The sequence below is a fragment of the Chenopodium album genome, chromosome 22 (genome assembly GCF_948465745.1).
Source record: "Chenopodium album chromosome 22, dcCheAlbu1.1, whole genome shotgun sequence".
Classification (NCBI taxonomy): domain Eukaryota; kingdom Viridiplantae; phylum Streptophyta; class Magnoliopsida; order Caryophyllales; family Amaranthaceae; genus Chenopodium; species Chenopodium album.
The window spans coordinates 906,676-1,050,186 of NC_137855.1; the positions used below are offsets into that span (position 1 = coordinate 906,676).

A 143,511-nucleotide genomic window follows, 5' to 3' on the forward strand; every position below is an offset into this window, starting at 1 on the left:
TATGATATATATAAATAACAGTAAACAATAAATTGTTTGAAAAAATTAATTTGCAAAAATAAGTGAATAATTGCATATTACATGTTAAATGAGTAGGTATGATGGATGGTTCAAGATGGAGTGGAGCATTATCTAAATGCAATCCGAATTGTTACTTGTTCATTTATCGCCCGCTTTTCATCCGTTTGAATCAGAATTTCATCCATTAATCAAGACGGGTAGATCAGGTCAAGGGAAATTCATTAATACAGAGTGATACTATTCCTACTCTTAGCTTTATACTACGTATTTTTTACACTCTTTTTTACGTTATCTACTTTTTTTCTTACACCTACCATCTTTTTACCCCATCTCTCTTATTTTACTTATCATTAATTCATTTTTTGTCCTTACACTCACTTAAGTTTTTAGTAGGAGACATTTCATATAAATGGAGGAAACAACATATAGATGAATCTTTATATCTACTTAGTATTTAGTTATATATATCTTATCAATTTAATTTAATAATACATGTGTCTCTTTCCTTTTCTCTTTCTTGCCAAAAAGAAAAAAGAAAAAAAGAAAAAAGAAAACTCAAATTTGGTTACTAACGTATCTCTTCCTATGTATGTAGGCATGTAGCTCGATCTTGTCTTTAATTCTTCACGATAATGACTGAGTAATAAATGAGAACTTGAATTTTTAACAAACCATCATAATGATCATATCTAAATATCTAATAACTAATACGGAGTAATGAAGTTATGTAAATCGATTTATAACCATCATCTTCAAATCATCAAATGTTCTTGTATAGTGAATAATGCTTTTTTTTTAAAAAAAAAAGTATAGTGAATCATACTTTTTTATCTTAAACATTATTTTGGAATTGATTGTCAAAAAATAAATAAATAATAAATAAATAATTGGAACAGTAATTATTAATGCATTTAACAAAACTAATTATTTTTGTCCCTTTAGAAGCAAATAATTTTTTTAATATATGCTTAGGGCATGTTCTTTTCATCTTAAGTTTATCCTACTCTCATAAAATATATAGTTAAGCTTTAATCAGTTCAACTCTGTTCAGTAAATTAGAACAAGCCCTTAATCAAAATTATATAAAATAACATTCTGTAAACCTCCAAATAACGTTGAGGTATCCTATCCGGATATTGCCTTTCGAGTACTTCGAACCCAAGACAATTAAAGTAACAAAATAAAATCATACGGAGTAGTTAAAAACAAGCTCATCTAGTCACCACCCCCAAAAAGGAAAATAAATAAATAAATAAATAATGGAGAAGAAAAAAAAAAAAAAATTGTAAATGTATTTATGTCAGTACAATGTCTCATAATAATTGAATGGACCATAATTTATACTTGTACTACATATTCAATAGGCTTATATAGAAGTATATACTGTGGACCACTGGTCCAAACCCAACTCAATTCCGGGCTTCTGAAGCTTTTGATTTCTACGATAAGATACGTATCCTGGCCCCTTTGTGGTTGTAATTTAGATTATTATTATTATCAAAATCTACCTGATCTGAAAATAAAACGATTTAGTTTTGAAGTAAGTTAAAAAGACTCAAACTTAAATCTAATTCACTAAACATAGACACATAACATTGACCTAATGCCACAAGCCAAATTTAATACGACTATTATCAATCTACTACCCCCTCTGTTTTATGGTAAAATAAATGTTCAGACTTTCACTGTTTATATACGTACATCTCTTTAATCATATATTTATTTTTTATACATAAAATTAAAATAGTACTCACATAGATGTGTTAGAATTGTCTCACTGTATAATTGATTCTTTAGGTATTATACATAAAATTAAAATAGTACTCGTATAGATGTGTTAGAATTGTCTCACTGTATAATTGTTTCTTTAGGTATCTTAATTTTTCAGCACTTTACCATTCATGGACATTACAATGTCTTAAATTTTTAGATAATTTTTTATTAAAGGTGTCTGATATGAATTCTCAAACATAATTTAACCTGTTAATTAATTTTGAAAAATTAAATAAATTTTATGTTTGAAATTAATTGAATGGGACTATTCATTCATCATAAATAAATACTACTAAATTGAATGGGAAATTTAGCTATTTTTGTTTCTTGTTATCCTTGTACTCTTGTATGTTAATTATCCACGTGTAAAACAACTATGTCCTAATTTAAATTTTAGCTCACCAATGAATACCCGGAGCCCACCATATCTATATATTAACAAATAGCCCATTACGTCGGCCAGTTGTCCAATGTCGCTAACTAATGGGCCTAATTAACTCCTACAAAGATTTTTTTTTTTTTTTGAAAAATAATAATAAATAAATAAATAAAATTGGACCATAGTTTCACTAGTCGTAGTTTCTAACCAATTATAAATAAAGGCCAACGTGATGGTATACAATCATATCAACGTCTTAATCCATCCGTATAACCAAACAAATGCGGATGCCGTGATGACAAAAAAGTTATACCCATAAAAAAAAAATAATAAAAAATATAATAAATATTAAATAATTAAAAATTAAAAGAGGTTGTTTTGTGTGTGGTTAGTCGCACCATATGAGCGCTTGTTAAAGAAAAAATAACCTCTAAAACACTAATCGAATGACAACCTATGCAATTTAGTAACTCTATAACACTGATCGAGTAAAGCTTGGCGAAGTAAACCTTGAAACACTGATTGAGTAATTCTTACAACACTAACAAATTAATCCCATAATAATTGAATGGAAATTTTTTTAAAATTATTTCACAGCTAACAACTTGTTTTCAGTTAATCGCTACTAACCACAACTAACAGCCACGGAGCCACCTCCACAACCATAATTTGTTAAATAGGCCTTAAATGCGTGCAAGCACGTACTATTAAGTTAACATAAGGGCATCTTTGTTCAATCTCATAGTGTGATAAAATATAGAGAGAGTATTCGAATTATTGACATCATGAGCTAATTATTTATTGACATATTATGGTTCTAGTCCTTGTAGACATATAAAATGAAGTGAGTATATTATTTAGTGGTTGTGTTATTACTATAAAAAGTCTAATGACTAGTGTGATGCGCGAGGTGTATCGACGTATACTGCTATAATGAATGGAGAAGATGTAAATGATAAATATGGAGGTGAAGGGGGGAGATGAGAGGATAAGATGGGAGAAAACTTAATGATAGAGTACATATTCCTGGGCCTCAACCATCAGCTTAAGCTTTTGGTTGAGTTGGTCCACTAACATGGTATCAAGAGCCAGCGTGACACAAAGGTCACGGGTTCGAATCTCATCCACCCCTCCTTTAAAGTGGAATTAATTCGCAGCAGGTATTGGTGGGCCTGTGTTGCATCCACATTTCAAGCCCAAAGGGCCTTTCATGTGAGGGGGAGTGATGGTTGAGGCTCAGGAATATGTACTCTATCACTTAAAACAAAGCAATAGATTAGGACTTAGGAGGTAGAAAACAAAATGAACTCATAATGATTGAATAATGATATTTTTATGAAAATGGTAGTGTGAAGGAGGGGATAATTATCATTGCAAATCAAGTAATTTTCAAAGATAAATAAAACTTGATGTAAAGAGTCCAAACTCACATAGTACTTATCATCAAATCCAGCACAACCCCACAAATCTCACATCGTCAATTTGTTAAACTCTATACCTTTAGATTTAATTATTATCTTGAATTTCAGATAGTTGAGGATACTAGGGTTGTGGCTCTACCACGCTCACTTCCTCTTTAGTTTTGGTTGTTCTAATAGTTTGTTTTTTTCTATTTGTTGCTTTTTTTTTTTTCCTTATTGTATACTCTTTTAAATTATTAATTTTTTTAAAAAAAATCCCCTCACACATATATATATAATAAAATAAATTGGGAAAATTTTGTGTTAATGACAAAAGCTTTTAAGTTCATTTTTACTGTGACCTCTTATCAAAATCATAATTATACAAAGTACTTGTTAAAATGTAATTAAACACCCTAAATCATGAGTTAAATTTCTTGAGACAAAGTATGCTTAATAAGACCTTAAGTAAAATGTGAATTTCACATCAATAGTCTTTTTGTGTCTTTATGCTAGTTTTGATGAATATTAGTGTTTCCTTAAGGAAAAATAAAATTTTCTTTAGCAATTCTGGTACGCATACATGTAGAATTATTTTATTACTTAAAGATTTTAATTTTGGCCTTATCACCGTATTGATCCATTTTGTTCACACCACGTATTTACCTTTTGTTTGTAACTAAATAGGTTCAAATAATACATATTCACAATCCTTGATTGTATTATAAAAGGTGTACTAATATATGTTGTATATAGGTTCAACTTGAACATAGCAATATTGATTTGACTAAACTTGACCCAAAATCAAGAATTCTTTAAAGTTATCCGACCCGATAGTTATCCAACTCAAATTGAACCCGAACCCGAACTAACAACCATAAATCAGGCCCATACCTAACTTGATACAATATAAACCATATATAAAACCGACTCGAATTTGAATTGAACCCAACCTACACTCGAAAGGGGAGTGGCCTCGAGGTCTAGAATCAAACTTGACCTAACCTTAATTTAAATCCAATATGAAGCCTAAATTTACTCGACCACATTCTTGAGTTTTGATCTGAGACTTAATTTGACCCGACCTATAGTACATTTAACTACACAAATGGGGATGATTTAGCCTCTTTGGAAGTGAAGATTGCTTACCCTTCCACACACTTCCATACAACCGAGCTCATAAATGTTAACTCGTTCAAATATCTAATTTAATAGATCAATTTTTCTCAAAAAAAAAAAAAAAAGTCTTTCATAATTACTTTAAACACATTTGTAGTTTGACAAATGGTAGAAAAATTATAAGGTTTAATCAAAAAACACACAATTTTCATTTATGGTCTGTTTGGAAACCATCATTTCATTTCAAATGATGGAATTGTCTCAAATTGCTTGTTTGGGAATTATAAGTATTTGCATTTGGATTTCACCCAAATCCAGTCTTTGAATAGTTCAGTTAAATTTTCAGAATTTTAAATCCAGCTTTAATACATGTCATTTCAAATCCACTATTGTCTTCACCACCGTAGCCACTGCCAACACGCCCGCTTGCAACTTCTTGACACTGTAAATCCTTCACTATTGCCTTCACCTTGTAAAAAAAAGGGTTTCAATACTAAGGCTTTTCAATAAAGTACTCCCTCTTATTTTAATTTCTGGTTTATATGATTGATGTAATTTCTTTGTTAGAGCATAATTTTTAGAGAGAGAAAAACAGAGGCATGCAGATTTGAAATTCCATGGCCTCAAAATACATAGTGACTTAATCATGGTTACAAAATACATAGTGAATTCAAAATGATTATTTTGAAATTTCTAAGTTTATCCAAACAAAGAAATTGGAATTCAATGTCTGTATTTGAAGTACCAGATTTGAAATTCTGAATTTGAAATCAAATACTTGCATCCAAACACTACCTTAACTCATTCAATAATAAACAATTAAACACAATTTTCACATGCATTTAAAGATTTAATATTGGCGGGAGATATTTGAAGGGTAAACAAAGAAAATAAGTTTCGCATGCTTAAAAGCGCATAATTCATAACATTGACCTGTCTTGTCGACCGTCCGATATGTAATCTTCAATCTTGACCATTCAAATATGGTCAAGTACATCATTCTAGCGTACACCTGCCCACACCAGATCCTTTTTTTCTTCCCTCTTTTTTCTGTAAAACCCTAATTTCCGACAAATTTGAAGAAATTTTTGCAGATTCAATTTTTAAGAATCAGTGCTAGAATTAGCTTTGATGGATTCTGGGGATGATAGTGATATCCCAATTGAGCCCAAAAAGGGGAAATCTAAGACTCCCAGAAAAACTAAAGAAAGCGTTCTCAAGCAAAGTAAGTTCAATTTTTGTCATTTTTTTTTAATTAGAATTGGATTTTAGGGTTTTAATTGATGAAAATTTGATTTTATTTGGTGGGTTGGCAGAATCACCAGCGGAATTTTTCGCGGAGAACAAGAATATTGCTGGATTTGACAATGTAAGTTCCGAGCTCAAATTTTAAGCATTTTATCCCCAATTTTTGTGATTTTTAAATGAATTTTTCGACCTAAGACCCTATTTAGATGTGATTATGATCTTGCTTGAACTATATGATTTTATGATTTACTTGATGATTTATATAAACTTGGGTTACTGTACATAGGAGCTTGTTATAATAGTTAGCTAATAGTACTATTGTGAAGTAGGGATAACACTAGTTGTTTCTAAGGGCAACGTGTCGGATTATAGTTATAGGTCTGGTATCACTCAGATGGTGCTGACGTTACGCCTTGCTCCATCGTGCTTTTGCTGTGATTTTTAACTGATAGCGAGTCCCGAGTGAATGTTTATGGTATTGCTAGAATGAGATATGAATGGAAGTTGAGGTGTGACTGTGTGTTAAAAGGTTGTAATGAAATATAATGTGTGTGACATTATTGCTTATTTCATGACGTATTATTCGTCTGTTGCAGCCTGGGAAGTCTCTGTACACTACTGTGAGAGAGTTGGTTGAAAATGCTCTTGATTCTTCAGAGTCTATATCAGAGCTTCCTGTTGTGGAAGTTACAATGTTAGTGGTTTTAGCTATTGAATTATGACACAAATGTATGGAACACATCCATTAATCATGTTGACAAGTTTGATATTTTTTCGTGCTGCTTTTTGTTATTGAAGTGAAGAGATAGGGAAGAGTAAGTTCAATTCTATGATTGGTCTTATTGACCGGGAGCGAGTTGATCAGGAGTTATATGATGATTATGAGACAGCCAAGGCTCGTGAGGTAAGTGAGCTTTTAGTGTTCCATCAAATGCAGTTAGTTATCCAAGCTTGGTTATTCCTGTTTTGGTTTTAGTCATGATTTCTCTTGAGTTTTAAATTTACAAATTGATTTGGTCATATGGTTTATATCCGTGAATTTTAATTTTACAAATTGTAGGTCTCTATGCCAGTAGCCCAGTATGGTTAGTGACTGATAATCTGATATCATGAGTTAAGTTAGGTTTTTAACTAGGAATATGTGGATCAGGATATCTAATTTTGATCTGACCTCATTATTTGTTGCTCACATAGAAACGCCTGGCAAAGGAAGCCCGTGATCTGGAAATCCATGCAAAAAATGCAGCTTTGGGGAAGAAAGTTAAAGAGACTGCTGCAAAAGCTAGCAAAGGCCGGGGTGAAGCCTCTTTTTTCAGGGTGATATGTAAGGTGATTTATATCTCAACCTTCTGTCTATTTGGTCTCTCTCTCTCTCTCTCTCTTTTTTTTTTTTTTTTTTTTTTTTTTTTTTTTTTTTTTACTGAAAGCTCTTGCAGATTTTCTGCTACTTTTCAAAATTCATCTCCACTTCTATGTTGATATAGTGTTTTCCATTTTATGTAGGACAATGGCAAAGGAATGCCGCATGATGACATACCTAATATGTTTGGGAGAGGTGTGATTATTAATATGCTTGGAGTTTACTTATCTCCCTGCTTTTTCTTTGTTGTAAATATTTATTATTCCCTTATGCAGTTTTATCTGGAACAAAATATGGACTGAAACAAACACGTGGGAAATTCGGATTAGGGGCTAAGATGGTAAGTGTTGTCTTCAGCTAAAAGTCGAGCAGCTCTTTTGTTGTATGAGTTTTGTTGCACTAGATAGTAGCATTTGTGCCTTTTCTTTGATGTCAAGCTTACGTTCCAAGCTGTGATTTTTTATGCTATAGATTTAGTGTTATCAGGCTTATGTAACTCATATCGAACTTATGTAGGCTTTGATTTGGTCCAAGATGAGCACCGGACTACCTATAGAGATATCATCAGCAATGAAAGGCAATAATTATGTATCATTCTGCAGGCTGGATATTGACATCCATCGGTATGGTAGAATTTGCTGAATTTCTGAGGTTTATGTTTCTATCTCCAAAGCTATGTTGGTTTGTACTGTACATAATGGTACCAGTATGCTAATGGTTTGCTTCTAGGAATATTCCACACATTCATATACATGAAAAACGTGAAAATAAGGACCGTTGGCATGGAGCTGAAATTCAAGTTGTCATTGAGGGAAATTGGACTACCTACCGGGTATTTATTGTTGTCATTTGGTTTCTATCCAGGCACAGTTGCTTTTGCTTTGTCAGGTTATTCTTTAATTACTATAACTTGAAACTTACTATCTTTTCTAATTATTGGTAACTTGTTGCTCATGCAGTCTAAGATATTGCATTACATGCGTCAGATGGCTGTCATCACCCCTTATGCTCAATTTGTCTTCAAATATATTTCAGAAACGCCTGAGTATGTTGTCCCCCTCTTGTCTTTGTTTTCTGCATCTTTCACTTGCCTCATTTTGGCTGTCTACATTCAACAACTAAACTTATACTTTTCCCCTTAGTTGACCTGATTCAACTCTCATTGAGTATGTTGTTGCCTTCTAGGTATTGGCTAATTATTTATCTATTTTATTTATGCAGTAAGAATGTGACCATAGGATTTGCACGAAGAACTGATGTAATGCCTCCTGTACCCATGGAAACAAAGTATCATCCATCTGCTGTCGATCTATTACTCATTAAGCGGCTTATTGGTGAAACTTCAAAGCAGAATTTGCTACAGTTTCTTCAACATGATTTCGTGAATATAGGAAAACCTCATGCTCAGCGTCTGATTGGTAAGAAATTATTTCTGAAACACACACTATAGTGTACTAACTATTAAGTACATGGTAATAAGTGAATTTTTAGATGCCCCAAAGTGAATTTTGAGGCTGTGTTGTATTTGTGATTCCCTTATCACTGCTTAGCATATGAAAATCGTGTCATTGTTTACATCCTAAGCTCCTAACTATTTCTAGCACAGGGTAGAACAGTTGTAACTAACCTTTTGTAATTCCTAGGAAATTGGTTTATCTTGTTTTGGTTGCAATGGGAAATAGTTTCTTGTGGTAGTATATATTTCAGGGGATTTAACTTTCCTTGTGTAATTCTTAGGAATTTGGTTTTGTTTAATTGCAATAGGATATAATTTTCTTGTGGTAATTTATAATTCAAGGGATTTACCTTTCCTTGTTTAATTCCTAGGAAATTGGTTAAACTCGTTTTGTTATCATATGAGAATTTATAATTCGTGACAATTGTGAATGACTGGAGGTTGGGGGGGGGGGGGGGGGGCGGGGGGCGTTGTTAAGTAACATAACTTTTCAAGTTCCCATGCTATGTAGGAATTTCAAATTCCCAAGAAAGTTGCAATTTCTCCATTTTGGAAATTTTATGTCAACCACATAAGATGTGATTCAAGCATTTCCTTAAAATTTTCATTTTCCTTGTCAATTAAGTGCAACCAAACAAGCACAAAATTTATGATTCCATCTTGTGAAAGTGTGAAACCACCTTTTGGTAGCATCTCTGTATGGACAAGGGCCAAAAATCTTGTCATGCTATTATATTGTTTATTTGTTATTACTCTGTACTTGTTAGAGATGGTTCAATTGCATGGAAATTGATAGTATCTTTGTTTCATATATATGCTAGCTAATACAAGTTTTTAATTATAGACACTCCAATGGATCTATAATGATGATGCCATGTCAACTTTCAGGTGAAATGGGCCCAGAATTCAGCCCTAAAATGGCTGTAAAATCACTTACCTCACAGCAGCTCGTTCGCATACATCAATTGTTTCGTCAGGCTAAATTTGGTGATCCTAGTGGAGATGTAAGCCACTTGCTGCTTATAATCATTAGTGAATTTGCATTGAGATTTTTGCCTCGTCTCTTACAGTATATTAATGGCTTGTGAACTGCTTGCAGTGCCTCAGCCCTGCAGGAGAGTACAATCTTCGGTTAGGAATCATAAAAGAGTTGCATCCTGACATGGTTGCTACTTACTCTGGCAGGTTTATATCTACTTTTGAGATCTATATTTTTTTCTCTTTTCTTGACATCATGCTGAAATAATGTATAGATGGACAAACTATATTGCTACAATATTTTAATTAACTTTTGCTGTGAAATTATATTACTGCTGTATATATTTCTATGCAGTGCTCAAGTGTTTGAAGGCCACCCTTTTCTTGTGGAAGCTGGAGTCAGTGTTGGTGGCAAAGATGTTAAACAAGTAAGTAGTTGCATCCGCTTTGTGAATTTTGGTCATTGATGTAGAATAGTGATGCCAATTATTGAGATATGTAAAGTTGGGATTTTAGTCCCTTGAGGACAGAAATGGCAGGAATTTAGTGAAAGGCATTGCTTTGGAGTTGTTTTTCTTCTGATAGATTTACAAGGCGGATAATAATGTGTTTTGTTGTCATAAAATTGTTTGGTTATTATAACGTCTCAGTATGGGCCTGTTCTAAAAAATCCTAGGCCTTTTAGGCTTGTAGCATCAGTCATTAGATGCCCATATTTGCAATTGCATACGAAGTATTTTTTAAAGTTGTCATGTTGCTTGGCAATTTTTTGAGGATATTCAAAGTTGTCAATAGGTATAATGATAGTTTCTTTTCATCTATAGTCCTATGTTTGGCTATATGTCTAATTTCTGCTTTACTGTAGGGTTTAAACATCTTCCGGTTTGCCAACCGAATTCCACTTCTCTTCGAGCAAGGTGCTGATGTTGTTACGAGGACGGCTATAAAGAGGATCAAGTAAATGCTTTTTTATTTATGCCCTTGTCCTTGCTATTCTGAGGCAGTGCCTTCAATTGTATTGATGAAGACATCTCATTGGGAGCTTATTTGTCAGTTGGGGCAGTTATAAAATTAACCAGAATCAGGACAAGATTGGAGTCTTTGTCAGCATTGTTAGCACAAAAATCCCATTTAAAGGGACTGGAAAGGAATACATTGGTGATGACATCAGTGAGATAGCTTCGGCAGTCAAGGTGAGTCTTTTCTCAGTTTTAAAATTTACTTATAAAGTTTGGATTTGGTCAAACACTGGTTCTCATTCTATGGTATGTTACAGTATGCTATTCAGCAATGTTGTATCCAGTTGAAGTCCAAGATAGTGAAGAGAATTCAGGCCAGGGAACAACAAGAAAGAAAGCGAAATATGAGCAAGTAAATATAAGCCCTGACTCTCTTTCTTAAGTATTTTTAATTTATTTATTTACTTATTTGTTTTTTTTTGTTTTTTTTTTTTTTATTTTAGTCCTCACCCTTCCTGGTTTTTGCAATTGTTAGATACATTCCAGATGCTGCAAATGCCATCTATGATGTGCTTAAAGAGGCGGCACAATTGCATGCATCAAAAAAGAGAAAATATGAAGGCGAGGATGCAGAAATACTGAGAAAGGTGTCAACTCGTGCTTTAACAACAGAGACACTTAAAGAGAAACTCGCTAGACATGTTGAGCAGGTAAGATCAGCAGCTTGCCTCTACTGTGGCAAATTATACCTGCTTTCTTCCAAGATCTTCTTTGATTTCATAGCCATATTTCTGAATGTACATCAGATTTTGTACATTCATGAGTCCTGGTACCAATATCTGTGCTGTTGAGTCATTAGTTCGTGTGATGCTCTGCCATATTTGCATCCATATTCTCATCTTACCTTTATCTTTAAGCACTGAACATATTCTTGTACTCATCCAACAAATTGAAACATAATCCCTCCACCTGCAATAAGTTCACACTGGCTGAATCCTTCATGATACAGCGTGATTTTACAGAGAGACCCTTTAGAACAGTTATGCCATTTCTTTCCTCTTTACCCACATAATCCAAGTAGTAGCATATTGGAATTATAATTTTAAGATGTAAGAAAGATGGCACTTAATACAATTAGTACTTTATGTGGCTATTAATTACAGATGAAGTGAGTATATCATACTTGCTCTAGGAACAGCCACAGTGGTAGCTATCATGCTATCATTTTTCTGTCAACCTTCTCTTTTCCATTTAATGTGACTTTTCTTCATAATTGTTGTTCTTGCAGGTCGATTATGAAATGGCTCTTGAATATGCTACACAGGCTGGAGTTAGCGATGAACCTAGAGAAGCTTTTCATGTACAGTCACTAGAATCGGAAAACAACTTCATTGACCTGCACAGTCCTGTTTTTGTTTTCAGACTTTTCCAGTAGGATCAGGTATAAGTTCATACTGTATTTTTTTTAGTTATTTTCACTCTCAGGGTGTTGTAATTTTTTCTTTCTATAGTTCTATTATTTTCGGTTGAAAAATACTAATAAAATTTTATGTTAAAGAGTGTAACTGGTTTATATGCGAACTAACTGTAATCTTTTATAGTCTTTAGGATTGTATAGGCATATTCTGTTTTTTTTTTTTTAAATTTTTTTTCCCTTTCAATATGTAAATGGAAGGTTTGAGACTGGATGTAAAAGTTGAACAATATTATAGATAGAAGCATAGAACAATTTCAATGTTTTTCTTTGTGCATGTTCCTCCAAGGATTTGATGATCTAGTGAGTTGGTGTGCCAATCACCTTTTGCCCCCGGTAACGAAGAGTGATTGTCAATCTGTTATGATGTAAAAGGAATGCTTTTTCTCAGACTTGTGGGCGATTGTCGACGTTGAATGTGAACCTGACTTGAAAATGCAATGCTAAGGAGATGTTAGGAAACAAGTATAGTATCATCTTCCCATGTATTATATTCTTTCAACATGATATAAATGGTTTATGTACATCCTTTTGGCAGAGATGCATTATGTTCTTCGGTTCTTCCCCATTGTTAGTATTGATACTGATGCAGTACCGTGCCTTCAACCTTAGACTGGGATTGTCTATTTTAACCTCATCTCAAGATTCTCAACCTTTGCTTGATTAAGACCGCTGTAAATGTACTCATCCACTAATTTGTCTTGATGACCCACCCTTAGAGGATCCTTCCATTGATCTTTAATTTTGGGTTGATCCTCAGTTATACAGTATGTAATATGTATGTTGTGGATTTGAAGTATCCATGTATACAAGATCCTTTCTATCGTAGGAGCTAACTGATGCAAATTTGTCACAGTTTTCCAAATGTAGTACTCCGTATGAGTATTTACGCAAGTAAAAAGTGACACTTTCTATAATATCCTCAATTTTTTTACTAAGTTTGGAGGGTTGAGGGAATTTTGATACGAGAAATTCATTTTTTACAAGTGAATGTCTAAAGTCTAGATGACACACTAATGATATCTTTTAATGGTTATGCTAGTTATACTTGGAATTTACTTTTAAATTTTTAAGTTTACAGTAATAAGTAAGGAACAGCATTAATATTGTGATACTTCTACTTATTTTATTTTTTGGAATTTTAATTTTAAATATTATCAATTTGAAGAGGGAAAAGACAAATCTCAAGCTTAGAAATTGTCGCCTAATCTCTGAGAGTGGACTTAAGAGTTCACTCTACAGAAGGAAAAAAAAAAAAAAAAAAACCCAATTTACATCACAAGTAAAACTTGCTCAACTACACACATATGCAAAACTAATTTTTGTAGTTTGGTACTAGAACTTGTTACGTGTAAAAATTATTTATAAGACCGGTCGTGGTCTCATGAGACAATTCTAACAAGATTAACAATCAATCAATCAATCAATCAATCAAAGCCTTAATCCCAAAAGTGGGGTCGGCTAACATGAACCAAATTTGATTATTCCGTGTAGTCATCAACATAAATCTTTCTCCTCCATCCCTTACGATCCAAAACTTCATCCTCACGTAAATCCATGCACTTCATATCCTTCCTCACTCCTTCCAACCAAGTCATCTTTGGTCTCCCTCTTCCTCGTTTAATCCCTCCATGGTCCCACTCTTCCACTCTTCGCACCGGTGCACCCTCGGGTCTCCGTCTTACATGTCCAAACCAACGCAGACGATTTTCCCTTAATTTATCTACAATGCCCGCCACACCTACTTTCTTGCGAATAACCTCATTTCTGATTCTATCTCTTAAAGTGTTTCCACACATCCACCTTAACATGCGCATTTCCGTAACCTCCATCTTTTTAATATGCTCTTTCTTAGAAGCCCAACATTCTGTACCATAGAGCAACACTGGTCTTATGGCAGTCCTGTAGAATTTTCCCTTCAACTTTAAGGGAATGCTGCGGTCGCATAACACTCCCGTGGCCGCTCTCCATTTAAGCCACCCTGACTTAATCCTGTGGGTCACGTCTTGATCAATGTCACCATTCTTCTGGATGATCGACCCTAGGTACTTAAAACATTCACTCATGGTCAAATCCTTTCCATCCAAACTCACCACTTCATTGCTTGTCCCCCTCTGAGTGCCAAAACGACATACCAAATATTCAGTCTTACTCCGACTTAGCTTAAACCCTCTAGATTCCAACCTTTGCCTCCATTGCTCCAACTTGACATTAACCCCATCCTTAGTCTCATCCACCAAAACGATATCATCTGCGAACAGCATACACCATGGAACCTCATCTTGAATTGGTCTAGTTAATTCATCTAGAACCGTTGCAAAAAGAAAAGGGCTTAATGCAGACCCTTGATGCAATCCGATTGTAATAGGGAAATCTTTTGTCAACCCTCCGCATGTCCTCACATTTGTTGACACATCCCGATACATATCCTTAACTAGGTCTACATACCTTCGTGGGATACCTTTCTTCAACATTGCCCACCAAAGTATCTCTCTTGGCACCTTGTCATATGCCTTCTCTAAATCAATAAAGACCATATGAAGATCTTTCTTCTTTACCCTATAAAACTCCATCATTTGTCTTATCAAATGGATTGCCTCCATAGTAGATCTCCCAGGCATAAAACCAAATTGGTTATCTGAAATGCTTGTGCATGCCCTCAACCTTTGTTCAATCACCCTTTCCCACAACTTCATAGTATGGCTCATAAGCTTAATTCCTCGATAGTTAGAACAATCTTGAGCGTCTCCTTTGTTTTTATAAACCGGGACCAAGGTGCTCTTCCTCCAATCTTGTGGGATCCTTGTAGCCGTCCATATCTTGTTGAAAAGGTTTGTTAACCAATCAATACCAATCTTACCCAAACACCTCCACACCTCTATCGGTACCCCATCAGGGCCAACCGCCTTCTTAGGTTTCATCTTCCTCAGTGCAATCTCCACCTCTACTCTCCTAATCCTTCGCACATACTCCATGTTGATTTCTTCATCACTCATAGAGGTATCTCCTATCACAACTCCATTACTTCCATTAAATAATTCATCGAAGTACCCCTTCCACCTGTCCTTGATGCCCTCCTCTTGCACTAGGACCATTTGGTTCTTATCTTTGACACACTTCACCATGCCAATATCCTTCCTTGCCTCTTGTCTTCTCTTTGCCATCTTATAAATGATCCTTTCTCCCTCCTTGGAATCAAGCTTTTCATAAACCTCCTGATATGCCTTTTCTTTTGCTTGGCGAACAGCTGCCTTTGCCTTACTCTTAGCCTCCTTATACGCTGCAAAGGTTTCATCACTCCTACATTTTCCTAAGGCTTGATAGCATTCCCTTTTTTGCTTAATTACTGCTTTCACCTCTTCATTCCACCACGAAGTATCTCTCTGTACCGAAGTTCTTCCCCTTACTTCCCCTAAGACCTCTTTGGCCACTCTTAGGAAACAGTTCTTCATTCGTAACCAAGTCTTGTCCGGATCCACCTCTCCATCCCAATCCGCTTCTTCAATTACCTTTTCTGTAAAAACCTTAGCTTTTGCATCCCTTAGGGTCCACCATCTTATCCTTGGTTCTTCTTGTCTAACTTTTTTCTTCGCCTTCTCTTTCAGACGAATAGTCATTACCAATAGCCGGTGTTGGGTGACCACACTCTCCCCTGGGATAACCTTACAGTTTATGCAACTTTGTCTATCTATGCTCCTTGTGAGCAGGAAGTCTATTTGAGTTGCATTTGCTCCATTCCGAAAAGTTATCAAGTGTGAATCCCTCTTCTTAAACCAAGTATTAGCCAAAATTAAATCATATGATTGGGCAAAATCCATAATAGCTTCACCACCGGCGTCCCTCTGCCCATACCCAAAGCCTCCATGGACACTCTCATAGCCATCTCGGCTCGCCCCATACCCAAAAAAAAATGGGATATAAAGATCAACTAGAAATACAAAACTGTAAAAATGGTAAAATCCAAATGTCCAAAAAATCAATTTCATTGTAAAATCCACTGAAAAAAATTAAAAAAAAAAAAAGAAAAAAGAAAAAGAAAATATTTTACTACTCCGTATTTTAACTTGGCGGGGGATTGGGACTTTGGGAGTATTGCTCTATTCCAGTGTTCACTGTTCAGGTGAGTTTTCGATTTCCGGGGAAAAAAAAAATCAAGATTTTATTTACACTGAAAACCCAATAAAAAATTTAATTTTTTCAACAAATTGGGTATTATTTTGATTTCAGGACATTCATAATCAATGGCAAAACAAACCCAGATCGCCATAATTGGAGCAGGAACATTTGTGAAGAATCAATACATCCCCAGATTATCTGAAATTTCTGATCTTGTTTCTGTCAAATACATTTGGAGTCGTTCTCAGGCAAGCATTACTCTTTTACTTATAAATCATCGATAAACACTTAATTTTCTTTAATTTGCTGTTATAAAAGATTTTAATTTTGTGGGTTTTTTAAAAAAAAAATTAAAATTGGTAATGTGTATAGGAATCAGCTAGATCTGCAGTGGAAATAGCTAGTAAGAATTTTCCAGAAGTAGAATGTAAGTGGGGTGATGATGATCTTGATGAAATTATTAAGGATTCCTCAGTTGTTGGAGTTGCTGTTGTTCTTGCTGGCCAAATTCAGGTCTTATTTTCTCTCTCTCTCTCTCTCTCTCTCTCTTTTTTATTTTTTTTTTGGGTGAAATCTTATGTTATGTTGTTATATTGCCTTGATGATGAAAATTAATTCAGTAGTGTATGAAAGCAGATCATATGCTATCAATTTTTAGTCATAAATTTTATGTTAAGTAGAATTAAGCTTTGTGTATTCTGGCTTTGTTTAAGCAATGACATAAATGGATTAAACAATATGAATGTGACAAATTTCATAGCTTATATGTACTGTATAAATGAGATAAATTGTCGGTTTTATAACTTCCATTGCATAATGTTCGGTATAAATGAGATAATCAACTTCATAGCTTATATGTATCCTCTTGTGTGAGGAACTGAGGACAAATTTAATTCTTTAGAGAAGGGGGTGGGGAGGGAGGGGAAGGTTGTTTAGGATTAAGAAGTGTAATGGATACCAACAATATGAAAGTGATAAATTTTTGCCGAATTGGTTTGGATTCTTTGGGGGTAAGGAAAGACATTGGTTGGTCTTTTGCTGCTAGACTGGTTATCGTTATCCTGCTTGACTTCTGTTGTATTAGTTAAAGATATGATATGAGGTTCATAATTCAATTCATCTCAAGAGGCTATTGACTTAATAAAAATATTTGCTTGTTGACGTGCATTGCTTAGGTAGATATGGCGCTGAGACTGCTCAAGGCAGGGAAGCATGTGATCCAAGGTAATCCCCCCTCGCTCCAATAAAAGCCATCAATGCTTATAATTGGAATTTTTGGTAATGAAGAAGGTTTCAGTTTGATAAAATAGATATGGACCAGATCATCTGGAGTGACCAAAGAAAGAAATGATGTTATTAAATAGCTGCTGAACTTTGTATTTTTATGGGTAATCACATTATTGTTATAGCATAGAGTTGGTTCGCTTGATTTTCTATTGGTTGTTTTCTCATTTCTGATGGGTGATATGTTTTGTGTTATTTTCATGTCAAAATCTTGGGTGTTGGATGATTCCTCGGGTCAACAGAAAAGCCAGCCGCTGCAAGTGAGTGAAATTCTTGTCATCACATGATTACATCCATTTTGCTCATTAACCAATTATCTCAATCTGAATTATTCTTTATAATTATGTGTTGCTAAAGAATACGAAGTATATAGATTAATGTAGTGAAAACTGACAACAGCAATTTATAACATCCTGTGAAAATTTTAACGACTTCAAGGTGGGTACATTTTGTTAGTTACTCTATTATTGAGATTTTTATAATAAACCTGGAATCCATGAGGTTGATGATGTGGCCATTAGGTTTATTCCTGGATTAAATGTCTGTTAGATTTTGGCCTGTCCATATTTTTTATATACATCTGTTTGTGCAGATAATGAGGAGGCAGAAATGGCGCTGTCAAGCTACAACCTTATATCTCCTGGAATTCCTAGTAAACCAATCTGGGCTGTAGCAGAAAATTACAGATTTGAACCTGGTTTCATCGAGGTACATGGTATTCTGCTGTGCCCTGTGCCTATACCATATATGCCTTTTTGGAAGTTTCTCCTCAGTTAAATGCCTATTGGTTGAACAGGGCAGGAAGCTAGTCGAAGAAATAGGAAATATGATGAGTGTCCAAGTTATCGTAGAAGGATCAATGAACAGTTCTAACCCATATTTTTCAAGTTCTTGGAGGAGGAACTTCGCTGTAAGTGCTTCAATTTCCATGGCTACTATATATACACAAATGAAACTTTGGTGGATAAATGACATTATGCAATTACTTGTAAGGCTTGTATTTGTAGGCATATATGTCTCTTTAGCAAGTTTCAATTTACCAATTCAATGATGAATGCATGACTTGAATTGCTATATAATTGATGTGATGTCAGAGTCCCAAAAGTTGTTTCTTAGAGGCTCAGTTAATGAGGTGTATAGTATTCCTGTTTCGAAGGGTTCAACACTTCAACTTGTTTAGATCCGTAAATATGACTGTAAAGACTCTTCCTCTCTGGGTCATAATATAATCACATATTATGTTTTTATTTCTCATGGACAACTGGTTAGTCATGCCTTTTTTTTTTTCTTTATTGCTTGGCTATGCAATGGCTCGTATCCATTCGAAAGGGAAATTGGGTAACTCTTGGACTACCTGTATACCAACATTGTCATATAATTGAACTCAACTTATCATCGGGACTTAATTGACCTTTTGGTAGGCCTGTTATGGTTCCAAACCAACATTTATGACCCCGGGGGACTCACCACACATTCACTTCAATGGGTCAAAAAGTGTGGATTATAGACTTAAATTTTGGACGATATTGGACTTTTCCGGACCCGAAAAGAAAAGAGGATGAGGTGCTTTCTATGGACTCCATGAGACCTTAGGAGATCATTTGGGTGGATGGAACTATCCACTTTACCTTTAAACTATCATTTTAGTAGGTTACATACACGTCTCCCTTCATTAACTCAAGGCTATTACCCTTTATGTGATCAACTAGTGTTGGTATCTAATATGAGCAACATTATATGACTCCTAGAAACTTCCCTTACTATCACTCGAGTTTTTAACATTGAGTTCCAAAATCTCCGAAAATGGTCCGATTATGCCTATAAATTTAGTCTCCAGAGAACAATCTTGTTTCCAGCAAGGTTAGTATGCTAATGAACTAAACTGCCTACATTTATGCCAAATTTCTTAATTATAATCGCATAAGCATTGACTGAATACCAATATATGTCGTACATTATAGATTATGGTGTTTTGTTGTTGCAGGGAGGTTTCATTCTGGATATGGGGGTACATATGATTGCAGGACTAAGGATGGTAAGTGTCTAATGTGTTTACTCTTGTACTTCTTGGTTTTTATCAAGTACTTTTGATCTGTATTGCTTTCTTGACTTTGCTTTAAAAAGTCAAGACACAAACATTGAGGTATCTCTTCCTGTATCCATGACATTTTTTTCTGTCTGAGCAGCTTGTTGGCTGTGAGATGAAGTCAGTTTCGGCTTTGACTGCTCATGTTGATACTACTCTGCCTCCACCAGATAACGTTTCTAGTTCATAGTATGTTGCAAGACCGTTTTATTACCTTCCTTTTTTCTTTTCTTTTCTTTTTTTGGCATATTATTGAAGTCTTAATGTAAACTTTTTCCCATTTTTTTGCATTTGCAGTCAACTGGAGAATGGTTGCCCTGGCATTTTTGTGATGGCAGTATCTACTAGATCACCCAAGGCATGTGGTTATACAATATAATGCTTAAGTTATTTCCGAACACAATATCCCTCCATTCTTAAGGGACTGATATTTCACTGCAGATATACTGGCGAGTAGTTGGTATAAATGGAACTGTGCAAGTTGAGCGTGGCAACGTTGATGGGCGTCATGGTTACTTGGTATGCTAAAATTCGAAATACGTAAATTCTGGTTCTAATATTAATATGACCTTACTAGGATTTTCCAGATTAGCTTATACTTCCATTGCCATTTCAGGTGTCTAAATTTGGTGTTGATGGGAAATGCACAAGCTCATTTCATCCATTCAGTGGAGTGACTGAAGAACTTAAAACGTTCTTACATGATATATCAGAGGTGAGTCCAAATTTATGTTGATAAAAATTGGTTGCATTGAATGATTCATTTTTGTGCCATGTACATATTATCAAATATGAAGCACAATTATTTAAAATTTAGTGTTGATGCTAACATGACTCCACTTTTTAGAAGTTAAAACTCGATTATTAGATATGTTAGTGGTAGCTTGGGGAGAAAAATGGCTATCAAACCATGTAATTACTGAACATAATTTAGAATTTGATGATGTTGCTATGCTTGTCATGCTGAAACAAGGTGATTGTACTTTATGCAATCCCTGCACGTACATACCAGCTCAGAGCTGACTAACTATGGCCTGACCTAGCCCGATTCAGGCCAGACTTGAGCACCCTTTATCGTCTGGAACTGTGGCCCTGCCCGTGAACATCTCTACTTACCATGGCTTACCGTTATCCAAGTAACAGAAGCCTGGAACCACCTTGCTGATGAGCTAACTTATGCTTCCCATCGGTTTGAACTTTCTTTGCAGGCATCCAGCAACCACAAACCAGACCCTCGCCTATCTTATGTTGAAGGTGCTCGAGACGTGGCTGTTTTGGAGGCAATGCTCGAGTCTGGAACGAAGCAAGGAGCCATCGTACCTGTCAAAACATTTTGACCAGATCAAAGATTCCTACTGTAGCATGATATTGTGCTTGCTCTAAATATATACTGAGGTGCTCATATTATACAGAGTAGTCTATGGTTTCTTTTCATTTGAATTTTTTAATTAAAAATTATGTGCTTAATTCTTTGTGGATCCAATTGATCTCTAAAATCGGCACCTCCTAGAACGAAAGGAATTGTTAGAGCTAGAAATAAAATCGATGTAATGGTCGAAACTCCTAGAAATATTTGTGGATCAATTTATTGAATTTAATTTTCTAGTGAAATTAGTTTTGGTTAACTTCTTCTTAGAGTATTATTGTAGTCAGACAAGTGAACCTGAAAAACCTCAAGAAAACTGAAAGAAATGGCATTGGAGCATGTGAATAGAAATGTGTTCAACCAACCACACCTAACACCAACTGCCTTGGCCTTTGCTTTAATCCATATAGCATGAATCAAAATTTACTACCTCTAGTGGTAAGTAAATTTGAAATTTTTGATTCATACTTAACTGTATCCGCACTGTTGCTAGAACAAAGTCGATACTTGTATTATTTAAAAACAAGTCGATTTAGGATGTTATCAACATGCCCGTTTCTACTTTAAAAACCCAAAACTTATTGCTACACTTACCCATTGAATAACAATTGGATTCCACTACAACCAATCTCTATTAGGGGCGGATAATTACCCGATTGGGTAAACCAAGCTTTCTCCTTTTGCATTACTATTATTTGGACCCTTTTGTTTTATAGGAACTTTCTGAACCATTTAATGATACAAAAAAATCCTCCATTAATTGGTCAGCCAGTCACATAATATAATCAGAAGATTAATAAAGATAATTATGACTCTTTATTAATCCGACCAAATTACTATCCACACAAAATCGCACGTGCCAAAGCCGACCAACAACCTCCACGTGTGTACCTCGGGTACCCAGGTTAAAAGAAATTTACTTTTACTGTAAATATTTTTACAGCTTTTTATGGTTTCCATTGAAACTGCATTTTTCCAAATTTACAGTATTACATATCTTAATATTAAGCGTTCTTTTCTATATAGTCTTACACTTTTGCCAGTCCAACAATATTCAGTTTCCCAAATTCCATTAATATATTTTTCTATTATTTGTATTATTTTTTATTTTAGTTATTTATTTAATTTTTGGGGGAAAGAATTGTTATCATAGAAAACAATAAACAATAATTTTCTCAAAAAATGCAAAACCATATTTACAGTTACCTGACTTCAGTCTTCAACAAATTTCCTGTTTGTTTTGAGTTGGTAAGCAACTTTGCTTCTTCCCATCAACTCCACTTTTGTACTTCAACAAAATCAATTTTTTTCCCTTTTTTTTTTTTTTTTTTTTTTTTTGAGGATTTTTGTTATTTTTTGTTAAACCAAACACTACTTTAGCTTTGTAATTCCACAAGAAAAATGAAATGCAGATCTGCCTCTTATTTTTGCTTCTGTAAGTGTATAATTTTCATGCAAACTTTGTGTTTTAATAACAATTACCATTGTCTGAAACTAAATAAAAATGAGACGAGAGTATGCACGTGTTCATTCGTGCATACCCTTATATGAAAATCCTGGATCCGCAACTGGATAAACATACATAGACTTGTTATCATGGTCATTTTTTCTTGTATGCTTCTTTCTGCAATAACACATGTTTCAGTCTTTTAAGTTTAGTAATACTGTAATTAACTTTGTTTCTCTTTTTCTCTAAAATAATGCAGGTGTTCTTGCTGTCTGAATCAGACTGTAAGTACTACTATTTTTAAGAGTTTGCTTCACTGAAACACTTCACTTTTGCTAAATTTTATTCAGTTACTTTCTTCTTTAATCCCTTTGAATTGTCTGTTGCTTTTGACTGTTGCCAATTTTTTTCAGTTTACTTGCTGATTACTCTAATGACTTTCCTTAAGATACCATGTTCTTGGTTCTTAATAGACTAAACCCCATTATTACAACTCAATTCTTTCATAAACAAGAGATCATACATTAAATTTTGTGAATTGTGAACGCGTTTTTGTAAGTTTTAAAAATGAAGCCGGCTCCTCCCCTGGAGGAGTTTGCACTGAAGGAGACATCTCCGGCGATAGGTATGGCAGGGTTAGCAGGGGATAAGCTAACCTCCACCTATGACCTGGTTGAGCAAATGCAGTATCTTTATGTTCGCGTAGTTAAGGCTAAGGAGCTACCTGGGAAGGATGTAACAGGCAGTTGTGACCCTTATGTAGAGGTTAAGCTAGGGAACTATAAAGGAGCAACTAGGCATTTTGAGAAAAACACAAAGCCCGAGTGGAACCAAGTGTTTGCTTTCTCAAAGGAACGAATTCAATCTTCTATTGTGGAGATTGTGGTGAAGGATAAAGATTTTGTTAAGGATGATTTCATTGGGAGGGTTATATTTGACCTTAATGAGGTGCCGAAGAGGGTTCCACCTGATAGTCCTCTTGCACCTCAGTGGTATAGGCTTGAGGGTCGAAAAGGGGATAAGGCGAAAGGGGAGCTCATGTTGGCTGTTTGGATGGGGACTCAAGGTGATGAGGCATTTCCTGAGGCTTGGCATTCTGATGCTGCTTCTGTTGGTGGTGATGCTGTGGGGAAAATCCGGTCCAAAGTTTACCTTTCGCCAAAGCTTTGGTATGTGAGGGTTAATGTCATTGAAGCTCAGGATTTGGTGCCAAATGACAAAAGCCGGTTCCCAGATGTCTATGTTAAGGCAATGCTTGGAAATCAGGGTTTTAAGACTAAACCCAGTCTAGCTAAGACCCTGAACCCTATGTGGAATGAGGACTTGTTGTTTGTAGCTGCTGAGCCATTTGAAGAACCCTTGTTCTTGAGTGTGGAAGATAGGGTTGGGCCAGGGAAGGACGAAACACTAGGAAGATGTGTTATTCCGTTGCATACTTTGCAAAGGAGATTGGACCATAAGCCGGTGAACACTCAGTGGTACAACCTTGAAAAGCACATTATTGTCAATGGGGAAAAGAAGGAAACTAAGTTTGCTAGCAGGATTCATCTGCGGATCTGTCTGGATGGCGGTTATCATGTGTTGGATGAATCTACTCATTACAGTAGTGATCTAAGGCCAACTGCCAAGCAACTGTGGAAGCCGAGCATTGGAATTCTGGAGCTCGGGATTCTAAGTGCTCATGGACTTATGCCAATGAAAAACAAGGATGGAAGAGGGGCAACTGATGCCTACTGCGTGGCTAAGTATGGCCAAAAATGGGTTCGAACAAGAACCATCATTGAAAGCTTTCATCCCAGATGGAACGAGCAATACACTTGGGAGGTTTTTGATCCTTGTACTGTTATTACAATTGGGGTGTTCGATAACTGCCATCTACATGGAAATAATGGAACAAGAGATTCAAGAATTGGGAAGGTGAGGGTGAGGCTCTCAACCCTTGAAACTGATCGAGTTTATACACATTCATACCCTCTTATAGTCTTACATCCTTCAGGAGTAAAGAAGATGGGTGAAGTTCAATTGGCAGTAAGGTTTTCTTGCTCATCATGGATCAACATGTTGCATATGTATTCTCATCCATTGCTACCCAAAATGCATTATGTTCATCCGTTATCTGTCATGCAGCTCGACAGCTTGAGACACCAGGCTACACAAATTGTCTCAATGAGACTCAGTAGGGCAGAACCTCCTTTGAGAAAAGAGGTTGTGGAGTTTATGTTGGATGTCGATTCTCATATGTGGAGTATGCGAAGGAGCAAAGCAAACTTCTTCAGAATCATGAATGTTCTGAGTGGGATGATTGCAGTTGGCAGATGGTTTGATCAAATCTGCAACTGGAAAAACCCGATAACCACTGTTCTTATTCACATTCTCTTCATAATCCTTATTGTTTATCCTGAACTGATTTTGCCCACCATTTTTCTATATCTTTTCTTAATTGGCATTTGGAACTACCGATGGAGGCCTAGGCACCCGCCTCATATGGATACTCGGCTCTCACATGCTGATGTGGCACACCCTGATGAGCTCGATGAGGAGTTTGACACTTTTCCTACTTCTCGGAGGAATGAAATCATTAGGATGAGGTATGATCGGCTAAGAAGTATAGCAGGGAGAATTCAGACCGTTGTAGGAGACTTGGCAACTCAAGGTGAGAGATTTCAGTCATTGCTCAGCTGGAGAGATCCAAGAGCTACTGCACTGTTTGTTACTTTCTGTTTGGTAGCTGCAATTGTGTTGTATATAACTCCTTTCAAAGTTGTCATCCTCTTCTATGGAATCTATGTGCTGAGGCACCCTAGATTCCGGAAGAAGCTCCCGTCAGTTCCGATCAACTTCTTCAGAAGGCTACCTGCAAGAACTGACAGCATGCTGTGAGAAAAACTATAATTGCACTTTGTTCATTCATGTGCAGTCTGATTTAATGTGGTTAGTTAATGTTCAATTCAATGGATTTATTAGTTTTCTTTTAAAATTGTCCTAAGGTTTGCTATTTGAATGTGGCTATTTTTAGTAGAAGATCATGATTTCGAATTATTTTGACAGTCTTCTGCTGTATTCAATTAACTAATCTGAAAATGTAATATTTGACATGTTTACATGTATTATATAACTTTCCAATCAAGATTATTAAGCATGAACTATATAACTATGATAGCGACGATGATGCTGTTAAGGATTGTTATGGTCCCTATTCAACTTTCAACCCAACAGGCAGCTTTGAAGGGTCATTTTTTCACTGAAATGTCATAATTTTTACTTGCTTTTGCTTTTTGCGGAGCTTTTTGCAATTTATCTTGTACTACTACTTATTTCAATATCTGAAAAAGCTCCATTAATCTGTAAAAGCCAAAGCATCTTCACTACTTTGTTGTGATTGTACTACCTGGTCTTTGATGCCCATCTGCAAACGCATATACTAGGTAGGAGTACGTAGCTCCTAGTTTTACAAGTAACAACAGTAAACCATTAAATTTTAATAAATGAACAACTTATGGATTAAAACAAGCTTATCTTACACCATGTAATGAGAAGTTGTGGCTACTTATTTACGAAATTAAACTTCCCTTAAGCAAGTGTAAAAGCATACAATGGATAATCACATTCAAGTTATGGTTACAAATTACAAACAAGCATGTCTCTATTTTCGACCTTGTAGTTCGCATAGTTGCTTTATTTCAATCACTTGCATGGAAAAACAGGAAAGACTTGAACATGGGGGGCTTGATTGTGTTCTTCACCAACTGCTTCCAATATGCTCTGTTTCATTTGCAGACAATGCCTACGCCTAATTCTTATCCTATACCGAAGTTAATGCAAGCCATTTCTTTCGCAGTCTAGCTTAGCCTAATCACTAGCAGAGTTGCAGAGGCACCAAATCTTGTTAGCTGAACATCTGACACAAGTTTAACCTTGGGAATCTGGGATGCCTTGATCTACTTCCACTTTTCCACGGCTGCAGTCAAAATGAAGGAAGATATGTTAAACAAGAATGCTTGAATGTAACAAACCCCCCCCCCCCCCCCCCATCAAAATCTTTACTTGAACTCCATCAATTAGCTTTTAAGACACAATCCATTTACTCCTACTAGTCCTACATGTCCCTCAACACCTCACAAATTTCAATAGCTTAGATTGATTCCTTAGAATAGTTTGATAAATCTTGAGACTCAACTTGAGCTCAGATGTAAATGTTACAGGCCAACTGGCGGAGTTGAGCAACCCATAGCTTGAACTCAGCCAACTAGTTATCAACCCTTAATAAATTAGCATGACTTTTCTCCCTTACCTATCTTCACCTCTAAACATCAATATCAAATGAAATAGGAAATAGCAGACTTGTATTGGGTCACGTCTGTCTATTAGTTGGTCCAATGCTTGGCATCAAGCCATTCTATCTTTATTGAGTTTGATCCAAGTAATAATATAAATCAACAGTCAGAAATAGGTTTTGCCATCAGATTCTTAATGCTAATTCAATTATGAAAATAAAAGGCTATCTTTTATTTACATCACATGTTTAAGACCCCAAATGTAGTAATGTACATAGGAAATTGATACGATTAAGGCTAGCTGGTTCTAGGAACAACTAAAGATATTTCATTATTCTTGGTGAGCTACTTAGAATAACAAGTATTCAATCACAGCCTATGGCACAGCCAAGACATCAAATCTTCTCCAAAATACAAACTAAAATACAAGTACTAGAAGTAGCTAAGTAAGGAAGATATTAAGCACTCCAGGATCGTCATAGGCTCAAGCCAAACACACTTTTGATCTTCCCAAAAGGAGGAAACTCAAACTCACACACATCGGGCTCTATCAGTGATTTCCTCAAAGTATACCACTATACCGCACAATTAATATCCATCTAAAACCTTGAATAGTGTAACATCAAATGCTTTCATATCTTTCTAATGTTCTCTTATTAATGTTCTCTTATTATAAGTCTTGTTAACTTCCAATAAGATAACCTTCAAAAATTGACTAACAGTACACATATAACATATTCATGTGAAAGACCTTCAAATATTCTAAAACTTCGATTTCAGTTCAAATTGCAGCAGGGCAATCACTCTGTAATCAAATCCTCACACATCCATTCACCCTCCATACGATCATGCTCTTATACAATAGAACATCAACAAAGCAACTTTGACTTGCATTCACTTCCTTTAACAGCCAAACAAGATTATCTCAAAATTCCCTACATTTCCTCTCATCTTTCTCGAAATTCACTTACATAAGGTCAATAAACAAGATTATCATCTTGAAAAGGCAAAATTTGACAATGGCAAGATTATACTTTGTCTAATGGACCAAATTTAAGCTCACCAATGTTACTATGTATCAAGTGGTATAAGCTCTGAGCATAATCATGGTCTAATCAGTAATATATTAAACAAATATAAATTTTTTAATAAAAATTGCAAAATTAATCAAACTTCTAAGTCAAAATCCATCTCAATCACAACAAACCCTAATGTATACTAACCAACATTTGATCAAACAACAAAAATCAAACTTTGATTGAATTTCGGTGTTATCACCCAACAAAAATCATTGCATATGCCAATTACCCAAAAACCCAAATCATCCAAAAAGATTAAAACAAAAATAACTACAAAAAAATCCAAACTTTATCAATAAATTAAATCAAAATCAAGAAACTTACCATGAGAAAGATCACAACTTTCTTCATTCATTTATGATTCAATTTGTGGGAGATTGTAAGGGTAATCTTAATCTTGATCTTGATCTTGATATAGAGAGAGGCAAACAGAGAGATCAAGACGAGCTTGTTGACATTGCGAGCGTTTCAAGGCGGTGCCACCGCTAGAACAGAGCGATTTAACGGCTTCCAATTGAGATGGGCAAATTACGGCGACAAGACAGTCGGAATAAGCGCGGTTAATGTGACGGCAAGCTGATTTTCTCGCCGGACCAGCCGGAATACGGCGATGACAGTCGAAGAGAGCGTTTTGTAGTCTCTCGCATCCTCCTTTTCTCACACCTTCCTTCCAATCTTCTTCCATTTTATTGTACTTTCCCTCCTTGTCACCAAAGTTATACGACTATACGAGTAGTTATTCAATACTCGTGATCTCGTGGATGTCAATTAGTATTTGATTTTCGCTTTGAATAGTGCATCTCACAATCAAAAGGTCGTGGATCAAATCTCATTTAGAGGCAATATTTCCGCTATTTTAAGTGGATAGCCCGATAACTCGGTCCGAAAGGTCTGTCAGAGATTTCGGCTTGATAGAACTTTTCTCTTTTACCAACCAAGATAATAATAAAAAATAAAAAGTAGGGGAAATGCTTGGGAGTAAGGGGATTTTCTTACCTCCCCTCTTTACTCTCAAACATTGACCTGCGGAGTTGCATTGACTAAATATTTTCTTTTTTTGAAATCTTGCATTGTCTAAATTTGTGAGAGATGTTAATACAGTAAGGTTTATTCTCAAAGTGTCTAGCTTTAAAAATAGTTCAAAGGAAATTTTTTACATTTTTTTTTTGTGGCAGAGTAATTTATTAATTACTAGGATGCACGGTATATAAGAAATTCTTTGGATTTTGTGATTTTTTTTTTTTTGAGTTTAAAATGTTCATAAGTTCAATTTAATTGACCTCAATTATGCTAACAACTCCTATAAAAGACTCCAACAACCTAATATCAACATAAATTACCAAAGTAATAGGTACTTATTTATAATTAATTACCTAAATAATAGCTACTATCGGTTTAAAATTAATTAGCATTTTGTTTCAAAAAAAAATAATAAAAAATTAGCATTTGAGCGGGAAATCTTTTCATGAAATAGTGCCAAATGTACAACATTGAAAAAAGGTGACATCGGCGAACCGCTAATTTAATATTAGTTATAGATGTTTTTTTTTTCCTGGTGTTTAAAGAACCACAAGGGCGGGTGATGAAAATCGATCTCATGACCTCTGAAATCAAGAGGGGAGTTTTAACCAACTGAGTCAAAGTTGTCTTTAAAAGTTAGTAATATTGTGATCGTCTTAAAGCCAATAATAAGTAGTTAATCACGAGCTGATAACCAAACATAAATTGGTCTACTCCTTACTCCCTCCATCCCTTTATTACATGCCTGTATTCCTTTTTAGGGTGACCAAAATTAAGTGCCTATTTCTATTTATAGGTTGTACTTTTTGCCAATATTATTCTTGTTTTGATGATTTGTCATCAATTTCCTTTTTCTTTTTTGTACTTTACGTCAATTTTCAATACTTTCTCTCTCCTAATTCTCAACCACTTTTTCTTTCTCTCTATCTCTCTCTAACCCCACATGCATATTTGTACTCCCAATTTTTAGTTTTAAGGGATCTTTATCTTTCTTAATTCCCGTGCAAAATGAGAAATAGACATGTAATAAAGGGACGGAGGGAGTAGTATTTAGAGTTTGACTATTTATTAGTATAACCTTATATTTCGTACTACTCAAAGTACCTCTAGGCTCTAGCGGCAATTAGAGGATAAGCTCACCTTCATCCTTAAATGCTTGCTAGTTGTTATGATGGATAGATTATCTCATGGATAGGACATTTGATCCTTCTCAAAATGTCAAAGTAATTACTTCGTATATTTTTTATGCAAATGTTAACTTTAAAATCAAATCAAATATTGATTATTTCCACATGAGTGCCTATCTCTTTCCTTTTAAGAAATATTATGAAAGTACAATTAGGAAAAAAAAATAATGCTTTGAACTTTGAAGTACTCCCTCCGTCCCTAAATTACATTCCTCCTTTCTATTTTTGGCATTTCAAAATTACATTCCTCCTTTCTATTTTTGGTAAGTTTTTTTTTAGTAAATCAACTCTCTTTTTCTGTTTTATATTTAATGCTTTCTCACTCATCCTTATCTAATCTCACTCATAATCCTTATGCCAAATTACAATGAATATGATTGGTTAAAATTTTTCAATTAGGAGCATGTGATTGGTCCTTTTTTTTGCAAAGGATTGATGACATATCATGAGTAATAACTATTCTATAGTTGTACTTCCCATTACATTATCTAATTATTGTTATTTGTCTTATTCCCCCCTTCCTTAATTCCCGTGTAAATTTCCAAACAGGAATGTAATTTAGGGACGGAGGGAGTAGTATTTTGATATAATTGGCTTGTACATGCACCAACATTATAAAAAATAAATAACACTAATAATAATAATAAGGGTAATGTTATACATAACTCTTAGGGCTACATATAAGCATTAAAAACACTCTTGAAAATTGTTTAAATTTAAAAAATCATGACAAAAACACACTAATTACACAAGTTTTTGTCATGAATTTTAATTTTATACAATTTTCAAAAGTGTTATTAATGCTTATATGTAGCCCTAAGAGCTATGTATAACATTTTCCTAATAATAATAGTTTTTATAAAAAAAAAATTATTCCCAAATAAAATTAAAAATTGATAAGTTCATGCACCACCATTATTTTTTTTGAAACAAGCACCACCATTATTAATAATAATATAAAAAAATTAATTTTTTAAAAAAGGGAAATATATCAAAAAAAATTATATCCTTCCATTTTTATAAGATTATAATTTTGATAATTGTAATGAAAGATTTCACCAAAAAAACATGTCTAGGTTCAAAGGAGGTGTAGGCAAAGTATCATGCATAGCAACACATATGATCTCAATCCACCAAAGCTGACTCCATTCTTTTTCTTGTCTTTTTGTGTCTTCCCAAAAACCACTCAATTTTCTCTGCATTTTCATATTTATGTTTTTTTTTACAATTATATAAATTTTTTTTTTTAATCTTTTAATCTCTGATTTCCCTTTTTCATCTCATCCTACCTTTTTTCTTCCACCTTATTGCGTAACTTAATACTCCGGCCGTCGTCTCTTCGTCGGCGCAACAACCCCACCTCAGTTAAACAGAGATTGATGCCAAATTTCAGTTGAATTTTTTTAGGCATATTTTTTAGAAGTAATTTATCAAATTTTGAATTGAAAATAGAGAATTTCAATCTGGGTTATTATGGGAGAGCTCGAGGAGATTGGTCATGATTATGGGTAAGAGCTCTAATTTATTATAATCTTGTTATTCGTTCTTTTTTCAATTGGGGTTTTTGTTGGATATATAGTTAAGATTTGATTATTTTAAAGATTGATTTTTTAGGGAAATGGGGGTGCTTTATTTGCTGAATTGTAATTTTGTTGAAGGTTAGAATTTGATTAATGATTGAATTTGTATTTAGATTACTTAATTGAAATTGAATTTGATTTGAATCTGTATGTAAGTGCTATCTGCTAAGTGTACTGAATTTATGATTTTCTTTAGGGTTAGAAGTATGCATTATCTAGGGTTAGTGAATGTTTTAAAAAAGAAGAATTATTGAATTTTATTGGGGTTTTCTTGAAATTTGAAAATTTGGTTTGGGTTTATTTGATTTGCTTGGTCATTTGGAATGATTGTAGGTCGGATATAGAGGTTGATGACTTAAGGTGCGGGAACATTGCGGAAAAAGATGTTAGTGATGAAGAAATTGATCCGGAAGAACTCGAAAGGCGAATGTGGAAGGATCGAATTAAGCTCAAGCGAATGAAGGAGCGGGAGAAGTTGGAGGCCCAACGGGCTGCTGAGAAGGAAAAGCCTAAGCAGACAAGTGATCAAGCTCGGAGGAAGAAAATGTCAAGAGCACAAGATGGGATTTTAAAGTATATGTTGAAGTTGATGGAGGTCTGCAAAGCGCGAGGATTTGTGTATGGAATAATTCCGGAGAAGGGAAAGCCGGTTAGTGGTGCATCTGATAATTTAAGAGCTTGGTGGAAGGAGAAGGTCAAATTTGATAAGAATGGTCCTGCTGCAATAAACAAGTATGAAGCTGATTGTTTGGCAATGAGTGAAGGAGCTAATAATGGAAATGGTCAAAACACTCTGCAGGAATTGCAAGACGCTACTTTAGGGTCATTGTTGTCGTCGTTGATGCAGCATTGTAGTCCTCCTCAGAGGAAATTTCCTCTAGAGAAAGGTGTGCCTCCACCATGGTGGCCTTCAGGAAATGAAGAATGGTGGTCAAAGCTGAGTTTGCCCAAGGGTCAGAGCCCTCCGTATAAGAAACCACATGATCTAAAGAAGATGTGGAAAGTTGGGGTTTTGACTGCTGTGATCAAGCACATGTCTCCTGATATTGCAAAGATCAGAAGGCTTGTGCGACAATCGAAATGCTTACAAGACAAGATGACTGCTAAGGAGAGTTCAATTTGGCTAGGGGTTTTAGGTCGAGAGGAGTCCCTTATCCGGCAGCCTAGCAGTGATAATGGAACATCAGGTATTACAGGAAGTCCACCAGGTCCGCGTGGTGAAAAGAGAAAACCTGCTGCTAGTAGTGATAGTGATTATGACGTTGATGGCATTGATGAAGGTGCAGGTTCTGTCTCTTCTAAAGATGAAAGGAAAAATCAACAAAGTGATGCAGAAACAACGGGTGAACCCGTGATCAATAATCGTTCTTCTGGCCGGAGTAAGAAACCTATTGAGAAACAAAATAAGAGAAAAAGATCACGTGGAAAAGCATGCTCAATTGATCAGCAAACCACCCCTTCTATGGATGATCAGCAGTTGGCAGCTAGTGTTCCGCAATTGGCACCTAGTGATCAGCAAGCTGCACCATCTACGAAAGAGAATTTGGTGGGTGAACCTGCAAGACCTGGTCTTGTGTCTGACTTGGACCATAATGATTTCCATATGCATGATAATCAGCAGGAGAATGGCTCGATATTTATCGAACCCTTGGTTGCTATGGACAGTGATATATTGGGGCAATTCCATCCGCCAGTCTCTGATTATAGTCAGTTTAGTCACTTTTCTAATGTCCGTCCTCCCCATTTGATGTCTGGAAATAACATGTTTGTTGGAGGCCAATCGTTCCACCATCCGACAGTACAAGGTGCTGAGTTGCAACATGGTGATTCTTATTATCCATCAATTCAATATGGGCATAGACTTGATGAGCAGCGTTTGCAGCATACCATTAGTGAACCCCAAACTAGGCAAGAAGCTGTTGGAATGCATCTTCCATCCCTAAACACAACCGAGAATGATATCACTGGAGGCCACTTGCAGCATTATGGTGTTGATGCATTCCAGGAAAAGAATAGACCTTTTGATAGTCATCTTGGATCTCCCTTTAATGGCCTTTCTATAGATTTTGATCAATTTGATACTACTTTCCCTGAAATTGAGGGCTTTGGTTTAGACGAGGATTACTTAGCTGGTGATGACCTTGACATCTTGCAATACTGTGGAGCTTAGAATGGCTGAGTGGGTTTTTTGCAGCTAAAACTGTGAGTCATGATTGTCCTTTTCTTGCTGACATCTCCAGACTTTCATACTATAACAACAATTTAATTTAGCTTTTTTTTTTTTTTTTCCAGGCAGCGCTCCAGACAAGCTGAATTAGAGATGAAGTTTGAGCCTGTGACCTGTATAGTTGTCAGCATGAATAGTCCTTACAGTTTCAAGTTACTAGATTAGTTTAATTCATTTATCCAAACAACAATAGAATGATAAGTTCTTTAGTTGATACAGAAAGTTCGGGATTTGAAATTATGTTATTGATATGTTTGGATTGAATAAATTTGGTTTGGTTGATCTTAATCTTCTCATTACAAGGCATTGAAATTCTTCAGGTTTGATCATGATTATAACAGCACTATTTAAGGTGGAGAATAAAACATTATGTTCGACATTGTGATTAATAAAGGATAGGCTAGACTAGAACATCACCAAGAATTTTCATTGATAAACACTAATAGCTAGTAAGAATTCTCCAGAACTAGAATGTAAGTGGGGTGATGCTGGTCTTGATGATATTATCAGCTGTTGGAGTTGCTGTTGTTCTTGCTGGTCAAATTCAGGTCTCTTTTTCTTTCTCCTTTTTTGGGTGATATTTTATGTTGTTATAATGCGTTGATGATGAAATTGATTCAGTATTGTATAGAAGCTAATCATATACTTTCTAAGTTCAGTCATAATATATATGCTATGAATTAAGCTTTGTGTATTCTGGTTGCATTTAAGCTATGCCATTAATGGAGTAAATGACATGAATGTGGACAATTTTCACCAAATTTTCTGTTTAAATGAGGTCTGATAAGCTTCCATTGCATAATTTTTTGTATCAGTTGGTTGATTAACATAACACAGCTTTCATTGTCTTTCACTATTTCTTGTGTGATGACAATTTCTCTCTTTTTTTTTTATTTTTTTTTTTATTTTTTTTTTTTTTTGTGGTGGGGGGTGGAGGGGGGGGGTGTGTGTGGAAGTTAGGTGGCGGGGTTTGTTTAGGCTTAGGAGTGTTAATAGATACAAACAGTATTAAAGTGATTAATTTTCGCACAGTAGGACTCAGGAAAGACTTGGTTAGTCCTTTGCCATTGGTGGGCTGGTTATCCTTATGATTATATACCCAAGTTCTGGTGTATTAGTTGAATATATAATACGAGATTTATTATTGTACTCATCTCAAGAGGCTATGGACTTAATAACTTATTTGCTTGTTGAGGTGCATTGCTTAGGTAGATATGGCGCTTAGAAGAGTAGATATGATGCTTAGACTGCTCAAGGAACAGAAGCATGTGATCCAAGGTAATTCCCCTGCTCCAAGAATGGCCATCAATGCTTGTAATTGGAATTATTGGTGATGAGAAGGTTTCAGTCTGACAAAACAGAAATGGACCAGATCATCTAGTGTTGCCAAAGGAAGATATGATGTTTTCACGTAGCTGCTGAACTTTGTTTTTATGATGTATTATCACATTATTGTTATAGCATAGAGGTAGTTCACTTAATATCTTTAGGTTGTTTTCTCATTTCTGTTGAATGAAAATGTTTTGGGTGTTGGATGATTCCTTGGGTCACCAAAAAAGCCAGCTTCTCTACCTCCATTTTGATCATTAATCTTCTCTATCTCTTAGCTGATTAACTTAATCTGCGTTATTCTTTCTGATTATGCGTTGCTAACGAATGCATAGTATATAGATTGCTGTAGTGTTAAAAGCATAATCCTGCCAAAATTTCAATGGCTAATGAGGTGGCCATTAGGTTGCATTTTTGGATTAATATCTGTTAGATTTTGACCCTTACATTTGTTTATACATCTGTTTGTGCAGATATCCCCTGGAATTCCTAGTAAACCAATCTGGCTGTTGCAGAAATTACAGATTTGAACTTGGTTTCATCGAGTTACATCGTATTCTACTGTACCCTGTGCCTGTACTCGATTTGCCTTTTCTCCTCAGTTAACAAACCTATTGGATGAACAGGGCAGGAGGCTAGTCGAAGAAATAGGAGATATGATTAGTGTCCAAGTTATTGTGGAAGAACCCATGTTTTTCAAGTTCTTGGAGGAGGAACTTCACTGTAAGTGTTTCAATATTCCATGGCTACTATATTTACATTTCCTTATGTGAATTCCTTGCAAATGATGCTTTGGTGGACGCTTTTAGAAATAAATGTCTTACTTGTAAGGGTTGTATTTCTAGGTGCATATGCCTCTCTAGCAAGCTTTAATTTACCAAATCATTCATGAAAACGTCCCTGATAAGGAGGTTGATTTTTAGAGGTTCGGTTTAAAAATGATCTACTGTATATTATTCTTATTTGAAGGTTTCATTTTGTTTAGGTCCATAAAATACTAGTCTTCCTCTATGGATCACTCATGAATGCCTCCTAGCATGACTTGATTTACTCGCTTAGAAAGTTAATTTTTAGAGGTCTGGTTCAACTTGTTTAGGTCCATAAACCTTTCTCTATGGATCCACTCATAAATGCTCCCAGCATGACTTGATTTACTAGATGAGTGATGTGACGATTTTATGTTTTTGAACAGGCAGCACGAGATGTGTAAATGATTTACTAGTCTCCCTGACCATACGTATGTTAGAATAATGTTTTTTTTGAATGTGTGTATTAAGATAAGTGTGATTATGTTTGAACAGACAACGCAAGGTGTTTCTTCTCCAAGCATATGCAGGATCTTGTTATGAGTGTTACAGATGATGCAGAAAGTCCGGGATTTGACATTATGTTATTAATATGTTTGATTTTATGGAATTTGGATATTTGGTTTGGTTGATCTTAATCTTCTCATCATGAGGAGGTATTGAAAATTTTCAATTTTGATCATGAATGTAACAGCGCAGTTTAAGGTTGGAAAAGAAAACATTATGTTCAACATTGTGGTTGATAGCCCTTTAATTGTTGCAACCTGCAACTGATAAAGAATATGCTAGGCCTGAACATCACTAAGAATGTGCGAAAAGGGGAGCGAGTAATAATTTTTACCCAAAACATCGCAAATTTTGAAAAATACTACAAGAACTCAAGAAGCATTTGATGGCTTTGAAGTAAACCTATCTAAAGACATTTGATATAATTCTTCGTATGTAACTATGTGAGTATCATCGAAAGCCAGTATGTGACCAATATCGTGTCTTTCACAAAATTCTTATTCATAGTTCTAATTGCTCCGATTTTTGAGAAATACATCTTGTGGATTAGTGATTGTTAATGAGCTAATCGTCTAAGTTTTAAAAGGTTAATTTAAGATTGAATTTCATTTACATTACTGGTTTTATTAGGCATGTAACATTAATTCAACACACTTTGTTTTGGTGTAAATTGACTTCAAACCAGAAATTGCTTCTCTCCTTAAACACTGACACCTGACACCTGCCACGCTCAGACTATGCCACCTGTCCTGTGTAACTGTCCTTCAGTTAACTTCAGCCCAATAAAAACTCTCATAAAATGGGCCAAATCAGTCCAATAAACTCCTAAAGATCAAAAGGCCTAAAAGTCCATGAAGCATTCCCTTGGGCCCACACTATTTACTACCTCATGGAGTCATGGTATAGTAGCCAAATTTATACCTTATCATTGAGGTATCTCTAGTCTCTACAAACACTAGCATTTAGTGTACTTATTGAACTCTCTTTTGAGCCTCAATCACATGTACAGACTTAGATATTGAAGGGGATACCTCGGACACATCTCTGAAGTCAGCTACCATGCTCTTTGTTGTAGGTACTCTTCGGCCCAGTACTCACTTGGACAGAGCGCGATTTCAGCCCATGTAGAATAATATATGTCATCGTCTTAACCATTTTGTTTTTACCCGAAACCGTTAATAAAGGAGCTATTTTTTTATTTTTCATGAAATGTCGGCATAAAAAAAATTAAAAATTCATTTAAAAAAAAAAAAAAAAAAAAAACCACGAAAAGCCAAGAATATAGTCATTTATCAAACATAGAAAACCATAGATGAGCCCAAAAAATTTGGTGGTAATGGGTTGATTGTTGGCATAGTATACAGAAAATATCTAAGCAATGCAATGCCACGTGTTATGTTACTACTCTTTTAGCATGGAAGTGCGCACTAGTCCTTTTCAAAAAAATAATTAATTAGTCACCATCCAATTGAAAAAGGTCTTTGGTTCTTATGATACTAATATCTTAACTAACACCCCCACCTCCCTTTCTCCTTTCTCTCCCGAAGCATCTAGAAAAAGTGAATCAAACATTGCTAACGTTTACTCTTCACTCACCACTCACCACTCACCACTCACCACTAATACTTGTATTTTGTATATTGAGATATTTCCCACTCCATTCTTAATAATTAAGTAGAGTCAAACCTATGCATAATTTTTAGTTTTTTTTTCATTAATATGATGTGAAGATACTATTTTCATTTTGCCATATATAGTAATGATCTATTATATGATATATGTATTAATTTTTCTAGAACAATTATGATCATGAATCTTAACGTGACTAAATCGATTTCAGTTTTACTTTCGAAAAAGTCACCCTGTTAATTTATTTAAGTAGATTAGAAGGAAAACCTTGATCAATACAATCTAACGTAATCTTATTGCACTCAGTTTATCTTAGATGAGATTAATATCCAATTATCTAGTTTTGGGTGCAGTTAAAATCCAAATTGATCATTAATTTAAGACCGAATTCAAACTACACCGCTTATACAATTTCCATATCGTCGATCAGTTCTACTCACATACAAGATTAATATCCAATCATCTAACTTCGAAATGCAAGAGGGGTAATTAGTAAAGATTAGCTAAAAGTAATAGTGTATGACCCACAAAGTGGAAGATATTTCCCAAAATATCAAGAGCCCTAGATATTTTCACCAACACTTTTTCAAACTTCTATTAATAGAACTATAAATACTTCATTATAGCTTACTCTTTTAGACCAACAATTACAAATACACAAATTCCTACACTTTTCCGTCTACACCTAAAATCTTTCTCATCCAACTCATCATCATCTTCTCCTTCAAGTAACATTTTCCGGCGAAATTAATGGGTCCCACAAATGGCGGAAATCTCGAAACACCGGCACTCGATATCGAAACCCCCGGAATCCTCCAGCGCGTGTCTGAGGAAGGCGGCGGTTACACCTTCGCACGGATGGCAGCGGCGGCACGTGACGGCGACGCACGTGCGGCGGAGGTGGCGCGTGAGATGGCGTGGGAGCAGCTTCACTGTGGACCATGGCACTCTGTGTTGCCCATTTGGAGGGATGCTTATTCAATGGCGTGCTTACACGTGGCGAAACACCATTTCTCCGGAGGTGACTTCTCGGAGACGATTAGGGTTTTGGATTTGGGGTTGATTATGGGTGGGACCCTTTTGAGGGTTGACTTGGAAAATGCTGTTGATAGAGTTATGGCGGTTTTGGAGGAGAGAGAAAATGGGGGTAACAATGGTGAAGGGAGATATAATGGTGGTGGGTTATTGTTTTCTTCTGCTGAGTTTAATGAAGCTGAGGTAAGGTTCGTTTTCTTTTTTGTAATTTTTTGGTTGGATGATCTAATTTTGATTGGAGTTTTGATGATTGTTGATTTCATGTTATTTGGGAAATTTGTGTTGGGGTTTTGTAGAATTGAATTTGTTATAAGCAATGTGTTTTATTGAGCTTATTGATATGATTTTTCAGTTAAATTTCAGGGTTTTGGGATTAGTTTGGGAAATTTTGATTATAATATTATTGGGATGTTTTGTGTTGTTAGTTGTGAATCAATTTCTGTGTGATTTGATGATGTTGTTGTATGATCACTGAGATGAAATCATCATTGGGATTTTGGATTTGATGATGTTGTTGTATTGATTGTTCATTAAAATTGTCAAACTCAACAAGTCTGTGTAAGTTATGATGCATTTTCATGGATATTATATTTGGTGGGTTATTTATGATCAGATGATCACTAATTCACTAGAGATGAAATTATCATTGGGATTTTGGCTTTGATTGGTCATGAAAATTGTCAAACTCAACTAGTCTGTGTGAGTTATGATGCAATTTCTTGGATATTATATTTGGTGGGTTATAAATGATCAGATGATCACTAAAGATGAAATCTTGGTCCGTGTAGCCGACCTCATAAATGTGTTTAAGGTTTCCATGATGATGCTGTATTGTTTGGCCATGAAAATTGTCAAACTCAACAAGATTGTGTGAGTTATGATGCATTTTTTTTGTTTTTGTATTGCTAAGTTATTAGATGTTTGCAACTTTAGATCTTGTTATGTAAGTTAGTTAGTGGAGTATTGCTTAAATAATGACTGAACTGACTGTTGATTATTATTGCACTGGTAGGTTCTCAGGTCATTGCCTGCAAAATCACTGTCTTTGAAGCTTGTTGCAAGACGCTCTGGGCTGTCATTGGAAGGGTTCCTTCGTGACTATTTTTTAATGGGTTTGCCTGTTATAATCAGTGACTCAATGTCCCATTGGCCCGCCAGAGCTAGGTGGAACAACATGGAATACTTGAAAAGGGTGGCCGGTGGTCGAACAGTACCTGTTGAGGTGATTAGCTGATGACTATTTCCTCTCAACTCTACTTATGGGCAAGTATACCTCTTGATAATATTATTTCTTTTTAACTGTTTTTTTTAATTTTTCAATATACTTTTCTGCTTTAAGATGGTTTGTTAATCAAAAGCAGGCATTAAATCGTTGTTTGCAGTGACTTTGGCTTAATTTTCAGAGACATAATCACCATTCCCCCTAGCCGTCCTGTTTTAGGCAATACCTCTGGCTTCATCGTCAATTCTGTTTGACTATTCTTATAATTAGGACTTCGACCTTTGAATCTGCTCAGCTATGCTAGCAAAGGATTTGATGAACTATGTTCACTTTGTTGTGCTCTGATACTTGTGTGTTACAAAAATGAAACAAGAAAAGATATAAAGGAGGTTACATACAGCTTGTAAACGCTTGTATGTAATTTGTGAACCTTGAAAAGGACATTTGATTCTGATTCTTGGGAATGTTAGGGGGGTAGTGGAGAAGCTTGTTTGAAATTTGTGAACCTTGAAAAAGGCATTTTTTTTCTACGTTTTTACTTTTGTTGAACTGAAATCATTTTTTGCAAAAATAATGTTTACTGCTGTTTTTCTTGTTTTAAATGGTAATTGCATTACACCTTCACAACACTAAATCATAATATAGTATCTTGGACAACGGATTTGTAGTTTTTAATTTTGCCTCTATATTCTAGATTTCTCCATTTTTCATTCCATTATCCGCAATCAGTTACGAACTTACCAGTCATGGAAGTATGTGATTGTAGTATACCTATTGTATGCATCTGCACTTTCCATAATGAGCTTCTGCACCTAAAGGTTTGTTGCACTAAACATGGTATCATTGCAACAAATTTGTTGCCACAAATTTGTTGCCAAGTCCTGTTTTTCAACCACTGCTGATTTGTAACTTACCTGAATCTCTTATCCTCCACTCTAGGGTTCTTTGGAAAAGCTATCTACATAAATGCTTTTAGTTAACTTTTTTCAGGTTGGAAAGAACTACCTATGTTCCGAGTGGAAGCAAGAGCTTATCACATTTTCCCAATTTCTGGAACGAATTCAATCTGGCAACACTTGTGCAGCTCCTACATACCTAGCGCAGCATCCTTTATTTGAGCAGGCATGTATGCTAACATGCAAGATTTTTGTATGTTTAGCTATTGATACATTATGTTCATGCAATTACTTGTTGGTTCTAGTGACAGATAAAAGAGCTTAGGAAGGACATTCTTGTTCCAGACTATTGTTATGCTGGTGGCGGCGAGCTGAGGTCAATTAATGCTTGGTTTGGTCCTGCTGGAACGGTAACTCCATTGCACCATGATCCACACCATAATTTACTTGCTCAGGTATGATAAAACCATGGCAAAATTATGATTCTAGATTTTTTATTTTACGTCTTATGTCAATTTTAGATTCCATTTGGTTTAATGGTCAGTTGTTAGCTGAACCAATTCTATCTTGATCTTATCTTCTGAAGGCTAGTGACTTCTCCTCTACCAGGTTGTTGGCAAGAAGTATGTAAGACTATATGCAGCCTCTCTGTCCGAGGAACTTTATCCGCATTCTGAAACCATGCTACGCAATTCTAGCCAGGTAGGCCTTTGTTCCTTTTTCAATAGGTTCTATATTTTTCCTGTATGATAAATGGATATGTATATTGCATATAGAACATTTACAACTTTACACTTCTTTCTTGTGCTTGAATGCTGTCAATGCCTGTTCAGACTCACTTGTATCTCATCATCTACATTCTGTCTTTCATCTGCAATCAACCTGATGAGGTGGTAAAAATTTTGTTTGTAGGTTGATTTAGATGACATAGATGATAATGCATTTCCGAAAGTGAGGGACTTAGAGTTCATGGACTGCATTTTAGATGAAGGTGATATGCTATACATTCCTCCTAAGTGGTGGCACTATGTGCGATCTCTCACACCGAGCTTATCAGTTAGTTTTTGGTGGAGCAACACTGAAGGTTCATCCTGAGTTGACAGTATTATGTTTGCTTAGATCCCGGAAATTATATTTTGAAAAATTGATAGAATTAGGGTGTTAACATAGACACTCGCATTTGCTACGATGTCATTTTGATGTATATAGACATTCAAATGATGAATGATTGAAGCGTTTGGTCTGTCCGAACCTCTGAACTCGTGCATTGTGAAATGTAATTGTATGCTTTTAAGCATCTCCAAGATATTTTGTCAAATAATCCTCATTTGTAAGGCTTGCTCTTCTCGGTATTTTATGAAAAATTATCATCTTTGTTGATACTTACCAATTACCTCATGAGAAGATATTATAGATTTAAAAAATTGGAGTCTAGTCTGTTTCAGAAACCGTGCCTATTTCATGACAGAAACCTTCCATTTGATGTCAATGTCTTAAGACTCAACCAATTCGTTCAAACGAAGGCGGTTTGCAGGGGTCAGGGGTGCATGAGAGAATGGCATATGATAAGTCATTTTCAGCCTCTGGCCATCCTCATAGATTAAGCATCTGAATCTGTTTTTTGTTCGAGTGGTCGTTATTTCGAGTCAATCATTGATAAGTTGCTTGCATTTTAGTGATCATTTTGCCATTTCCACAAAATAGTTGATGTAACATCTACATGGGACCCCGATGAATAATATTGAGACTACCACAAGAAAGACCGAGCGACGAAGACGTGGAAGAGCCTTAAGCGGATATAGGTTCAATAATATCAACAAATATCTTCTGCATATACTCGGAAGATGAAAATCAGCCTCATTTCATGCTAGACAATAATGTTGCGAAACTTTCTGTTATCAGGCCAGTGTGCCCTGGTTTTGTAGTATATGATGTAAGTACCTTCAATGTACTTGTTAGTCGTTACATAGGCCAGTGTGCCCTGGTTTTGTAGTATATGATGTAAGTACCTTCAATGTACTTGTTAGTCGTTACATAGGCCAGTGTGCCCTGGTTTTGTAGTATATGATGTAAGTACCTTCAATGTACTTGTTAGTCGTTACATAATAATGCATCAAGAAAATGATTACAAAACTACCAGTGCAAATTTTGAACCATCAATTTATATGGCCCTTGAAAAATGCTTGTCTAAGAAAGACGTGGAAGAAGAATGGTCGATTGAATGAAGGTTTGATAATATCAGGAAATATCTGTGTTACTGTTTATGGTTTAGGATAGTGAAAATTCAGCCTCATTTTATATGCGAGACAATAGTTATCTTGGTCGTATTGTCGCAATTTGTTCAATTATCAGACGGCCCTAGTTTTGTATGAGAGGTTTGTACCTTCAATGTACTCCTTAGGGTCATTACATAATGCATTAGGATATTAAACGAGTCTGGCCCCTCGTCTTCAGCTACATACCAACGAAAATTGAACCATAAAATTAAGAGTGGTTCGAAATTATTCATTCATTATTTTGTTATTTGACTTTTTGTCTAAAAATTGATCATTTCGCACTTGCAAATAATACATGACCAGGCATGACAATACTCAATCATGTCATGCCTAGGGTTGGCCCTGGCTTATCAAGTTATCAGCATCGTGACATGCCAAGCTTGTACACACAACTTGAAATTGAAAATGGTCAAAGATTTAACATTAGTCATACTAATAATGTCTTAAGAATTCCTTTAAAAAAAGGATTTACTAAATCTAATTGTTGGGGATTTTGGTTTGTCTTTTCAATAAATTGATGAAAAATTGAAAATTGATTGTTGAAGAGTAATAAAATATCACACGACATTAAAATAACACTACCACCAAAGTAGGAGTACTATTTTATTATGAAAAAGGTAGAGTGAAAATGCTAACGAAGTACGGACTTGACCAAATATCACCTTCACTACTAGTTGTTTTAGTGACATATATTTGAGTTTTGAACTGCAATATGAACTTAACTCAGAAGAATTAGTCATGCATAAACATACATTTACACTAGTAGTAAATAAAATTAACCTACACTAGAGACTTGATTGGTTGCAACTCGCTAAGTAGATACATCAACCAATATTGAACTGTTCTACTTGATGATGTGTTAATTGGGATTGAAAATGAAAATGATCAAGGTCGATTGAATCTTCGGTTATCATTGTGGCCATTTGGCAACGATGTAGCATCAACAATTTTGCTTTTGCTGTTTTACATTTAATATCATCTATTCGGAAATAATAGTCATAACCTGTGAAAATATTGACCCATGCTATCTATAGTTCACCAACCAGTTAGACTCATTATAACACCTCTAAGGGTCTGTTCACATTTACTTAATTTCAGCTTTAGCTTCAATCAGTTCAGTTCAGCTCCTAATTTCCCTCTCTCATAAAATATTCATTTCAGCTCAGCTCACTTCAGCTCAGTAATTGTGAACAAGCTCTAAGTACATATGGAGCATTTTTTTTTCCCTTTTTGTAGTAACTCTACTTGTGTGGATACCCTTGCTTAAAACATAATATCATCTCAAACCGGCCTCTTCCCATGTTCCCACGGTGAGATTTCATCCCATAACCAATACCACGGGAGCTAAAACACTTGAACTATCTAACCTACTTTCTCTGTTTTTTTTAGTTGACACCTTTCTATTATCACGCTTACCAACGCATGTTTTTAACGCTTAATAACTTCAATTATCAATATTATAAAATTATAAAAAGTGGATTTTAATAAAATATCTATAAAGACGATTCAAGCAAGCTAGATCTCACATAAATATATTTTATCGTATATATAAATTACAAAAGCGAGTCAAAGCGTGTTGTGTGAATAGTGCAAAAGTCAAACGGTGTCAACTAAAAAAAAAACGGAGGAAGTATTAGATTTTCAAACATCTTGCGTTCTTGACTTAAACTACTTAGAGCCTTCGTGAAAAATTTTGTTATGGCTTTTCTTAACCTTATCTTATAAACCTTACGATCTGACCCATTTGCATATATGATGCGTAGAGTCCGTAGACTAAAATTGTTTTCATCCAAAAAAAAAAAAATGTCAAAACAATGTACGATTGTACGTATGTATTAGACATTAGTTGAGATCTAGCATCATTGTTTTTGCTTGAGAAAAATTCAAAACCAACAAAAGTCCGAGATCATGACAATATAGCATTACGTACTCATCACAAAGAATAAGTTTTAACTTTGTTTATCTCTATAATTATTTACTATAATTTGTTGAATGTTTCTGCAATTTGACTGCTTCTATTGTAACTCTTTGTAAGATTATTGGTATTTTTTATTAACGAGAAAGGGTAAATATGATCCTATAAATACCAATTACATTTACAACGAAAAATCACAACTCACAAAATCGGAAAGATACAGATCAAAATAAAGTGTACTTTTCGAAAACTAGCTTAATAATTAACTAGCAAAAGGGTGAAGAAATGGCTAAGTCTACTTACTTCGTTAGCCTCATTGCACTTTCTCTCATGTTCATGCTTTTAGTGAACACTGGTGAGTTAATCTTAATCCTATCCCCTTAATCATTGTTAGTCTTATAGCATTAGCTTTATCATTTTGATTAATTTATCAAATTTTGTGATTTATGTCATAATGTTTATAACCTTGCTTATCAATTGATACCGTGAATGATCAAGAAATGAGGTGTTCCTCATAATGGCTAATAGCATAATACAAATATGATATACATACACACGAAATAACACAATATGCAACGGTCTAGCTTAGTACAACCGTTATACAACTTACGTACATGGCATAACCTATAACATGGCAATAAAATCGAATTATAAGCTTGTTTGTTGTTTAAGATATCATCTGGTGCAACCGTTGTTCAACTTATAAATATTATTTGTTGTCGTATTTTCAAGAAATTCAAATGGCGGAAGCAAAAACCTGTGGATGGTTGTACAAGGCTTGGTGGACTGATGACTGCTCCTACAAGTGCAAGAACGTTTGGGATGCCTACTATGGAAAGAAAGTGTGGTACCAAGGCAAATGGGCTTGCTTCTGTTACTATGGACCTTGTTAAGGTGCTACTCATGCCTTATAATTGAAAAAAGGAGACAAATCGCGACTTAATTACCCTCTAATTATAATTTGTGTGGAATAAATTGTATTGTTATGAGAATAATACGTATGTATAAGTGTGGGCTAGCTGCTACGTACTTAGTAGAATAAGCCTATAAGTTACTGTTTGTAATATAAATGTAACTTGCATGAATAAAGAGGGTTTGAACTTTGAAATCATTGGATATGAATATTTGTTAGATTTATTTATAATTTGTCAATCAGTAATTTATTAATATCGACTAAAAGAACATCTAGATAAAATAGAGATTAATTCATACTTTACTAATAAGCCATGTCTCTGTAATAAACTACAAAGTATTATTCTTTTTTTTTTTTTTTTTTTTTTTTTTTTTGAAACCTACAAAGTATTATTCTAGGTTCAAGTAAATGAATAATAAGCTAGCAAATTAAGAAATACATAGTACAAGTATATATGTTAGAAAGTTAAAAGCATGAAATTCAATCTTTTTTTTTTTTTTTTTTTTTGAATAAATATTGAGTGTTTACCTCATCATATAATTCATATTTGTTAAGAGTTAATTAATTTAGTCAAGGTGTGAATGTCCACACTCCAATTTCTTCATTACATTTAATGTAGTAGCCAACCCTAATTACCACCCTCTAAGGTTATAGCCCACAATGTAATAGTGGTTTTTACTACTATAAATAGCCATGTAATTTCACTTGTATAACACACAAAAATATTACCAAGAGTAATACATAGAAGAAGTAATACTTCTCTTATTACCTCTTCTCATAATCCTCTAATTTCTATATATTTCATAACACGTTATCAGCACGATCTTCAATCAGGTATACTTATACCGATTATCCAATTTTTACAAAGATTCAATTTCCTTCACAAAATATATTTTGAGGAGTATGCTCTATAGTTGCCCATATGGGATCCTCTATACCAGAAACTCACAATATATTTCTCCACAAAATTACTCCACATAATTAGCCATGTTGATAAAAATGAGGATATCAATACATACCTTATTTATGATATTTAGTTTGGTAACTCTCATGCATGGTTATAGAAAGTAATATATAATTACTTTTGCATGTGGAAATATTTGTTGTATGCATGTTAATAGAGTAAATTTCATGGTCACACAAATCATGTTTATACTTACTTACTTGTGCATAATTACTAAAATGAAAAAAAAAAATGATGCAGCCTTTATATTTATTTAATTTTTAGATTACACACTTTTATGTTTCTTTCAGTTTTTCGAACCCTTGACCTCATGAATAGATTAGGGTTCTCGGACCACTACGGCTTGCATCCCAGTGTGATACTTATTTACGTTTGTAAATATTAATAGTTTGATTACGATTATTTTACCAGTCTACTAGAACATTGTATGATATTTTTACAGTAGTGTAAAGCTGAAACGGATAAATTACCCCCTATAAAAGGCGGATTACACCCCCTTATTTCACCATACAAACCTTATCCCCTCCTTAAACTTTACCCAAATTATCTCCTCTTCTTCTTCCTCCATTTACACCGGTCATACACCATGTTCCCCGTCGACAACCGACAACCACCACACCCCTTTACCTTTGAAGAAGATTTAAGGAAATTAAAACTATATTTAGTTTTAATTATGGCCCTAGTAGTTTTATTAATGGCAATGATGATTTTCATCATTTTACATAAGTAGCGCTCGGTTTTTCGACAAAGGGAATTCATGCATGTAATCTCCGTAGTACTTCAAGTTTTTTTGTCTTCTAGGTAGATTATAAGTGCATTTTGTTATAATAAATGTTCCTTTTGTCTTATCATTAATGTATGTCATTAATATTAATATTATTATTGTTGTTGTCGGTGATATAGTAATAGTAGTAGTATTTATTGTTATTGTTATTATTATCATTGTTATTGTTATATTTGTTGTTGTCGTTGTTTAACTAAAGTAATTATCATGTTTAATTTTAGCTTAACTTTATGTAAATCATAATAATAACCCAAGGGGGAGAAGCAAATATGTTTTAAATGGATTATTATTATGATTACAATTTGATTACTTTAATTATCACTTGCTTAATTGGCTTAATAATAATTACCTATTTGATTGTAGTTAAAATGGGAGACTTGATGAAAAGACAATTTGACGTATTAGACTTGTCCGGACATAATTATCTTGAATGGACAGTTGATGCCCAAATGAATTTGAAGGCTCGGGGATTGGAACATACAATCAAAGAAATTACCATCCCAGGAAACGAAAAAGATGCCCCTGCTCAAGTTAAAGTTCCAACTGATCAAGAGAAAGCAAAAGCTATAGTTCTCTTAAGGCATCATTTACATAACAGTTTGAAAACTGAGTATTTAATGGTGGAAAATCCCAGAGAACTATGGGATAGCTTGAAAGGAAGATATGACCACCATAAAAGGGTACTCCTTCCTTCAGCACAATTTGAGTGGACAAACCTGAGATTTCAGGACTTTAAATCTGTCAGTGATTATAATTCATCACTATATAAAATCGTATCAATATTGAGATATTGTGATCAACCAGTCACTGAAGTGCAAATGATAGAGAAAACACTCTCTACATTCCATGCTAACAACATTGTATTGCAACAGCAATACCGTGAAAGAGGCTTTGCAAAATATTCTGAGCTTATTTCTACATTATTGGTTGCTGAAAAGAATAATGATCTTCTGTTGAAGAATCACAACCTAAGACCAACTGGGTCTCAAGCATTCAATGAAACAAATGCTGTAGAAAGCTCAAATCCACCTGAGACAAATGTTGCTCATAGAGGTGGACGTGGAAAATATAATAACCGTGGCAGAGGTCGTGGAAATTTCCGTGGACGTGGCCGTGGACGTGGTTATGGCCGTGGTAGAGGCCAATTTCCCCCTAGAAACAACACTCAAAGGGGGCATCAACAAGGAAACAAAAATCAAGCCACCACAAAAGGAAAAGACACATGTTATAGATGTGGCATGACTGGACATTGGGGACGTACTTGTCGTACGGCCAAACATCTGGTAGAACTATACCAGGCTTCCATTAAAGGGAAAGAAAAACATGCCGAAACAAATTATGTTAATGAAGAAAATGTCCCTGGAATTAGCCTTGATGTGTCTGATTTCCACATAGACAATGGTGAAGCTGGTGGTGAATTTATCTTTGGAGAGAATAATCATGTTTAGATAATTCATCAATTACTATGATATGTATTATGTTTTCATTATGTACTTTTCTTGTATGTTTTTTTTTCATGTTCAAGTTATGTACTTTTAATTTTTCATCATTAATAAAGTAAGTCCAGTTTAATTATCTTAAACTAATCTTATACTTATTATTTTATGAAGATATGGATCTGCCCGAAGTTGGTTCCAAATTTCAATGCCTTTTGGACAGTGGAACAACACACACTATTCTGAAGGATAGAAAATATTTTTTAAAGTTAAAATTATTTCAAGCAAATGTTAATACCATTTCTGGGTCAGCCAAGCTAATAGAAGGTTCTGGAAAAGCTTGCATAATACTCCCAAATGGAACAAAATTGATCATTAATGACGCTTTATATTCGAGTAAATCTCGAAGAAATCTTATAAGTTTTAAAGATGTGCGTCAAAATGGTTTTCATTTAGAAACAATGATAGTGGATCAAAAGGAATATTTATGCCTCACGGTAGAAAAACATGGCAAGAAACATGTGTATGAGAAATTGCCAGCATATTCTTCAGGGTTATATCATATAGATATACGACCAGTTGAAATAAATTCGATATCTAACCAGAAGTTAGATAATAAGAATCTGCTAAATTTATGGCATGATCGTTTGGGTCATCCTGGTACAGGAATGATGCACAAGATTATAGCAAATTCAGTAAGACATTCAATTAGGAATGTTAAAATCCCTCGATCAGATGAATTAACATGCTCTGCATGTTCACTTGGCAAATTAATAATAAGGCCATCTATGAACAAAATTGCTACTGAATCTCCAACATTTTTAGAGAGGATTCAAGGAGACATTTGTGGACCAATTAATCCTGCATGTGGACCATTCCGATATTTTATGGTATTAATTGATGCCTCAACTCGATGGTCACATGTAAGTCTCTTATCCAGTAGAAATGTTGCTTTTGCAAAACTCCTTGCTCAAATTATTAAACTAAGAGCACAATTTCCAGACCATACAATAAAAAGAATAAGGCTTGACAATGCTGGGGAATTTACATCCCAAACATTTAATGATTATTGTATGTCGATTGGAATTGTTGTAGAACATCCAGTAGCTCATGTTCATACACAAAATGGACTTGCTGAGTCATTAATTAAGAGACTACAATTGATTGCAAGGCCATTATTGATGAGATCAAAATTGCCTTCATCTGCTTGGGGTCATGCCATAATACATGCGGCAACTCTAATTAGGTTGAGACCAACTGCTTATCATAAGTTCTCACCACTACAATTAGTTTTTGGTCGAGAACCTAATATCTCACATCTAAAAATTTTTGGTTGTGCGGTGTATGTTCCTATTGCTCCACCCCAACGAACAAAGATGGGTCCACAAAGAAGGCTGGGAATTTATGTTGGGTTTGAATCACCCTCCATAATTAAATATCTTGAACCAATGACCGGTGATTTATTTACGGCCAGATTTTCCGACTGTCATTTCAATGAGACAGTATTCCCAGCCTTAGGGGGAGAGAAAGTGGACCCACGAAAGAAAGAAATAGAAATCATTTGGAATGCAACACAATTGTCAATGTTTGATCCACGAACAAATATGTGTGAACAAGAAGTTCAGAAAATTGTTCATTTACAAAGCATTGCAAATCAGCTGCCTGATGCATTTATAGATGCAAAGAAAGTGACAAAATCACATATACCAGCTGAAAATGCCCCTGCACGAATTGAAATTCCATCTAGTGATAAGATCATTGAAAATGAATCTCTAGCACGCCGAAAGCGTGGAAGACCACTTGGTTCAAAAGACTCTAAACCAAGAAAATTAAAAAGACCTGATGAGATCAACAACATTCCCTTTACGGAAGGTCAAGAAAGACAAAGTAAAAATGAGAATAGAGAAAAAGATGATAATCCGAAAGGGGATGAACAAGATGACCATGACATCGATAACAATGAAACTTCAATAAACTTTGTTTCTACCAGGAATTATTGGAATAGAAATGATGTTATCGTAAATGAAATATTTGCATATTCCATTGCAATTGAAATGGCATCTGACGAAAATGATAGTGAACCAAGAACAGTGGAAGAATGTCGTTGCAGGCATGATTGGCCAAAATGGAAAGAGGCAATGCAGACAGAGTTAAAGTCACTCGAAAAACGAGAAGTGTTTGGAAAAATAACCCTTACACCAGAAGGTGTAAAACCAGTTGGATACAAGTGGGTATTTGTGAGAAAACGAAATGAGAAAAATGAAATTGTAAGATACAAGGCAAGACTTGTAGCCCAAGGTTTTTCTCAAATTCCAGGGATTGATTATGAGGAGACATATTCTCCCGTAGTTGATGCAACTACGTTAAGATTTCTGGTAAGCTTGACAGTCTCAGAAGGACTAAAGATGCGATTGATGGATGTAGTGACCGCATATTTATATGGGTCACTCGATACAGATATTTATATGAAAGTCCCAGATGGACTAAAATTACCAGTAAACCACAAGCCTAGACATTTACTTTCCATAAAATTAAAAAGGTCACTTTATGGATTAAAACAGTCTGGGAGGATGTGGTATAATCGTCTTAGTGAATACCTTATGAAAGAAGGGTTCAAGAATAATCAAATCAGTCCTTGTGTTTTCATTAAGAGATCACAATCAGGGTTTGCAATTGTTGCAGTTTATGTTGATGACTTGAATATCATTGGAACCCCAAATGAACTTGAAATAACTGCAAAATACTTGATGAAAGAATTTGAGATGAAAGACCTTGGACAAACTAAATTTTGCCTTGGATTGCAAATTGAGCACTTAAATAATGGTATTTTCGTCCATCAGTCTAACTACACCGAAAGAGTGTTAAAACGTTTTTTCATGGACAAAGCGACCCCAACAAACACCCCGATGATTGTTCGGTCTTTGACTATGAAATATGATCCATTTAGACCTCGAGAGGAAAACGAGGATGTCCTTGGTCCTGAAGTACCATATCTAAGTGCAATTGGGGCTCTAATGTATCTAGCTAACAATACTAGACCAGACATAGCTTTTTCTGTGAATTTGTTAGCCAGGTTTAGCAACGCACCAACGAAGAGACACTGGAAAGGAGTAAGACACTTACTACGATATCTACGAGGAACAAAAGATCTTGGTTTGTTTTATCAATCAAGGAAAGATGCCACCCTCATCGGATATGCAGATGCTGGATATCTATCAGACCCACAAAACGCCAAGTCACAAACTGGACATCTGTTCACCTATGGTGGAACTGCAATTTCTTGGAAATCAACAAAGCAAACCTTAACTGCGACATCATCAAATCATGCTGAGTTGATTGCCCTTTATGAAGCAGGACGTGAGTGTGTATGGCTAAGGTCAATGATCGGCAATATCCAAGAAGAATGTGGGATGAAAGAAGTAACTAAAAGTCCAACCATCATTTACGAAGACAATACTGCATGTATCGCACAAGTAACTGAAGGATATATTAAAGGTGATAGGACTAAACATATATCCCCAAAACTGTTCTTTACACACGATTTGCAGAAGGAAGGGAAGATAAATGTCCAACAGATCCAATCATCTGATAATCTTGCAGACTTGTTTACAAAGTCCCTACCTTCGAAGAGTGTTGAGCGGTTGGTCCACAAGATTGGGATGCGTTGTCTTCATAAACTATGTTAAAATCAGGGGGAGCATTATATGCACTGCACTCTTTTTCCCTTCGATCAGGTTTTTATCCCAATGGGTTTTTCCGGACAAGGTTTTTAATGAGGCAGTACACTAAAGCATATAGTAATATATTGTTGTACTCTTTTCCCTTAGCTATGGCTTTTATCCCAAAGGGTTTTACCTAGCAAGGTTTTAACGAGGCAACATATACCCTATTCTGTATGGACATTCAAGGGGGAGTGTTAAGAGTTAATTAATTTAGTCAAGGTGTGAATGTCCACACTCCAATTTCTTCATTACATTTAATGTAGTAGCCAACCCTAATTACCACCCTCTAAGGTTATAGCCCACAATGTAATAGTGGTTTTTACTACTATAAATAGCCATGTAATTTCACTTGTATAACACACAAAAATATTACCAAGAGTAATACATAGAAGAAGTAATACTTCTCTTATTACCTCTTCTCATAATCCTCTAATTTCTATATATTTCATAACAATATTGTCATTGTGATTTCCGTTTATTTTAGTTGGTAAAGTCTTAAAAGTTGCGAGTGATATATCAAACACAATATCAAAGTATTTTGGGTCATTAGTTGCGTTGAGACATGAGATTGGAGGCCCAACTATGAAGAGATCGTGCCATATTTCATTGGATCAAGATTGTCCTATTGGGCCCAGAATACTTATTCCAGCCAAGTCCATAAAACTGTGGACTAGGCAACAGTTTTTTTAAAAAAATAAAATCAATTTTAAGTGTTAACATCAAATCCTCCATTATTGTGGAAAAAGAGTAATTATAAAAGTAGCACCATAATGTTTTAAATATGAACTATTCAAATTGTATAGTGCTACACCCACGAATGAAAAAGTAAAAGAGGTTAATAATAATGCAAATTAAAAGCCATGATATATGGATAGGTTGTCAACATGATTACATACATGATACATGCCACTGAGTGCTATATTGAATAGACTAAAGTTTGTACAACTTCCTTGTTATGATATTTGGTGTTTATATCTTATTAGTTATATATACTTAACAAAAATCCCCCAAATCTTGAAGAATTATACTCCTCTGACCTAATGTAAAGGCAGAAAAGAGAGAATCGATGATCCATGTTACATACGCCAACAAGCTAGAGAAGTTTCAGCAAATATATTGCGAAACATTAAAAAGACTAGGAACGGGATCTTTATATGTCGTTTTTTTGGGGGTGGAGGGAGTACCGGTTTGGTGATTTCGTTCTCATTTTGACTAACGGATTGAGTTTATTTTCAAAATACGTAGTAACAGAGAATATGAAAAAGAGAGATGTTTATCGTTTTTATGATGTGTAACCAGAGTACGGACAACTTAGAATGCAAGAAAGAATCAATCTTCATTTACTTTACAACTACTGAAAGCCTTTTAAAATCACAAGTCAGATAATCTGACAAAATTACAGAAGAATATTCAACTAAATTAGATATGCTACTTGTTACTTGCATTACAATCAAACCCTCTAGTCTCCCCAATCAAATTACTCAACCAAAATATTTAGAACAACCAAATCAACAAAAAAAAATGCTTACATTATACTACAGATTTATACCTGCAAAGAACCTTACATCTAAGAATCTTATCTTGGACATAAAACCCTGGCATCACCATAATCTTAACTCGACTTGGACCGTGTCCCTTCTGTTTATCTGTTACGATATCTTCCATATAGTGAGGATCGAACGATCTATTTTCTTCCACCCTTAAGATAGTTAAAGGTGGAGAGAAGGAGAACGCGAGCAAATGAAGTAACCATATACATTTTGCTGCTACAAAAAATGACTGAAGTAATGTTTCAGACCAAGGCCTAGTCCAATTCAGGGTCATAATTATGCAGCTCATTTTCTGGTCACAAAACTTGCTAAATTCTTCACTGTAATACTTGGTTCCTTTCTTTAGGACCTCATTCCAACTCAGGTTTCTTAACGAAGCAAACGATTGAAACTGTGCTTGCCTTTGTTGCTGAGGATCTAGCAGTTTCGGCATGCCATTTTTCTGAAATACACAGTTCTCAAAATCCTGATAGAATGCTTGATTTATTATCGCCTCTAGATGATAGAAAACTGCCTTTGAGTACCTTGAATTTACTGATAGTTTATAGGGTTTGAGGATCGCGTTCAAATTCTCAGTAAGTTGTTCATCAGTCTCGTCTATTTGCTCTGTCAGAGTCTTGCAGAACTGTTTTACTGATAATCTTGCTTCTGAAACAATCTGTAAAAATCCTTCCACCATAACCTCCTCGCTCACAGGCATCTCGCTATCCCCATTACCCTTCCCATCACTCGATTTCTCTCTTTTCGATACTGCCTGTCTAAGAGCCTTCTTCAGCTCCTCGCAGTAAGACTCTAAGTTCTCGAGCTTCTTTCTCAAGTCCCCAAACGAAGATCTCATCTCTGACACCTCCATTAAGGCCGCTTCCTTCTTCTGATTTGCATCAATCAGCTCCTTTTTCAAAGTTTCAATTGATGCACCACTTCCGAAATCCTTAAGAACTTGGGAGACTTCTTCAGACTGATCATCAGTCCGTACTGGTGAACTGTTTTCGTTCTTTTGCTTCCTCTTGAACAGCCATGACAGGATCATACCTCGCGACTTCTTATGTGGGGCAGCAGTCATAGTAGCATGAGAATCTGTTAGTGGCACCACCATGTTAGAGTACTTGCTACTCTTGCTATCATTATAATCAATGCTGCTAATAGTTGCAGGCTTACAGTTGTTGCAGGATGATACCGACTTCAGGTCTCCTAAACTGTTTCTTCTCCTCGACTTCAGGACTTCAGTCCCTGGTGAGTTTTGTAGGAAATTAAGGTTATTCGTGCACGAACTAGCCACCGATTTACAATCATCTGCAGGGCAAATGTGGTTGTTGTTGTTGTCCAAGTTTACTAATCCAGGAGGGAGCGCGTTTTGATTATCTCTAATTTCATCCCAATTTTCGCTAATCGTTTGGCTTGCTATTTGCACATGGCCATACCCTGGCAAATTTTCATCTTCATAACTCTGCCAAGATATCATAAATATTATAAGCATCTTAATGTTTATTCTAATCAACATGGTATAATACTATAATGTATATAATTCAGCATCAAATAATCTTTCCCTTGAACTATAAGGAAGTGAGGCATAACTTGCATTTTACTCTAAGCATCACTAATTTCTATGAGTATAATACTAATATAGCAAGATTAGAAACTTAACTCTCTTAACTCAAAATTAATATGCCAATTAACCTTATCTAGCTGTCCACTAGAAATTTCACTCCCCTAGCCAGTAATACTATCTTAGACACATACAAAAATATACGGAGTAATATTTTTGATGATAAATTTATGGTCGTAGTAGGTAAATTATGGCCGTAAAAGTTAAATTTAACGTGTTACATGACATGATATACATCATATTCGGTAAGAAGAAAAGTTTGTACCACGGGGAACTGTTCACGTATTACATAAATCAATAGGTGAAGTCTTTTTATGGTTAGGGACTTAGGGGAGTGAAAAATCTTTTTACCGACCAATTGAGTAGTAAACACAATTGGGATTATTGATTTGCTTTAATCAATAATCTATGTCTACTTACTTTTAGTCAAACAAATTGGGTTGAAGTGCATTCACTGGTACTTTAATTATGAAAAAGTCAAATTTTGGTTTAAATCGAAGTTGAAAAAAAAATAAAATTCATGTTAGTTAAGTAATTCAAATGTACAAGTTTGATTTTATTTCATTTAGGATTTGGTACTTGTGGAAAGAATGTTTACATTAATTATGAAAATCACCAACCCCTTTAATTATTATTTTTAAAAAAAAATTCAAAAAAAAAAAAAGGAAAAAGAAGCTAATGCTAGAAAAAGAAAGGGAATGTAAGCAATCAATTGCCAACAAATAATCAATAGAATTGTCATAGTCATATTAGTAGGCAACCCCATTATTGGAAAAAGTCAAATTGATTATACTAGATCACTTGTAGTAGTATCACGTAGATTTTGCTAGTAATCTTCGCTTCCAACCTCTCTCCTTTTTTAATTTCTTTTATATTTGTATAATGTAATAAATTTCTTTTATATTTGTATAATGTAATAAATTTCTTTTATATTTGTATAATGTAATAAATAAATTAATTAATTAATAACAAAATTGCCAAGACATGGTAAACAATTATTGCTAGAAAAAAATTCAAGGAAGTCCCTCTTATAACAAGAACCACAAATAATTTTCATCCAAACAAGAAAAATAAAGAGTATGTTCCAAATTTAATAAGATAATGATGCTATACCAAACAATCAATCCACCCCCAAAAAAAAAAAATTTACTTTACCTTCACCATCATTGTCAATATATAGCTATCGTATTATTAGTTCAAATTACACTATCAACACGACTATTAATGAAAAAAATACCAAAACGCGTAAATTTCCGAAGATTAATAGAGTACTTACAGGAGTAAAAACAGGGTAATCATGACCAGAAAACTGATAAGAAGGGCGAGAATGAGAAGGATGATGAAGATGATGAGGAGAAGTAGAAGAACGAAATCTGAGATGAGAAGGACTATTTCCTTGCATTAAAGCAGCATGTAATGCTCTGAGTTCTACAGCTTTAGCAATGGCGGCTTGTATTTCTTCCCTACTAATATCCCCATTATTATTTACTCCTGTTTTTACTTCTGCCATTAATTTGAATTATAAAAAATCCCAAAAAAATTGAATTCTTGCATATAATTAACAATTAAATTGGCATAAAAACAGGGGTACCCTGAATCTGAAACAGAGTCCCCTGTTTTTTAAGGAACTTTTTTTTTTGGGATTTGGAATTGGAAGATAAAAATTTAAACTTTTTTTTTGGTGGGTTTTTTTTGAATGGAAGGATTATAAAGCTAGTGAAGAAGAAACATGGAGAATCATAGAAAGAGAGAGAAAATAAAGAATTATTTGAGTTTTTGAGGAGTGAAATTGTGTGTTTGTAGTATATGTTTCACTTAAAAGGGTGTGCATGTGAAGGAAAGAAGGTTGAAGAGTGGAATTTACTCCATTTGAGGAAGATAAGGTTTATTTTTACTAAAATGCCCTTGGTTCTTTTAAGTAATTAGACTTTGAATATTATTATTTTCTTTTAATTTTTATTTTTTGAAGGGGGTGTGTAAATGTGTAATGGTGTATACTGTATAGTGGTATAATTATTTATTATTGAGAATGTGTGACCACAAAACATGGAGATGGCACTACTTTTGTTATGATTGCTTCATTGTAACACTTTATCATGCTTATTTGTATAATTATGCCACCTCATATTGTAAATTAACCACTAATCTACTTGTTTAATGATATTGTCTATAGTAATCACTCAACTAATATTTCTAGTTTTGTACATGATACAGTAATATGTACAGAATAGACAATCTATATATGGATTTCTAAAAATATATGTAAAATATGATTTTGTAGTTAAAACTAGTGCATAGTCTTAAACGATACATACATGTAGTTCATATTGAACGAATCAAATACCTTATATAAGTATTTGATATGTAATTTGTATGTACCTAAGAAAAAAAGTTACGGTTATAAAATACTCGTACAACCTAAGATGTAGACATGGTAGTAGCCGTCTAGGACCAAAACCAAAAGCATATGCCGTATTTGATCATTGAGAAAGAACAAAGAAGTACAAAATTCACGGGTGAAGCTCAGAAATTCCAAATTGCCATTGTACACAAACACAATACATTGTGGATTTGTGGGGGACAATGTTTGATTGCTTTCGTGATAAAATAAATTAACTTATATTTTAGCCCATAAAATCACTGATAACAACTTGGTTTTTTTTATTCAGTAATTTACTAGAATGTCTATATTTTTTATTTTATTTTTACTTAAACATGGGCACGGGCCGTGCCCGTGCCGCCGCGGGCCGTGCCTGGCCGTGCCGGGGTGGTGGCCGTGCCGGCTCCGCGGCGTGCCGTGCCTGAAATTGGCACACCCCAGCCCACGGCATGGCACGGCCCACGTGCCTAGCGGGCCGTGCCGTGCCGGGCCGCGGGCCAAACCGTGCCACTCTTATTTTTTTATTTTTTATTTTTAAAAAAAATAAATGATAAAAAAAAAACGAATTAAAAACAACAATGCATATAATAAAAAAAAATACGAGTGCGATAATCCGAAAACACAAAAAATTGAAGAATAACTTATTTTATTATATGACGGTAGCCAGTACGAATGTACGATAATTCAATAATACAAAATTACAAAATAAGTGATGATAATTAAAAATCGTACAATAGTGTATGAATATTGAATAACTTCATTTATTATACGGAATACGAAGTTCGATAATACAAAAAGAATACAATAGTGTATAATGTAAATATGTAATCATGTAATTATTATTGGTCGTCTTCGTCTTCGCCTTCGCCTTCGTCTTCATCTTCGTCTTCGTCTCCTAGAGGTTCAAGTTCATCCGCCAATTGAGTGGATTGAGAAGTATGAGAACTAAAAGAAGTCGACGTTCCTTCATCGTCGTCGTTTTGTGCATAAGTACGATCTTGAGAACGAGTTTCGGCATCCAACCAATCCTTGAAGCAAACACACATTTCAAGTGTTTCGGGTTTTAGTCTTGTTCTTCTATCGTCTAGAACTCTTCCCGACGCACTAAAAGCTCTTTCGGAAGCAACGGAGGAGACTTGGATAGCAAAAATATCACGAGCCATTGCCGACAAAATTGGATGTTTCACGGCTTGTGATTTCCACCAATCGAGGATGTCGAGGCCAAACTTCTCTTCATCGTCCATGCCTTTCATGAAGTCGTAACTTAAGTACATTTGCAACTCCGAAACATCGCTTTGTGTTCTCCTAGATGATGATGATTCTGTACCTGAATACTTAGACATCAAGTTAGCAGCTTGTGCAAATAAACCTTTGGCCCGTTTACTTACATTTTTGGATGTTTGAGAAGGGGTAAATCGAGATACGGTTCCATATTTACTTTCATAAACTCTATATAAATTAAAAAACTCATCCGTCACCTTATTCTTAAAAGTTTCAACATCATCTTCAAAATTCATGTTACTATAATAAATATCAATTAATAAAAAGGTGCCATCATATTTTTGTCTAGGATCTAAAATAGAAGCAAAAATATAAATCATAGGAATATCGGTGTAATATTTACGCCATTTATCCTCCATGGATGGAAGATATCCACGATAAACATGTTGTGATCGGCCATAAACGGCTAGTTTTCCAACGGTAAGGCACGGGCCGTGCCGTGCCGGGCCGTGCCTGGCCGTGCCACGTGCCGTGCCGGCGGGTCGTGCCAGCGTGCCGGCCCACGTGCCGGCCACCGTGCCACCCGCCGTGCCACTTGCCGTGCCCGTGCCGGAATTCGGATTTTTGTTCACGGCACGGCCCACGGCCCACAGGTGGGCCGCCGTGCCGTGCCGTGCCGCCACCCGTGCCGGGCCGTGCCAGAGTCGTGCCAGGCCCGTGCCGCCCGCGTGCCGGCACGGCCCGTGCCCACCTTTATTTTTACTGTAGTTAACAACAAATATGAAAAGACGTAGGAAATAGAGGAGTTGAATTATTTTTTCTATGAAGACTTTAGGATGAAATAGAAGGAAGTCGGTACGGTAGTTTAATGTCAAATCAAAGTTGGACAAATAACATTAATATACAGTATATTTTATCTCTCATATTATATCTTCTTAGACATATAAGTATTTTCCGATATATTATATGTCTAAGATATCTCAGTAATTTGGTTAGTGACAGTTCTAAAAATTCTAAGATCTTAGGGCTTGTTCTCATTGACTGAACTCAGCTGAATTGAATTGAACTGAACTGAACTGAACTCAGCTGTACTGAACTGAATATTTTATAAGAGAAGGAAATTAGGAGCTGAACTGAACTGAATTGAACTGAACTGAAATAAACTAAATTTTAACGTAAGAGAATAGGCCCTAAGTCTGTCATGGTCAAGCTGTCAAAGTACTTTCGATAATACAGAGAATATATGTATAATTGAGAAATATGGAGTAAAATTTCGATTCAATCCTCCAAAAAAAAAAAAAAAAAAAAAAAAAAAGAGGGACCCTTTGTAATTTGTCCAAATAACAGGTCATGTGAGATATGGACATATAATATGGTTGTGTTACTTGTGTATAAGATATTGATTAAGTATATTATATAGAATGTTTAATGGAATTACATGTAGGGTTAAATAGGTTTGTTTATGCTATAATTTGTTGGTTGGTTGCCTCTCATATTAGCTACTTTTGTTAATTAAAAAGAGCTCATTAATTAATTATTATAAATGTTAATCAAGTTTGTGAATCAACCACCCCATAAAAAGCTTAGCTTCCAGATCTGTTTGTCAACCTCCACATGCAAAAGGCCTTTCCTTCTTTTTTAACTAATCTTGTTTAGAAAATGACCACGTTAACTGCACAAATCACTTTTAATTAGTAGTGAAAATAATCCACTTTTTACTTTACAAATAAAATGAAGCAAATCAAAACGAAGTAACAGAAGATATGTTCAAGTTGACTAATTATAAACAACTAAACAAGTGATGAAACAAGTAACATTGTCGCCTAAATAAACTGAACTAAATTTGATTTTTTTCTAAAATGAATGGCTTTATAGCTATACGGTGAAAGATTATAGCCTAAGATCATGAAATGTTTTTCTTACCATTTTTTTCTTTTGCATAACATTACTATTAACCTATAAACATATACGAGTATTAAAAAAGATCGACAAATCTATTAGATTAGCTAGTAGTATGTCAATTGTCAAAAAAACAACTTAGGATACTTGTATGAGACAATGACAACAATTATCACTAACAACTTTCATAATCTTCTCAAATTTCAACCCTCATGACATAACCACTCCCCTTTTGGATGGATTTATCGTTTTGGCTATACCATATACAAACAAGATATTAGGTATTTAGGTGTTGAGTTTAGAGAAGATACATGGCATAATTAATCATGCTTTAATGTAATGAATAATCACATGATACCAAAGTAAAGATCCTTGTAATAAAACTTAAACAAATACCAAAAAGAAATTTCATCATTTTATGCATGCAAAAAATTAAAAATTAAAAATAAATAAATAAAAAAAAATCTCCACATACATATACACATACTTATATTGATACATACAGTGTAATATGTACTTGTATAATTTTTTTTACAAGAGAAAAACTATACTAATTATCATGCGAAGTAAATGTATATTTCTCCATGCATAGAAATATGTCAATTAAAAGAAAATATTTACTCCTTCGACTATTGATTTATCGTGCTATTTTTTTGCATTATTATTTATATTTGATAAATAAGTAAATAAATAAAAACATATAAAATATGAATATAAATGAATTGTCAATTTCAATTTCTTCGGATTTGGCCGTCCACATTTCTTTTGCATGTAAAACAAAGACATATAACAGGATCCAACAAAGTATATGAAGAAGTAAATTTATACTGAAAAATAAATAGTGGCAATTTTAAATTAAAAATTGCATTGATAGTATTGCTTTGACATTTAGTGTGAAAAGATAAGGGAGATGTTATTCCTCTTGGTTTTCCTCGTATAGTGTTTTTGCAGCTTGTCCTGTTGTGATTGTTCGCTCTGAAAAAAGAAGATTCCAAAATTTTCTTTTAATTTTTGATGCCCAAAATTCTCTTTTATCAACTTTGTTCTCCATTTTATGGCGTGTTTGGAGCTCCACATACTTCGTATATTTTGAGTACTACATAAGTATGATTGTATATGAAGGAAATTTCGTGTTGTAGATGAGATTATTCAGGCGTTAACAACCATCAAATAAGAAAACTTTATACACTTGATAAAATTATTTTCGGGTTTTAAGTACAATTATTACTGTACTAAAATTTACGACTCACGTTCGGATTGAGGTAATATATTAAGGGAGTAATAAAAGTCAAATTTGAAAAAACACAAGTAGTTAGAGGTGTTATTGTACGAGACAATGTGTTTACAAATAAAATAAGATAATTGTGCCATGAGAAAAGAGAGAGAGAGAGAGAGAGAGAGAGATGGAACCCTCATAACGAGGGTAATAATTACTGAGGGTATTAGGGTTTGTACAGATTTACTGAAGTAGGCTAAACTAAACTAATCTGAACTGACTGATTGGAGCTGAACTAAACTGAATAGAGCTGAAATGAATTGTTTATGAGATAAGGAAACTGAACTAAACTGTACTGATTAGAGCCGAACCGAACGGAACTGAACTGAACTAAAATTAAGCGGAAAAGAACAAATTAAACCCTTAGCTCCTTTTTTTCACTTCATACCACACCATCACTACATAATTTTCTTTACAATCACACCATTACTATTTCCTCTTTTCCTATATTCACTTTCATTTTGCTTAGATATTTTACTCTTATTACCCTGATAATACATCTCCCTCAATCCAAACATGTCCTTAAATAAGTTGACTTCCTTAAAATGAGTATACTCATACTCTCATAGTAAAGGTGTTTCCAACTCTATAATAACTTCATGTAAGTTCTTACTGTCTAATTTACTACTCCGTATATGGTAAGAAAAGTTCAAAATAAGTTTTTTTTTTTTTTTTTTTTATATTTTTTATTTTATTTTATTTTCTCCTTCCTAAGACAATTTCTTGCATAAACAAGTTTACTTCAAACAAAATAACTCTTTAAAAGTAAAAATAAGTTCATGCATCAATGCATCATATATTAATATTTAAAAAAAAAATGAGTTGAAGAGAACATAGAGCCTAATCGATTATAAAAATAATTTCTAATTTTACAGAATACTTAAAATTCGGCAGAAATACATAATTAGCACATATATCTCCTATTCTCGTAATGGCTAGTGCACAATGCCACAAGTCTTCCAAGTCAAAAAAATCTTGCTGCTATTGTCTCATCTCAATGCATAGCCTTTGTCGCTCCACAAATCACCATGAAGCTTGCGGCCCATCTACCACAGTCTTGTTAGGCTTGCAAAAGATTCCGGCCCATCTACCACAGTCTTGTTAGGCCCATGATGCTTATAGCTTATTAACAATATACCTAAAGCTGCAATTAATTGGCTCACTTGATTTGTTAAAGCGAAATTAAAATGTAATCTTTTGCAAGATGATACTACACTGTGGTTTAATTTACAAATTTGATACTACACTGTGGTTTAATCGATAACCCATCTAGTTTAATAGACTACTTTAACCAATGCAAAATCAAGCCAAAAAATCAGCATGTAAAACATAAACATATTTCAACCTGATTTGAACTCGATCTGAACTACTATACTACGAGTCTACAATAATAACACGGATAACCAGTGCATGCAAAGGGTAAAATCAAAGTTGACCTGACCCGATTTGAATTTTGGCAGGTTTTGGGTAGCTTTATTCGGCTCGAAACTCGACTCGATTTTTATTTTTCTTGGGCAGGCTTGGAAATGCATTTTTATGCTTTTAGTTCATTTTTCTGGTCCGGTCCGAAAAGCCCACACGACCCGCTCGGTTTGGACATAAAATTTTTGGCCGAATCTAGGCTCGATCCGACCTAGCCCAAGAAATGGACTTAAATTTTAAGACTCGACTCGGTCCTCCCATTGATCAGGTATTCAGGTCTATGGGTCTATCCATGCACCCGTCTTACCCTCCAACGTTAACCCGCAACGTCTACTCCTCCACGGCCCACGTTTTCAAACCTTCCCTCCCAAACCAATAAATCCAAAAAACATTCAACATTTCAAAAATACTCTATATGCCATCTTTCTCATTTTCAATTTCTTTCCATAACTCAACGTTACAAAATCTCTTCCTATCCTTCAATAATTCCAACAGCATTAATTCATTCCTTCATTCAAATTCAATCCAACCTCATTTTCCCTTCAATTCATGGAAGCCGCCGAAGCCGAAACAGAGGCGGCTTTCAAGCCGGCTCATTTGGTAACTTTCACTCCAACACCCACTTCAACACTCAACAATCGGCGTCTTTCAAGCCAATTCTCCAAGCCGAGTAGCCCAATTCGAGCCGGCTCAACAAAGAAGAAGACTTTGGCTTGGGTTTCTCTTCAAGGTCGGCTTGTTGGAGCCGATGAAGCTACCTCGGCTCAAGCCATTGGCGGCGGCTTAAGCCGAGAGGAAGCCATTGGGTGGGAACTCTTTAGCCCTATTCATCGTGTTCTTATTGTTGCTGTTGTTGCTGTTGCTGCTGCTAAATGTGAGAAGAATCGCCAGATTTTTCAACTCAGAAAATGTGTTCAACTAAGGGTTTGTAAAATTCTCCCTTTTTATTTTATCATCTCATTTGATGTTTTGAATTTGTAATGAATTTATAATTGTTTTTTTTTTATTTTTTATATGTGGGGTTTTAATTCAGAGTTTGGTAACAAAATTAAAATTAAAAAATTTGGTGGGTCTTAGGGATGATTATTGACTTTTGTAAAGATTGTGTAAGGGTTTTGGAATTTGTAAGTTTTTAATTAATTGTAAGTGAAAAGTGATTAATTGGATGAATATGATCATGATGATGACATTGATGTTTAAAAGTTGGTAGCTTTAACATGTATAATTGTTTGTAGACCCTCTTTGTTGGCTTCTTTTGTCATAGGAGAATTATACATTGTGATCCAATTTACCCAAATGAGATTGAATTATATAGATTTTGCTCAACTTTTCGTGATTTGGATCTCTTTTAGCATGTTTGTGAGCCAATTTACGCGAATGAGATTGACTTATACAGTTATACCCTTTACAATTGATTGAATTAGTGACTGTGAATTACATGATCAAGCATGGTGTTATGTGATACCCGAGATTTTGGTTTACTATTATGACATGCTGAATTATTTAGCTACATTCTTTAATTTTGAATCAGTAAATGTGACTTTGATTGAAGTGTAATAGGGAGTGCATTCTTTTGAGTGTTACTGAAAAATTTATGTGTGTTTTTATTGTCTAGCAGGATGATATATTGATGAGCATGCAGCAAAAGCTTGATGATTTGTGTGAGCAAATGAATTCTATGAAAGATCAGCCTCAAGCAGCAGTTGATTTATCAGCGTCCAAGATAATGGATTTCTCGTCTAGAAGATCATCTTTGGCCAGCAAATCTGACTCTATGTGCACAGACTGCTGGTTCTGTGATCAACGCCGAGCTGAGTTGAATGATGTTTCAGTGAGACTCCATTATTTGCCCCTTTATTTACCAAAAACTTCTTAGTGATAGTTCACTGCATGCACTCTATATACACACACAATGACACAAACAAAGAAAAAGATAGGTTAAGTAAACAGAATTTTGTGTTTTTCAGACATGTTAGAAGCTGAATTTGACATGCTTGTAATGTACCAGGGAAACTCACTTGTGAAAGCTGCTAGTGGTGACGAGATGTTTAAAAATAGACTCTCCATTTCTAATGAAGCAGAACAGGAGGAACGTCGTATGTCAGATCTGTCTGATTGGGCTTCAAGTGTCACTTCAGTGGCAGATTTGCAAGTAATGAAATAACCATTGTTTTTGTAGTTTCTATATATGATGTATATGCATCTGTTTTTGAGCAAAGGATTACTTTTGCCTTTCGAGCAAAACTTACACTGAATATCGATGTTGGGTGTGGTTTTCAGCTGAATAACTTAGCAATAGAGCAAGATACTTATAATCTTAAGAGGGAATGTGAAGAAAAAGATGCTGCTATAAGGGAGCTTTCTTCTTTTATTCGTTCAAAAGATGTTGTCACTTCTAAAGTAAGATATGCCTTACTATTTGTTTCTGTTTTTCTTTACTTTGTGAATCAAGAATGGCTCAGTAAAGACACATTCCTTTTCTTGACAGAGAATTGAAGAACTTGAAGAGGTTATTCGTCGAAAATGCACAATTATTACTAAGTTGAAAAAAGACTTGATTGTTATGGAACAGAAGGTAAGAACTCTTTGCTGAAACAACTTCAATTGTTTTAACTCTTTTTCTCTAATAAGTTGCCAAATTTTGATCCCTGATGAATGCCTGCAACAAGTTTTTATTCCCTACTTCCTTAATCTTTGTGAGCTAAAGCAATATTAAGTTTATAACTCGAATGGAAGGAGCATCAACATTCAACAATACTAAAGCTTTACATTGTTACAGGTGGTGAACTTAACAAGAGCCAAAAGGCGGTCATTCTCTGGGCCGAGCTTGGATAAGAAACAGCTACCAACAATGTCAGATAATCTGCTTTATGATATGGATAGTCCTTTATCTTCTGATTCAGACTGCACCTCTGAGAGGAAGCAGAATGCCTCTAGTACTGTTGAAACTCGAGTAGTAGTAAAGCCCTCCACAAACAACCCTCTCCAAAACAGCTCTTCTTCAAGTGAGAATGTGTCAAAGATACACCAGAAACTGTCATTTGCAAAAGCCCCATCGCCTTCTACAAAGCTTTCACTTCAGGTCCCGAAATCCAGACCAGTGAGTCCCCTTAAGGAGAAATCATTGAATCAAACTCATTCTTCAGCAGCTTCTCCAATGCCAAACAAGGTGTTTACTGGTGTAGCTTCGAAAACTAACAGAAGACGAACTCATAGTGGATCCAAAGATGCAACCTCACAGAAGCGATGGATGTAGTAAGTATCTTTTCTTTTGTAAAGCTCCATATAAGTTTTAGAATCATGCTTGTTTAGAGAGGTGATTCGGCCTCTCCCTTCGGAGGTTAGCAGTTCGATTCTCATTGTTGGGTTAACGTTGAGGCCTTAAGATATACATGTATAACCCTATAAGCGAGCTTTGCTATAAGTAACAATACCGACTACTAGGTGGTACTTGTTTGAATTTTTTTTTGATACACTCTAAGAAATTTAACTCATTTTAACCAATTATGTAGGTATGATGTCCAATATTAATATCAAATTCTGATGATGAAGAATCAACGGTACCTAAAGCGCAAAATCCTTGGTGATAGCACATATATATTTGGAACTTGGAATGATAATTCTATGTTATAACACAGAAGAATGTGTTCTTATTTAGTAGTAACTTGACAAGTTATGGTAGAATTATGTATTTAAAAGAGTAACTAAGGTCATATTAATATTTAGAAATATATATATACTTGTTCTTTGGTGTACTTATTACTAATACTGTTAGTTATGAGTCTAGTTACCCACCCCCTAACAACGGATCATGATTTTCTGTTTTTTTAGTAGATGTTCATCTTCATCACCCCACCAGAATAAATCGAATAATTAAAAAACAAAAAAAGTTACAAACAAATGCTTAGTGTTTTTACAATATTCAATACATAAATTGGAATTTTAAGTGAAACTTAGAATTAAAAAAAAAAAAAAAAAAAAAAAAAAAAACATAATACGAGAATCAATGTACTATACACCTATTTTATACGGAATAATATTTTATCATTTACATAACATACTCTGTAATTCCAACTATTCCGTATGCCATGTATGAACATTGTGAAATTTCCTTACAACTATGGTGTGCTTACTGTGAAGTCTCATTACCAAATATAATTATACCCAAGTCTAAAGTGTGTACCAACATGACATTTCTTGATTCTCGATTCTCGAATAGTCATGTACTCATGTAGGTTTAAAGAGGCGGCTAATGTATTTTGACCTCCAAGCTCCAAGGAATCATCAACAAATATTTTAGTCAACTAACTTCGTTATATTAATGGAAGATGACTTGATAAGAAAGGTCCAATAACTAATACGGAGTAAAGTTTAAATAGAAATTTTCAACACATTTCCTTTTTTATATTCTTGAATTTTATACGGAAAAAGACCCCGTTCTCTTCACCTTAATTTTGCTGAACTGAAATTATTTTTTCTGAACTGAAATTATTTTTGCTGAACTTAAATTATTTTTACTGAACTTAAATTATTTTTGCTGAACTTAAATTATTTTTACTTATTTTCTATTACAATTTTTCTTTAAAAAAACTGAATTTTACTAAACTGAAATTATTTTTACTTAATATAATTTTTTTTAAGGTGAAGAAAACCGGGCAAGTTGTACTTGTATTTAATTTGTCTCTTTCATGTCACCCTTTTATTTATTAATTTTTAAAATATGTATATAATTTTCTTTGTCTTTTCTCATACTCAACAATCGTTTACTCTTTCTTGTAGGTGATGTACTTTACACAATTTCTTGTAATATTTTGAAAACGGATCTATGACTATGTTCTTTTCAATAACAAAAAAGTTAGAGTCAAATAAGTAGAAAAATATTAGAAGATTTTGAATTTTATATAGCTAAGCTTAATTAAATATACACATATTGTGTATTTTAAATTAGTAGTTGAATTATCTTATTATATGAGTTAGAATAGTCATTTTCTAAAAATATACACTTGTAGACTTTGTAGTTTCTAATTTTCTATTGATGCGTGAAAACGTATTATAAAATGCTTAAAAACGTCTCAAGAGATGGAATGATATCATAGGGAGGTAAGTATAAGGTTAGAATGAATTTACTACATTGATTTGAAAGTGTGGGTATGATGTGAACCTAAAAGATTCACGGCATTCACCGATAAAAAAGCTAAAATATTAGATTAATGACAATTTTAAAAGACACCGAGAGATGTCTAAAATAATAGCTCACATGAATAGAAGTAAAAATAAATATGTATGAGTAATTTACAATGAATACTTTGTATTATAAAGTAATCCACTCAACAATCTCAAAATCTACTACGGGTCTGTTCACATTTACTGAATTAAGCTAAACTGAACTGAACTGAACTGAACTGATTGGAGCTGAACTGAACTGAACTGAACTGAGCTGAAATGAATATTTTATAAGAGAGGGAAAATAAAAGCTGAACTGAACTGATTGGAGTTGAACTGAACTGAACTGAAATTAAGTAAATATGAACGGGCCCTACGTAGTACAACTTTTTAGCACTTTTTTTACGGATGACCATTTAAAATTTTTTCGTACTTCATAAGACTTAATTTACAATTAATGTTGCATTAAAACCTTGAATCTACAACAAATTTTCCTTAAAAATAAAATTAAAAAAGATGATGTTATTTATTTATGTCACCTAAACTTCAACTCCTTTCTTGATGACAATAACCTTCAAAGACTTTGAAAAGTCAATCCCGCGCAACACCTTCTTAGCTTCCTTACAAAAACCCCTCATTCTTTTACTCATTTACTCTCTCTCTCCTTTGATCCTCTCTTCAAACAAAAACTCAAACTCAAAAAAAAAATGTTGTTTGATCGTACAAGTTCATCAATATCATCATCAACTTCGACACGTAGTTGGTCAAGCTCGAACTCGAAAGTACTAGCAATCGAATGCATAAGAGGTACCTCAAGAGCCGACGAATGGAGTGGGGGACTACTCCAAACCGGCGACATCGTTGAAGAGATTCAAGTTGCTGAATTGATCCTACGATCACCCTTTAAAGATGGTAACTCGGGTGTTCAGAAACAACTGCATAAGTGCTTTAAGAGCAAGGAAACTGCGGTACGAGTTCGGGTTCGACGCGGTGAGTTTGACTCTGCTGTGTTGATTGGTTGTATTGTTCCTGAAGGAAGGAAGAAGAAGCAACAGTATGTTTTGAGAGCTATTGATGATCCTAATTATGCTGTTGCTTTTATTGATCGTTCTGAGACTGAGTGCTTACAATTACAAGGTAATGTATCTAGAGTTTTTTGTTGCGTTGACTTCTTTATATCTCGATAAATTTACTGTCTTCGTCTCACTAAGATTGCCTTGATTAACTCAAAAAGTTCTTGCAAAGGACGATCTTAGTGAACATGTTTAGGAGGGTTGATTTTGATGTGTGGTTTAATGGTTTGTAAGTCTAGCTAGCTGATTTGATTAATGTGATTTCATGTTCAAATTTTAGTGAGTCATAGATTTTAAGCGTAATTGTGAATTATTGATCATATTTTATAATTTATTCTCAACTTGTTTGATTAAATATAATCTTGATGAGTAAGAGTGATATAATTTATAACTGATAACAATTAGCAGAACAATTTTTTTTTTTTTTAATGGAAATTAGCAGAACAATATTTTTTTTTAATGGAAATTAGCAGAACAATATAAAAAAGGAATTATATATTTATATGAACCGAATTATGAGACTTATTTAGGTAGTGTATGTGGGATACAAGAATTTACATTTCTCCGTTTCAAATTAAGTGCAATGTTTAACTTTGCATGGTTTGCGAGACATATTTGACTCTATGTAATTTTTGTTAAATCATAAAGTTTTGATATGCTGAAAATTTTCATTAAAACAAATATAGTATCAAGATCACATTTGATGATGTTTGTTATAGTGTATTCATTACAGTTGAGGTCAAAAAATTCAAAATTAGATCGACTTTGATAAGTCAAATGTTGCAGTCAATTTGAGTGTTTTCTTCTCATGTCCACTTGATAATTATTGCCTTATTGGAGTAATTGTTGATGTTGATAGAGTATGTAGTTATGTACGATTGTACTTCACATGAAATTAAAATCGACCTTTATCGAGTACAGCATGATCAAATGGACAAGTTGGATAACAGAAACTTGTTCATTAAATTTAGATGTTTAGCCTAATATGAGTATGCAAATAAGATTCAATTCAACTGTATGATCTGATACACATTTCTTCCTCTTCGGTATTTTGTTATTTGATCTCTAATCGCAGCTTCTAGGGACTCCAGGTTACATCATACGTTAAACAGTACTCAAATCGAAGATGGCTATGTAGCATATCCATGGGAACGGAAGATGCAGACAATGCTACAAGTCCCCAATTCAAGCAGTTTTTTCTCCATCCTGTTTTTGCCAAGGGCTTCAGAAACAGGACGTGGGCGCTACAATGATGTGGAGGATACTCTTGCTAGAGCCAATGCATGGCTCAACGCGGCTCAGGCATCAGGGATCCCAATAGCCTTAACAAACATTCAAACTGAATCTTTACTTACAAAGGTACATTTTCACTCAAATGTGCAGTTCTGTATGTATGTGTTATACTATAGCTAAATACTTGATAATGTTTATGTGATCGGATTTAGCTAGTCTTGATGTTACTTTTACATTGTTGGAGTAAAACAAGCTGACAGATTGGAATTGTTTTACTCTGCTTGATTCTGTGAGCTTTTACAGTTTAAGGCATTCGCGATTCTTATTCTTGAGTACTGCGTACAGCTGGTAAAATATGGCATAATGCAATGCTGTTCAAATTGAAAATTTAAAATGTTTTCTGGTGTTTTGAGTAATCGAATATTATTGTTTTAAGATCTTGGTACTTATTCCTACTTGTTGGTTGTGGATACTAATGAATACGAGTAATGTAATAAGTCTAATAACTCGTCCATCTCAATCTCATTCGCAACAGATTTCTGGTGAAACAGCATCTTCCACAGTGAGCACTTCATCATTGTCAGATTTGCCAAATCTAAACAATGCAAGCCTTTATGGATTTGAGGACTACCACGGGGTCGACATTGGAGTAGTCAGAGCAATTCGTCTCTGGTACTCTCCCATCCAGGAGTATCCAATTGAGATTGACATAGAAGAGGGTGATGTAAAGCTCGGCTTTGCTGTAAGTCGCACTGAAGAGGTAATCTTAACAAATATTTTTCTTCTTTTTTTTATACTGTTTTGGGTTTATCACTAAATGTGGTGCTATATGCTAACAGCTAACATACTTGGGACAACATTTGTAGGGATTTATATACATATCATCAATTCTAGAAGGTGATGGAAATGTCCCTTCTGCAAGATCAGGCCTCAATGAGTTGTATAATGAAGCATCAAGAGACTCTAAACTTCTAGTGATATCGCGAGTAAACAACCAAAAAGTCCTTCCTTGGATTGTTTCTCCATCAAGTGCTATCCAATGCTTTGATACCGTTTCCCTTAGCCAGAAACTATCCTTACACCGCCATGCTCGAGCACCCTTACTTTTCCATGTTTTGATGCAGGACTCACGATTTGCTTCTAATTCTCCAAGATCACAGAGTGGCCCTGCTCCATTAGCTATGCCTGTTTGGCCTAACAGCCTTCAGAGTACTCGATATTCTGATGTTGATCATAACCAACCCCCTTCACCACCCTCGGGTTCCCCTGGTGCTGGAGTTAATGGTGGTGGAAGTGAGATAGGATTGGCTAGAGATACAGCAGGCGAAGAATCTTTCAGATTTCATGATTTCGCGCTGCCTGCTAAGTGGGTATAATGTGTAATGTATGTCTTGAAAGTTATGTATGGAATGAATTGTGTGCAATATGCTTGATATTGATGTACTTATCCTTAATTAGTTCTGAGTTAGTTGATTTAGTAGTGCCAAAAAACTAAGTAATTTAGACAAGTGTGGCAGCAGCATATTATGTTGCTGCTTGTATAGTTGTATATACATGGAGTGAGAATATGAGTGATGATAATCCCAATGGATGAATTTAAGTTCAATCTTCTGTGAATGTGAGTATGTGACTGTACTGTTAGAGTGAGGCATTTTGGTGAATTTGTGTATGTGACTGATAGTTTGAGCCATTTTGGTGATTTTAATTGGATGTTAACATTGAGCATGGCCTTTTGTACATTAGGGCCGGGATTGTTGACAGTTAACATTGTTTAAATGTTTTTATTTTTTTAAACATCATTAATAGAGAAATGTTACTTGAAAGCCAAGGTTAGAAATAAGTACCAAGCAGTAGTTAAGCAGAAGATTTACATAACACGCTTTATGTTAAAAGAGATATACGCAAAGTTGATGGACGTAAAAGAGATATACTTATGTTTTATGTACGCATAAAATTAACATGCATGACATTGTCGATTTGTCATCAGTAAAATTGATGGACGTAATTGAGTCATGAGGTACTTGGACTTGGCTACAAAATTTATGAGTTAAACAAGAGAAAACTCAACTTGAGAGGGTCGAGTGTTTTTTTGCATTATATATACGAATTATGCAGATCTCAAAATTACCGAAGGAGCATGCAAAAATTTAGCATGTAAATGTTACTACAACTATGTAAAATGTATCCATGCAATGCTTGTTTAGCATCTACGTCGTTAGACCGAGTTTAGGTCGGGTCTTATTTGGTTGAAAAATCATTGGGGTTGATTTTGAGGTCAAGTCAATTAAGTCGATTCATGTTAAGTTCTATTTAATCAACATTTAAAAAACATTTTCATACTGATAGTTAAAATTAGACTTATTTAAATAAGTCAAGCATTATTACACATTGATTGTGGCCTAATTGGGGTTAGCTTGGGTCAAATTTATATCATGTGGTTTATGTCATTCAAATTTCAAGTTATCAATTATCCAAATCTTAAATATGGTGTTTACTCCACAAAATATGCAACCTTGATATTGCATGAGTTTAGCTAGTTTGTTGGCTCTTCACCACGCGCCAACGCATATATAAGTGTTAATAACACTTTTTTTTTGGGTAATGATATATGCAGCCTTAAGATCTACATAAAAGCATTTAATGTACTTCATTTGTTAGTATTAAGTTGAAAATTTATCGACAATTCACGAGTAAATCGGTGTAATAAATGTTTATTTATTGTCTTTTATTTCCATTTTCAGCTTCTTATATGCAGTCCTAAAGGCTGCATATATCTTTTTTTTTTTTTTTTTTTTTGAAATAATGTTGAAATACATATAAGAAATGATTTGATTCACTTTTTTTTATACTCGTACTCCGTATTCTATTTATGTTGTGTTGTCGTATCGAGCCAACTCTAATCTGAATTACTCCACAGTTAAAATAGACAACACACTAATTATTGATTCATTTCCATAATTATTAAACTTATTTGCATCTAAATTTCTCAAATACTTATCTCAAACAAAAAAAAAAGGGTTTTCTCAAATGCTTGTATGGAGTAATAATACGAAGGTCAAAATGTCTTTCCCAAATTCCAAGTTCATCTTACGAGTAATAACATCCACAGCCAGCTGGCTTCTATCAACAACTTCAAAAAAATAAAAATAAAAATAAAATACTAAATTCTCATTGGTCCCTCAACAAAAACACGGATCGCAATCCAAACCCTTCAACAAAACACCCTCACAACCGTCGATTAAACCCTTCTTTAATCCAACGCCTCTCATTCACCTCCCCAAAATCTCTCCCCTAAAAATTTCAAAAACTCCCGCTCACTCTCCTCCCTATATATACCCACTTCCAACCCCTCACATTTCACTGCAAATCAAACACAAACAATCTCAATCTAAATCTTATTCACAAAACCCAGAAAAAGCTTGAAGTTCATCAACAATGGCGAGAACAAAGCAAACAGCAAGAAAATCAACCGGAGGAAAAGCACCAAGGAAGCAACTCGCAACAAAAGCAGCTCGCAAATCAGCTCCGGCAACCGGCGGCGTCAAGAAGCCTCACAGATTCCGTCCCGGAACAGTTGCACTTCGTGAGATCCGAAAGTACCAGAAGAGTACCGAGCTTCTAATCCGGAAACTTCCATTTCAACGATTAGTAAGAGAAATCGCTCAAGATTTCAAAACTGATCTTCGTTTCCAAAGCTCTGCTGTTGCTGCTCTTCAAGAAGCTGCTGAAGCTTACCTCGTTGGATTGTTTGAGGACACTAATTTGTGCGCGATTCATGCTAAGAGAGTTACGATTATGCCTAAGGATATTCAGCTCGCTCGTAGGATTCGAGGAGAGCGTGCTTAGGGTTTTTAATTAGTTAATTAATTAATCGTATGTTTTGTGATGTATTAGTGGAATTAATGGTGGTTTAGATGTGATTAGGAATGGATAATTGCTTAAATTAGGGTTTGTGTTTTGGTACTTTTGCTTATGTAAAGGTTGTTCTTCAGATCTACTATCAATCAATGAAATATGCGTTTTATCAACAATTTCTTCCGAATTTACGTCTAATTTCTCAATTATTTTGATTTTCAATTGCAAAAATTATGTAAATTGAGTTGATTTGTGAATCTAGAAAATCGACGGTTGATATGTTGCTGATGCACAGTAAGCAGGATAGAGTGCGTCGCAGAGTAATTTTCCCTTAATATTTTTTTTATTTCAGAAATGAAAATAGCTTTGCTAAGTGAAAATTTGGCGGGAAACACAATAAATCATTTGCTTTCTTCGCTATTATGATTTGGTAGAATTTTTTTTTTTTTCTTCCTAAAACCCTAAAAATAGTAGGTTGCAGAAGTTGGAGGAGAGAGAAAAGCTTCAAATGGATCGATATGTTGTGCCAATTGAATCTTGCTCTACAAACCCTAAGCCAATTGCAAGGTAATTTATCAAAATTTTTTGTTGATTTTTTGGTGTTAATTGATAAGTTCACTGGAATTAGTTTGATTTTGTTGTTACTAATTGTTAGATTTACTGGAATTAGCTTGATTTTTCTGGTGATAAATGCTAAAGTCACTGGAATTAATTTGATTTTGTTGGTGATAATTGATAAATTTACTGGAATTGGTTTGATTTTGTTGTATTTGAAGGCCTCGTTGGAAGAGGACTGCAATTGAATTCAATGGATGTATTGGATCTAAATACAAGCGCGAAATGTGTGGATTATTGGTTCAATCTTACTCTCAGGTTGGAAATTATAGTATAATGATTGTGAATTGTTTGCTGTTTTGGTTGGTTGTTCACTAAGTTTTGTTGAGATTGCTGTTTTAATTTATGTTCTTTTGTTGTTTAAAGATTGGCGTGTTTCCTCACTTGTATCATATTGACGGACGTCCTTGTCAAACTCATGTATGTTTTCTCAACTATGTCTTATCAAAATCTCCAAGGCAACAAGGAATTTCATATCTGATTGGAACTGTGGTCAATCTCATGCAGATGAATCGAGTAATGTCGTTTGCTGGCTTGGATCATCAGGGGTCCTCTAGAAGGTTTGTGTATCCCTGGTTATATAGTGTAGGTGTTGTTTGTTGTGTAGAGTATGTGGTAATGAAGTTCTACTAGACTTGTTGCTGTATTTTTGTTGTGATGTGCTCTGTGTTGCGTAGAGTCTGATTTGATTCAAGGATGAGCAAACTTATATAATTTTGGAGTATGTCTTTCTTTCCAACTTTGTCTTCCTGGTTTGACGGATTGTTTCTCACTTTCTCTCTCGCCTCTCTCATATCATCATAATTTCTCCTGAATAAGTGAATAGATATGGAACCTTGTCTTGTTCACAGGCTATAGTTCTGTTTAGTTAATATCGAGCTGTTGCTGTTGTATTTTTGCTGTTATCTGCCTAAATTTGCAATGAAAGCGTTCTGGTATCATTTTCTATGTATTTGCCACTCGTCATCTTTATATCTCTTCTCCCCTGCTGTGCCTTGTTCATCAAAAACTACTTTTTCCTTGTCATTTTCTTATTTATCTGTTCAAATGAATATGTTTCTTCCTTGCTCTAATGAACACCTTACTTCCTTGCAGGCATGGTGTATCTGCATTAGAGTTTGATAATCAGGTAACATATGGACCAATATCATATCTCAAGTTGTTTTCCAAATCCTGGATAGATTGATGTATAATTGGAAATATTATTATTATCCAATACTTTAGTGCTATATGTTACTTGAAACATAGTTGATTGTGTCATAGCTTAGAGTCATTTTTTTAAGAAAGTAAGAAACATGAATGTTTCAAGCTGTTTCATTAAAATTTGGATTTTATAAAATTACACTAGACTAGCTTATGCAGTTGTGCTATTGTGTGTTAGGCCCTTGTATCCAGAACTGAGCTATGTACTTAAAACTTAGTTTTAAGAGTATCTTTTACTTTGCATGATTTTAGTTACAATTTCTTGTTACTGGCATTTTATTTTATTTTTATTCATTTCTGTGGTTTTCTACTTTATTATTTGCTCTACAATAGGGAATATACTTAGCTTCGGTGACAAAATCTGGCTGTTTGATGGTGCACGACTTTGAATCTCTTTACTGCCAAAGTAATGTGACATCACCATGTAAGTTTCTGATAAATTTTGGTCAGTTGACTTAAACTCAAGATGTTTCTATGATGAGGTTATAATTTATGCTGTAAGAGGCTATAAGGTTCAGCTCTCATATAGTCATCTTCCAATCGAAATCGTTCATCTGAGCATCAAGCCTCCCCTCTCCCTTGCGTCTGTGCTTCATGTGCTGTGTATTTTTACTACTTATACGGAAACTTGATTATCTATCTGCACTTCTGCAGGGTGGAAGGAGGATGAAACAAAGCATCTTTTGCACATATCTACGAGTAGGCATCTTGATTCTGTTCGATGGAATCCTGCTAACCAAGATGAGGTTAATTTTTTATACATGATAGATGCATTGTTCTGGCTTTTATCAAATTTGTGTTGGGTGGATGCATTTGGAGAATACAACATGAACCAAAGTTGTTCTATATGTTGTTCCTTACTCATTGCACTAAAAGCGAAATTTGTGTGTTTCATTTCTAGCAATGGTTTTAAGCACAAAAACTCCTAGCACATGCTTACATTCTAGTTGGAAAGCATTGCATGACTGTTTTGCTAATTCACATGATGTTGGTATACTCTGTTATCTGCTTGATTTCTTCTTGGATTTGACATTTACTGTGGTTCAATTGATTTCTACTTATGCTCCTAACTTCCTAGGCACAAAAACTCAGAACACATGCTACATTTTGCCAAGTAAATGTTAATTAACATACATTATTGTCTGCTTATTTTTTATTCACTGGATCTGACATTTGCTATTGCAATTTGCAATGGGGCTTCAGGTTGCTTGCACATCACTGAAGAGCTGTGAAGTATTAATTTATGACATTGGTTATGTCTCTTCCGACCCTGTTGAAGTAAGATTTAAGTGCTCTTCTCTTTACCTTTTTCTGTTGAGGCTCCCATTGTCCCAATATTTCAGAGATTTTTTTTTATATTATACCTTGTGTAATATATCAATTTACTGATGTCTTGTTATGTCCTTTCTTTATTTCATCCTTTCTTTCGTTTTTTGTAAACATTCTTGGTACTGAGTTAAAGTCCCGTGTTAGTGTAAGCTCTACCCATGATACTGGTGTTTCTACTCATTCAGATTTTGACAAAGAGGGCTTCTGTCACTATCCATGGTTCTGATATCGTGACGGGTTTGTCAGATGTAGCTTTTACATCAGATGACTCCAGGTGAGTTGATGTGTGGCTTAATTTCTAACAAGCCCATGCTTAGAGAAATTATTTGTTGGAAAATTTCTTTTTCCCTGTCTAGTCTTCTCTCCAGACCCTCTCTCAATTGATATTGTATCGGGTTGTTTGTATAGTTTGGTGTCATGTCTTTATTGGCCTTTTGACTCCCCCCCCCCCCCTCCCCCCCCCCTCCCCCCCTTGGGTGAGGCTGAACTAAGATGTATACTTTGGGAGTCAAACCGTCTAATTATGAATATATTGCCACAAGTAGCTTCAGGAAGGTGTTTAGTGTTGATAGTCTTATTTCTCTTATTGTCTAAGACACACTTAAGCTGTCACTGCAACTAGAATTAGTGACCATCAGACCAGAATAAGGTATTTTTGTACAGGGCTTAGACCAAGACCTTTGCTTGTCGACATGTGCTCTTTTACTAAACCATCTCATCCTGGTTGAAGCATTGAATTAATTGCTTCTATTGTGCTCTATGATATTGACAGAGTATTTGCTTCGGATACCTATGGTTCAATCAATATATGGGATAGAAGAAGAGGTAGTTTTCCATCTGTTGAGCTGACAACCAATTCTCACAATTCTCTGAACAGTATACAATTGAATGTCGAAAATCAGGTTTGTACAGAATTTTCTGGCCCTTGTGTTTGTATCAGTTTATGTTCCTAGTGATCCACCTCAAACATAAAATCCTCTTGTTTATATTTACTTTTTAGATTGTTTACTATTATGGCATTATGCATTTATGCCGATGTTGAAAATTGCTCGTTCTGAAAAAACTGCACAAGACTAATGATATATCTTACAGAAGAATTATGTAAGTTAATGAATATATTATATTGATCATTAGGAGTTACCGTACTTATTTTGGTACATTTTGAAGAATATCCACAAGTCGGAACGGGAAACCTTGCACATTGGGCTGGAGGAGGGGGGGGGGGGGGGGGGGAGGTTCTGTGCCATGGAACTAGATACAAGAATTTGTCTTCTATATTAATATTAATTCTTTAGGTAAGGGTCAAATTCAAAAATTTTATAATCAGTTGTTAAATTGGATGTAGGTTCATAATTATCTACTTATGGAGTATGATACAGCTTTACATTAATCAGTAGTATGACATACGCCTTTTGAGGCACTTGAGTCATAACACAATCACTCTTAATACCATGCAAGTATCACAGTGCGTAAAGTGTGTAATACGTAGTATAAAATATTTACTTATTATATGTAAAATCAAGAAGGTTTAGGATTGAGAACTTAAGAGACTAGTGATCGATCTAGTTTATTGTCATAAAATGTCACATTGGTGGTTGTTACTTGTTAGTATAAATGGCTTCTGATGTCTTTTAGAGTCTGAACCTATTCTGTTGATGTATACTTCGTCAGTTCATTATTTCTTCTATGTGGTCCCTTCAATACCCTAATTTTAGTTTACTGGTTTCAGATTGTTTATGGAGCTGGTAAGCAGGGCATAATATATATGTGGGATCTTCGTGGTGGAAGAACATCAGCAGCTTTCCAGAGTCATAAAGAGGTAGAGCAAAAACAGCTTCTGATGCTAATCCCCTCACTTTTTTCACAATGTGGACATATTAGTAAATCATTGCAGACTCACTATTATTCTGGGTCTTAATTTTTATTTTACCACATTTATTGTATGGTGAAATTTTACCTAGAATAATACTCTTGGTCATTGTGAAGTACTGGCAAAGGGATACACTATGAAAGGGGATTTTTGTGGATTAAATTGGTGATTTCCATATTATCATGGGGCAGCTTTAGTTTTTATGCCAGGACTGATCTTGTAGAAAGGCACAGAAGAAAATACAGAGCAGTCTTTTGATCATTGCAGTTTAATTTATGCTGTTTGTTGTGTTCACATATAGGCATATCATCCACCTATGGCATCAGTGAAGGTCTCATCGTTGCTAGAGAAAATCAAGTCATTAAAGGTATTCAAAGAGGATACATCTTAAATTGCTGGGAGTGTAATTTTATCTGCATGCTGCTTTCTTTCTGTCAATCTTGTGCAAACATTTTACACGAAGGAGATGTCTGAAAATTGTGTTAACATGGATACACATCCTTTGCTAAATGGAAATATAACAAATGAGGATTCTGTTTGTTGAAACTTGTTAGATCTCTCAGCCATCTCTTATGTTTCATTTATTTGCAGGCGCAATCGCATATTGTTCCCAAGGATATACACTCGATCAATTTGGATCCCACTTCTTCTTATCGTTTGGCATTCCACCTTGATGATGGATGGTAGGTTTTTAAATAGTTATCCTGTCTCTGGATGCATTAAAAACTTTTCATGTTTTGATTGTTATATCCATCACTCAAGTCCTTCATGGTTTTTTAATCAACATTTACCGAGTTAAACTTTGTGGTAAAGAAGTCAATCTTTGACTCTGTTCAAGAATCTTTTAACTTGACCTTGAATAATAGTTTATAGCATATTCTATCCAACTCAGTCATATTGATTTGAGATTTTGCAGGTCGGGCATTCTTGACCTACATACATTAGAAGTGACACATATCCATTGCCCTCCACCAGCCTGGTTGTGAGTACATCTCCCCATCCAAGTTGCAGTGACATTAAAATTGCTTCTAATGGACATTTATTTATTATTCATTTTGAAATTTAGGACTGGCTCAGACATAACCAATTTATCGTACTTCATAAAACCATCCTGGCTATCCACAAGTTTCAGTAAGGCTTTCTTTCAATATATTTGGAGATAACTTTGCATTTGACATTTTATGAATCTATGTCATGCTCACTGTTTTCTGTAAAAGCAGTTTTTTCTACTAGTATTGATCCAATACCCTACTTTGATCAGATATATGCAGTTGGGTCAACATCATCAGATAAAGGATTACACCTTCTAGACTTCTTTCCTGATCCGAGTTCTCCCTGCCATGTGGACTGCAGGTACAGAATCTGATTGTCTTTGGTTGAATCCTGAATGTTTTTATGGCTATGTATTTATGTTCACTTTCTTTTACTGCTTAGTGAGGAAATGGTGAATAGTTCCAGGCAAAACAGTTTTGTTCCTCTATCAGAAGATGTTTCTGCTTGTGCTACACATCCACAAAATGGTTTCATTGTAGCTGGCACCAAGGTCTGCTTTCTTGTGCTTTGCTTTTTAATTTTCTCTAACTGTCCATGGTATACTTTCTTAATTAACCAAGCACTTGAAAGATTTGTCGCATTGTGCCCGTTTCTTGAATCTGCCTGTATGGCATATGACTACATGAGTACACAACGGGGTGTAAGATGGTGCTTTGTTTAGGGCCATCTAAAGCATTGAGAGCCCCAATTTACTTTTCAACAATTGTTTGATTCAGTTCTCTTATTTCTGCATTTGTTTGGTTTCAGCAAGCATCTTTGCTGATGATTGGCCAAAGAAAGAAGAGCTTACATGGGGACGAAGGTCCTTGAAACAATTGAACCTTGTGGACATGATAAAAGACTTTGACTGTCAAGACCTCAAGCAGCAGATCCTTGCCATGATCAAAAGCCATGATTCTTTCGAATTTCTGAAAGTCACCTCCTTTGAAAGTGCAAAATGAGCATGGCATTCAAGGGCTGAAGTCAGTTGGAGTTCTGGGAAGAATTATCAGCTTCTAAGCCTTCTATTGCCAAAGAAAATGCAAAGTACAAGACTTGATTCATAACTTTAGATTGTGAATTCATCTTCTGCTTCATCATGTGTTCTCCACGTCATTCATCATGTATATTTGGAATCGTATCAAGCTAGCAAAACTTTGTTGTAATGGCCACAATAGGTTTATGTTTTAGGAAAATATAACATGATTCAATTGCACAAGTAGTTGCAACTTGCAAGCTAGTGTAACATTGTTGGCAAAGATATAGATGAAATAGTGTAATATTGTTGTCAAGTAAAATGTAACATGGTTTCATTACACAGGGAATAATGAGAGTTCAAGTAGAATTATTGGTATTATATAATTTGTTTTTTTGATTAAAATTATACTTCGTATGTGTTACCATATTGGTAGTATGATTGTTCATCAATCATCATTTATTTCGCACATTAAAAATAATAAAAAAAAACCCATTAGCCTCTATTCACTACTCGTATAATTATTTAGGATATGTGCTTGCTTGATTGGAAAAAACAGACAATCATAGTAATTATACAATTATCACTCAAAATTAAGTAAAATAAGAGAAACATACTTATTAATGACTTACCTCTTATGTTAATAAAAAGTTATAGAAATAAAAGAAAAATTACCCACCATATTACCCAAACTCGAATAAAGAGTTGCGAGTTACCCCAAGCTCGGTCTCTACTCGACTTGTTATCACCCGTATTAGGCATTAGCATAAGATAGTTACTGAGGTAGCACTGTAAGTTGTAACTCTGTAAATTGGGCGGTTCAGTCTCCCTGTTTTCTCCCAGTTCCCGCCAAGGTGAGTGTATGAACTGATATTCATCTTCCTCTTTCTCTCCTCTTCATCATTCTACTTCAATAACTATGATTTCTTCTTAATTTTGAAATTTCGTGTTACATGTTACTTCAATTAGGGTTTTATGATGCTTATAAGATGAACAATTCTGAAATTGAAGTCGGTTAAACGCTTATTCATGATTAGGGTTTAAATTTATGATCGACTACATTCTTCATGATTTTATTGTCATTATTCATTCTACTTGAATTTACTTGTATGATGATGAAAAATTGTCGAATTTTGGAATTGCGTTCACTATTTTCAATCTATGCGTTGTTGTAAGTTCAATTATCCATTGCTGTAGCTGATAATCAATAATTGTCATCGTCACTTTGAAATTTGTTTATTGATGGAAATAATTTGCTATACGGTATTCTATTGTATGCACATTTTGCCAATTGTAATGTTTCGCTTAAAAAATCGGCGTGTTTTGATTGTTCTTTTGATCAAGTTGTTAAATCTATAGTGAAATTCAAATGTGTATGGTAGTTTGTGTATCTAGATATCGAAATCGGATTTAGGATGGAAAGCCGAAACATAAAGTGATATAGTGTTACTAATTAATATGAAACCATATGTAGGAATTGATCTTCAATTAGGTTTTTCAGAATTGGAACTGGGAGTCAGCTAATATTTATTAGCTATGGAGGATGTCATTCCCAAGTACCGGGTTTTATAATTGCTGTCAACGGAAATGATTCTGTGCATCTACCAAAAGGACTACTGCTCAAATTTGTTATTACATTTTATGTGAAATTTTCTGCCTTTTTGGTTGTGCTTATTATGTCTGAATTTCTGTAAAATCTGCCTTTTGGTTTTCCAGGTTCTGAATAAGGCTGTCGAGTCAAGAAAAGAGTTAGAAATCGAGATGAATCTAACTTTGGTAAGCAGATGCTGGATTGTTACCTTTTTTGCTTATTTCAATCTATATTGCTGTTTGCCGCTTCTTTTTCTGTGTATGAGATTCTGCCAATTTAAAATAACTAAATTGTATTTGGAGCACATTACTAATTACTTCTTTGCTTGTGCTTTTCTTAGAAGGCTAATTTCCTACTTCTAGTTGTATTAACTACTTCATCACTAGGGATTTTACTGATTGCAACCGAACACCATAGGCCCTTTTTGGTTTTCTTTCTGCTTTGTCTAGTCACTTAAAATATGCTTAGTGTGGTGTGAATACTGTGAAACTATGGTTGACACTTTTGATGCCCAAACACGTTTCTTCCTGCGAATGTTGTTCGATATCTAGGGCAGTAAATTACAGAACTAATTGCGTGATATGTTTAGCAGAAGAGGTAGACATTGTCGTGTTCCCTCAAAAAAAAAAAAAAAAAAAAGGTAGACATTGTCGTGTTTGCTTTTTTTTTTTTTTTTTCTTTTGTGGCTGCTTGGATCAATATAGTATATAGTCATTTTCTTTCTTCTGTTTTGAAGATGCAAGTAAAATAAATACGGAGTATATCTTTTGGTTTTGTGGAAGACAAGTCTAATAACTGTGATTTCTGTTATTTATGAAATTTTCTCTTTAGGATCTATGCAGCTATATACTTATGGCTAATTGCACTTTATTAATCAGCATCTAGGCTACTAAGGTGCTATAGTAACAAAACCAGATGCGGCCAACATATTTAGATAAGTGAAGTTTGTATACTCTTACCTGTAGTGGAAAGTGTTAATCAATCTTGTTTGCAGCAAATTGGATCTTTAGTGCTGAACTTGTTAATGTACTTTACAGTCAAAGATGGGTAACATTTAATTTTAACACCTTCTCTACGTTAAACTTAGATGCATTATACTCTATATAATAAGGAGCATTGATTAATCTTCTGGTTTAAATACTACTGTATAATTTTCTTCACAAAGTTGAAAATCCAGCCAATATGTGTAGCATGATTATCTGGAGATGTGTCCATATATTAGCACTGAATATCGATGCTATTATACTGTTATAATGGAGTTTTGCTTCCTCAATCCTCACATTCTGATTATTGGTTGAATATGTATTCTCAACAGCAATTTGACAAGAGTTTTGTATTGGTATCAAGAAAATTGTGTAGCGTCTGGTTATGTGATATCTTATCATAACTTTCAATTCACTTTAAACCTTATACGTGTAGTATAATAATGTGTGCCTTGTTAGCCATGTGTTGTAAATACCACAAGAATATTATGCACAAGGTGACTTAAGCATTCCCTTGATCTGAAGGGGCTGTGCTCCGTGTACTATCAGGGGACAAGTGTACGAAGAGATATAACAAGCTTGGTGATTGATATTCTAGAAACTATGAGCTATCATGTCAAATTGTTACTTTTCTCTATGTATTGGACAAGCTAAGGTCCTTCCTATTAAGGGAGGGGATAAGGGGGTAGTTAGACCCTCTAAGGGGAGTAATTCATCCTTGCCAGGCTGCCATAAGTTGGAATTGTTGAAGAGAGCTTAGGTGCTGCCTAGATTATTGTGTAACATTGTTATATATCAAGAGGCTTTACTTCACTACAACCAAAAGTTGCATAATGAATACAAATCTATGCCAATGGTGTGGGTTGTGGAAAGGCTAGACCTGGGTTCTATTCTAAGTGCTGGTGGTGCTTAATTGCATAGTTTCCTAGCCCTAGGTTTGGATGAATCTAGTTATTTATACACAAGCAGATATGTTTGTAAAGATTAAATCCTGTGTTTCAATAGACATGCATTTAAAGTTAAAGCCTCAAATTAAAGAGTTTCTAAAATGACTTGTGTTTGAAACCGAATTATTTTTATTCCTCTCACAAACCCTCTGTTGTGTAACGAAGGACGTAGCAATTTATATTTTACTAGTTTTTACTTTGGTACATGGGTCACTTGGTACATCACCAACGGTAAGCATTATGAGACTTGCTAAATCAAATCTAGCAGGATCTTCTTAGCCATATATAATTAATATCTTGCATCATTTTTAGCATTTAGTTAGGTTTTGTGAATTAACATTGGTGTCCAGGCTATTTATTGTAGTGATCATGAGATTGTGATTTTGCCTTTTCTGGTTTCAATGCAGGTTCTTGGATATGCCCATAGGCATCGGATCTTCTGTAAGATATTAAATTTTGATCATTTAATGCCCGTCTAACATCTCTACCTTAATTTTCTTTGTAGAATGGTACATTTAGGTACTTAAATCCTATAGTCCCCACGTTAGAAAGCATTTATATCCTAGAAAAGAAATTGTTTTGTTTATGTAGAAAAGTCGCTGTATTCTACAACTACTGCTGTCATACAACCCGCCAGGGTTACGGTTAAGTTCAACTAAGGTTTAGGGGAGGGATGGTGCCTTTTTATCATAACCAAAAAAACAATTATCCATGGAAGGGTCAAGGGTCAGACTAACCAACTCTAAAGAGCTTTAGAGATGAACTTTTATGTACAAGCCTTGATGGTAGTCATTTGCATACGTAGTATTATATTTTTCGTATTAGACTTGGTCACTTGGCAAACCCCTGTCAATAGGTAATGAATGGTTGAAAGTTACAACATCAAGCAGTGTGTCTCTTAGTGACGGCATAAGTGTATTGTTTTGGCTCATGTGAATTGATATGGCTACATCACCATACCTCTGCTGTCCTACCTCAATTACGATTAATTATTGCTACAACGGCTTGAGGAAATAAATATTGACTGTTACGTCACTGAGTATGTGTGAGAAATTTTGTGAAGTGTTAGCTTCTTTTGGTTAAAGCTTCCTTTTAGAATAAGCAAGGTAAGGAATAGGAGTAACACTATTTGGTAGACTAATGTATTGAAGTACTCATATTACTTTTATTTATTGTGTCTAGAGGAGATAAACATTCTGGAGAATATGACAAGATGCTTTATCCATTGTCAAATTACGAGCATTATTTGCAACTTTATGAATGAAAGTGTGCAAGATTATTTCTCTGCTAAAGACTGATGTCAGTAGTTTCTCTGATTCCATTTCAGGAAAAGAAAATAAGACACTTGTTCTTTGAGTGATTTCTTTTTGTCATGCCTTACAAGGCATCATTTAGTGGAGGTCATTCTTGGGTGTTATCGTGGTGATTGAGACTTGTGCTTCATGTCCATGTAGTGCGTGGGGAGATTCTAGGAAGTAAACTTGCCCATTACTTAAAGTTTATGACATGTATGATACTGAAAAGTAGATTAAGAGGCTTATGAGTAATAAAAAACAGCAATCCATTTTTCTTCAAAGGGGTGTGTGCTAAGATAAAACAGTGAGGAAGGATATGAAGTGCATGGATTTACGTGAGGATGAAGTTTTGGATCGTAAGGGATGGAGGAGAAAGATTTATGTTGATGACTACACGGAATAATCATATTTGGTTCATGTTAGCCGACCCCACTTTTGGGATTAAGGCTTTGATTGATTGATTGATTGATTGGGTGTGTGCTAAGATCATATGGTAAAACAGTGTTGGCCCATATTTGAGAGCCAGTAAAAGTAATACTGGGACGAGCAGTTGTTTAATATGGGATTTACGAACCCTAGTTAATTGGAGTAATATTTTCTAAAATTATGCAAACAGATATTTAACCTCTCAACACCAATGTTCCAAAACTATATTGTTTCTCTAGTTTCTGCAAGTTTCCTTTTCCTGTTTTTCATTATCATTTTTTTGGGCAGCATATTTCTTTAAGTAGAAATATTATCTTTGAATTTGCAAAGTTACAGCTCAGGAAAAAGTTTGAATGATACCAGTTATTTATTATATTAAATGCAATACGTTGGATAGCTAACTGATTTCTATTTTATATGACAGATGATACTACAGGACAAAGTCGGCTAACCATCAGTGAGGAATCTCTCCCCACATTCTCGGAATAGTATAATAATCACTACATGCCTAATTTCTACACATAATGATATGTGTACACGTGGAATGTTGCCTATACAATTGCTTTTGGCATCAAATGGATCTAGATCTTACCTAGGAGACAATAGTGGTACTTTTTTTTTTTACCTTCCTTCCATACCCTGATTATGTAAAGCATACTCTATTGTCTATCTTTTCTCTCTTTTCCTGACTTTAATTTGTGATCTTGCATTTCAGTGAAAAAAGAGGAGAATCAGCCCACCATGGGTTTCTGTTGTCTTTCCACCACAGCTTCCGTACTGTTAAGCAGTCTTTTCGTAGTTCGTTGGCTGGCATCAACTATTTTGAGCAGGTACACTTTGCTCGATTATCAGCGAGGTTCTGGGGATTAATTCATCAAAAAATGAAAAATTATGAGACAGGACGAAGTCATATAATAAACGAACTAAACGTTAGGAGACTAACAGGGAGTGATTGTCCTTAGTACCCTTGTGGGCCTTAACGAAATGTTGATAGGGTCTATACACTATAAACATCATGCTCCATGTTACTTACATAGGGAGTAATTGTTGGGAAATTAAAAAGACATAAATAAAATGCATTTTGGCCAGCTTTTATCAACTTTAAATCGTACAAAATAACTTTTAAGAGACATTTAGAGATTGCTTTTGAAAGGAAAGGTGGATCTTGTGAGGTTTGTTATGTGGGAAGATGAAAATATAGATAAGAAAAGTGCTCACATATTAAGAGGGGACCATAATTTGTAGCTTTTTAATTTGACAAGATCGAAAATTTTCCACCCTAATTTTTGCTAAATAAAGCAATTCTACATATGTAATCTGGAATTCATTTACGAGTCTGAAACTGAACATTACCTCAACATGCTTCTGAAGATCTTTGATATAATCAACAGCCAAATCTAGCATGTCTGCGGTGTTTGTTTGCTGCAAGGAAACAGTATTTTGATTGTTTAGAGTCAAAAATATAATCAACTAGCACTGTCTCTTCAGAGGGAGTAATTTACACTAATATATATTAGCATAGGAACTAACCTTATCCATGTTGGGAACTAGATCTTGAAGCTTCCTCATCCTTTCACTAATCCTAGTTCTTCTTACCTATAAATTAGTATTGACAAAATCATTTTATGTAATCTTGAATGATATGTCTAAAACTATAATAAAATAGAAGGAGCATTGATAAAACTCTATTCCAATTTGAAAGTAACATCAGTTCTCACCCTCTCAGCAATGCTTCTTGGGTGAGTGGCGCATCCTCTTTTAGCTCTGATTCTGAGAGGTGTTGAGTCTTGGAACTGCAGGAATTTCTCCATATTTGAAAGTTCTGGTAATGTCTTTGGTAGACTCAGATGATGAGTCAATGGCGGAGGTCTGTTTTTAATCTCTCCACTCTGACAAATAACCCAATTCATAATAAAATAAACTATACTAAAAAGTCTGATTAAGAGGTAAAATCACAGGACAGAAGTTTTTATACCTGATTTTCTGATGCATTTAGCTCAGGAAATACCTTTATGTCCTCATCTGCAACTCTATCTAAGCCTGAGAAATTTTCTGACAAAATTGAGTCATCCCATGAATTCATGGGGAAGTCATAGTTGCTGTCATCTTTGGGGTTGTTGCCTGAATTGCTGAAATTTGTTTCATCTAGGCTATTCATCCTTAATCTTTTTGCCCCAACATCTGAGTTGTGATTCACCAGTTCTGAAGTTGAAGAGGGTTGTCCCGATGAATAATTTACTTGAACATTACTACCTCCATAATTTCCCATTCCTCCCATCATGCCATAACCTGTCATATGCTATCATATTTTAATACAAAATCTGAAGAAAGCAAAGCTTGAAAATTTACAAAATTTCAGATCTGCATGAAAGGTGGTGAAGTTCATGTTTTTGTTTTTTTTTTGACAGTTAAACCAAGAGGGAACAGAAGAGTACCAGTAGTATCAATGTTTAGGTTGGCGAAAAATCCAGCCGGGGAGCTGCTATGCCTTGTGAGGCCGGAATTACTATTGTTGATGCCCCCACCAATTCCAGTCTTCATATGGGGTATGGAATCTATCCCCATTGAACTAGCAGCTGCTGCCCTAAATGTATTTTGCATTGCTGAACTGACTGCTGTATTGTTGTGATTTGACAAAGGTGGTTTTGATTGGCTATGATACATCATCTGAGATTGATTATTGTAATTACCCTGCTGCATCTGCTGGTGCTGTTGCGGCTGCTGCAGCTGTTGTTGAATATCCGTTTCTTGCTTAACCCTCACTGTAAACTCAGGTTGCACTGCCACGTTTTCTGGTATGTTGCTTAGTTTTTGTGATGAGTTATCTTCTTCACCGATGCTGTTCATGAACCTGGCAAAGATGCTTTCTGTTTCAGGACTTAGTGGTCTAGCAGCCGGAAAGTCCCGCCTCTCTCCTCCTTCCGCACCACTAACACCACCAGTGGCAGTGGCAGTGGCAGTGACAGTATCTGCAGCAGCATCAAGAAAACTTGCAAAATATGAGCTCGGCGCGGAGCGGAAGCGAGTGAGACCGTTGGTTTGTTGCTTTTGCTGGTGAAACTGTCTTGGGAAATCTTGGAAATGATGTTGGTATTGCTGCTGCTCTGAATCCATCTCTCTCTCTCTCTCCCTTTTTTCAGACCTCAGTTATCTTTAATGTTCCGTTGTTCTAGATACCCTCCTCAGTAAATAAAATAAAATAAAAAAGGATTGAAAAAACAGAGGAAAGCAGGGTGAAATAGAACCCAATTCGACCTGATCACATAGTCATACCATATCTATACTTACAGACTTGTGGCTGAAAACAGAACACTTTGGGCAAGGAATTTTACATGTGAACCCAATGAAAAGCTAGTGAATAACAAGCAGAAAACACCAACCCACCTTTTCTTTCCACCTCTCTTTTCTCTCTGAGCTGCAAATCTGTTTTTCTGCAGTAATCTATTACTCTGTCTTTCTCTACCTTTCTTTAGCTCTTTTGCTACTACTGAAGATTATGATTTCGATTATGGAGGGGAGGGGAGGGGAGGGTAGATGCTGGTAAATGATCAAGACAGAGAAAATAGTTGACATAAACAAATTTTTTTTGTTTTGTCTATAAGGAGTAGCATTTGCTTTTAGATTTGGGTGTTCTAGCAGTTTTCCATTAATAGTCAACTGACCAAAACACCCTCAATCCACTTCCACAATTACAGAGGTTCCCTTCTAAAATATAAATTATTAGTTATTTTATGACGTGGGAAATTGTTATTGTTGGATTATTTTATCGCGTCATCATGATGCGAGCTTCCGAAAAAGCATGAACTGATGAGGGCAAGATAGTAACTAAGAAATCTATTAGTTTAATTTTGATGAACTGTCCATGTGTCTTTACTTGGTTTTCCTTAAAAATAATATTCATGGATAGGATTTGGAAAAGGAACACATCCTTTAGCAAGAAGTAATTAAACTAGATGAAGGAAGGTTGAGGCTATATATGTGTGAATTGACTATTATGTCCTTTGTTGGACCACATGTATTGGTTTAGTTAATTTGATGCTTTTAGGCAGTACTCTAAATGTATTTATTTTTGGTATGTGTTTATGCCCCACATTGATTGAAGAAAGGCGTTTCTTAATTGTGACTTGTGAGGTTGGGGAGGAGAAGGGGAGGGGGTGAGGAGGTGACTCATCATTAAAGTGACATTTATACTTTAAAAAACTTGTTTTAAAAAAAGTGGTAAAAGAAAATTAATCTATTCATAATCTTTGTTTGAAGTCCAATTTTCCCCTTCTCATAGCTTTTCTTTGCGTTTAAGCTCTAATGCTGTATTATATGCAATTTTGTTGGGAAAAGCATGAGACTGTAGTTTCCCTTATTGTTGGAGAACAGTCATGTTCAATTGACACAGCAAACGATATTGAAATCTTTGGCAGATTCCTTTGCTGTCTTATCAATTATTTGATGACTTGATAGACTATATGAATTAAATAAATACTCCTTCTGTTCATTTTTGTTTTATGTTTAGAACATGCATAGTCTAGCTCCCATGCAGACCTTTGATCATGCACACTTTTATTTACGCACGAGTAAAAAATTAATAAAGAATTTAATGTTTATATTACACATTGGACAAATTTAACATGTAAAAAAAGTTTTTTTTTTTTTTTTTTTTTTTTTTTTTTTTTTTTTTTATGTTTCGCAGATATTTGTGAACTTCCTGGATGTTGCTATGTGGATATAAGTTTCCCTTTTCAGAATAAAATATCTGAGGGGTGATTTGTGGTAAGCTGACATGCAGCGTAGTCAAGAAGTTGACAAAAGTTCTGCTTGGCAAAGGCACTGCACATAAACTGTGAGTATATTCAATCATTATTAGTACTGTATATTGTATGAGCCTAGAATCTAGTCTATGTGGTTTATGTGATGTGCACTACTTCTACATATAGATCGAACGTGTATAATTTAATTAATAAAATGAATGTTATATGTTTAATATAGTAATGTTGGCCTCAACAAAACATAATAAAGAAAAAGTATGTTTGCTTGTGCTTATCATGTCCAGCTTGAGTTGGCTGAGAATTTGATTTCTACCAAGTGTTGATTTGGCAAGAAAAGTTGACCTTTGGACTTGGTTTATTTATATGAAGGGTAATGGACTAATGGTAAAGGTGGCTTGTTAATTTTTGTGTAGTACTTCATATATCAATTGTTAAAACACTACACAATGTTTTTAGTTGAACAGATAGTAACGAACCCTAACATTATAAGTAAGAACTAGGCCTTTCGTCCCATATCAAAAGAAATGTATATGTGATGAAAACATATACGTAGTATAAAAAAATAAAATAGAAAAAATTAGTTTAAAGTACTTTTTTTGTTTCCCTTTAATTTGATACCATGGACATTCTTTTTCTCTAAAGTTGGGATTCATATTCACTCACTTGCTTTTTGGGTCATTACTTTTTCATCCTTTGTAATTTCAATTTCATTTTTGTATTTTAATTGTGTTTCATTTTATACGGAACAAAAAAGTTTGAGTTTTTCTACGTTTAATTGTGTTTTCATTAATTGTGGGGTATATTCTCTAAGTGTGTAAACTTAATTTAATTAGTTAGGCTAAAATTATAATCATAGTAATATAAATAGAAAATGTGAATTCGTGTGGCTTATAAGTAATTGCCAAGTTATACGGCTTTGTTTTTAATAGGAAGTGTTATACTTTTGTATTCAAGGGGGTTGTATACTTGTATATAAAGATTTAATCAAAGTCTCAATCATTTTCACAATAACCTGTTCAAGGCATTAAGAATTGTGAATATTCCTTTTAATGTATGACCAATTTATATTATTTTCAAACTTTATTTTAAACATTCTCTAGAAGCAATGGTTTTATTTTAGTCTTATATAGGTGGGAAATCATCTTCTTGTTCTACTGTTATTGTTGAATTAATATTTCTCCAAAGTTTTTAATGCTGAAACCTGCTATTGTCTGGGTCCCGTGTATTTTTTTTTTTGGGCTGCTGTCCACTTCAGTTTTTCTTTCACGAGGATTATGTAAGAGATAAGTCAAGTAAGATGAGAAAGACCACTTTTGTTTTATAATTGGAATCCATGTTAATAAATTGAAAAAAAGCCTGAAACTCAATAGTCAATACTCTTTTTATCTCAAAATGAACAAGTTCACACTAACTTATTCAAGGTCAAAGTTCATCAAATTTGACTGTATGTTTCAAGTGAATTATATGTTTATACGAAGTACAACATCTAATGAGGTCTTATTTGATTGATTTTAAGGTGTTTTATATGTAAATTTGCATGACACATAACTAAAAAGTTATTAATAATGGTGTCTTGGAAACCAAGGAAAGCATATGTGTATTCTTTTATGGACGTAGAGAACACTTCAGATTAAACATGAGCAAATGATTAGAAGAAAACACTAAGTCCGTACACCCAAAGGCCCAAAGGGTACCATCCCTCACCAATCAAGCACAAATTTAATGTAATGTCTTTTAAACATTGTGAAGGTAGCCTAGTGATTAGGAGGATGAATTATTAGATAATAGATATCTAATGTTTAATTAGATGTTTGACTATCTGTTTATTGGATAATGATAAATATCATAATCTTTCTTGAGTAGTCTTAGTTTAGAATTTTTCTTTTTTTGTCTTGACCTTTAGAGGTACCAAGAGATTAGAAAAGGTTGAATGAATTTAATTCTTTCAGAGAGATTGTTTTACTGCTTACATTGTTGTGTATTCGAATCTTCATATATTGCCTTGGATGAAGTTATGTTAATGTCAAAGTCTCATAGTAATATAACTTGTTGTATGTATTAAGAAACGAAGTAAGTATTTCATTTAGTTCGTTAGAAGTTAAAATCATCTGAACAGGTCATGCATCATAGTAAAAAAAAAAAAAGTTAACCTTGCTTTAATGGCACTGCAAGAGAGCCCCTTTTTAAACATCTTAAAAGTGCTGACTCACGTGCTAGCTTAGCCTCTTCAATCTTTCATTAACTTGTTCTTCAGATTGTTTATGTTGGCCTATGATTAATTTATGACTAGATTAGCTTCTGATTCCTTTGTTTTTGGTTAAAATAAAGTTACTACTTGGTTAATCAATCAGATTGGTTAACATGGTTAATCAATCAGATTGAGAACTTTAATTTATACTTGGTCAATAGTAATAGTCTGATAATGGCGTAGGGTTGTGCCCATAATTTAATTAATCATGTCTCTAAGCGACAAATCAAAGTTATTGACACGGCATTAAACACGGGTTTGACCACTAATAGCATTTAGCAGCTGTAATTATATTAGCTTATGTTTCTGTTTGGATGTACACCTTCTGAGTTCTGTTTATAGATGTGTACATATTAATACTGTATTTGATTATAGAAATGTGGAGTAGCTGATTGCTGGTGATTTTGTTGCTCCAATGATAAATTTTTTTTCTTTTTTTAAAGTTCCGATTATGATATTTATCATACCACTCCGACGTGTCTAGTAAATATACTTTGTATGAAGTATTATAAAATAATTCAGAGTATTATTTTATTTTTGCTTATGTAGGTGATTTTTACATCAAAGTATTATAATTATCTGATTTTCTTCTTTGTTCTTGTCCTATCTAGGATGACCTTTTTGTTTGATAGGTGCCGATGGTTGAAATAATTGTCCCTGGATTTATTACATTCACATTTATGCAAGGTAAGGTCAATTTAAACCATAAGATTTGGATTTATACTTATGTGAGCATTTCAAAGCAAGATGAAGTGTAGGATGGAACTACTGCTACTCCTTTTCCTTGCAATAATGGACTTCTCTCTTAAAAAAATTTGGGTAACCGCCTTATTGATAGGGGAGGGAGCATTGGTCCAAGACAATGCAATATTTATTCTTGAGTATGAGGGACTATTCAGTAGGCGTTTGCCATACCCATTAGGAATTTATCTAGCTTGAAACATTTCACTTGGGTGCTACCTTGTTAGTGCTAGTGTTTTATCGATTGTATGCTTCTAAGTGATCTTTTAAAATCGTTACTGTAATTCTCGAAACTTCAGGACTGAATGAATAATAACAGGAGTATATCTATCGTAAACCCATTAGTAGAAATCCTCTACCGCTTGTATTCAAAATCAGGTGAACAGAATATGATAGAACGATATAATTTTCACCATCGATGAAGCCCCCTCCCCATATGGTTGAAGATGGGGTCTGTAGTGAAATAGGAGGCAGACCAAATTTTTTAAAATGGTAAATCCTAAGAAAAATTACTGCATCTCAAATGACACTGCTAATGTAATTAGTCTTATATTCTTAAGTTATGCCATATATTGGACCTATAAATAATGTTGCATTAGTTTGGATTACATATTTTATAGGGGATTAAAGAATCTTGTACTGCATTTAGTAACAAATAGTAATGTAAGGATACTATTGTGGTTAGTTTATTGCCAGCTTAACCTTACATATTCATACTTGCTCCACTATCAATTTATACTTTCTATCAAGATTGGAAACCTGGAAGTATGGAATTGCTCTCTTTAGGATGAAGTAGTGTGTCAAGCTTGAAAAGTTATCAAACCCCTTTTTTATGAACTTCAGGACATTACTTTTGCAGAAATGACTTTAGTGAATAACCGTGCTAACTCATCTTTTTTGCGTCTTAAGTCTTGGTTGTTTTGATGGAAAACATTTTTTATAATATGATTTTCTCATTTTTCATTAATTGGTCAGTAAAAAGTGAAAAATAGTTCTTCTATAGATGGAAGGTATGCCACATTTTTCTTCATACTCCTATCATCCATTTTCTCACCTCTCATCTATCTTCTTCTTTCTACGGCTTAATATTTTGTCCTCTATAATAAATTTAAAACGTTTTCTTTCAAAACATACGGTACCTTGATAGTAAAAACCATCTTATGATTTTTGACTAAATTGCAAGCATGGTTCAGCTCTTCTTTGAGGGTGAAATATTTCTGATGTTGTAAACAAACAAATCTCACACGATACAGTCCAACAATAATAATTTTTCAAAAGCTAATTTTTCAACCATATTTTAGTCAGCAAAGACATTATATAAATTATCTTGTGAAAGCGAAAGTAATTGCTTTCCAATAATTATATTTTGCACTTAGGTTTTCTGAGCAATTAAGGGAGTTTAAATTACGTAGTATTTCTGGTCATCTACCATTAAATTGCCCACCTTTTGTCCTAATCAAGACCGTTGGCCTTTTGTGGTATATGGCTTCCCACGCCACTAAAATTGTACTCGCAACGTACATTATTTTGCTGTTAGGGATAATTTTTTTATTTGATAGTGGTATCTCATAGAAAGTACCTTTCAGAATGAATTATAGTACAATTCTTGCATAAAGTTATTGATGATATTTTTTTTCATTTCACAAAGAAAGAAATTCAATTCTTGAATATGTTGTACATGTTTGTAAGAAGTGGTTCTATTTGGGAGGTCGTCTTGTCTTTCACGTGTTACTGTATCGATGTGTCGTGCCCTATTTCTTAGGTTAACTATAAATTAGTTAGGTTAAAGCATAAACCCTGCCAAAGCCTTCTTTATTATGGGTCACCAGGTTAACTTCCTCTTGGCCTAGCTTAATCTATGTAAATTGGCACATTTAATTAGTTAGGTCACAAGCTCAATGCTAATTAAGGTGGTGTGTGGAGTAGGTTGGTTACTTGGTTGTATACTTGTATGTTAGTGTCATACAAAAAGACCCTAGCAACTATGAGTATAGTGTTAAAGCATTATATATTTATATTTACAAATTTTGAAATAATACTAGTATTTAGAATGCCTCGGATTATAACATGGGTAAAAAAATATACCCTTATTCATGAAATCCGTAATTGATTATTTTTTCTATCTATTTCTTTTTCTTATATCATCAATCATCATAATTTGTTGTTCCGAGAGGATTTGCAATACTTTCTATGACATACTTTACTGAATAAGATTTTAGTGTATGAAACTCCGAATGTATGGTTAAAAAATGTGCTTTGTAGCTTGTAGATTTCTTGGGCAAGCATCTGGGGTAGGTTCCAGTTGCAGCTGCTATGTTATTCTTATTCTGAATATAAGAGTATATATCAATCACTATGTAGGAAACTTTTTATGGTAATCAAGTTGAGACAGAAAGCAAAACTTTATAAAACACAAACTGAACTTTTAGATCGGATCTTTCTAAATATGACATTTAGTATGATATAAAGTGATGAAATTAATATGCCTAAATTTCTAATCTCTACTATCATCACTTTCCAATTATCCTCTTTTGGATTAGAAAATTAAGTAACTCGAGTATAACTTTACTTTGCAAATTCTAGTATGAGACGGTCTTACAATAACATTCTTCTTATGTTCAAAGTCATTGTATGTTTATATCTTTTAGGTATCGCATTAACTTATTACGAGATTGTTACCTTCAAAACTAGTTCACATAAATGTGATGGCATATGTCTTTTCGAGTTCGGAAAGATCACTTAGTACTACTGCTGAGTTTGATATCTTTAGTTGTGGGTTAGATTTACATAATCACTTTACATGATATATGATTGACTTATTTAAGTGAGTGATTTGTGGTCCCTTGATGGAATTCGGACCCAATTTCTTTTTTACTTGCCTCTTTTAATTAGAGCGGTTGATTTAATGCTAATGATTCTTTGTTCTGTTGATTAGATCATGCCCCAAAGCAAAAGTGTTGATAATTTCCCACTTCGCCTACCTTTGACAAATACAGTGGTAGGTAAGTCTATTTACTTCCTCTTTCTGAACCTCGCTCTCTATAATTGGAACATGAAGTATATTAATCATATTTGCTCTTTCTGTCAATTCTTTCCAAGGATTTGTAGAATTTTGATGTTTTAGGGTTTATGCTTCGATACCATGTTACAAATTGAGTTTTCCTTGGTTTGTATGGAGTATTGCACAATAATTTGGTTTATACATATACAACCTAGATGTATTAGGGTCTTAATTATTCACGGCCATTATGCTAAGTACATACATAATAAGCCTACTAACATTTAGTATTAATAGTAGAATAGAATAGCAAAATAGCAAAATGTTCCTTCATAATTTTGAGGAGAGCAATTTTTTTTTTATAAGATGCAAGTGCAACCTTTGGAGAATTTCATTGATTAAGTTACCGAGGTTCATTGATTAAAGTAGCATTATGAAAACTAATCTTCTTAGCTCTTGACTTATAAGTTATAACCTATTAAATAATTACTTACATTCATGCAATATTGTGTTTGGTTAGCAATGGTAATGGAAAGGTTGGGTGGGAGGGTACGAGAGACATAAGGTGAGTGAATGTAAGGAAAAGAAAAGTAGCGAGGACTCGGGGAAGATAAGGCGGGATTTTGCATTTATTTTCAAATCTTTCTAATTTCAAATGTTTTCGTTTATTAAGGGGAAAAGAAAATGGATCTTTTACATTCGTTATAGTTTTCTTCTCTTCCCCATCATCCATATCCAAACCAGGGAAACTGGCTCCTTCACTTTCCTAGTTTCCTTCCCTACCTTTTCCTCCAAAATTCCTTCATTCCGATTAGTATATTCGTATACACTTGCAAATACAGTTGTGTAGAAAATATTAAATAAAGTGATTCCTTAGATTGTGAACATATCAAATTATTTGTTAGATGTGAATATATTTGGAGGATGTATCAAAATGGTATACTTGTAACTATTAGGAAACGGAAGAAGTATTATAATAAGGGGTGTATCGCCTGGATTCATATTAATTGCTTATTACAGTGGGGTACAAAAAGATATTTTATGGGATATTTCATATTTGGCATGAGTTTGATTGTGAACCTGACTTATATCATTATATGAGAGGACCATCATATTAATGCAAAAGATGTTAAACCACCGTCGAGGTCTGTTAAACCAGCACCGTACATGTATCATGCCAAACGTGAAAGAGGATATTTCGTTATTTCAGCAGATTTTACTTTTAAAAAGAGGGACAAAAACATCAAAAAAATCAACGTCCTACTTATAACTTGGTTATTGGGAGATTTTTTAATCTAATTTTGATCACTCTTTTTTTTTTTTTTTTTTTTTTTTTTTTTTTTTTTTTTGGGTTAAGAAATCTTATCACTCTGGATTTCTGGAATATGAGGCAGTTGATGAGTTATACTTCGGATTTGCTGTTTCTTGGTCCTAAACTTGTGTGCTTGTAAAGTATAGAAAACAATAGACACCAAAGTTACAGCCGTGGTGTGCTGCATGACTGAAAGTATATCCCATGTGATTATTCACAAAGATCCTCCTCCATTCGCTTCATTCTATACCTAGTCTATTTTGTACCTACATGGTAAGGTACAAAAGAATGTTCTATTTTTCTTGAATCTTATTTGTTTTGATAGGTTGAATGGACCTTTTATACGCTACGAGAGGTGCTCCCCTCATGCAAAGGATCTCCTTGTGTCTTCTTGCTTACATTATATTTTAGATCACCCTTAGAATGGGAGACGTAAGACGAAGTTTTATATGCTCAATTCGCCCCTTATAGCGTTTTCCCAATGTACCTTCCAAAACATAGACTTTGCAGTTTGCATTGTTAGTACTCCGTAACATAGGTGTAAACATTTTGCTAACATTGATTTTGTGTCTACCTATGTGAGGACTGAGGAGCTAGGAGTAGGACAAATAGATAGTGCCTGATCATTGGGCTTAGGAACTGTACAGTTACTCCAGCCAGCCCATAAAATTTGTGGTCTTTTATATTGTATGGGTTCATAGCTTGATGTTATATATGGCCAATAAATTGGATTGTAATGTATATTTTCAAAATTGAAGTTCTATAAATTTGGGCCTTAGAATCTGTTAGACTTGCCAGCCCATGAAATTATTAGTTCTGTATTTTGGGCCTGGTGACTGACATGAGATTATGACTGTTTGAACCCACAAAATTCTTATTGTATGTTGGAAGATCCTTATTTTGATGGAAATTGGAGGGAAGCTATATTGATTCACCCCTGTTTTTAGAGGGAAGCTATGTTAGTTCACTTAGTAGGACTCGAGTACTTGTGACGAACATATATGCATCTTGTATTTCGGTCTAAAATGAAGTGTCAAACACGCGTCATGAACTAAAATGAAGAGACTGAACTATTCTAGGGAAAAAAACCATACTATATGCAATATGCATGTTAGATTGTCTTTTAGGATGGGTTGAGGTGATTTGAATTATTGTTTATGCTTCAAGAATAATAGTGATATGATTAATTATTATGAACTAGTTTGTACTCGTAATATATTATGGTAGAATAAAGATATGATTGATATCCTTAATTCTTATCACCTTATGAGGCTTAATTGCTGGTGATTCACAATGACAAGATGAGGAACAATAATGTTTTTTACTGACATAATAACATAATAAAACATCAATATTTTATGTTTACTTTTTAATAAGAGTATTTCTTGGGGTTTTTTTTCAGCAAATTCAAGAAAAAACCATTTTATTTATTATTTTTTAATTTATTATTTATTTTAGGGGGGAATAGATTTGTGTAAATTGCGACATAATTTCTTCTCCCATTATTTCTTCTCCCATTATTGAAATAATTGAAAAGGGATTCCTATGTGAGAAATTTTATTTTCCTCTATTTTTGAAGGATTAGGATTTCCATGTGAGTTGGCCATGTCTAATTAATATATATGCTTGTTACTATTAATATTATGCCTTACAAATAAGGTTCAACATCACATCTTGAGGGGATTTCCTATTCATTCAAAGTAGCAATATGGGTCGGTGGAAATAGCAGACTTCAAGAAGGGATGTTCAACCTTATTGACACATTCCATGTTCTTCCCTAAACAGATATACGAAATAACCATATAACAAATTACTAAAGATTTATTGTAGGGTCGTGATAATATAGATTAACCTTAGCTTATTCTCATAATATATTGGCATTATGTCACATAAACTTTAGATTAAACTAAAGTATGCATCATAGTGTCTACGTTTATAATTTGTCTCTTTTTACACCACATATGAAATAGCTCAAGTACAGTAGGATGTACACGAGTCGCATTTTCAAAGTTCCTTTTGAAAATTGTGTTCAAATCAAGATCTGCTTTATAATCTAAATTATTCATATGCTTGATATCCCAATGACATGAACATATGATTGCATGAATGATTGTCTCACAACCATAGATTATGGTCTTATTGGGCCATATATATCTTTTTTATACCCCAGTGAAATGACTCGACAAATCACATTTTTGTATGTGAAAAAAATAGGGATTTTTTTCACTATTAGACATGGAAGATTCGCAATTAATTGTAAAGGGACTACTCTAAAACAGTTACTTGACTGTTGTAAAGGAGAGATAAGAATCATACATTTCACCTTACAACACGAAGATAAATGCAGTAGGCCCTTGTATTTTGGTGTTTGATTTGATCTCTTGTGATTCTTTATTGCCCTTTGTTCTTCGTAGTTATTCATTTAATTTCCCAATTTTAGGCTTATACCGTTGAAAATAACATGGCCATGTTCTTGTATTCTTGATGAGAAGTTGCATCAAATGATAAGGTTTTTTTTTTGTTTTTTGTTTTTTTTTTTTACGAGATCATAAGTTTTCTTGAGAGATCACAATTACTAGTTCGAGATCAAGCCCTTGTTTTTTTTTAGGTTTTTTGAGGGAAAAATCGGGATAGTTATTTAGTTGAGTTCTGTCAAGGTGTTGTGATTCTTGTGAAGCCTATGTTATGTTACCTTGGGTATGAGTTATAAAAAATCTTGCCAAAAATTGAGTAACGGTATTCCCAGCCCTACAACCATGATTACATGGAAAGGAATTGAAACTAAAGCTTGATACACAAGCATGTTCAAGCATTGATTCCAAAGAAATTCTTCCTGCTATCTTGTTTGCCACATTAATGGCATCACATTCCAATTCAACATACACAATAACTTCAAGCTACTAAGGTTGTGAGCCACCATTTAACCAAAGTGAAATGACATGGCTTCGGCCGGTGCGGTGATTAGAGCTATGTACTATGTTAAGGTAGGTTGAGCTCCTGTGGCATCCTAAATCTTTAGTGTATAAAATTAGATTTAGGCCCATATTAGTCACATGGAAGACCTTGTCTCAATGCATAATAGAGAAGATCCTGGATTGAATCTCTGTGTCAATTATTGCCATAACATTTTGTTTCCTTTGTAACAGACTAACAGTAGCTCTTTATATATTCATAGTATACTTCTTTTTTCATTGAACTAATATCTTTATATTCATATTATAGACTATAATTAATCAAAATATATACACACATTTACTACAGGATAGTGTGTTGGTCCCTGGCTTCTGCTAAATCAGCTCGAAATCAAGTTTTTATTGAATTATAAATACTGAAGATTAAGTTCACTTAATGTTGATCAGAGTTCTTCTAAGTACATGTTTTACTGGAATGTTTCCGATTGATCGTCTTACATGTTTGTTATACTGTACCATTTAATACACAACTGTACTTCATTTAATGATCAGTCAATAAATGATCTTTGAAATAGCTGTTTGATGGACGACTGTACTAGCTATTACTCTATTAGCACAGTTGAGTGAGCATTGTAAGTTTTACTCTTTCTATGAAACTATGAAGTATAATACCCAAAATGGTTATACGACTCATAACACGTTGTCGAGGTTGTAAGATTCAAACCTTACCAATAGTACAAGTAGTTATTTCTATCAAGATTAACTTGTATAGAGGTCAATATCGCATCAGTTCTTTGAGTAGAAACATTTGTTTGTTTGGATTAGAACAAAGATTTGTATTCACTGAATTCACTTGTAAAATATAATATCATGACTTAGAATTTATTATTATAAAACGGAAAATTTTATTTTTAAAATAATTCAACAGAAATTAAGGGCAGCCCCTAACATTCTGCAAGACATAAGGACCCAAACCACTGAAACTCTGGACCTAACATTAAAAACCTTTCACAGTTTCACATGGGTTTTGGCCTCACCACCTTCTACCTCATTTCCTCCTTCCTTTTATATCAATTATAATTTCTCTCTTTTAATGAAAAATCCCATTTTATTATTATTATTTTTATGATTTTTATCCTTATCTCTTCCTCAAAATTTCTAAATTAAAGGGCAAAACAGTCATTTGGTATCACCCTCCATCTTCCATTCTTCCCCCATATATATATGGATTCCCTTTCTTTATGCATTCTTAGCTCAGCTCACTACTTCACTTCACTCAACTTCACATTTTCATACATAGTACAGTAGAGTGAGTAAGAAACAAACATGAAAGCTTTGTTTTGTTTTTGGGCAGTTATAATGACCGTTATTACGGTTATTAACGCTTGCCCGCCATCAGACCGGGCAGCACTTTTGTCTATCAAAGCTGCCCTTCATGAACCGTATTTGGGTATATTTAATTCTTGGACCGGACCGGATTGCTGTCACGGTTGGTATGGGGTCAGTTGTGACCCGTATGTTCATCGTGTTGCGGACATCAACTTACGTGGTGAATCCGAAGACCCGATTTTTGAGCGGGCTCATCGAACCGGGTTCATGACCGGTTCGATATCCCCGGCTATTTGCAACCTTAACCGGCTTAGTAGCCTTACTATTGCCGATTGGAAAGGGATCTCGGGTGAGATCCCTAAGTGTATCACCTCGCTCCCTTATCTTCGGACCCTTGACCTAATTGGAAACCGAATCACAGGTCGGATTCCGAGTGATATAGGCCGGTTGAGGGAGCTTACGGTTCTTAATTTAGCCGATAATAGTCTTACAGGTTCGATTCCTCCATCGATTGTGAATTTGGGTCGGTTGATGCACTTGGACTTGAGAAACAATAAGTTAACGGGTGAATTACCAAGTGAAATGGGTAAGCTTACAATGATGAGCCGGGCTTTGTTGAGTGGTAACATGCTTGGTGGGCCTGTTCCTGTTTCATTATCCAACATCTATCGCCTTTCAGATTTGGATCTTTCGCTTAATCGGTTATCGGGTCAAATACCCGACATGTTTGATAAGATGCCGGTTTTGGCGACACTGAACCTTGATGGTAATATGATATCGGGTCAATTACCAAGGAGTTTGTTGAATTCGGGTGTGAGTATATGTAACTTGAGCCGGAACGCTTTGGAGGGTCGGATACCGGATGTTTTCGGGCCGAGGTCATATTTTATGGTTCTGGATTTGTCTCACAACCGGTTTAGTGGGCCAATACCCAAGTCCATATCCTCAGCCTCATATATTGGGCATTTGGACTTGAGTCATAACCAACTTTGTGGGCCCATACCAGCAGGAGCTCCATATGATCACCTTGAAGCGTCGTCGTTTGTGTACAATACTTGTCTTTGCGGCAAACCACTTAGCAAAAGATGTTGAGAGTTAAAAATGTATCAAGCTATTTAGTACTTGCTTATCTTGGTCTATATATCCTTGAAAATATACTACAAGCATATGTTTGTTTGAATTTATTCGTATTAACATCTCAAAATCTAATAGGTAGTTTGTATTTTCTCGTTATAAATAATGATAAATTGTGTGTAAGTGTAACGAGGGGTAGTATTATTAGAATCTTCGTAGGAAACTACCTTGTAGATTTTGATGTATGAAGCATTACTAGTATACAAGATATTTTGTTTATCCATAGTGTTTGAGGGACAACAATGTAATTAGAATGTTTATGAATGTAATGAATTGATGGCAATACGCCAATACAAATTCTTAAATAGACCTGGTTCACACTAATTTATTGTGGACCATTAACATTAGAGAAAATGTGGTTGTTTTATTAATAAAAAAAAAGTCACTATAATAAAATGAAGGTCACTATATTGAAAATAAAAGTCATTTTGGTAATATGTAGGCTATAAGAGGTTAATTTTTTTAATGAAATATTTTATAAGGTCAATATAAATAATAAAGGTCACTGTGTTAAAATTAGGGTTATAACGTCGCACTTGAAGTTTACAATAGTATTAAACGTTATACTACTTTTAATAAAGGTTACTATGTTAAAAATAAGGTTACTATGTTAAAAATAAGGGTCACTATGTTCAATATAATGTCAGTTGCGTGTGTATAAACCTCGGGTTCACAATAATATTATTGTGAATCAGGTCCACGCAAGTATTTCTGATACGCCAATACACTGTAGTTATTATTGTTGCACATGCAACTATGAATGGAAATGAAATGAATTGAATGGCTAACTTAGCTATATTATTTATTGATATGAAACATACCAAATGAAATGCACATGTATATATGACCATGAAATCTTCTCATGAATCTTTTAATATTGTACTTTACGAATTAAATATTAAAAAATTACACTAATAACGTACTTTTTTGAGGGAAACACTAATAACGTACTTGAAATAACTATATTTAACGGGACCAGAATAATATTTTTAAATACTTATATATTTAAATGGAAATCACTTTTTAAATTTTTGAATTTGGTCAAGTAATAGAGAATGAAGGCAAGTTTGATCATATAATAATTAGGCACAAAAGTTGAGAAAACAATAGAAGTAAAATTCTACTCCCTCCGTTTTTAAAAGACAAAAGACAAAGGGATATTATTTTTTTTTTTTTTTTTTTTTTTTTTTTTAGTGCTTGTATAAAAGAGTGGCTTCTTTCTCAAACTTGTTTGAAATGTTGATTAAAATGTAACTATTAAATATTAACAAAAGGTGTAATTAAAAAACCTTAAAATTTGACTTTGCTATTTATTTTATACTTATATTATTTTTGAATTACAAAACAAGCATTATATTAAGAACAAACAAAACTTCTACTACGTACATGGTTATGTTGAAATCAGCCTTGTAATATTCATCCCTCATTTCACTAATAACGGTTGGGATGTTGGATGGTACAAGGGATTGTGTGGCATGTCCACAAGACATGTGCACCCAAGGACACAAGGCATACCGGATTCCGACACTATTTACGACTCATAAGGCCCTTAAGACATGATGATTAAGGATGAATTAGATGGTTAAGGCACTATTAATGACTCCCAAAGCCCTTTGGGGACCCTTGAAAGTACTTGGATGCATAATCTCGCCGGTTGAAAAAATAATATACGCAAGCAAATTATGAAGGTTATAATACACGAAATCGGAGCGATTTAGGAGGTGTCCGGACCCGGTGTCGAAACTTCACAGAACATTACAGGATGCTTCACGGGGTCATATAATATTGTTTCGACTAGTATATAACCATTATTCGGCTACGTACAAGCCTCGTGAAAGTTTATAGCCAATATAAGGGGCGTGTACAAAAGCGGGTAAATTGACCATTTTAAGGCAAATAGGATGGTTCCACCCACCCAATTGGACTCCCAGAAGGTGTTGTAAACCATAGTAAACATCTCGGCAATTTTTATTTACGGGCAAAGAAAGCCCAAAAAATACCAAAATTGAAGGCTATTATCCACGCTTTTAGAGGAATTTTTGAGCTTACGGGGCCCGGTGGCGAAAAGTCTTGCGACCCTAGAGGATATATCTTAGGGTCATATGATACTGTTTGGAACCATCGATGACCATTATATAATGTCATAAATGTCCGTGGTAGGATTGAGCTCATGAAATTGGTGCAAGTTGTGAACGGGTAAATTTACCGTTTTAAGACAAATTGGATGGTTCCACCCACCCAATTGGACTCTCGAAAGATGTTAGGGTCCATGTTAAAAATCTCGGCAATTTTTATTTCTGGGTGAAAAAGGTCAAAAAAATTCAAAAATTAAAGGGTATAATCCACGCTTTTTGAGAAATTTTGAGGTTACGGGGCCCAATGGTGAAAAGTCTTGAGACCCTAGTAGATATATATTAGGGTCATGTAATGTCGTTTGGAACCATATATGACCATTATATAATGTCATAAATGTTCGTGATAGGCTTGAGCTCACGAAATTGGTGCAAGTTGTGAACGGGTAAATTGATCGTTTAAAGGCAAATTGGATGATTCCACCCACGCAATTGGACTTCTGGAGGGTGTTAGGAACCAAGGTAAACATCTCGGCAATTTTTACTTCAAGGCGAAAAAAGTTCAAAAAATTCCAAAATTGAAGGCTATTATCCACGCTTTTTGAGGAATTTTTGAAGTTACGAGGCCCGGTGGCGAAAAGTCTTTAGACTCTAGGGAATACGTCATAGGGTCATATAATACTGTTTGTAACCATATATGACCATTATACAATGTTATAAATGTCCGTGGTAGGCTTCAACTCACGAAATTGGTGCAAGTTGTGAACGGGTAAATTGACCGTTTTAAGGCAAATTGGATGGTTCCACACACCCAATTAGACTCCCGAAGGGTATTAGGGACCATGGTAAAAATCTCGGTAATTTTTATTTCTGGCCGAAAAAAGGTCAAAAAATTCCAAAATTGAAGGCTATCATCCGCACTTTTTGAAGAATTATTGAGGTTACGTGGCCAAGTGGCGAAAAGTCTTGAAACCCTAGGAGATAAATCTTAGGTTCATATAATGCCTTTTGGAACCATATATAACCATTATATAATGTCATAAATGTCCGTGGTAGGCTTGAACTCAGGAAATTGGTGCAAATTGTAAACGGGTAAATTGATTGTTTTAAGGCAAATTGGATGATTCCACCCACCCAATTGGACTCCCAGAGGGTATTAGGGTCTATGGTAAACATCTCGACAATTTTAACTCTCGGACGAAAAAAGTTCAAATAATTCTAAAATTGAAGGCTATTATCCATGCTTTTTGAGGAATTTTTGAGGTTACGAAGCCCGGTGGCAAACAGTCTTTAAACTCTAGGGGATACGTCATAAGGTCATATAATACTGTTTGTAACCATATATGATCATTATAAATGTCATAAATGTCCATGGTAGGCTTCAACTCACGAAATTGGTGCAAGTTCTGAACGTGTAAATTGACCGTTTGAAGGCAAATTGGATGGTTCCACCCGCCCAATTAGACTCCCGAAGGATGTTAGGGACCATGGTAAACATCTCGGCAATTTCTGGCCGAAAAAAGTTCAAAAATTCCAAAATCAAAGGCTATTATCCGCACTTTTTGAAGAATTTTTGAGGTTATGTGGCCAAGTGGCGAAAAGTCTTGAAACCCTAGGAGATAAATCTTAGGTTCATATAATGTCTTTTGGAACCATATATGACCATTATATAATGTCATAAATGTCCGTGGTAGGCTTGAGCTCATGAAATTGGTGCAAGTTGTGAACGGGTAAATTTACCGTTTTAAGACAAATTGGGTGGTTCCTCCAACCCAATTGGACTCCTGGAGGGTGTTATGGACTATGGTAAACATCTCAACAATTTTTACTTTCGGGCGAAAAAAGTTCAAAAAATTCTAAATTTGAAGGCTATTATCCACGTTTTTTGAGAAATTTTTTAGGTTATAGGGCCGGTGGCGAAAAGTCTTGAGACCCTAGGAGATACATATTAAGGTCATATAATGCCGTTTGGAGCCATATATGACCATTATATACTGTCATAAATGTCCGTGGTAGGCTTGAGCTCACGAAATTGGTGCAAGTTGTGAACGGGTAAATTGATCAATTTAAGGCAAATTGGATGATTCCACCCACGCAATTGGACTCCCGGAGGGTGTTAGGTACCATGGTAAACATCTTGGCAATTTTTATTTCTGGCCGAAAAAAGTTCAAAAATTCCTAAATTGAAGGCTATTATCCACACTTTTTGAAGAATTTTTGAGGTTATGTGGCCAAGTGGAGAAAAGTCTTGAAAACCTAGGAGATAAATCTTAGGTTCATATAATTTCTTTTGGAACCATATATGACCATTATATAATGTCATAAATATCCGTGGTAGGCTTGAGCTTAGGAAATTGGTGCAAATTGTGAATGGGTAAATTGATCGTTTTAAGGCGAATTGGATGATTCTTCCAACCCAATTGGACTCCTGAAGGGTGTTATGGACTATGGTAAACATCTCGGCAATTTTTATTTCCGGGTGTAAAAAGTTCAAAATTTTCTAAAATTGAAGGCTATTATCCACGCTTTTTGAGAAATTTTTGAGGTTACAGGCCCGTTGGCGAAAAGTTTTGACACCCTAGGAGATACATATTAGGGTCATATAATGCCGTTTGGAGCCATACATGTCCATTATATAATGTCATAAATGTCCGTGGTAGGCTTGAGCTCACGAAATCGGTGCAAGTTGTGAACGGGTAAATTGATCGTTTTAAGGCAAATTGGATGATTCCACCCACGCAATTGGACTCCCGGAGGGTGTTAGGGACCATGGTAAACATCTCGGCAATTTTTACTTCCGGGCGAAAAAATTCCAAAATTGAAGGCTATTATCAACGCTTTTTGAGGAATTTTTGAGGTTACGAGGCTCGGTAGCGAAAAGTTTTTAAACTCTAGGGGATACGTCATAGGGTCATATATTACTATTTGTAACCATATATGACCATTATATAATTTCATAAATGTTCGTGGTAAGCTTCAACTCACGAAATTGGTGCAAGTTGTGAACGGGTAAATTGATCGTATTAAGTCAAATTGGATGGTTCCACCCACCCAATTGGACTCCCGGAGGGTGTGTTAGGGACCATGGTAAAAATCTCGGCAATTTAGGGACCATGGTAAACATCTCGGCAATTTTTATTTCCGGGCGAAAAAAGTTCAAAAAATTCCAAAATTAAAGGATATTATCCACAATTTTTGAGGAATTTTTGAGATATTCTAGAGGTTTCTGGTGAACACTTGGTAACAGACAGTTATAAATAGGTAAGGAAGTTATGATAATTCCAATTTTCCCCAATTTCATAGAGAAATAGGAGAGAGAAAATGTCATACTTGCTGTCGCACTTGCACTCAGGCTGGACCGTCAATCAGGCCGTTCTCACCGAGAAAGCGCATGTTGTCATCATTACTTACAAATTTGAATGAAAATCACTTTTTCAAATCTCAAATTCGGTCAAGTATAGAATATGAAGGCAAGCTTGATCATAGAGTAATTGGGCATAAAAGTTGAAAAAACAATTTAGGGAGAAGTAAAGTTTTACTCCCTCCATTTTAATATACAAAAGACAAAGGTATTATTTCAAATTTGTTTGTAATGGTTGTGTCGCTTCTTTTTCAAACTTGCTTGAAGAAATGTAACTATTAAACATATACAAAAGTGTCATTAAAAAAGCCTTAAATATTAACTTTGCAATTTAATTGCTACTATTATTATTTGTTGTATATATGGGTTAGTGACTATGGTGAGTGCACAACAAAAGCAGATTACAGTGCTAGAGATTGAGAAATAAGAAAATATCAAGACAAGATAAATTCTATTGTAAAATTTGTAATGGAAACACAATATTCTATAGACAAACTTTTAAATAAAACGGATGTTAGTAAATTACTGAACATCCGTTATAAAAGTGACAATAAAATGTGCAAAAGTTACACTAAAACGCACAAAAGTTACACTAAAACGCACAAAAGTTACCCTGACATATATAAGAGTTATTTATACTTCATTGATAATTTGACGAAAGTGACACTAAATTTGACAAAAGTGACACTAAATCTGACAAAAGTGTACCCGATGTACAGTAAATTACTGAAAACCGGGTGTATACAAAAGTTTTCCTATTTTATTTCGAAAAAATCATTAAAAAAAAACCCACGAACTGCCTATAGACATGGCTTATTGTGTGTTGTCTTGAATGTCCATGACTCATATTTATAGTTGTGAATGTAGCTTGGAACAAATGGGCGAAAGATTCTAGAAATTCCTTCACCATTCTTGTATCCATGATGTTTTAGAAAATTCACGAACCATATTTCTAGATATTTCAAATGTCAAGAAATTCTCTATATCATTTTAGTGGCTTGCATTATACGAGCTATTAGAAAAATCTAGAAAATTGAGGAACATTACAAACCATATTACATGTATCCGAAAGTTTGTTAAATTCGGGTGTGAGTATATGTAGCTTGAGCCGGAATGCCTTGGAGGGTCGGATACCGGATGTTTTAGGGTCGAGGTCATATTTTATGGTTCTGGATTTGTCTCATAACCGGTTTAGTGGGCCAATACCCAAGTCCATATCCTCAGCCTCATATATTGGGCATTTGGACTTGAGTCATAACCAACTTTGTGGGCCCATACCAGCAGGAGCTCCATATGATCACCTTGAAGCGTCATCGTTTGAGTGTAAAAAATGTCTCAAGCTATTAAGTACTAACTTATCTTGGGCTTATCCTTAAAAATTTACTCTTAAGCATATGTTTATTTGAATTTATCCGTGGTAACATCTCAAAATCTTATACCAAGGGTATTATTATTAGAATCTTTGTAAGAAATTATTGTTATTATTATAGGAATTCTCTAAATCATTATAGTGGATTGCATGATACAGATTATAAAAAATCTAGATAAATGAAGAGCAATACCAACCATCCTACATGTATTTAGAAGCTTGACATAAACTAATACTCTGTCAAAATAAGAGCAGTAAATTTGAAGCACACCCAACAATAATGTTGAAGAAATGATAGCAACATAAACAAAAGGTGTAATTAAGGCGTTGAATTTTGACTTTGCTATTTAATTGCTAATTTTTATTGCTAATTTTTTTATTCTTTGAATTACAAAAACACTACATTGTTATGTTGAAATAAACGTTATAATATTCGTCTCTCATTTCCAATAATGGTTCAAGAATATAGCTCCTCTTCAACCCTTTTGCTACAAAGCTGATAGGGCTATACTTCTTGAGACCATCATTCCACGTGAAACTCACTGCTTCCTTAAATGAAAGATCTGAATTCTTAACATTGCAATTTAACTTCAAACTTAGATCAAATTTGGAGCTACTATCACCATGAACAAAGCAACCTTCTTTGGTCTTCAAAGATATCGTTCCATCTCTGCCATTCAACCCCTTAACAATCAAAAATTCGGCAGATTGCTTATTGTAAGTTGCACCTCTAATAGTGAGTACTTTGCCCGCCCCTTGGTGAGCAACCACAAAGCCGGGAAGATCAAAAGGTTCTAACATGACCACTTTACCAATAAGACTCATTGATCCCACACTTTTTATTTGACTTTCAGATGGATCTGTCAAAATGATTCTAAATGTAGATTGAACGTAAGAATCATTCATAGCTTGAGGAGATCCTAGCATTGTCAATGCTTGATCATGCTTCGAGATAAAGAATGTCGTGTTTTCATTCTCTTTAACGAAAGAAACCAGATGGGAATTATAGTCTGCCGGAATAGGAGTTATCCAGTCTGAAATAGATTTCACTGATCCTGTTTGAATGTCAAAGTCACCATTTGATAGACCCACCAGCAAGTATGGTCCATATAAAATTGCTTGAAGTGAGGCAAACTCAGGACGATTATCTGAAATGTCATGGAAAATTATTAGTCAAAACAATACTTATCCATTTCCTTTGATATGTGAATATGCATAAGAATTGGGTCGGTTTTCAGACTTAGAATCTAGTTTTGATCAGTATTATGTATAAATCCGGCTTAAAACAAAGTCTCATATTTTCACCTCTAATTATTATTCAAAAGTACGAAAGATATGGTTTTGTAGGACGGAAAAAAATATTGTAAATGCAGAAAGATGGCGCATGTCATAAGCTTAATTATAGGTATAGAATTACCTTTAAGAAACTCTGTTCTAAGTACTAGCGGAAACTCCAGTGTAATTTCATCGCCATTGACCCAACTCTTAGATATGTTTAGAAAACTACCTGGCAAACATAAGAAAACATTTGAGCAGGAAATAAAAAGTTTTCTTTGATGTACTCCATTAAAAAGTCAGATTCCCCTTTCTTTGATGTAATTCATGATATTGTTGATTTTGCATTATCTAATATAATGATCAGTAATGATAAAGGGTATAACATATTTAGACCTGGACTTGGCAAAGGCAAATTGTTTCCATTGAGTGAGGCTTTTGAACCACTCGAAGATGTCCATGAAGGTATCCGCAAATTTAGAGTAGCTGTCTTTGAAGCCTGAATAATAATGGAATCTGAATTAGAATGTCTTTCGGAGCTCTAAGAAGTTGATACTTGATACGGAGTACAGCATAGTGTTGAATTGATTTATTTTTTTCAGAGTATGATTATACCTTTTTTGCAGAAACTGTGAGTTTTATTCTGAGGGTTTGATTTAAGGAAGTAACTTCATCAACAACTTGGGTTAGGGAGATTTCTGCAGCAGTCCAATTGAGTGAGCTAGGTATGTACTGAATAACATAGAGCCCGGGTACATTCGTCGTCTCCTCAAAGTATATGGAATCTCCTAACTTAGAGAATGACTCAATTCCTACACAAAAGATGAGTACAAAGAAAAGTCACATTAGTTAACCCTTTTGTACAAAATTTCACAATAAAAGCACTTTAAAAGTTCATACCTGTTCCATAGCAGCACCAGAAGGAATTGAACTGATCACCCCAACCGTGACCACTTTTTCCTTTGGAAACTCCATGTCCTAAAGGAAGCATATAGATCATGACACCGGGCTCGGTTCCTTTTTGAATACCCAGCACACCATTTGTGAGTGCTCGTTCATAGTAATCTGCATACTGATTTTGTTTGGTCCATCTAAACAGATTACGCGAAACCTAAAAATCAATTTCCCAAAGAGAATTTTAGAAAGATTAGCATTGAATTGATTAAAGCATTGAGTTGCTACTGATGTTCACAAATAGCAAAATAGCATTGTATCACACAAAGATTACCTTAAGCATATTGTAAGTTGTACAAGACTCTTCATTTTCAGTATATAAGCTGTCACCTAACCTCATTGGGTCCTGCCTGATGGTATATAAACATAAATATTTCTAATAAGAAATCACCATTTTATGATTAAGCAATTATCAAAAAAAAAAAGACAAGGGCTAGCATGTGTACCAGGCCTCACTATAAGAAGTTCCTCCTGTTGCATAACTATGGGTGGAGTTTACAACATCCAAGAAAAATGTTCCCATTTCCTGAATGATCAATAAATTATGAATATTGGAAACGAGCATTGCCAATAAATATATCATGTTATACGCTCAATGGAAAACAAACCTTCTTTATAAATACAAAAAAAAAAAAAAAAAAAAAAAAAAAAAAAAAAAAAACCTTGTATAGTTCATCACCCGTTATTTCATATCGTTTTTGTGCTCCAACAACAATCGGAATATGAGTGTTTGAATGAAAACCGGAGAGATCATCAGCCTAACACGATAGAAATCAGGGACATATTAGTGTTAGAACAAAAATAAGACAGATGTAGAGAAAACCTTTAACATATTATTTAGTACCTTCATTGCAAGTACTCCTAAAAAGCAAGGTTTATCAAATAGATGAGCCAACAGTAAATGCTTCTGATCGCCCTGTAGATAACCCCGAAAAATTAGTGAATATATGAATTATAGAACTTCACATCACAACTATAAATCTGTAATTGAGAACCCAACTTTCAATAACTAAATTAGCTTATCTTTCTTAGTTATGCTATATGTTACAAATAATCATACTCTTCGGATTTTTTAAACACAAGATTTGATTACAGTAATAACTTGTGCAAAATAAATCATAAACAACCACCAACCGTGACAATGTATAGCTGGTAAAGGACATCATTCATGCCACCGGTTTCCTCATTTTGTGCTGCATAGTGTCGGTCGATAGTGTATTGCTTAACTACATTCTGAACACGAATGTAAAAGTAATTGGCCATCGATGTAACCATCTGTAGAGCTTGAGTGTTATTAGCAAAGTTGTACTGATCCAAGAGGCCTACCATAATCTGTCAATAATTCAAACGGGATTAAATGAATGAATTAAGTGTTGTCATCTAAGAGGCCTGCCATAATCTGTCATTAATCAAACAGGATTAAATGAATGAATTTATGTATGTAGACTAACACACTCGTACCTTGTGAATAGTGTAGTATGGTGCCCAAACAGCTTCCATAGCTTCAAATCTGTCAAAGAATTCATCTGGAAATGCCGAAAGGTACCCTGTTTTCATCGCATCCTGACACTCCTTAAGGGCAGACACCAAGGCACTCATCTTTGCTCTAAGAGTCTCATTATGAGTGCTTGCCCACATGTGTGCAGTTGCACTCAAGTAATGCCCTTCACCATGAATTGCAAAAATTCAGATTTATTAACTCCTTTTTAATCCATTTACAATAAATCTGAATCAAACTAGCATATGATTGGTAATTATCATTAGTAATTATCATTAGTATATATGATTGGTAACGAAATTAGCATTAATATCATAACAACATTTAAGCATGTAGTCTTGAATCAAACTATTTCATCATCACACATTATTCACACTATTATAAGCTCATTTACACACATTGCTATTACTAATTTCGGAAAATTAAAGGTAACATAACTTTTATGGACATTCATCCTATTTAAACTTACATCATTATTAATATGAACTTGCATAATTAACAATAATGACATGAATTTTCAATCAGCAACCTTCATAATTGTTAAATTCTTCCATCTCGGAAATGTGACATAACTTTTATGGACATTCTTAACATAAACATGACGATCAATTCCGTACCCAAAAATAAATAAAAAAAAAAAAAAAATTAAAAAAAAACAAAACAAAACATGATAATATAATTAATTAATTACTTAAACTGTCAAACATACACATTCATCACTCAAATGTTGGCAAATCGAATCATTGTTATCATTAATGACTCTACCAGTTTAGTAAAAACAACTCATCATACATAATTAATAACAAATTCCAAATATTATTAAATAAAAAATAAAATTAATAACAGATTCCAAATATTATTAAAAAAAAAATAGATGAAGATTATATGAAATCGTGAACTTACCTACAAAATGGCCTCGAAGCTCGATAGTTGGCGCTTCCCAACCACCATAAGGAGTTCCTGGTGTAGGCAAACCAGCAGTTTTTCTAAAGCTCCAAGCCAAGCTATCAACATTCAACAACAACAAATACTCTAAATTTGTTTGTTGTGCTCTCCCATGAAATGATTGAGGGTTTAATCTCACATTATGAAGCGAAATTTCGTTAAGAAAATTACCCTTTAAATTGTGTTTAGAGTACTTAATTTTCTTATACAAAACATTCCAACTAAATTCATCTTCTTGCTTCAATAGTAATTTCCTAGGAATCATATTAGACCACGCAACTTCATCAGTTGGGGTTAAATGATTATGATCATGATCATGAACATGAGACGTAATTTCTTTCTTCCAAGTCTCGTTTTTTGAAGTTAAAAATTCATATCTCAAGGTTTTTGTTGGAATTTCGGTAATTGAATTACCGCAGTACTTCATATAGCTAACACAAAACCCAGGTAACAAAATCAAGAAACATGCTAATAAAACATGATTTTTTAACCAAAAACCCATTTTTTTTTTTCGATCAAAAATCACAGAACAGGGGTATAATTAAATAAAAATGAAGAAACTAAGATGTTTATTTATATAAACAAAATTTGAAGTTTACTTAAATTGCAACAAAATAAAACGACAAATTCAAGCCAAAATCCAAAGAACAGTCACCCAATTGGGACAATTGCAGTCCCGTGAAAGCTAAGAATGGTTTCTTGTGAAGAATTTAACCAAAAAAATTTCAAAAAAATAAAATTTACCGTAAAAAAGAGCAAGTGGGTGTATAGAAGACAGAGAAAAAGGAATCACAGGATAAATGTTGCTTTTTGGGTGGGATATTCTTGACAAATCAAGTAATTTTTCAGTAGAATGTTACAATACATTTACATTGGTATTTATAAGAGTATAGTAATATATGGATATGAAGCATTATTTAATCCAACTAATTACAGTCTAGTTATTAGTTAATTAATCTTATCCTCTTATCTAATTTACTGATGAGACTATGATGACATAAAATAAAGAAGGTTAATCATATCCATAAAAAAAATAAAAATATTAAACTACCAAAGTACTAAAACAATTCATGAAATCTTTAAAATGTTTTTATTCTACTTCTGAAAGTATATTTATCCTAAAGATAGAAAGAGTACAACTTATTTTAATGGATAAATACATAAATTTTTTATTGATATTATTTTATCTCATTTGCTGGTAATTCTTTCTGTGTAAGCTAATTAATTTACATTGATTTAAATTTTAAATATAATCCACATCATCTTAGTTATTGGGATTAGTTAAAAAGATCATATTTTTATCCTAATCGATAGAAATTTAATTTTATTGTACAATATACTTTTAATTATTATTTGTTTTTAGAACAAAATACTTTTAATTACTTTAATTACTTCAATACACTACTCGTAGGTCGTATATGTGGATGCTATTGTATCCCTCTTCTAGTATTATTGTATAGTTCGTTGTGTCTCTTCCCTCAATCATGCACCACTAACGTTGACATCCTAGAAATATCACAATCTTGTTCTCTCTTTGCTTGAAAGAAATGGTTTCTTAAATTCTTATCTAGTGTCAAGTTTTACTTTTAAATGGACACATAACCTTAAACATGGGAATGAAAATAGGATAGTACAATATAACCCTTGAAAAGGATGTCTATATGTATGTGTATTCGTTGAATGCTCATATGTATGTGTATTCGTTGAATGCTCATGCCCATAATCAATATTTATAGTTGAAGATAGAGCTTGAAAGAAATGGTCTGAAGATTCCTGAAATTCCTCCATCATTCTTGTATCTATAATATTCTAAAATGCTCACGAGCCATGTATTCTAGTTGTTTCCAATGTATGTCAATAATTCTCTACAAAACCTTAGCTTGTTTTTCTCGAAAACTTCTAAATGTACACAAATACTCCATCAAAATAATCAGCCTATTAAATTTGAGTCACACCCATCCGTTAATACGGAGTAATAATATCTCAATTAATAATTAAGCTATTTATATAAAATATTCCGCAAACAAGGAGTATGATTATTTAGCTTTAACCAAATAATGAGCTCTATAAAAAGGTTGATACATTAACAATTTAAACTCTTCGTCAAAAGTGATTAAATTTTAACGTACTAATGCAATAAAATATTAGAATATACTAAAATTGATCATTAGGCAGCATAATACAAATACATCTTTAAAAATGGTACGGAGTAGTCAAAAGCAGCAATGACTAAAGCTTTTTATTTATTTATTTATATATATATATATATTTTTTGTCTCTTTTTGTTGTTTGAACCTAAAACAAAGATCCCAATTTCTAAAAATAACAGCAGTCCCAAGAAAAAAAATGGAAACACAAATATGTGACAAAAGATGAGCTTAATCAGGGAAGTTCTAATTCTTCTAAGCATTTTACAAGCCAATGTACATGACATGGGAAGAAAGATAGTACTCGTATGTTGAAAGACCACGCATAACATAATTTTATACTTTTTTGGTTCAAAATTAGTTGTTATATTATCTCAACAGTATTTAAAAAAAAAAAAAAAAAAAAAAAAAAAAAAATCACTCTTAGAAGAATAATGTAAGTTCATCACGTTTTAAATTAATTGAATTTCTTTGGTACGTAGCTAAACAAATTAGAAGACGGTAGAGAAACAATGTCTTTTGACGTCAAATAAATTCTACTCGTAATTGATCATGGTTTTAAACAGATTTTGATAATAAAGCCGTTGTGAAATTCCGTGATATTAAAAACAAAGCTCAATCTAAACAAATCTATACAAGAATACAATAGATTCTTAAGATGACACAATCATACAATAGTTTCCAGATTTACTAAGAGCAAGTTGTCACTACATCATTAACATGCATGTTGCTTTTCCCCAAAGTGATTAAACGACATACAATAGGGTTGAAAAGAGTGTTACAAGCAAGAATTGAACTTACTTGCATGTAAACATGTGACCATTTTTTCAACAACAACTCATTTTGATAATATTGTCAAGATAATCAAGTAACTATTTGGCAGTTTTTCTTAAAAAAAAAATTAGCTCTATTTGGCAATTTTCTCACCAAACATCTATCTAGGACTTTGTTGCTCCATTGTCTAAGATGTCTTGTGCCAAAATATTCACAGCTATGCCTATTTGTTGTACATATTAATGTGTGGGGAGTGCATTACCGTATGTAACATATATCGATCAAATAGAATAACAACAATTTTTGTAATATAAGAGAGTGTGTGTATTGGAGCCTTTGGAGGGATTGAATTGGACTTTGCAATTTATTCCAAATTTAAATTTGTACTTTATTCAACTACGAAATAATCAATGTACGATTTGATACATAATTCTTTGATTTTATTATGTTAAATGTTGTTAGGTTAGTAACATAAACTCCCTACTATTTACTAAATATTGTGATGTTGTATCTAAAAAAATCTTGTAAAATATCGAGTGAGGTAGAAATATCTAGAAACATGTAATATTAGACAAGTGTAGAAAAATCCAGACTCTAAAGAGTAGGGAACAACCACTATAAATATATATGTTGTATGTGCAAGGGTTAGGAGGTGAGCCAAACAAAGGTGTCTGCCAAGAAAGTGAAAGACATGAACTCTCACAAACATATTTGTACAATTTATATGAAATTTGTGAAATCATAAAATTGTTATATAATATTCGAGTCCATTAAACTTAGCATGTGTATACGGTCAAATTATATCAGTTATTTAGATTTAGATGGAGTAATTTTAATCGTAGTTCAAATTAATTTGATGTAAGAGCAAGATTAGCGTCGTCTTATCTTAAGATTTTAATCCATTCCCACCTCAACTTTTTAGATTAAATTTAATTTTTTTTTCTAATTTATAATTATGTTAAGACTCGTTAAGACTCGATAAAATTTATCTCTTCAATCGATCAGTCTCATTTTTTTTACATAGTGTTAAATTGAGTCTGAAGTTGAGTCTTGAATTTTCAATACTCCATTTCAGATTATATTAAGACCAAACTTCATAAATGCTTAAAATAATAAAGTCTCGTCTTACGATCGTAAAATTAGAATATGATGATATCATCTAAAATCTTAAGACCTAGGACTAATCTTGCTCTAATTGTCGCCAACCCAACCATTAACAATTAATATTTCTTTGAGAGAGTTCAAATTCAATCAAGAATCTACTAAATCCCAAATTCTAAATAGACAATATAGTATTCACATGTGATGAGCAAGGGCCAACCCTATCTATCTATAGTACGAATAAAAGGTTGTTTTTTTTTTTTTTTTTTTTTTTTACACCTACCATTTTTTATAGGGAAGTTATATCCTATTATTAAGCTCTATGATTATCCATTGTTACACCTAATAATATTTTTTTATTAAAATGTAGATAAATTTCATAAAATAAAAGGAGAACTGTGTGTATAGATTTCTTATATCGTACCCAAAATATGATTGTGTCTCCCAACTTATAAACAAATTTAACCTTGTGATGATTACTTTACAAAACTTATGTAATCAAGATAATCAAGTAACTAACCAAATGTGGCATTAATTTGGGCTGGGCCACACTGTACCAACTTTTCAACGCTATACACCGAGAATTGTTGAGCCTAGATTTGGGTCATGACTCATTAAAAAAGGTTTGGCCTAACATATTTGTAGGTTATCCATGCTAACAGCCTAGTAAGCCTACTTAGCATTTTAGAGAAAATAAATTATGCGGACCCATATTATTAACCTTTATTTGAATTTATTAAAGTGAACAAAATAGGATCATAAATTTCATAACCATTTACTTCTTCCCGAATTTAAGGGCTGTTCACATTTACTTAATTTCATTTCAGTTCTGTTCAACTCTAATATGTTCAGTTCAGTTCAGTTCAGCTTCAATCAGTTCAGTTCAATTCAATTCAGTTCAGTTAAGCTTCTAATTTCCCTCACTCATAAAATATTCATTTCAGCTCAGTTCAGTTCAGCTCCAATCAGTTCAGTTCAGTTCAACTCCAATAGGCCCTAAGTGATATTGGGATCAAATTTCATCACTCGCCCATTTAGAACGTTAAATACAAAGTACAAGAATAAGTTAGGTTATTATCTAGCTAACTAATTGCTACTAATTGTTAAGATTAAGGAACCTAACTATACAAAAGATTCCTTCTGATTGCTAAGAATAAGAAACCAAAATATATCCTAACCATAAATACAAATATACACTCTAAATTGAATATATTCAAAATGTATTATTTAAAAGCATAATATATTTTAATATAATGTAACACACCCTTGTAGGCGTGTAGCTCTCCGAACACCATTAAAAAAAATAATAAAAAATTGAACACTGTCAATCAGCGATTTAGTGAACATCAAGAAATTCTCTGTAATATTCATAAATAAAAATATTTTAATTCAGCAATTTATTTAATAGCTGGATTGTAATTATAATGTATAAATACTTTAACTTGTTTCAAAATATTTTAATTTTCATTTTGCATGCATGTCAGTGCATAAATTCAATCATAAACATTTTGAAAATATACAGTATTAAAATGAATCTAAAAATTCCACATAATTATTATAAATCAAAATTGAAAAATATTAATCAAAATGTATATAGAGCAAAAGTTAGGGCATCTAAAGGAAAACTTTGTGCAAGAATTATAATCTAATGGTTTATCAAATAAAAATATAATTAGAGGTAGTCCCTCAAATTTCACACCCACAAATTCATATGATCTGTGTGGTACACAAGCTATGATTGGATACATATCTTTATCAATAACAAAAACAATGACACATAGATTTAACAAAATAAAAATGTAGGTCCAACTAGCTTTAAAACTAACCAATAACATATGATCTCTTATCTCTTATATCCTATCTCTTTATCCAACACATATTTTGTATTCTCTGCCACCAAAATAACTGTCATATTACAGAAACTTGGATACCCTGAATTTCAGACAAAGTGAGAAAGAGAGTTTGGAGCAAAAATGGCAGCTTCATTACAAGCATCAACAACCTTCTTACAACAACCCAACAAAGTAGTTTCTTCAAGAAACACCCTTCAACTTAGGTCTACTCAAAATGTTTGTAAGGCTTTTGGTGTAGATTCTGGTGCTGGTAGAGTTTCTCTTTCTCTTCAGTCTGATCTTAAGGAGTTGGCTAACAAGTGTGTTGATGCTACCAAGCTTGCTGGCCTCGCTCTCGCCACCTCGGCTCTCATCGCATCGGTATACCGCCTTTTTCTTATTCCTATTTGATTTGTTAGTGTGTTAGCATTATAGATTGATGATTCTGCAGGGACTTATAAGTTTAAGGTTATGTTTTTGCACTTTGTTAATTGTGTATGTTATGCTAGGTTCAAGGATTTATGTTAAATAGATTGTAATGGTGATAAATTTGGTTATTATGCTTTTATAGCTAGTAATTTCTTGAGAAAAAGTGTTGAGGAAACTTTATTGTAGTATAATCTGACTCAGAACATGTGAATTTATGAGGGAAAGTCAAGAAATTTGTTGTTTTAATCATATAATTCTAAAGAATAATGTGTCAAAACTCAAAAGTTTCTAATTAAATAAATCAAGTGATGTATGCTGTTTAGTACTACAGAAGGTAAACTAGTTGATCTACTCAACTTGTTAAAAATTGTCAAATTACTTGTTGAAGCATTTGTTCTGTAAACACACTGGTAGATTGTGCTGCAGATACGAGGGGGCGTTCACCCCGGTTTTATAAGTCCCATACACGAATGTAACGTTCTGCACCTGCAAGGCCAGGACGTGCAGTCGTGCACTATGCCTCACTAATGTAGAACAACATATAAATGATCAAATCGAATTTAAAATCACCTCAAGATAGCAGGTTATATAATTTTGCTCTTCTATTTGATTAGTACAACATATTAAGATAGCAAGAATGTATTTACATTACAGTTCATTATCTATATTGTTTGATCATTAGACAAGTTCAGGTATAAACCGTATAATCATGAGTCTGTTCGATTATTGTCAGACAACTGTAAGACAGAAAATAAAGATAGTATGGCACATAGAAATGTATAGAGCCTTGAAATTGAATACTTCACCACATTTGTTCTGAATATAAGGGCAGTCCTATTTTATACTTATAAAAAAATGTTAACAGACTATATTGGCTTTGAAGTCTCAGCATTTTTCTTAGATTATGCAAAGAAAGTGACTGTTTTTGTGTTATGTTTCAGGGGGCTAATGCCGAGGGAGCGAAGAGATTGACCTATGATGAGATCCAGAGCAAGACATACCTCGAAGTCAAAGGAACCGGAACAGCCAACCAATGCCCAACCATTGCAGGTGGAGTTGACTCCTTTGCCTTCAAGCCAGGCAAGTACACTGCCAAGAAATTCTGCCTCGAGCCAACTAAATTCGCTGTCAAGGCCGAAGGCATCAGCAAGAACGCCCCACCAGACTTCCAAAACACCAAGCTCATGACCCGTCTAACCTACACCCTTGATGAGATTGAGGGACCCTTTGAGGTTGCACCTGATGGCACAGTTAAGTTCGAGGAGAAAGATGGCATTGACTACGCTGCAGTCACAGTCCAGCTTCCTGGTGGTGAACGCGTACCATTCCTCTTCACTATCAAGCAACTCGTTGCCTCAGGAAAACCTGAGGCATTTACTGGAGAGTTCTTAGTCCCATCATACAGAGGATCATCCTTCCTAGACCCAAAGGGCAGGGGTGGATCCACAGGATATGACAACGCCGTGGCATTGCCTGCAGGAGGAAGAGGAGACGAAGAAGAGCTCCAAAAGGAAAACATCAAGAACACTGCTTCATCAAAAGGAACCATTACCTTGAGTGTGACTTCGAGCAAGCCCGAGACCGGTGAGGTTATCGGAGTGTTCCAGAGTCTGCAGCCATCAGACACTGATTTGGGAGCTAAGGTTCCCAAGGATGTGAAGATTGAGGGAGTTTGGTATGCACAACTTGAGCAATAGATTGCAGGGTAATTTCTGTATGATTATTGAGCTCTTTTTGTTGTAAGTTTGTAAGGGATTTCTATGACTTCTATTATATTAAGGAGAAACTTATAACCCTGCTTCTTGTATATTATCAGTTCTTTGTAGATTTCATGTCTAAAAAATTTCATGTCTCATATTGAAATTTATATCAACAATAAATTGTTTGTGCTATTTGACTTTAAATCTGCATAACCAACAATCGGTCTACTATGTAACCTTTTATAACTTAACCGTGACATCCCTGATAGGGATCAAACCAATAACCTCGAGATTATAAGGTGAATGTCTCACCAACTACACCGAGTAATACTTGGAATCTTGGACGAATATCTTAACATTGTTATTGTAGTATAAGAAATAAGAGTTTATGGTATCCTAAATCATCAAAGAAGACATGCACTTCAATAGTTCAATTAGACAATTATAGGTAAAAAATATTTCAAAGATGGATAACCCAATGAAGGGTTCCTGAAACCTTAGTAGGATTGATAGGTGTGTCGCGTACCTAACAAAAATAACCTAACAAGACCACTACTATGTAGACGGGCAAGTAAGGGTCGGATCCCAAGAGACTATGGTTCAACTAATTAAATAGACTCAAATAAATACTAAGCGAGTAACCAATCAATATCGATAGATCAAAACTAGAACAATATTAACTAATAAGCAATAAATAATGATAATATGAAATTATTCAAGAACTAAAAACATCTAAGATTAAGTATCCCCACTAATATGAATCAACGCAATAGAACAATCCCTTTCCCTCGATTAAATCAATAAATATTCCACAGGACAGATGCTCCCTAAAACAATACTAAGAGTTTCTTTCGATCAACTAATAGCTTCCCTAACATGCAATCATACCTATTTTCATGGAATCATACATATTAAAGACATTGAGAACGGCATCCTATAAGTCCTAGCAAGAACAATTAGCTATTTTCATGCATAAAAGCTCTAAAAGATTAAATACATAGAGAAAATATGATGAAAACACATGAATATAACACATAAAAATGAGTACATAAACGTGTTATCAAGGATCCCATTAGAATCATCTCTTGGAGCTTGACTACCAAATACCAATACATAATTTCGAAATAAGCACATATTTAACCAAACTCATTCTCGGGGCTTCATAAGTCTATTGGTAGACTTGTTATAGTACCAAAATAATTTATATGAGTATAATTTTAGGAGACACCTCATGCATTCACTTTAATTTTGGGAGAAAATTTCAAAATTGATCTGAAAGCGTGGATTATAATCTTCAATTTTAGACATTTTTAGACCCAAACATTAAAATAGGCCAGGATGCTTCCCATAGACCACGCGAAACTCCATGAGGCCATTTGGGTGGTTGGATTCATCCACTTTGTAGTTAAACCAACAATTTAGCCAATTATGTATACTCTTTCTTCCATTATTAACTTAAAAGTCATAACAAGCCTTTATGTGACAAACTAGCTAGTGTTCACATATGGTTCCAAACATCAATGAATACTTTTGACAAAAAAAAAAAATAACGTCTTGGACACAATAGTTTAGCAATTAGCATTATTCAAGTTTAAAATAAACCTAACCCGACCTCACCAAACCCAACTTAAACACCCGAATTGACACTTCTACAAACATCTTATAAATAATTAAATAGTCTTTTGTGGATCTTGGTATACCTTTATGATTTACTTCTTTGTGATTTACACTTATGTTATTGTACTTTTGTAAAATAATTTTATGAATAAAAATTATACAGTATAAGTTATTAGTTAAACTAATTTTAGAGAAAGTATGTTTAATGTTATGAATTTTGGTCGGCCAAATAGAACACCGGCGAACTCTTTACTAGTCAAACAAATAGAGTGCTGTTTTAGTATTGTTCAGTCAAAATTACCGGGAGATATAGAGCCACTTCTTTCAAGAAACTAAGGTAAACTTAAAAAATTTATGTAATTTCTGATTTACGCAGTTTTATTTGTGTTGTGAAATTGATGTAATTTTGCTTAAAATTTGTCAGAAATTTCGAAATTCATCTTGTTTTAGTTCTGCAAATTTGAGGGGATAAAAAAATGCCATGAATTCGATTTAAGTTGAATGATCAAACCTTGTATTATAGCTGTTATTTTCAATTGCTGATTACTTAAAGTATTAAACTTTGTTCTTTGACGGTTAGGGTTTTTGCTTACATGATTAATTTCCTTCAAATTTATTGAAAGGGGTGTAATTTTAGGTTTAAATTCTAAGGTTCTGTTGTGTTTGATGCTATAATTGCAATCAGATGGTGTTCATAATTATGGGTTTTCATTGCATATACTCTAATTATAATTGCTTATATTAGGCTTACAAAAGAGAGTTCAAGATCATAGCTGTTTATGTATAATTTTAAAATTATTGGGGTTGTCACTTAAATTATGATAATTTTGTGCTTAAAGCTTACTTGTGCTACCTAAGAAGTGAAGGGTCATTGCTGAATGCACCAATTGGTATTCTTTACCCCCATAATCGAAATCTGTTCGAATTGATTCTGTTGAAATATTGGAAATTTGTATGGTCCGATTGGTTCTCCTTATGTGTAAGGTATATTTTCTCATGGTGACATTGTGACATCTTTATTCGTTTTCGTGAGATAACTGATGCGTTCATAAGACTGTTAACGACTGGCATGGAACCGTTTACCATTAACAGAGTTCACAGCTAGTGGGATGTATCCTGTATGCTTTAGAGTTTAGACTATTAGATAGTTTATGTAATCTGTGCCTGTTAGTAGTTCCATGTGTAGAGACTATTTTGGTTTCCTGTAAGTAGGAGATGAACCTCATCTTGTGGTATAGACATTGAATGTTTTTCGTTTGACATGTCGCCTGTCTTAATGATCATGGTTAGCAGAATGTTGATCAATGTTTGAGACTTTAAGTAGGATTGAGAGTAGCGTTTTTGCAACAACTCATGTGTGCAATTCTCAGTTTCTAACACACTAGTACTTCATCTTTTTATGGGCTCATGATCTTTCTGATGAAGTTGCCTCCTGATTCTTTTAATGGACTCTATAACGTCGAATTGATTGATTGTTATTTTATAAACTATGAACTGCTGGCTTTGTTACATTGCTATCCCAAATATTTGCCTGCTGCACATAACATCCAAGGGTGATATCTTATCGTATTTACTACATATTCACCTTCGCAGGAACTGCAATGATGAGTTCTGGACAGAACCAGAAGTCTAATATAGACCATTCCCTCTCATTCGAAGATGTCTCCAAGCTATTTTCTTTGCCCCTCTCTGAGGCAGCTGACATTCTTGGTGTCTCCACGAGTGTTCTAAAGAAAATATGCAATGAAAATGGTCTTGAGAGATGGCCACACCGCAAGTATCTTGCTGGAAAGAGTATTGAAGACATAAAGAAGGAAGCGGCTAGAGAGAAAAATAAAGCACTGAGAGGAGTTTCGCCAAAGAGCAATGTCACGACCCCTTCAACCACAACTTCTACCCCAGGGTCTCTTGCCAAGGATATTAAGATTCCTAAATCTACTCCTGAGATTTCAAAGTCGCAAGGTAACAATGCACAACAGAAGCAAGGAAGCAAGACTGCGGCCACTTGGCGGTCCCATCATATGCTTGCTTCTGGTTTGGCTATAGAAACCAGCACCTCATTAGATGAGTTCAAATATGGATTCCCATCAGCTGGCTTATCAGAGTGCAGTAACAGATGGTGGGGAAGTAGTGATAGTAATGATGGAATATCGAAGGATGATGATACAAAATCCAGCTCTGAAGTGAAAGACGCCTCCAAGGTACAAGTGGATGATAGTGCTAGCATTTGCGAGGAGACAACTGACAACATGGAGGAGGATTCCAAGAGTGATAAGCAAGATGAAATTTCATTATCAGCTACGAGGAAACGAGCTCTGGAGGAAGGAAAGAAGGCGCTAAACTTTAGTGTTTTAAGGAAATATGGGGCTGATAAGCTGAGAAACGAAGAGAAGATATTGCTGCGTCGATTATATCAGACAAGTTAAAATCGTTAGTTAAGGATAGTAATGAAGTAGGAAAGCTCTCTTGTAGCCATCCAAGGTATGTATTGGAACTTTCTTTTGTTTGTCACTCATTGTAACCTGTTTTAGAATTTCAAAACTTGGCATTCTGTATGCAAGTTCTTGTAGGCCTTTAAGAAATTGTGATTCGGAATTTTATGAACCACTGATACAACTCACTGGCAAACTCATAAGAGAGTGCTTGTCCTTTAGAATGTGAATTCTTATGTTGCACGAAAACGGAAAGAGAGAACAAAAATGTAGCTACTAGGAAGCAGAAGGGAACTTCGGTAGTGCAAAAGTTGAAGTGTTGAATCGATAATTTTGCCAAGGAGTTAAATTGGTTGTGAAAGTGCTTGTATAAGGAAATGGAAAGTAAGGGTGCCAATTAGTTAGGGCCTCGGCTCATCATACGTTTGGTACTCTACCCAATTACCCCTATCACCAGCCCAATTGTTTCAGCTTCTCATTTATAACAAGTGTGTCAAATTCCATTTTTATCATTTTGTGTCTCTTTTTTTTTTTTTTTTTTAAAAAAAAAAAAAAAAAAAAAAAAAAACTTATGATTTATACTTCCTCCATCTCAAATTAGATGACACGTTTTGACTCATGCACTATTGTAAATTCTACTTTGATCAATTTTTGTGATTTATATATAGGAAAAAACACGTGAAATCTTTTTCCTCTTTATTTGTATTTTCAAAATCTCAATTTTTTGTAATTCTTACTTACAGATATTTACAGTTAAATTTATGCATCAAGATACGTGATAAAAGAACAGCCATCTAATTTTAAAGGGGGAAATAATAATTATAGATGGAGTGCCCAATTGAATCACCATTTAGTTGAGCTTATTAAGAATTATGTCACATTATTGCAAACCAACAAAGCAAAGGACCACCATAACCCAAAAAAAAAAAAAAAATTGAAGGGTTTGTAATTTGTATGCATAAATGTACGAAGTATAATATATTGCTGACAAATGTATATAGTTGTTGATGACAATTTCTGACACTAATACTGTTTCTTGTTTAAAGTTTATACCATGGCCTTGTTTGGCAATTGGCTGTTGGCTGTCGGCTGGTTTGATTAGCTGGTTTGACTGGCTGTTTGTATTGACTTTTTTGTTGGCTGTTTGACTTTTTATTAGTCTGTAAACATGTTTGGTAAAATTGGCTGTTGAATGTTATTAGTAACTTAGAAAGCCAAAAGCCAAAAGCCAAAAGCTACTCCAAGTAGCTTTTTCATTTTGGCTTAAAAGCCAGCTTTTCAGCTAGCTGAAAAAGCCATTTACCAAACACGAATTTTGGATGTTTGACCAAATGAAAAAGCCAAAAGCCAATCAAAAAGCCAATGAAAAGCCATTTACCAAACAAGGCCCAATGTAATTAAGAAAAATATAGCAAAGCTAATTAATAAAACAGCTAGACAATAGTACTAAGATGTCCCAGCTTTTTAAAATTGGACCTACTCATACACTGTTATTTTAACCAAGCTTATTGTTCTCATAATTTCATGTAAACAAACATTACTTACTTTGAAACAGATTAAAGTCTAATATTTTAATCTTAATCCTATTTTTTTGCCTAGCTTATCACAGACAATTGTACAAAATGATAAGGTTATAAATGGCCGAAAGTGACCTTACATATATAAGTAAACAAAAATAAAAACAGTAAAAATGGGCCACAAATTATAGTTTAGTTATGACATGCATGGTGTAACAGGAGTTGAACTATATAGTGGCTTATCTCCAAGTTTACACTTGTATATCATGTGTTCATAACTTCAAAACTCAAAATGGTCCCTCATATATTTTACTTGATGATGTTCAAGATGGATACGTAGTTTCTTTGTGTAACAATTGTATTTATAAGTTACGAACTTACGATCATAAGTTAATAATAACCTACCTGATCAAAGATTATACGAAGTATTTCATATTGTGCTACAAGTACATTAACTATAACATTGTAATATACTCATATAGTCATATTAGTCTATGTTATTGTTTAAAGTTTAAGTAATGTGGGTCGGAAATTAAGATAACATGTAGTGGAAAATAAGTTGAAAATTTTATTAGTTTTTGTGATTGAGTTAAAATGTCACACATTAACACTTAGGTTCTAGTCTCAATAACCTTTTTGAACTCAAACTTCAATCATATATTCTTATAAGTAGAGGTGTCAATTCGGATGATCGGATAAGGTCAGATGAGGTCGAGTTGGGTCAATTTTTAAAGTTGAGTCATACTAAATTATTATGTTCATGCGAGTCCAAATCTGAATCGGATATTTTTCTGGTCGGTTGCGGATCGGATCGGGTGTGCTTATGACACCTCTACTGCTTATAAGTAGTAACAGCCGACCTATTACCAAAATTTGTAATGTGCAAGTTAAGTATTGTGTAAAATTTACTTACATAACAGCCACTGCACCAAGGTGAAAGCAACACCTACACGAACATGTGCTCAAAAAAGCAGAAGTAACATCTATCACCCCTATTCCTTAATTAAGGAATCAAAATCAACAACAAGGTGACAAGCACATGACTTACATGAAGAATAAATTGGATACAATATGACAAGCTTAATTAATAATTATTTGAACATCGGACAACAAGTAAAAAAAAACTCCAGCGAAGATAATATTCATCTAATAATGAATATTTGAGTATACACTCGAGACATTGGTGGTGTATGTGTTAATGTGTATATAATGAGTATATATAACATTACAGATCGGAGTATAAGATACCTACAAAATATATCTATGATAGCACTTATAAACAAGGACCAACTATTACTTGATTATCAATGACACATCATAATGCATGCACGTCACAAGGATCATCCTACATGGATCGAGTAACTAAAAAGACATCCCTACGACATCGTTTTTGCTCAACAACTAAGCATATCAATTGAACGGGTCAAAAAAATACTAATTTCATAATCGACATACCACATAACACTATAAGTGACTTTCAATGTGATAGAAACACCCATAAAATGTGGAGGACAAGCTCTTATATGCATGTTTTCTCTCCTCACTTAGGTACATACAATGTACCAAACCATTAAATAAGGAGATTGAGATAATGGAACCAAAAATGTTACTCATAAAAATGTAACGAGTAACAAAAGAGGTTTTCTTGATAATATAGCTAACAAACTTTGGGTTCCACCTATGTGAGTCACGAGGTACGTACGTAGAAAAATGATAGTGTGAATTTAGACAAAATTGGTGCCTATTTTTGGCCGGACAAATGGAACAATCACTATTTAATTTACGTTTCTTTTGTTTGGATTATGTATATATAGTATGAAGTAATCCGTATTTAACTAGCTAGGTCCATGAAATTTTATAGTATAAATTAGGCTTTTAACAAAACAACAAAGAAGAGGAGGCGTGACAAAAAATTAAGCTTAATTAAGGGGAAATTAAATGAGTGCTTTTAATTAATATATGAAGATTAGAATAAGCCAAGCTACTACGTAGTGTAATCTAGGAATAGATACTCCTCACCCATTAATCAAGGGATTATATACTTTAATATATGTAATGAGATTTGTTTCCATACCATCCATTAAAAAGTGTATGTTCCTTTGTACATATATGAACATGATCGATGTATCAGATAAATTATACACTACTCGTATTTAGTATAGTAGATGCCAACTAGATTAGTAAAGTTTTTGGATGGTGTCCATCATCGACGAAGATCAAAACATACTACACATCCACTTCAAATTCGTAAACCCAAATTATAACGTATTAGAGATATTTTAAAATAACAGATATAGCCAATTATATGAGAGTTGTAAAAATACCGGTTAAAGATCAGAAGACGAGAAATGTGTGGATATGTATAAGCTAGAAATGGATGCATGGAAGTTTTGGCAATGCACATTGCACATGGGATAGTATTAAGCTTGGTGGTGGTTGGCACCACAAGCTAAGGAAGTAGATGGCCAAGGGGGGGCTCCATTGCATGACAAAGAGTTGATGAAATAGTGGGTTAAGTCATAAATAATAATGGTTAGCTCCCAAACAAAAAGAGAAACAGGACAGTTAGATTAGAACCCATGGTCCTTGTTTCAACTGTACTAAGCCCTATCATTTGATGGGACCCTTTAATTTATAGGGGTTGTGATCTTATTATAGGTGGTAGGATATATAGGGTTCATAGATTTGAAAATGACTCTATTTTAGCCCTAGCTTTATTGGTTAATTTGGAGCCATTCGTGCTCTCTCTAACAATCCTCCATGCTAAGATTTTAGTTGTTTTTATTTAATGCACCTAATTAATTTAATTTTTCATCCCTCTTTTTTGGATGTGAAAATTATATACTTTAGGCACTATAGGTTGGGGCTGAGCGGTACGAAAGTAACGAGTTTTTAAATGTATACAACCTTGAACAAGTCGTACGGAAAGGTACAAAAAGTAACGAGTAGAACATACATATTAATAATGATAAAGTTAGAAAATCAAAGCTCGTTGATTATTCAAACAATGTGCTCCATAATTTTATTTCAAGGATCACGATAGATAATCACATAATTTTGTTGTTATAGTGAATCACGAGCTTGAATCCACTTGAAGATCCATGTGCCCAATCAATTTGCTGGTTGTAACTTGTAAGTGAGCAATTTTGATCACATGAATAACATAAATAATAAATATTATTATACATGAAGTAATTATAAATAAAAAATACATCAATTTTAAAGTGAAGAATAATATTCAATATAATGTGAACTAGAGTCGTCTCGACATTCATAATACAAGGAAAAAATCCCTTTAATTAGCTAGCAAGGTGATTAGTTAGCTCAACCAATAGAGGCTTAGTGTCCCAATTTACAACTCATAAATATTATCGCCCATTCTAGAATCAATCTTTTATGAGTTACTTTGTCATTGTTTTTATCAAGCCTACATTCTAACATGCTTCATATATCAATATATATTAGCCATAATTAATTGTAACAAAAATGTTGCCATGGAAATGGGAACATTACCACGTTCTTGGCCTCCTCTTAACAAAAACAATACTTCCAATAATAAAACCAAATTTGACATTAACTATTGAAAACATAGAAAAACTTGACATTGATTTAGTGACCTCATTTGCATCATTTTATGACATATGAAACCACATAACTCCATTACACCTAAACCAATAAATATACATTTCCCTACCTTAAAAAAAAAAACTATTTTTTCTATTAAGAAAATCCCTCGAATTTGGTGTCTATGATTCTATGAAGCTTAAGTACAAAAGTGGGAATTTTTAGAACTAGGAAGGAGAGGACGACATGAAAACAAGTAAATTAATTAATTAAACACAAATTTTTAACAGAAAAAACAAAAGTAATTGTTTTTATTTTAGGGTAAGACAAATTTCTTGAAACAAATAAAATAAAATAAATAGGGAGAAGTACTTTATACTTAAACAAAGAAATGGACATATTTGCACTTAGTTTGCCGTAAAAGCTAGGTAACACACTAACACATCACCTATCAAACACAGAGTAATTTGTTTTGCACGAGGCATATAAAATTTACTTTTATTTTTAATTTTTTATAGGATAATAAAAGATAAAATCTCATAAAATTCTGGCCATCGAATGTTTCAAATCCTAGCAAAAAATTTTGTAATGCGTTATAATCACAGCCAACCTATAAGGGCTATAACATAGGGTGCGATTTCAGGCTTTCAATAATCGTATGTACTATACTTTAATGTAAAGTACTTGTCCTCCATTTTTTTGATAGGTTTCATGGTACCAAATTATTTGTCTTTATTTTTCTTCTATTGGGAGCCAAAATCTCTACGTAACATAGTGTACAGTATTAGTGTTTTTACATTAATGAGCAAGTATGTGAAAGATTGAAAGACATGTTAACGTTACCAAGGGCCTGTTTTAAATGACTGAACTGAGCTGAATTGAACCGAACTTAACTTATTGGAGCTGAACTGAACTGGGCTGAATTGAACTGAACTTTACTTATTGGAGCTGAACTGAACTGAATTGAACTGAATATTTTATGAGAAAAGGAAATTAAGAACTGAATTGAATTGAAAATAATCCGAAGAGAACAAGCCCTAAGTGATATTTTCCGTAGTAAGAATTATCTGAAGTATTAAGTGACATTTCGAATAGTAAGAATCTTCTATATGATGTATGGAATAATTTTTTGATGGGATGACTAACTATTAATCTCTATGCAATACACATGTGGAGATGGCTATTTCTACATACGTAATAAATAACATTAACTTGATGAACAAAGATATTTGTACTTGAAAGGTGTACAATTCGAGTTAACATGACACAAACACAAATCCAATTGGGACTGATGTATGTACAATCCAATCAAAGTTTGCATACATTTTAGCTTTCATAACATATATGCATGGCTGTCAATCTTGAGTTATAAGACCTAATTGATCTATGCTGTCAATCTCAAGTTTTCTTTATTGAACTAAAGACCATACCAAGTTCAAGGTACAAAGGCTAACAAGCTATAATTATCTATCAATAAACTATCATATATACTACAAATTAAAGTGTAAAGAGCTTATTTATACTAACTTAATTGATCACTAGACAAAATTTGTGAAGAAAGCGAAGTAATGTACAAAACGTAATTGCATTTTTTTCTAAACAAATTATCAAATCAAATGGAATTTTAAACTATTGCATTGCATTATCATTGCAACAGTCATATTATCTAGAGGGATCGATATTGACAATCTTCAAACAAAATATTTAAGGCTATGCTATTATAAGAATCAAACAACCTATAACTCTATAAGACTATAAAATAATTAATCAATTCTATAATTTTCAATCAGCCACTTATATCAATGATACCTTAGCTTTCATCGTATTCTAGGAGTATTTTACATTAATTATACTCCACTTTATAAAAGTTTGCAACATTCTTTAATTTTAGCAATAGAGCATACGGAGTACATGTGACTAGATTTTTGTGTTATGTCTCTGAATTGCCCTCGATTATACTAAGATAATAATTGTAAGTTTGTAACCATCGTAATCTTAAATACAAGTACTATTATGTTTATATAATGTTATAATATCTCTGGTAAAATATAGTGAGCATGCATGAGACAAGATCATGTCTAGTAGTTTTATAACCGGATGGTCGATCTAGTACTTAGAACAACGGTTGAAAATGCATGAAGTTTTACCAGTTGCACCACACCAACAATGTTAAAAGGCCCTTAAAAATTATAATGTCAATAATTTTCGAATAGTATCCAAATAAATGGAAATAACAAAGGTCTTGATAATCTTTCTATATCAAGAAACAAATAAAGAGATAATCCACTACGTGATAAATAGATTTAGACCCTCATAATGAATCAGTTGAAAGTATCTTATAGTAATTGATAGGTTAACTAATACATTTAGAATTCAAGATTATTATGCATCTTAAGTTCTTAACATTATATAAGAAAGGATTAGAATAGCTACATATCTAATGATTACCAAAGTGCATGTGATGAAGAGTCAAGAGAATAGTTCACTTCTTGAGTTGAGGCTAGCTAAGCTAGATTCGTGGGCTCATTTTTTGTTTCAATCTTATATCTTTTGATCTAGTCTTTGATGCAATAATTGGCAACTATCAAAATTAGTAACTAAAGTTGGCAACTTTTGTCATGTTTTATTAGTCTAATTTTGTCAAATTTTGAAGAAGTATTTGTTTTGTTAATGACAATTTTTTGTTTTTTGAATGGTTGTTAATAACAGATTTAAAATGTTAATTATTAAAAATTGAATCTAATTTTGTAATTATTACTTGCTATGAACACTTATTTTTCTTTTCGATGAATTAAATGCTCCTCGATCTATTAATTGGTTTTCCGTTTTTATTTGAAAACTCTGTTAGATAAAATTAAAAATAAAAATAAAAAACAAATCGAGAAAGTATTGTATTACTGTCATGATGAGTAGTATGTAGAACTCATTACTCTCAATTTGTTAAAACACATACTTTTCATTTAGGGTGATTTCATACAATATGTCTATAATTTGAATTTTTAATATAATGAATTGTGAAACTTATTAAATAAAAAAAATGATGATACCCTTCTTCTAAGAGTAAGCTTATATCCTGTTTGATGCTTTTCCAGCTCGAACATATATATGTAATTAGTACAATACAATACATGTACATTTCTTCGAATGATGACCTTTGAATATCTTTTCTGTTTTGAATAATTATGCTTTGCTATTCCTTTCTGTAAAAGGGGAATCAAAATCCCCAAAGCAAGGTGACTTTGCCCTTGTAAATTAAGTAATTAACTAGAACAATCTTAAAGTTGGTACATTGACTTGAAAGGTAAAATTAACCAATAGGTTAACAAAGTTGCATCTTAAACTATATATTTTTTTTATCTTTGTTACACCTTTGAATCACTGCTCACAAGTCATAACCTTGTTGAAATTCAGTTACATATGAGTGTATAGTGATTTCAGATAATGAAATGCCATTACAAAGAAAACGTTTACTAGAAAAAGTATGGGATTTTTGGATTACTCTAAATATAGCATATAGATTTTTCAAACTGTTTGATATTTTTTTTCTCTAGAATATTAAATTTGACTTTTTGTTTATCATTAAGATAGCAAGAAACGCTCGAGTTTAATGATGTGTATTCTAAAATTACCTTTCAAACATAGTCTATATGTAAATGGAAATTGGAATAAGTTCAATTTATTGTCTAATCAATTCTATTTGATAGGTCTATAATGCTAGGTTCTTTTGATAATGTAAACAATTATGTCCTCAATGTGTTACTTCCATACATAAGAAATACCAAGATTGCCCATAATTATCATCAAAGGGCGCTATAATTTGTCCTAAACCTTCATGATGACCAACACGAGGAATATATCAAAAGAAGAGTAAAGTATAATTAGCAACAATAATTATTTTACTCTATTTTGTTCAAAAAATTTACCACTTATTCTCAACAATTGCCAAACAAAAGTAGCAGATTTTTGTTGCCTCATAATCATATATTCCATGAGGAAAAGAAAAAATATGCTCAACAATACTCAGCAACTTATTATGTGCACCTCACGTGACAGCTAAACCATTAATTACTATATATTTCTTAATTTATTAACAACTACTGTAGTACTACGTAGTAATCAGTACAATCCCTAAACTATTCCTACTTTGTTATTTTTTTTTACTTCTATGTACACTAAAATTCCTCAAATAAAATAAAAAAAAATAATAAAAAAAGAATAACTAACTCTGACAAATTTTTATCAGAATTCCGTTAGTGAAATATTTTCTTCCGACAACGAGGATAAGGACCGCCCCGGCGAGGGTGGTAATGACGGTGGTGCCTTCGACTTAAGAAAATAATCCCTTATATCAAACGTAGCAACATTAGTTAAGTCGACGTCCACCGATGCAGGAACGATCGGTGGACGTTCGACATCCGTTAGTAGGTCCCACCTCAAGCCTTTAAAAAAATCATGCTCTTTAATCTCCTCCGCCCCTCTAAAATGTCCCAACCTCTTACTCGGGTCTTTCTCAAGCAATTTATCAATTAGATCGATTAACAACGTACGTTGTCCAACGAACTCGGGACGTACCATGAGCACGTTTCGAAACGTTTCTTTCCTATTCTTCCCTTTAAACGGTGTTCTTCCGTATAACATTTCGTACGCCAATATTCCAAGGGCCCACCAATCAACCCCGAACTCGTGTCCCTCCCCTCGCACCACCTCCGGCGAAACGTATTCCTCCGTACCAACAAAGGAATTCGAGCGTTTCCCGCCAGCGAAACTCGCTCTCCTCGGTGAAACGCGGGCCGATTTCGCCTTCCGTAGACCCGAATCCAAACCCGACCCGTACGTTAAAATACGGGTTAGATGATTCCGTCTCTGCGGCGGAGGCGGTGCTGGCGGGAGCGGCTTGAACTCCCGAAAAGCAGCAGTGCCCGAGTCGGACGACCCGAACCCGACAACTAGTTGTTTCTTCTTTCGAATTGATAACTTTCTAGAAAGATCAAAGTCCGTGAGAGTCACGTGACCCGAGCCTTGAACGAGAACATTCTCCGGCTTTAAATCACGGTACGCAATCCCCATACTATGAAGGTGTTCGAGCGCACAGACAATCTCCGCAAGATAAAACTTAATCGCGGAGGAGCTGAAAACGGCGTCGTTTTGATTGTACCTGAGAACATTCAAATCACCACCGGAGCAAAAAGGGACGGCCCAGCCCAATAAATCATGGGCCTCGAATGAGCCCAGTAAGGTAGGGAGGAAAGGGTGGTGGTGAGTCATGGAGGCTAAAACCGTCATTTCCCACCTTGCGCGACGTTCGGCGTCGTTGTGTTTGGTTTTAAGGAGAGATTTCTCGACGACTTTGAGGGCAAAAGGGTAATTTCCATCGGGGTCGGAGTCGGTGTAGTGGGCTAAGAAAACGGTGCCCATTGCACCTTTTCCGAGAACTTTGATTGCACGTATATTGTCAATGTTGAGGTTAATGTTGTTGTTGATGGTATTCGGGTGGGGCTCCATTTTTATTGTTGGAGGAGAGAGAAAGTAGAGAGAGAAAGAAGAAGAAGAAGAAAAATGAGTTGAAAGATGTGAGGAGGAAGAAGATGAAGAGATATAAATAGTATGGGTTGGACTTCTTGAATAAAAATAAATATTCTAATTTACTTAATTTAAGTGTGGTCGTGTTGTATGTGAGTCTGATTTGTAGTAGTATGATAATGTAGCATCAATGTTGTGATGTGTTAAAAAGGAGAGTTATGTAATTACTGTAATTTGGGTTTGGTGGGTAATTAAGTACCTTATTTATTTCTATTAATGGGGGTTTTGAGGGGTGTTGAGGGTGCATCGTGTGCACCCATCATTTGGTAAGACTTGTTTGACGCCCTATTTGCCTCCTTTATTTCTACACTAGATGTCTGCATCGTTTGGTTTTTCACGGTTTTACAAATAATGTAAAGTACTCAGTAGTATTCCTATTATTTAACCAATTAATGCGGAGTAATTAATGATAATTTTTTTTTTTTGAAAGAAGTATCATCAATGGTAAATTTTACATTTCAAAAGTATATGTTCCAACTTCCAACGATGATAAATTTTGACTCCTAAAAATGAAAATTTGAGCAAAGAATTAGGGACGAGGGAGTAAGAGTCAAGAGGCTTGTTTTTTATCAATAGCTAAAGGCCAAGTTTTACTAGGGTTAGTTGGTCAACCAGTAGTTTACGTCATTCAAATACCTTTTTAAACATAAATATGTACTGTACATACATATGTATTTTGTCAATATCATTTAAAAGACCTAAAAGGTAAACACTTAAAAGTCTAACATAAGAGTTAATGTGACATTTATATATTTTACATTGAACTAAATATGGGAAATGGATAGAGGTTTCCTCAATATAAAAACCAATATGTGTGCATGCATGTTTACTTTTTTGTATTTAATATTTGGCCATTAATTAACTAATAACTACCGTCCTATCGAGTAATTTTAAAATACCTTAACTTTGTAATTAGAAATTACGGGTAGTTGTTATTGTCTTAAATTTTATAAGGAAGGCTAGCTAATAAATTCAAATTATAGAATACCCCTTAACTTCATTATTAGCTTGGATTTACAAATAAAACATTAAAACTAAGTTTATACATGGTACAAATTGTTGTAAGTTGATCAAAATAAAAATGATAATGAAATATTTGATGTAGCAACATGAGATAATAAAGTATCAATCAAATAATGTAGGATTGGGAGTATTCTATAAATCCCTTCGTACGGTCCTCGTGTTCTGAGTTGGATGTTAGAGTTTCCAACAAATACATTATAGTCCTATGGTGCTGAATAACGACAAGATAATATAAAGTCACACGTGTAAGCATTTATGAGATTAAATTCTATTATTAATACCCTATTGGCCTATCCACCTATTATTAATGCTATCAATATATTTATGCAAAGTATAAGACAAATTGGTGGAAATTTTTAGACCTACCAACAAGAAAAGGTATAAATTTTTCATTTCATATAAATTATACTTCGTATATTTTACATTTTTAAGGTTAATACGAATTATTTAGTATTACTTGTGTATATATTATTAACATACGTATAGTGTATTTGTGCATGTACTACAATTTGTATATAGTACGAGTAGTATATAACTTCCTATGTAGAAAATACTATCACTATCACAAATATATGTAGATCATTGTTCAAGCTTCTAAATTATAGATGGGAGGCCATGGTCTTTTTATCAATAAGCTCACTTTCGGATATTATTATTATTATTATTATTATTATTATTATTATTATTTTAAAAAATTTCGAATAGAGGGATAAGTTAACTTGATTGCAAATTGTTTCATTATTTAGCTTGACATACACATAGATATATAATACATTAATACTAGTGTCTTTTATATAAGTATAGATTATTAGTACCAGGCATCTAAATGTGGAATAATTAATGGAAATAATAACTTTATAATTTTAAAAGTACGAATGTACGGTTAAACCACATGGGATTATGGGAGTACGAGGGGGTACACGAACGTGCCCTTTGGAGATGTATATAGTGCTTTGTTGGAATGTTGTTTCCATGTCATTGCTCCCACTTATCTTATCTCTCTATTTTTCTCATTTTTTAAACTTCATATTAATATTTAAAACCTTTTTCTATTATTCTTAATTAATTCCTAGGTTTTATGATCATAAATAATTGAAGAGGATAATATAAATTGAATTTTCTTCCCCATGCAAAAGTATTTTATTTTATAATGCATGATCTGCAATAATAATGAAGATAATTGGCATCTTTTGGGGGGTGTCAGTGTAGCAAACAAACAGAAAACTTAACCAATTAAGGTATAAATCCAGCAAATACTTAATCACTAATTAAGTTTTAACTTTGTTTAATACTAATTAGTTGACGTTAATTGATGAATAATGAAGTTGTCACATATCATTAGACCGTATGCATGTACCTTAATGCTTATAGTAGTAATATATTTAGTATTCATTTGGATCGAGTAAATTAGTAAATTAAAATTTGAAAATTTGATATGCGGAGTAGTTCTTATAATTTAATTATCACTTCCGATCCACACACACGAAAAAAAAGGTCAGACGAATAAAAAATTAGTATGTACTAATCAATGTTTATGAAGTTTCTTTAAATTTTTTAGAACAAATAAGATGAAGTGTTATCATTTAAAAGGACATAATTGCATGAAGAAATTAAACATATAACTTAATGAAGAAATTAAACATAAAACCTAATTGATTATTAGATCGAAGGCCCCTTTCTAACTGCCTAAAATAGCATAAATATAACTCCATGCCAAAAAGTACAGAATCTAAGTGGTGGTTTAGGCTGGATTATTTAGGTATTAATGTATGATTGTACTCCGTATATTTTTAGTGGGATTAGTTTAGAGTACGAAAACAGTTAGAATTATGAGTATCGGTCGGATATTAAAGTAATTAGTCTTAATTTCCAAGCAATAACATTAGGTGATCCCCATATTAATATTAATAATAGTAAAACTTGCTATTATTTTGCATGTTGGTCAGGTTCGAACACAGCATCGTTGTATCGATCTACGTAAATTATTTTGCATGTTGGAAAAACTATCTTGTATTATACAATATACAGTAATAGTTTAGTTTGTTACTCGTATTGACTTCGTATGTATTATAGTAACACCATTCTATTCTTTTTTATCCTTCTCGACATAGTGTTATTATTATCTTCTAATTTGGTTGTGATTCTTGATTTCTTGTGAAGGTGTTGAAAGATAACTTCTAAAGTTATAATCGATCGTATAATAATATTAATGTGACAAACTTTGTGCACATATGTTAGTCAAACTGTATGTTACTCGTAGTACGTATGAGTATAAGATTTTTTAAAGTCTCATTTTTGACGTATGTCCTAGCTATGTGTAAGGTGTTTCGTAATTAATAGGTTTAGTGATGAGTTCCCACTTATTAGCTTTTAATTTAGGTCATAAAGGCCTGCCTAACTCTATTCCTCTCTAGTTTTCCTTTTGAAAACATCAAAAGATCTGAAAACAAAAGTATAAGGTTGAAAGGTAATGCAGGAAAATTATGATAAAGAGGTCCAACACAAGGCTAATTAATTAAAGTGTTACCAACTTTAAAATCATAATTTAGAAATCTGGTAAACTTCAACAAAGTTGATTAATTGAGAATTATGGTAGATTAAAAAAGCAAAGAGCCTTAATGAGATAGAAAAAAATAATTATAATTAAGAATGTTCTTTAAACTTTAATTATATTT

General features: G+C 34.1%; 16 protein-coding genes and 1 pseudogene across 17 annotated transcripts; 13 read left to right on the top strand and 4 right to left on the bottom strand.

The window, feature by feature from the left end:
• Positions 1-5,758: 5,758 nt before the first annotated feature.
• On the top strand, positions 5,759-12,432 carry LOC145604748 (DNA topoisomerase 6 subunit B-like). Its single transcript, XM_081660688.1, has 19 exons — positions 5,759-5,917; positions 6,009-6,061; positions 6,537-6,634; positions 6,739-6,844; positions 7,135-7,269; positions 7,444-7,495; positions 7,576-7,640; positions 7,817-7,923; positions 8,030-8,132; positions 8,260-8,345; positions 8,522-8,718; positions 9,645-9,760; positions 9,856-9,941; positions 10,090-10,162; positions 10,600-10,691; positions 10,789-10,927; positions 11,011-11,105; positions 11,229-11,403; positions 11,982-12,432. Exons 1-19 carry the CDS (start codon positions 5,824-5,826, stop codon positions 12,126-12,128), a joined length of 2,019 nt encoding a protein of 672 aa, XP_081516814.1. The 5' UTR covers positions 5,759-5,823; the 3' UTR covers positions 12,129-12,432.
• Positions 12,433-16,181: 3,749 nt separating this feature from the next.
• Positions 16,182-21,278, top strand: LOC145605024 (dehydrogenase FPY6-like). Its single transcript, XM_081661032.1, has 13 exons — positions 16,182-16,287; positions 16,395-16,531; positions 16,656-16,796; positions 17,459-17,507; positions 17,810-17,827; positions 18,160-18,275; positions 18,364-18,477; positions 19,552-19,602; positions 19,754-19,842; positions 19,951-20,011; positions 20,095-20,172; positions 20,270-20,368; positions 20,862-21,278. Exons 2-13 carry the CDS (start codon positions 16,409-16,411, stop codon positions 20,988-20,990), a joined length of 1,068 nt encoding a protein of 355 aa, XP_081517158.1. The 5' UTR covers positions 16,182-16,287; positions 16,395-16,408; the 3' UTR covers positions 20,991-21,278.
• LOC145605023 (FT-interacting protein 3-like) lies at positions 21,011-25,576 on the top strand. Its single transcript, XM_081661031.1, has 2 exons — positions 21,011-21,048; positions 22,726-25,576. The coding sequence occupies exon 2, from the start codon at positions 23,034-23,036 to the stop codon at positions 25,344-25,346; it is 2,313 nt and encodes a 770-aa protein (XP_081517157.1). The 5' UTR covers positions 21,011-21,048; positions 22,726-23,033; the 3' UTR covers positions 25,347-25,576.
• A 5,654-nt stretch (positions 25,577-31,230) lies between these two features.
• On the top strand, positions 31,231-34,121 carry LOC145604840 (ETHYLENE INSENSITIVE 3-like 3 protein). The gene is made up of 3 exons (XM_081660814.1): positions 31,231-31,534; positions 31,940-33,808; positions 33,899-34,121. The coding sequence occupies exons 1-2, from the start codon at positions 31,500-31,502 to the stop codon at positions 33,774-33,776; spliced, it is 1,872 nt and encodes a 623-aa protein (XP_081516940.1). The 5' UTR covers positions 31,231-31,499; the 3' UTR covers positions 33,777-33,808; positions 33,899-34,121.
• Positions 34,122-38,760: 4,639 nt separating this feature from the next.
• Positions 38,761-42,851, top strand: LOC145605290 (lysine-specific demethylase JMJ30-like). The gene is made up of 6 exons (XM_081661335.1): positions 38,761-39,322; positions 40,152-40,361; positions 41,352-41,483; positions 41,569-41,712; positions 41,867-41,959; positions 42,170-42,851. Exons 1-6 carry the CDS (start codon positions 38,855-38,857, stop codon positions 42,350-42,352), a joined length of 1,230 nt encoding a protein of 409 aa, XP_081517461.1. The 5' UTR covers positions 38,761-38,854; the 3' UTR covers positions 42,353-42,851.
• An 11,845-nt stretch (positions 42,852-54,696) lies between these two features.
• Positions 54,697-58,226, bottom strand: LOC145605469 (IRK-interacting protein-like). 2 transcript variants are annotated; one of them, XM_081661526.1, is made up of 3 exons: positions 57,700-58,226; positions 55,976-56,264; positions 54,697-55,894 (listed from the first exon to the last, which is right to left on the bottom strand). In XM_081661526.1, exons 1-3 carry the CDS (start codon positions 57,931-57,933, stop codon positions 54,798-54,800), a joined length of 1,620 nt encoding a protein of 539 aa, XP_081517652.1. In that variant the 5' UTR covers positions 57,934-58,226; the 3' UTR covers positions 54,697-54,797. The 2 variants fall into 2 exon arrangements, with proteins under 2 accessions (XP_081517652.1, XP_081517651.1); XM_081661525.1 differs by having other exon boundaries at positions 54,697-56,264.
• An 8,049-nt stretch (positions 58,227-66,275) lies between these two features.
• Positions 66,276-66,799, top strand: LOC145604644 (uncharacterized). The gene is made up of 2 exons (XM_081660550.1): positions 66,276-66,452; positions 66,630-66,799. Exons 1-2 carry the CDS (start codon positions 66,291-66,293, stop codon positions 66,783-66,785), a joined length of 318 nt encoding a protein of 105 aa, XP_081516676.1. The 5' UTR covers positions 66,276-66,290; the 3' UTR covers positions 66,786-66,799.
• A 279-nt stretch (positions 66,800-67,078) lies between these two features.
• On the top strand, positions 67,079-67,877 carry LOC145606179 (uncharacterized). The gene is made up of 2 exons (XM_081662228.1): positions 67,079-67,196; positions 67,401-67,877. Exons 1-2 carry the CDS (start codon positions 67,185-67,187, stop codon positions 67,875-67,877), a joined length of 489 nt encoding a protein of 162 aa, XP_081518354.1. The 5' UTR covers positions 67,079-67,184.
• Positions 67,878-70,491: 2,614 nt separating this feature from the next.
• LOC145606076 (uncharacterized) lies at positions 70,492-73,684 on the top strand. Its single transcript, XM_081662134.1, has 4 exons — positions 70,492-70,921; positions 71,933-72,216; positions 72,626-72,850; positions 72,957-73,684. The coding sequence occupies exons 1-4, from the start codon at positions 70,492-70,494 to the stop codon at positions 73,464-73,466; spliced, it is 1,449 nt and encodes a 482-aa protein (XP_081518260.1). The 3' UTR covers positions 73,467-73,684.
• A 1,780-nt stretch (positions 73,685-75,464) lies between these two features.
• LOC145605540 (histone H3.2) lies at positions 75,465-76,121 on the top strand. The gene has a single exon (XM_081661612.1). It carries the CDS (start codon positions 75,526-75,528, stop codon positions 75,934-75,936), a length of 411 nt encoding a protein of 136 aa, XP_081517738.1. The 5' UTR covers positions 75,465-75,525; the 3' UTR covers positions 75,937-76,121.
• Positions 76,122-76,262: 141 nt separating this feature from the next.
• On the top strand, positions 76,263-83,246 carry LOC145606180 (uncharacterized). Its single transcript, XM_081662229.1, has 18 exons — positions 76,263-76,512; positions 76,722-76,818; positions 76,927-76,980; positions 77,068-77,120; positions 77,656-77,689; positions 78,097-78,187; positions 78,418-78,509; positions 78,967-79,041; positions 79,278-79,366; positions 79,865-79,994; positions 80,822-80,911; positions 81,264-81,329; positions 81,554-81,645; positions 81,879-81,944; positions 82,040-82,055; positions 82,122-82,315; positions 82,397-82,505; positions 82,763-83,246. The coding sequence occupies exons 1-18, from the start codon at positions 76,454-76,456 to the stop codon at positions 82,823-82,825; spliced, it is 1,470 nt and encodes a 489-aa protein (XP_081518355.1). The 5' UTR covers positions 76,263-76,453; the 3' UTR covers positions 82,826-83,246.
• Positions 83,247-88,575: 5,329 nt separating this feature from the next.
• On the bottom strand, positions 88,576-91,860 carry LOC145605059 (transcription factor bHLH130-like). The gene is made up of 6 exons (XM_081661074.1): positions 90,648-91,860; positions 90,188-90,501; positions 89,931-90,101; positions 89,743-89,808; positions 89,566-89,634; positions 88,576-89,071 (listed from the first exon to the last, which is right to left on the bottom strand). Exons 1-6 carry the CDS (start codon positions 91,324-91,326, stop codon positions 89,030-89,032), a joined length of 1,341 nt encoding a protein of 446 aa, XP_081517200.1. The 5' UTR covers positions 91,327-91,860; the 3' UTR covers positions 88,576-89,029.
• A 12,443-nt stretch (positions 91,861-104,303) lies between these two features.
• Positions 104,304-105,899, top strand: LOC145605149 (uncharacterized). Its single transcript, XM_081661175.1, has one exon. The coding sequence runs from the start codon at positions 104,510-104,512 to the stop codon at positions 105,602-105,604; it is 1,095 nt and encodes a 364-aa protein (XP_081517301.1). The 5' UTR covers positions 104,304-104,509; the 3' UTR covers positions 105,605-105,899.
• Positions 105,900-112,780: 6,881 nt separating this feature from the next.
• On the bottom strand, positions 112,781-117,864 carry LOC145604871 (uncharacterized). The gene is made up of 12 exons (XM_081660853.1): positions 117,079-117,864; positions 116,139-116,341; positions 115,812-116,009; positions 115,522-115,593; positions 115,340-115,435; positions 115,124-115,203; positions 114,952-115,027; positions 114,624-114,834; positions 114,339-114,535; positions 114,120-114,222; positions 113,866-113,955; positions 112,781-113,596 (listed from the first exon to the last, which is right to left on the bottom strand). Exons 1-12 carry the CDS (start codon positions 117,620-117,622, stop codon positions 112,848-112,850), a joined length of 2,619 nt encoding a protein of 872 aa, XP_081516979.1. The 5' UTR covers positions 117,623-117,864; the 3' UTR covers positions 112,781-112,847.
• A 5,170-nt stretch (positions 117,865-123,034) lies between these two features.
• LOC145605200 (oxygen-evolving enhancer protein 1, chloroplastic) lies at positions 123,035-125,210 on the top strand. Its single transcript, XM_081661238.1, has 2 exons — positions 123,035-123,355; positions 124,345-125,210. The coding sequence occupies exons 1-2, from the start codon at positions 123,116-123,118 to the stop codon at positions 125,098-125,100; spliced, it is 996 nt and encodes a 331-aa protein (XP_081517364.1). The 5' UTR covers positions 123,035-123,115; the 3' UTR covers positions 125,101-125,210.
• A 1,710-nt stretch (positions 125,211-126,920) lies between these two features.
• Positions 126,921-129,589, top strand: LOC145605914 (uncharacterized). Its single transcript, XM_081661976.1, has 2 exons — positions 126,921-127,057; positions 128,314-129,589. The coding sequence occupies exon 2, from the start codon at positions 128,322-128,324 to the stop codon at positions 129,144-129,146; it is 825 nt and encodes a 274-aa protein (XP_081518102.1). The 5' UTR covers positions 126,921-127,057; positions 128,314-128,321; the 3' UTR covers positions 129,147-129,589.
• Positions 129,590-138,227: 8,638 nt separating this feature from the next.
• LOC145605692 (serine/threonine-protein kinase UCN pseudogene) lies at positions 138,228-139,800 on the bottom strand (annotated as a pseudogene).
• Between the last annotated feature and the right edge of the window lie 3,711 nt (positions 139,801-143,511).

Bases quoted from the DNA above. Each gene is read 5' to 3' on its own strand.
- LOC145604748 (XM_081660688.1), top strand. From the start codon at position 5,824: ATGGATTCTGGGGATGATAGTGATATCCCAATTGAGCCCAAAAAGGGG. The intron at 7,496-7,575 runs GTGTGATTATTA...TCCCTTATGCAG, and splicing joins ACCTAATATGTTTGGGAGAG to TTTTATCTGGAACAAAATAT. The intron at 8,719-9,644 runs GTAAGAAATTAT...GTCAACTTTCAG, and splicing joins TCATGCTCAGCGTCTGATTG to GTGAAATGGGCCCAGAATTC.
- LOC145605024 (XM_081661032.1), top strand. From the start codon at position 16,409: ATGGCAAAACAAACCCAGATCGCCATAATTGGAGCAGGAACATTTGTG. The intron at 16,532-16,655 runs GCAAGCATTACT...TAATGTGTATAG, and splicing joins ACATTTGGAGTCGTTCTCAG to GAATCAGCTAGATCTGCAGT. The intron at 16,797-17,458 runs GTCTTATTTTCT...TGCATTGCTTAG, and splicing joins TTCTTGCTGGCCAAATTCAG to GTAGATATGGCGCTGAGACT.
- LOC145605023 (XM_081661031.1), top strand. From the start codon at position 23,034: ATGAAGCCGGCTCCTCCCCTGGAGGAGTTTGCACTGAAGGAGACATCT.
- LOC145604840 (XM_081660814.1), top strand. From the start codon at position 31,500: ATGGGAGAGCTCGAGGAGATTGGTCATGATTATGG. The intron at 31,535-31,939 runs GTAAGAGCTCTA...GAATGATTGTAG, and splicing joins GAGATTGGTCATGATTATGG to GTCGGATATAGAGGTTGATG.
- LOC145605290 (XM_081661335.1), top strand. From the start codon at position 38,855: ATGGGTCCCACAAATGGCGGAAATCTCGAAACACCGGCACTCGATATC. The intron at 40,362-41,351 runs GTGATTAGCTGA...AACTTTTTTCAG, and splicing joins GTCGAACAGTACCTGTTGAG to GTTGGAAAGAACTACCTATG. The intron at 41,484-41,568 runs GCATGTATGCTA...TTCTAGTGACAG, and splicing joins AGCATCCTTTATTTGAGCAG to ATAAAAGAGCTTAGGAAGGA.
- LOC145605469 (XM_081661525.1), bottom strand. From the start codon at position 57,933: ATGGCAGAAGTAAAAACAGGAGTAAATAATAATGGGGATATTAGTAGG. The intron at 56,265-57,699 runs GTAAGTACTCTA...ATATCTTGGCAG, and splicing joins ATTACCCTGTTTTTACTCCT to AGTTATGAAGATGAAAATTT.
- LOC145604644 (XM_081660550.1), top strand. From the start codon at position 66,291: ATGAATTCTATGAAAGATCAGCCTCAAGCAGCAGTTGATTTATCAGCG. The intron at 66,453-66,629 runs GTGAGACTCCAT...GTAATGTACCAG, and splicing joins CTGAGTTGAATGATGTTTCA to GGAAACTCACTTGTGAAAGC.
- LOC145606076 (XM_081662134.1), top strand. From the start codon at position 70,492: ATGTTGTTTGATCGTACAAGTTCATCAATATCATCATCAACTTCGACA. The intron at 70,922-71,932 runs GTAATGTATCTA...CTCTAATCGCAG, and splicing joins TGAGTGCTTACAATTACAAG to CTTCTAGGGACTCCAGGTTA. The intron at 72,217-72,625 runs GTACATTTTCAC...CATTCGCAACAG, and splicing joins CTGAATCTTTACTTACAAAG to ATTTCTGGTGAAACAGCATC.
- LOC145605540 (XM_081661612.1), top strand. From the start codon at position 75,526: ATGGCGAGAACAAAGCAAACAGCAAGAAAATCAACCGGAGGAAAAGCA.
- LOC145606180 (XM_081662229.1), top strand. From the start codon at position 76,454: ATGGATCGATATGTTGTGCCAATTGAATCTTGCTCTACAAACCCTAAG. The intron at 77,690-78,096 runs GTAACATATGGA...GCTCTACAATAG, and splicing joins CATTAGAGTTTGATAATCAG to GGAATATACTTAGCTTCGGT. The intron at 79,367-79,864 runs GTGAGTTGATGT...TGATATTGACAG, and splicing joins TTTACATCAGATGACTCCAG to AGTATTTGCTTCGGATACCT.
- LOC145605059 (XM_081661074.1), bottom strand. From the start codon at position 91,326: ATGGATTCAGAGCAGCAGCAATACCAACATCATTTCCAAGATTTCCCA. The intron at 89,809-89,930 runs GTGAGAACTGAT...ACTAATTTATAG, and splicing joins CAAGAAGCATTGCTGAGAGG to GTAAGAAGAACTAGGATTAG. The intron at 89,072-89,565 runs GTAATGTTCAGT...ATTAATCCCCAG, and splicing joins ATCTTCAGAAGCATGTTGAG to AACCTCGCTGATAATCGAGC.
- LOC145605149 (XM_081661175.1), top strand. From the start codon at position 104,510: ATGAAAGCTTTGTTTTGTTTTTGGGCAGTTATAATGACCGTTATTACG.
- LOC145604871 (XM_081660853.1), bottom strand. From the start codon at position 117,622: ATGGGTTTTTGGTTAAAAAATCATGTTTTATTAGCATGTTTCTTGATT. The intron at 116,342-117,078 runs GTAAGTTCACGA...TTCATGGTGAAG, and splicing joins GCTTCGAGGCCATTTTGTAG to GGCATTACTTGAGTGCAACT. The intron at 115,204-115,339 runs GTTTTTTTTTTT...TTGATCATTCAG, and splicing joins CGGGTGATGAACTATACAAG to GAAATGGGAACATTTTTCTT.
- LOC145605200 (XM_081661238.1), top strand. From the start codon at position 123,116: ATGGCAGCTTCATTACAAGCATCAACAACCTTCTTACAACAACCCAAC. The intron at 123,356-124,344 runs GTATACCGCCTT...GTTATGTTTCAG, and splicing joins CCTCGGCTCTCATCGCATCG to GGGGCTAATGCCGAGGGAGC.
- LOC145605914 (XM_081661976.1), top strand. From the start codon at position 128,322: ATGATGAGTTCTGGACAGAACCAGAAGTCTAATATAGACCATTCCCTC.